The sequence below is a fragment of the Gasterosteus aculeatus genome, chromosome 8 (genome assembly GCF_964276395.1).
Source record: "Gasterosteus aculeatus chromosome 8, fGasAcu3.hap1.1, whole genome shotgun sequence".
In the NCBI taxonomy this organism is placed as follows: Eukaryota; Metazoa; Chordata; class Actinopteri; order Perciformes; family Gasterosteidae; genus Gasterosteus; species Gasterosteus aculeatus.
The window spans coordinates 2,075,877-2,218,909 of NC_135695.1; the positions used below are offsets into that span (position 1 = coordinate 2,075,877).

Sequence of the window (143,033 nt, forward strand, 5' to 3'; positions counted from 1 at the left end):
GAGAGCAAAATACATGCACAAAAAAACGCAGTCCTACACATTTTTCTGTGCTTGGCGTACAGAGCTACTTTTTAAGACTGGCTATGTTATTTTCTCTTGCCCTGTAGCAGTCCTGGCATGCAAATCATCATAAAATTAAACTGCACATGCACTCTGTGTGCTCTTCTCAGTGTGTGCACAAACTGCACACAAATCTGGTCAGGATTGCACGGCGCAGCATAGGTCTCTATGTGTAAAAGCTGGCTAGTTGCTAATTGGGTCGTGAGGTCTGAAGCCGGCTCGAGCAACAAGAATTAGGGCGTCCGTCCCTGTGAAGTGTCATCGGCTTGCTGGTGATATGCCGGAGACAGTCAAAACGCTATGATAACAGTGGGACTTAAGAGAGGCTGCTGCCTGCTGGGCTCTGTCCACGGACCTGCTTCATGCTCACATAATGGAGGCAACATGTCAAATTATTCTTTTGCTTTCCAGTGACACTGAGCTGCATTCATTAGGCTGCACCGGTCATCGGCTCTATTTACACACTTTCACACTAGTGTGTGTGTTTTGACTTGAGTAGCATTATTATTTGTTCACAGTTGTATATACTGCCAAATGTTGTTTGATGTATTATTATCGTGTTTTAGTGTTGTCTTGGGGGAGGGAACATTTTTGCACATACTGACAATGTCATGTATTGTAATTTGATTGGTGCATTATGTGTTATCACCTTGTTTCCAACAGCCACACAGGCAGTTAACCAGCTGGAGAGACACACACACCGGTAGTATATTTATGTCAATGCTTTGCACAATGTGCCGAAGTTAAGTTTTGTTTCAGATACTCTCGGATCAAAAAATGTTAAATTCTCATATTTTGGCCTTCTTTGCGTAGAGAGAGATGAGAGGATGCAGTTCTCTGCAGGGTAAATACATAAACAATATACGGCTATTGTAACGCTCAGTAATTGTATTATCAGCACTGACTTAGACTTTTTGAGGATTATTTTGTGTATACAGAAGTACACAAACATTCCATTTTTTTATTTTAATCTTCTTTTACATTACAGGTCATTTAGTTGACGCTTTTATCCAAAGCGACTTACATTTTTTAACCCTTGGCTTTTTTTTGGTGTCTTGCTCAGGGACACTTCAACATGGGACATGAGGTAGCCGGGACTCGAACCACCAACCTTACGGTTCCCAGCGCACCCTTTCTACCCCTGCAACACATTGACCATCTTGATTAATCTCTTGGCAAAACCCGGCAAATTTTAGACAAATAAAATCAAGGAAAAACTTCTTCTGCCAAGTTTTATAAACAGTGATGACTGTAAACATTCGTAGACCAAGGTCCCCATATTATTTATTATCACTGGAATGCTGGAAGACACGTTTTTTTAAACAGTGCTTTCACTTCGAAATCCTTGCAAAGTCTGGTAGTCAACACTGAGCTAGTCGACACCTAGAAGTTATAATAATTGGTTCCTTTGACAAAAAGCGGCAAGAAAGAGTCCTCTATCCCAGAAATAAGTCCACGTTTTAAAACTTTGTCTGGAAATCTGTTTTTTTTTTATGGGTTTTTGATTTGATCTCTTAAAATGTCTGTGGTCAACAAACTTACAATATCAAATGCAAATACCACCTTAGGTGAATTTGAAAGCTTTTACATGTGTGGTGAGACAAATTAGATAACTAATCTTCATTCTGACTATAAATCACCTTTAACCTAGTGGTGGTCATGTGATCATGGTGTAGTTCCTTTATGGCCATTATATACAGTAACATAATAACATTAGCAATTTCATACCTACGCATTTGTTCTTCAAAAATCATGAAAGTGGTGTTTATTTGTGAAAACTGTTGTGCCTAACATAATGTTTGTTTGCAAGTAAAACTCATTTTTCTCAACTTTCAACTTTTTCTCAACTCAACATCCCAGTTTGGCCTGTACCAATATGTCACCCTTTCTTCCTTTTTATGAACTACAATGTAATGTCACGTGACGATCATTACCACTGTGTCTATCACCAGGTGCAGTCGTGATACAAAATAACAAGTTGGTTGTGGTCCATACAGCAATGAGAGCAGTACACAGGGAGCAGCCTGTATAACAAGGTCATGTTTGCCCTGGGGAGTCACCAGTGCTCTTAGCTGTGAAGTCAGAGCATGATGGGATACTATATTAATAAGCTGCTAAAATAACTGCACATCAGTCTTTGACACACATGAGCTATTTGACTTTCAAAAAGATCCCAGTCATCAGAATAAAGGCATGCATAAACTACAATATGCATAAACTACAATATCAGTGTGCCAGAGCACTGTATTGGAGTGTGAGTTATCTTTTACAAATATGGCTTTTTAGCTATGAATATTAAGTATAGATTATGATTAATTGGTTTAAAACGGAGTCTAAAAGGTCTAAAAGGCCTACACTGTAACAAATTGCTGTAAATTTACGGTGCATTTCTAACAGTAACTTACAGTATGTCATAATAACTAACAGTTAAATTTCCATCCCTTGCTTGTAAATTAACGGCCAATGTCATGAATAAACAGTTAAATCTGTCAATTTACGATTATAGCAGACTCATAATTCAACTGCATGTTACATATATTTTATGAAGTGGTGGTGAAGACACATAAAAGTGCAGTGAATCACAATCCATCTACATCTGTTGTAGGTTAATGTATGGAAGCCCATGTCAGCCACTGTACACTGTACATGTAGCTGTCACTTTTATCCAAAACGCCCATGGTTTGACATAATTTTAAGTGGAATAATTGGGGGTTAGGAGTCTTGGTCAGGGACACTTCAACTCGGCACAGGGAGCAGCTAGGATTTGAACCGCCAACCTTGCACAGCACACCCTCCCTATCCCATGTGCTGCCTTCATTGTTGTTTCAGTCGTAAGAATGTAAAGATTAGGAATATTTGTATTATTCAAAGTGTTCATTGCCTAAGTCATTTGAGTGTCAATCGTGACCGACTGCTCCTGAACGTGACGTCAGACGTAGTCTCAGTTCATCCAGAACACCTGTGCAGTTCAACATAGGAATTTCTCATTGTCTCGTCTCTCCAAGTAACGTTGGTAAGTGTTATTTGCCTAGTATGATTAACATTCTCTTTCTTTACATCCTGTTGTCTTCCTCATCTTTGTAATTTTTAATATTTTTATTTGTTTTACAGTAGCCACTGGATTAAGGACGCCAGCAGTTTGCTGCGGTCAATTGAAAGTGTTCCATAGCGTATTGTTGCAGTTAGTTTACCTTGTTCCTAATTAATTTTATGATTCATTTTTTTATTATGGTATACATGCGGCATATTTTATGTTTTATTCTTGGTTACAAATGTCTAACATTTTTGTCTTAAAGGCATCTAATAAACTCCAACCACTATGACCAAAATGAGTTTGGTTGTCTTTAATTTGTGGGGAATTAAATGCAAAAGTATACGGTTATAAGTAAACTGTATTTATAACACAAAAACAGTGATCCTATGGTAACAAACTGTAATCCCATAAACGGCAACATAGCGTATATTATGGTCGGGCACTCTAAATAAAATAGTAAGTTACTAGCGTCGACTGCCAGTAAATTGCATTTAATTTACAGTAAAATTGGTTCAAGTTTACGGTAACATACAGCAATCCATTATACGGTAACACTGTATTCGGCAGTGTACCATAAAAGGAACAGCAAATTATTGACATCCGCTGCCAGTATTTTACCAAGTTCACGCCAATTTACTGTAATCCATTTTACGGTAACATAGTGTAAAAACCATTTACGGTATTACACTGTAAAATAACGGTAAATTCCTGGCGTCCTTGCTGACAGTAAGTTACCGTTAATTTACGGTGACATTTTTTTAGAGTACTCAAGCAATGTAGTAGTACTCCTACATTGAGTAAGGGAATTGTGAATGTCAAGCTCCAGAAAATGGTAATATTAAAGATGCATGATGATATCGGCTCCCATGACGTGGGGTGTAGAAGAAGGACCTCAATGCAGATATGCAATAGAAAAATGACTGGTGCAGAGTAATGATTTAAAAAAAGAAGCTTAGAAGCAGAAGAAATAACTCATGTAGCCATGTAGACAATAAACACTGACAAACGTCAATGGGAGCACAGACTAAATAAACAAGAAAAGTAGGGAGTTGGAACAGGTGAGTTGCTGGATTGATAAATTGGTTTCCTTCCCTTCGTGAAGCGCTGCAAGTATTGTTTGAACCGGAATATTTTCTGCTTTTGTCGGTTAGGGTTTAGCGCAGGGGTGTCAAATTCATTTTAGGTAAGGTGCCACATACTACCCACTTTGATCTCAACAATGATGCATACTGTCGGTGAAAAAACAAATCAATATTGAAAAAAAAAAAAACAAGCCTCTCGTCTGTCAGAAACAAGGGAACCAGCACAAATAAGTTATTCCACACATGCCTGGTCATTACCTTACTCGGATGACTTTCACTGATTGGAGTCAGCCAGGGTTGCTTTTGGGTGAAATAAAATGGTCCATTGGTAAGCAAGAGTCAATCGCTAATTAGCACTAACACATTTTCTGTTAGCTCCTGCGTTCAACCGTGAATGCGTGGGGACCTGACATCATTTTCTTTTCCAATTTGCGGGTCTACCGGCACTGACTTGGTGAACGTTCTGATCCCCCCAATCTAACGCATGGCCTCACTCACAGAGTCCAACCTCCAGTGGACTGATTAAGAATAGCAGCTACCTTTATAGAATTATAATTTATGTCTTTCTGTAATTTTTACACTTAGCAAAGTCATCCAGTGGGCCGAGCTGGATCACCTGGCGGGTGGAATGTTTGACACCCAGGGTTTTGGGGTTACTGCTTTGAAGCAATAAGTGAACATTGATTTATTTGACACACATAGCCTACTTATGTAGTTATTTTCATCTAAACAACAATCTTCCCTTTTACCTAACTTAGTAGGTTTGTTGCCTAAAGTTGGCAGGACAAGTTGATCAAGCCATTTCTAAATGTTGTCCATGTAACATGACTTATCCTCGAAGACCTGACTGTGGACACAGAAGTAGCCACATCACCCATGTGAAGTTATAATGTGTAGGATCAGGCGTCAAACTGCAAATAACTGAAGCTACTCCTGTGTACCACACTTGCAAGGTCACAACTCTCACCTTGCATTGTGATTGATACTTGTTAGCTGTTGATTCCTTTATTGTGCAAGCTGCAGATCATCTCCATCATTGCAGATAGATTACGTATGTACATTTTTCAACTTATCTGGTGATTATAAAAAAAATGTGTTTATCATCAGATTGCATCACAAGTCCCAAGCTGAACACACGCTCACACAAACACAAAAACATGCCAGCATCATATAAATGTGCACATTGGAAGCAGGCAAATAAGTACAGCGTGCGGCTTTAAAATAGCTGTACACATTTGTCTTAAAGATAACAAAATAAAATGTTGATGATTCTGCTTTGATCAGATATCCTCAGTGCAAAAATGACTGCATGTATTATTCTGTCCTTTAAAACATCGTAAAACGTATTTTTCAGAATACAGTAAAGGTACTATAAAACAAGTCTGTTAAACGTTTATTTGATACATTTATTTGTAGTCTAAATTATGCACTCAGGACAAACATTGCGAGAATAAGAGTGTGTTTGTCCTGTGATGATAGGTCACACTCCTGCAGTCCTGTCATCCACCACATCACATCGCCGTGTTCATGTTTCTGGTCCTTTATGCAGTCCAATACTGCAGCCCTTTTGACAGGGAGCGCGCATCCAAATTTACCCTCCAACTGCGCTCGCTCCCCGTGACTTAAAAAACACGCGTGCACGGCTGAAGGTCACTTAACACAAAAGGCTTTGAGCGCTGCGGTCCAATATAGCGCATGCGCGCTGCCGGAGGACTGCTTCACAGACCGCAATATGGCGAGAATGCCTGCCAGCGGAGACGCTGGGCGGGATCAGATGAGCTGCCCCAAGAGGCACGCGGAGGGGGATAACGAGGGGGAGGATGAAGATGAGATACATGAGGTCCAGATCACCGGGGAGGAAGAGGACGAGGAGTCCGATGGAGATGGCGTGGACCTGGAGTGGAAGTCACGGGGCTATGTGCTGGGCTCCTGCAGTTCCGCCGCGCAAATGCGAGCGGTCGTTATGCCGAGTATGGACCGAGAAGAGGAGGGGGAGGCGGATCCCTTCAGCGGCGGCGGGTCAGGTGGGCTGGAATCTCACCTGGAGGGAGACCTTCAGCGGTCGGAGCGAAACAAGCTGAGCGAGAACACCCGCCTGGCCACTCGATATGCGGTGAGGATCTTCAGGGAGTACCTCGGCGAGAAATCCCAAAGTCCGGACTTTGAAACTCTGGACAAGGAGACGCTCTGCGCGGTGCTGCGCTCTTTTTACGCGGAGGCGCGCTCCAAAAGCGGACAGTTGTACAGCAAGTCGTCCCTCATCAGCATCCGGAGCTCACTGAATCGGTATCTGAACGAGCCGCCCTACTGCCGCACACTGGACCTCACCAAAGACCCGGAGCTTCGTAGCGCCAACCTGACCCTGGCCGCGGTCATACGCAGGCTGGAGGAGCAAGGCGCTGGTCCCGTGGTGCAGAAACAAGCCATCACGCGCTCGGACCTGCGGAAACTCTACGAGTCGTCTGTGTTTCACGCCGATACGCCGTTCGGGCTGCTCAACAAAGTGTGGTTCGAGACCTGCATGTATTTCTGCACCAGGGGCCGGGAGAACCAGCGGGAACTGGAGGAGGACTCGTTTGGTCTGGCGGTGGATGAGGACGGGAGAAATTTTGTCTATTTTAAAGCTCTCGGACCGTACCATAAGTCCCGCTCTGCCGCCTGGAGCAAGAAGCGTCCGGATCCAGACGAGGACACGTTGCCGCGGATGTACGAGACCCGCTCGGAGCAGTGTCCGTACGCCAGCTTCGTCCGCTACGTGTCCAAACGGAACCCGCTTTGCAGGGCGTTTTTCCAGCGGCCGCGGGACCACTGCTCTGCAACGGATGTGGCGTGGTACGAGAACAAAGCTATCGGTAAGAACCTGTTGGGAACAAGGATGCAGATGTTGTCGCGCGCTGCCAAGCTCTCCAAGACCTACACCAACCACTGCATCGGCGCCGTCTCCATAGCGACGCTCAATAGCATTGTGGGCGCCGCGGGCTCGACAACGTCGACGACGCTTTACGTTGCCACGGAAACAGTCAACGGTCATGCGCAGTCCAACCTCCCGTACCTCAGTCGAGTTGCGGATCTGAAGCCGGCTGCAACAACAACAGTAAACACGTCATCATCGACAACGACGACAACAACGAATAAAGTCATCGCCGATGAGGACCCGGGGGCTCCTCACGCCAAGAGGCTGTGTGTGCGCCCCGGGACACACGCAGAGTCACTCATAGAGCGGGACCAGAGCGAGAAGGGGCCCGCAGCAGCCACGGAGTCCCCCATGCACACCCACCCTGTCACTGCGCGCACACAGGTAACGCAGGGCGTGTAATAAATAGTTCGTCTTCTCCAGCAAGGCCCTTGGCAATGTTAAGGGCTTAATGTTGCATTTAATTATATTTGGCCACTAGGGAGAACAGAACAAGGTCTACAAATGATATAAACTACATTAGCACAACTCAAATCTGGTCTCTCATTACCAAACTATAGACAGTTGATCACAACTGTTTAGTTTGCTTCTGGGCAGGTGTTGAACACTGACTTTATCCGGGATTCTTCACTGAAAATCGCTACTTGTCACCAGAAACAAGTGATGTTGTTGAGTGCTTAGAGACTAAACCAGTTTATGTTCTTTAACCCTTTTAGAGTTGATTCTAACGTTTTTGGTTGCCTTGCATAATGTCTTACTTTGTGTTTTAACTCACTTTTCAGTTTTGAAAACAAGAGTCCGTAAATTGTCTGTAGAGAGCAGGCTCTGATGCTTTTTTTTATTTTAATAATTTTGGTTATTCTTATTGTTTATTAATAATGCAGCCTGTATTAAAATTGTGAACTTACACCAACTCATTTGTGAGAAATAAAATAAGAATATTTTTTACAAGATGATATGTGTTGGAAATCGGTAGTAAATATCGGACTGGCCTCCGTTAACTTGGTAAATGGACTGTCCTTGTATAGCGCTTTTCTAGTCTTCGGACCACTCAAAGCGCTTTAACACTGCGTGACATCATTCACCCATTCACACCCATTCATACACTGATGACAGGAGAACCATACACAGTGACACCTGCACATCAGTAACTACCATTCACACACTGCAGTCACAGCTACAGAAGCAATGTTGGGTTAAGTGTCTTGCCATCGCATGCGGGTTAGCAGAGCCTGGGATCGAACTGACAACCCTCTGATTGGAGAACGACCGTGCTCCTCACTCACCCACAGTTCCCGATGTTTCTACAGTTTAACTTGTGTGTGTTTTGTGCCCCAGGACAGCTGTGTGTCCAGCCAGCAGCAGGTCTCTGTGTCTATTGTATCTCATCTGGGCACCGCCGGCATCCCCTTACCAGCCCAGCTCACCAAAACCAACGCACCCGTCCACATTGATGTAGGGGGACACATGTACACCAGCAGCCTAGCCACCCTTACAAAGTATCCTGAGTCACGGTGAGAGACACATATCCACTAAGAAAATAAATACTGCTTAAAATAATGCTTTTTTTCTCCTGACAAGAGTCAGGACTTTTCCTTGACAAGGCTACCCCGAGGCTTGCCTTAGCATTCATTTAAAAATCCTTTAAAAACATTATTTAATATTTATAAATAATCACGTTCATACAATGAACTAACGTTTATTGTCAGGTGTTGTAGTGGGACTGAACCCAAATGCAGAACGTAAACGACACGGCAGTCAGAAAGTAGGTGAAAGTCTGATTTATTTGATGACACAAGGGTAGGTGAGCGGCAGGAATGGGTGTGAGGAGTGCGGATGGTGAGAGTGAATTCCCAGGTGTACAATATCCGGTGAGAATCCAGCGTGCAGGAACAGACAGGTGCCACTGGAACAAAAGGAGGTGAAACGAGAGGTAAGTAGCGGACGTTGGCAGACACAAAACCAAAAAACCGCTCTCGGCAGACTCGATTTCTCCTATACTGAGACTTAGACTATGTCTGAGGTCGACTTAGGTGACGATCCGACGTCGGCTGGTTGTCCGGCTCTCCCTCTTATACCCTGGTGATTGCAGATCTGGTGCAGGTGCGTGATTACGAGGACAGTGACAGGTGCGTGCAAAGGCCAGCCTTCTCCTGGGTCCGGAGGAGGGAACTCTGACAGTTTATATTCAGTAAACCCCAAATACCAACAACAGGATGGTTTGACCCAACCGGCCTCACGGCAACTGTCAAACCCTTTAAAATAAAGCAACTTGTGACAAATATAGCAACTATTTGGCGCGATGTATTGTTCTCACTCTTCTCAACGAGCGCTGCCGTAAGCCCCTCCCCCCACTCTATAACGAGAACTAGCTCCCGATTTGAATCATCTGTCAGTCCATGAACGTTTCCCCGATTTACTGTTCATTTTCACCACGTATGAAGCCAGAAATTCGGTTTTCATAAGCAAAATTAATACATTTATTCTCAGTTTATATATTTGGACTTACAAACATGGTTTTTGATTTCAAAAAGAAATTTGCTCTCACATTATTTTTTTTGGTTAAGGAAGACACAAATATACCTCAGTAATGAATTGTTTTACCTTTTGTATCCTGATGTTTCTACAGTTTAATGGCATGTGGTCTTTTTCGATCACTGTTAGTGACCTCATCTTGCTTTAATAACTCAAACACTATACAGGGGGTTGTCGGCACATTTATATCTGCCAAGTGGCCTTCAGCATGTCTACTTTGTTTTATGTAACTCTTTTCATTTAGTCCATTTGTGCTGCTGGTCCATTAACCACTCATACTGCCTTTTTCTGGATTCTGGCTAATGCAAATCCTAACTTGTGAATTACCTAAAACATAACATGGTTTGACCTTCAATAATGAAAAATTGAATATATAAAAAACTCTATTAACAATCTACATCCTAAATGAATTTTTTTTCCATCCATCCACCTTCAACCGCTTATCTGGGATCGGGCGCGGGGGCTCCAGCAGGGGACCCCAAACTTCCCTTTCCCGCCACATCTACCAGCTCTGGCTTGGGGATCCCAAGGCGTTCCCAGGCCAGTGCAGAGATATAGTCTATCCACCTAGTCTTGGGTCATCCCTGGGGCCTCTTCCCAGCTGGCCGTGCCTGGAACACCTCCCTAGGGAGGCGCCAGGGGGCATCCTTACCAGATGCCCAAACCACCTCAACTGGCTCCTTTCAACGGCAAGGAGCAGCGGCTCTACTCCGAGCTCCTCACAAATGGCTGAGCTTATAGACGCCAGCCACTCTCCTCTCTCTTCTTCATAACGCAACCCACCCATAACAAACACGCCTCTCCAGTTATCTCCATTGTCGCCCACGTGCACATTGAAGTCTCCCAGTAGGACTATGGAGTCCCCTACTGGAGCCCCATGCAGGACTCCATTCAGGGTCGTCAAAAAGGCAGAATACTCCAAGCTGCTGTTTCGTGCACATGCACACATAACAGTAAGAGATTTTCCCCCCACCACAGGCGTAGGGAGGCAACACTTTTGTCCACTGGGGTAAACTCCAATGTAGCAGCACTCAGCCGGGGACTTGTGAGTATCCCCACACCCCCTGGCGCATCACACCATGGGCCACTCCAGAGTAGAATAGAGTCCATCCCCTATCCAGGAGTGTGGTTCCAGAGCCGAGGCTGTGCGTAGAGGTAAGCCCCACCAGATCCAACTGATAACGCTCCACCTCTCGCACAAGCTCCGGCTCCTTCCCCACCAGAGAGGTTACGTTTCATGTCCCCAGAGCCAGCATCTGCCGCCCAGGCCTGTTCCGTCTAGACCCCCCACTGTCACTGCCACCCTTGTTGCAGCGCACCCAACCCCATCGGTTTCCCCCACAGAGTTCTGGGGGTGCCACGTCACCAGACGCTTGCTGTCGGGCCTCCATCTGGGCGTGGCTCCAAATGGGGGCTACGGGCTTCCTGCGGGCCGGGTAGCTCCTTCCCTCTTCCCCTTGTTCATAAGGTCTTCTGAAAAAATGTTGTTGTCTAAAAACAACAAGTCAATGTAACAATGCCTTTTAAGAAGACATTCTAACTGAAAACACTGTGAAACAGGTGATCCTCCAGTATTTTAAGACACTCACTCACTGGGGTCTCCCTTTTTGGCCCACCATACTCATTAAGCCTTGACAGATATGCCTTGTTATATTATCATGCTTCTGCTCTTTTTTTGTGCCGTTTTTGTGTTGCTACAGCTGAAACTGATTATCATTTGATTTGAGCTGTATTTCATTTTTAGACTGAAACATGCCATCTCGTTTTTCAAAACATTCCACCTGTTTTTAGACCAGGTTATAGGGTTCGGAGGGGAACGTTGAAAGGGGAACATCAGAGGGAGGCGCCTCTGACGTCATTTTACGCTCATTTTACAGTCTCTTACACTTTTTATCATGGGTAAGCCATTTTTGGAGACAAAAGAAAGGCTAGTCACCAACAGATTGTGTGTGCCGGATAATTATGGGAAGTTAAGCTGCTGCATCATGTCTTTATTGTTTCTTGCAGGATCGGCCGTCTCTTCGAGGGAACGGAGCCTATAGTGTTGGACAGTCTTAAGCAGCACTACTTCATTGATCGAGATGGCCCCATGTTCCGTTACATACTTAACTTTCTCCGCTCCTCAAAACTCTTAATCCCCGATGACTTCAAAGTGAGTGTCTAGAGCTGTGATCAGGTACTACCACAGTCCATCTGAACAGTCCCACAACACAAGAAGACAACTGAACTGTCCTGGCGGTCAGGGTAGAGATTTGAACTGTTGTCACACTTATGCAAGATATCCTGAGAACTGCTTTGAGTATGACTAAGAACCTTTCAGACACCCTCCAGCTCCTCCGTTACAATGCCCCTCTGACGCAGTTGTTACCGTTACAGTTGTTGTTGTTACCTTGTTATGGGCGCTACTCTTATGTAAACACTTTTTGATTTTGTATTAATATTCACAGTATTTACAGTAATTGTGGCTAAATATTTGCACCGGGAAAAGATTTTAGTCACAAATTCTAGCACAAACAGACCACAATTTCTTAATATGGATAGAGCATCTTTCGAGCGTGTGTTGAGCTTGTTTCCATCTATATTGTGTTTCTGTGTTTGTTTCAAGGAATACTCCTTGCTCTATGAAGAGGCAAGTTTCTTCCAGCTGAATTCTCTGCAGGCTGCGCTGGAGCGCTGGCAGACCGAGCAGAAATGTGGAAAAGCGTCTCTGGCGTGTGAGTGTGTTGTGGTTCATGTGGCTCCGGAGCTCGGTGAGAGGATCAGTGTGAGCGCCGACCGGGCCCTGATCAAGGACGTTTTTCCTGAGGTCAGAGGCGTCATATTCAATTCCCAGAACACCAGCGGGAACCAAGAATCCTCACACGTAATTCGCTTCCCGCTCAACGGCCACTGCCACTTCAACTCCGTGCAGGTACTAAACACACTCTGGTTTTAGATATCAAACCTTTAGCACCAATGTTGGTGAATAGGGCTGCAAAGTTCCAGTTAGAAATCTTTCCGTAGGAATTTACAGGAATAAACTGGAAATTCTGGGGTCATACGAGAAGTCGCCCAACTCACTCTTTTAATAATCCAGGTCAGTGTTTCCCTTCGGTCTACAGTTTAAGGAAACGCAGAAATTAAAATCTTCGTCCGCCTAAGCGAAACCTTCGTTTTCAAATGCGCGCTCCCTATCCACTGGTGGATATATATAGGAATATGAGAGAATCCTGGTAAAAATGAGCAGGCAATTTGTCGCCTTCTGTTTAAGGTATAATTCATGCAATGGCTGTTACTCAGTGTGTGCCAATGGAAGGCACTCTAGTCGGAAAATTTTCAAATCTACACATTTTCACTACTTTTCCCAGAATACGGTCTAGGAAATGTCTAAATGTCTTGCTTTGGTTTGTGTGTGACTACAGGTGTTGGAGCGGTTACAGCAGAGAGGGTTCTGGATCACAGGTTCATGTGGCGGTGGAGTGGACTCTTCCCAGTTTAGTGAATACATTCTACGGAGGGAAAGCCAAGAAAGCAGACACCCTCCTACCCTCATCCGAATAAAACAGGAATTCCAGAACTGAACAAACGGTCTCATTTTTTGCAAACATATCAGGGGCTGATATCTCTTGCCAATAAATATACGTCATAGATGACTGAAATGCTAGTTTTCTTTAATACTGTGCCGCATTGATTTTGGCGCACTAGTATTCTAACACTAAATTTACCGCTCTGTTCATGGGAATTGGACCCAAAGGCTTTTATCACATTACATTTTATATTGCATCATAGTTCAGGAAATTTAATTAACAAACAATTCATTGAGACAAATAAACGCTAAACAGTCAGTTTTATGCTAATCAATCAAATTAAACACCTGAAAAACAAAAGGTACTGCATCATATCAATTCTTCCATTGAACAGTCCTGCTCTTTGATTGCCAGTTGTTTCACTCTGCGTGCGTGCCTGAAAGCAATCTCCTTTAGCATCTCCTTTAACGTGCAGGCTGCTCATCAGCACAAACTACTATTTCTTGTTCAGACTTTATATAGGATGATCAAAGCAATCTTTTTTATGATTTATTTATTATGTACTGTATACAGTATGTTGTATTAGGACTGTACAAGTATGTATAAGTTGCATGTACTGTTGTATTGATTTTTAATAATTGTAGAGACCATCAGTTACTTTAACCTGCAGAAAATGTGACATGTTTGCCTTTGGTAAAGTATACTTTTAGAGCACAGACTGTAAAAAAATGTGATCAAAATTGGAAGCCTGTTTGGGGATATCTGGAAGAATTCAGCAACAACTTCTTCGTTCTGGTAGATTTAATTGTCAGATCATAGGTCAAGTATTAGCACTGCGTTTGCAAAGGCAGTGAGCAGTTCTGTCGGCCCGCAGGTTCGAAGAACAACTGACTAACATCAGGAAGAACATTACGTTTTGTTCTGGTTGTTAGATATAGAAGAAAAGATTTTGATTGGCCCTAAACTCGTAGATGAGGAGCAGATCCTCCCGTCGCAATACTAGATCCAATCCCATACAATGTGTGGTCTCCTAACATTAATGTAAACATAACGAACAAAGAGGGAGTGTTGAATAGTGCTTGGTGTGTCTCTAACTCCTGTGTCATCCTTATCAGACATGTGTCTGCCTGGATGGCACTTCTGATTTTCCCTCTGACCTTGCGTTCGTCAACCAGGATAAGACAGTGACTCCCTAAAAGAGCAGTAAGAAAAACGTTTTGGATTATCAAGACCAAAATCCCTCTTGAAAGGAGAACTGTTTCAGACTTCTTGTTTTAGCATGCAATATTTATATTGTACAATTTACTTTGGAAAATACGGGTAGAAAAAAACAATATAGTTTGATGCTGATATTTTTTAAAAATACTGCAAGTTCAATAGTCTGCAAAATAAATGAATAAAGCCAATATTGTTTACTTACATATAATATCTATTGTGTTTTCCATTTTTTGTACAGTTATCGTGAGATAATTGTGTGATAAGTGTAGTATAGTTTAGTATAGTTCTATAGGATATAGTTTCTTCTGTACTTCTGTACACTCTGGAGGCAAATTATGTCTAAAATGGGCCTCATCTTTTTTTTATTTTCCCAATTCCTTATTTTTTACATATTTGTCACACTTTAATGTTTCAGATCATCAAACAAATTATAATTTTAAAAGCTAGATAAGACAAAGATAACCTGAGTAAATATAAAACGCATTTTCAAGTGAAAAAAGCAATCCAAACATACATGGCCTCCAACCCTAATAACTGGTTGTGCCCCCCCGGCGGCAACAACTGGCATCAAGCGTTTGCGTTACCTCGCCGTGAGTCTTTCACAACTCTACGAGAAAGTTTGGCCAACTGTTCTTTGCAGAATTGTTTTAATTCAGTCATATTTGATGGTTTTTAAGCATAAACGTTATGTTGTGGTGACGTGCAGACACAAGGACATAGCCATATAGCAGCCAGGGTTCAAACCACCAACCTTGCGGTTTCCGGCGCACCCTCTCTATTCCACTGCGACTGCACTGGACATTATTTTACAGGCAGTGGACAACTAAGTGGAACCAGTTTGTTGGGTGAAACATATTAGGCCTCTATTTAATTGAATGTTTCTTTATGTGATTCACATAAACGTGACTTAATTTGATTTTGTTAGCATAGGACATCCTTTGATTTTAATTGAACTATCTTTTCAGACTTATTTTGTTGATTGAACTCGTTCCAGCAAAAGACCTTCCTCAAAGCAAGGCACGACAACAACTAGCAGTAAGCACCATTTTTAGTTTTGTACCAGTGGCAATGGAAAACAGTTAACAGTACTACTTTTTTACTTCATTAAATAGATGTTTCTTTGGTTCATGCTGTTGACAATTTTTTTCACCATCATGTAAGAATAATCAGGCTACCCGCTTGTTTCTTTGTGTCGTCACAGAGCCTTATGTCATTACATATTGCAGTAACTATGGTAACAATACTCCTTGAATACAAGTTTGGTCATTGCCACAGATTTATTATATTAGTTTACGATTAAAGACACCCTTGACATTATGCAGGTTTTAGCCAGCAAAGCATTTTCTCAAGAAATTGAACAATGATTTCTACTTTTTCCACAACTCAACTTCTTCAACTTGTCCATCGTCATGAATGTATTATTTGGATCTTTTTAATTAGCCGTCGTTAAAATCTTCGGTCTAGATCTTTCCCACGAGTCCACAAATGCAGCACTGATCCAATGTGTTCCGCACCATGCTGCAGTTAAAACAGCTGAATCAGGTGAGCTCGCGCCTTTGCTTTCTGTACAAAAACACGGTGAGTAGGAGTGGTAACTGCGGGTGCGACGTTAGGAACGCAGCCTCACTATTATTTCATATAGCCTAAGTAACAGTTGTTCCCTCGGATGAAACAACGGAAAAAGTCACTTCACGCTGATGTCAAATGTCATGTTTAGTGAGGTAGCAGTAAATTGACGTCGAGCACGGGCTAAATGTTCGCTAGGTTAGTAAGTCTGCAAACATGACGTTATAAACAAAACCAACATAATGTAAAATGATACCAATACTGACTGTAATCACTCAACGTTTTAACTTTGCTTACTTCTAAACTAATATTTGTAACCACGTGACGTTAGCTTAACAACATGATTTAAAGAGAAGCAGGTGATGAGTTAGAAAGTACGCACTTAAACGTTAAATGGCTAAATAATGTCTATATTTCACTACGATGGGACTGACGGTCATGTTTGTGTTTACTGTTTAACCTTTTTTTGTGTAATTTTAAAACTAACGTCATAGACTTAAGCAAATTATTGCACTATTGCTTTTCTTTTTGATATTTTTGTAAGAAAATCACATTGGATTCATTTTCTTTTTCAATACAGAAATAAAATGGTAGTAGAATCCCAAAAGATGGATTCCTGTGGGGCAGCAGGAAGTGCCGACAACTCCATTCAAGTAAAGCGATTACAGGTCCCAGCTAAATGGTTCCCCGTCCCTGCTGTGTCACCTCCACCAACTGCTGCAGGCTCCTCAAAGGGGATCTTTGTCTCTGATCCGTCTAAAGTCCTACCAGTTGGACATATCCACCAACCCAGCACCTCTACAGCTCCAGAACCAGGGCGCCTGACCTCCTCCCCTTCTGTCATGGTGGTAGCAAAGGTAGCCCCCTCAGGAGGAGTGGCCATTAAGGGAACATCGCATGCAACAAGACCACCCTTGAGCCACGTGGTCTCCTTGAACCAGACCACGACCCCGGGAAGGACAGTGGTGATAACCGTACCAAGGGCAGCGGGTTCACAGACGGTGCCTGTGGCCCCCCGACTGCCCCACACCGGCCCCCCACAGCTGCCAGCCAATATCCAGATACCACCCGGTGAGCTGTGACACGCCACAGTTCTGGTCTGAGCACTCGTCCTGATTGGTGATGTTCTCATTTATGTAGACCGATATGGTGACTGTTTCATCTTGAATCATGTTCTTCATAGTCAGTAGATTGTGTATTTAGTCGTAGTGTTTACATGTCTGCCACCAGCTGTTTCTGTAGTGAATTTGGTCCTGGTGTATAGAGGGTTAGGGTTAGTCTCTTTTTTTAGACTAATTATCAGTGATTGGTCAGTTTTGGACTCTTGTGCTTGCAGGTATGATGTTGATCCGCAGTGACAGTGGTCAGCTGATGCTTGTATCCCAGCAGGCTTTGGCACAGGCTCAGCAGGCACCGAGAGGTGTCTGTGGTCAGGCGCCTAGAATACTGATCCCACAGGTATGTTTGAGCTGCTGCTTCAGATTCCGGAGAAATAGGCATCCTCACTCCTTTTGTCCTAACTGGCTGACATGTATGGGCTTCAGGTATCTTCAGCAGCTGGAAATAAAAACCATGAGAAGGTGACCGTGATCAGGATGACCGCCCCTCCCGCTTTCCATCCAGCACCAGTTCAGAAGACTGCTGTGGTAAAGGTACACCAGCTGGGTCATTGTTAATAATAATACAATCAGAAATAATTATAATACTCCTTGTCATTTATAGTAAAAATTATGTTTTAATTGCTTAGTTTTTATTATTATTATTAGATTGTTATTTTTTCCTTTTTATTAACCAGATCTAGAAGACAGGATGGTAATGAGGTATCTGACATTTGCTTGACAGTTTTCACAATTATAGATGAGTCCGTTATATTTAAATTCACACACCTTATTCGGATGTAGTCCTATTGCTCTCCAGAATTGAACTGGCACCAAATTGATTGGCCTTTGGCCAAAATGCATTGTCTGAGTTTGTTTCCAGATGAAACTGACTAGAACTCAAGTCGCTTGTCAGTGATCAGATCCTAGGAGGGCTTATCCCCAGCATGCACACCACAAACAAACACAGCTGGTCAAGTCTTATTTGGTGACAAGCCGTTCTATTTGATTGTTCAGGTGAATGGTGAGACTCCCAAACCGGCTGTAGTCCAGGCGCTCAGCGCTGTGTCTGATCGGGGGAGCCAGCCTCTCGTTCATACGGTCATCACAGAACCCAAAAAGGAGACTGCAGCCAGCGTCAGTCAGGTGACTCGGTCCCGTCCCACCGTTGGAGTGCACTGCATTGTGCTGTCATTACAGAGAAAAACACTGAGATAGCAAGTAGCTTCCTTTGTATTAGTACTGGTACAGTTCACACAACTATGAAAACATTACCAGTCTGTTGATTGATTTCATAATTAATTTTCTACGTGAGTTAACGTTATGAGCTAAAATACACATTTTTTGTATCTAACGTGTAGTAAATATTACTTTTTTTTTCATTGCACAATTACAGAATTTTTCTATGGAGAAACAAGAGGTGTCACAAATTGACCGCTGTCAAGATTGGTGTTTTTTATTTTGTGTGTGAATGGGTGAATGATGTCATGTAGTGTTAAAGCGCTTTGATGCAGACGGACTCTAGTTTGCCTGAACCCGGTGAACCCCGTCTCCGGATAGCCCTATCGTGCAGACGAACGCACTGTATCCGCGCACTGTATCCGCACTCCCTCGAATCGGGGGTCCAAAGTGAGTAAACTCAAAATCCGATTGCTGTTGGTGTTCGTCTGCACGCTATCCGCATACCTAATCGGATTGCCCCACGTGATTGCATCACGTGATTGCATGCAACCTCACGCTGAACCCTTATTAACCCCAATGCGACAACAATGGCAAACGCAAGGATAATGTGCCTGCTGAATGTGCTAACAAGTCTACAATGCGTACTAGGGTTAGAGTTTTTGTTTGTATACGGCACGCATGTCTTCTACGCATGCGCCTGTCTTCTTCCGTTTTCTTCAGTTGTCTGTAGCACCTTAAAGCGCCACCAACAGGCGTGGGGGATGTACTACAGCGGAGTCAATCGGATTCACTGGGTTCATGTGCACGCGATTTAAAAAGTGGGTAGGTGTGAAAAATGAACCCGGGTTTAGGCAAACTAGAGTCCGTCTGCATGGGGTCTAGAAAAGCGCTATAAAAGTACAGTCCATTTACCATTTCATCAGCAGGCGACCCTGGAAAGTGTAAAGAAGTGCAAGAACTTCCTGGTGACTCTGATCAAGCTGGCCTCCAGTGACTCCAGGTCAGCAAACATGGCCAACAACGTCAGAGGACTGGTCAGGAGTCTGCTGGTATGTCTTTACTCTTTGTCGTCGTCATCATCATCACAGGACATGGTTTCACTTGGTGGAGTATCGGAATATTGAAATCTCCAAAGGCTTGAAAACAAAGACATAGTCACCGTGTTGTCACCCACTGGTCTGCTGACTATTGGCATTAAAGCTTGGAGTTTGACATTTAGATTGTCTTAATCTTTATATGGGAGACGGTGGCGCATGGAGTAGAGAGGGTGGGCTGGGAACTGCAAGGTTGGTGGTTTGAACCCTGGCTGTTCCATGTCCCATATCGACGTGTCCCTGAGCAAGACACCTAACCCCTAAAAGCTGCCTGGGGAAAATATAAAAACCATGGGTTAAAAATGCAATGTGAGTTGCTTTGGATAAAAAGTGTCAGTTAAATGTCCTGTAATATAAGACTGTTTTTGATTTGGAACACAATGTGAAAGGGATACAGTTCTAGAACTTTAGAACTTGGCAATCACAGCGACCCTGACCTAAAGCCTGCTCTGCATTATGGTCTATGTGACTCTATATGGACCATAATGTACAATATGAACATCAATCCTCTTTCTCACTAAACAAAGGGCGAAAATATCATAATGTACCTGAATGGTCAATTTAAACACGGATTGGTTTGTTACACTAATTATCCAGAACATCACTGGTTTAGTCTAATCTTTGTACTCTTCATTCTGCCCTATTGCACTTCCATAAGTTATCGAGTAGCAACCCAGCTTCTTTTCTTTTGTTTAGAACCATGTATTTCAGGTTACTTGAAATATATCTGTGTACAAGTGTTTGTCCTTTTTCCTATCCTGCAGGAAGGGAAGCTAGAAGCAGAGGAGTTCACAGAACAGCTTTATCGCGAGTTGAAGTCCACTCCCCAGCCCTGCTTGGTGCCTTTCCTCAAGGTGACTGCAGTTTCAACAACACATATAATAATAATAAATATTTTTTTACATTCAACACTTCAAGTTGTAAAAAACATGTCAATGAAACGTTGTATTTTGACCGCTTTACTTCACATTTCCTTAAACCTATTATTTCATGCCAACTGCACAATCTGTCACTGTCTAAAATGATTCAAACTCCAAGTTTTAACTAAGGAATATTGACATACATTGTCTCTGCAGACACATTAAAATAATTCTTAATATTGATTGGATATTTTGTCAAAGTACTCATGTGTCGTATTCTTGCCCCAAAGCAAACTGATCAGACAGGACCCAGAGTCACTTCTAGTTGGACTGTGCTCAGCTTTCTCTTCTCTCTCTGCTACCAGAAAAGTCTTCCTGCAGTGCGTCGCCTCACTGCAGACCCTCATCTATTCATCCAACAGGCTTCAACTTCTACCGGCAACCTCACCAAGCCACCCAGCAGCACCACCACAGGACAACCCTTCAGCACCAGCCAGCAGGTAAACAAACGTCAAGGACATGGAATAAAAGTGTGCACATTGACACAGAGACCGCACAGGTTGAGCAGTGTACCTTACTGACATGAGGTAAACAAACCGGGGACTCTACTCCACACAGTTTCCCTGTAGAGCTTTCTACTGCTACTCTGCCCAGTTCATGTCAGTAGATCTGCCCCACACCAAACCGTTACATTAGCCTCAGGTTTTACCCGCACAGACTCACTGGCCAGTGCCGTTGTTCATGGTCTGTGATGGGAAAACATCTTTTCCTCACAGTCAGAGAAAGTAAAAGTGTGCTTCCTGGAGCTGAAAGCTCTCATGGCCCGATAGGGCCAGGAGGAGGGAGATAGTCCACAAGAATACTCAGAAGAAGGGGAAAATTTATAAGAAAAACATTTGTGATATAAAAGTCAGTTTTTCCCTACCATTACATTTTCCCCCACGCGTGGTTGTGCTGGAAAAAAGACTGGAAAAAAAATTGTCTCCTTTCCTTTTTAGCTTTTCTAATTGTATATAATATATTCATTCAGGATCTTCCTGTCTACTGTTAGAACAGGCCCAGTGACATCATCATTATCATCATCACCATCCACACTGGAGCCCCCTCTACACTAACGACTGTACCAGCCTATCACACATCACCACATACTTCAATAACTCAATCTGTGTCAAAACGCTCCCACTACACATGATGGTGAACGTGGACAAATCAAAGAATGAGGTCATTCTTGCATCCAACACACACCATTCTGGACTCAACGCCCAACAAAGAATTGGCAGGAGCGTTGTCCTTTCAGACCTGGTTGACAGTTTTGTGAGTCTATATGGATGATTGCATGTAGAAATATCTTCTATCCTGTATTAACATCAACGTTGCTATGTGTAAATCCATGGTCTGTGTTACTCTGGCTGTGAAAACAAATGTCTCACTGGGACAATACATCCAAGTGTAATATTAAGGATTGCCCTTGAACTGCAGCTTATCAAGCAGCCTCCAGGAGTGACTCTGAGACCAGGCATGACGACATTAGTCCAGTCCAGAAATTACATACTGAAGAGCAGCAGACCCATCCCCAAACAAGTAGTTGTCCAGTCGGGAAAACCCTTAGCAGGTAAAAGTTAGGGAACTTATCAAGTCTACAAAGACTTTTATAAATACATTTCCACTTTTAACTTGTAATTAGTATGTTTTTTCTTTTTTTCTAGGACTGTTGTCATTAAAACAACCTTTCACTCAGGAAGCACCTCATTCTATAAAATTTGCATTCAAGGACAGTTCAGGATCGTACAAGTAATGTACCCATCAGATATCTTACTCACATTCCCGTTGAATGTGTCAGGAAATCTGACTGTGTGTGTGCTCCCCCCCCCCCTCCACAGAGAGGACGATGACATCAACGACGTAGCCTCCATGGCTGGAGTCAACCTGAGGGAGGAGAATGCACGGATTTTGACCTCCGGGGTGGGCTCTGTGGTCCAGTCATGCCAGGATCAGCTCTTCCTCTCACCAAGCCTGGTGCTGAGCCGAATCTTGCTCTCAGGTACAGTAGCCGGACTGAGGCGCGCTAGCATTCGTTACATCAGTATGTATACGTTCATACAATATAGAAAATAAGGGATTGAGGTCACAGGAACAACGCCATGCTACATTTAAAATGTTTTGACTCATGTTGATGACGTAATTTATTAATTTAACAATACGATTAAATGGAACTGAAGATGCTTAGCTGTACGGACTCTCCTCGTGATACTTGTGTCTCCTGTGTTAGGACGGGCATTTGCAGTAACCGATGTGGGTCCCAACGTGGTGGCTCTGGTGTCTCATGCCACGCAGGAGTGTCTCCGTGGGCTGCTTGAGAAGCTCACTGTGATGGCAGAACATCGCAAGGCCGGCCTGAAGGTACAGCAGTGGAAGTCCTTGTTATTGCCATATGAGTGACCAATATTTATGAAGAATCATCATACATGTCATTCGGCATTGTATTGATGACGTTGTGACAAAAAAAACGATTATCTCAGTTTTTATGAAAACTCTTTGTTTTTACAGATCAAATGCCATTGAAAAGAGCCATTTCTGATGATAATTATTAACAAAAGTTATTGTTTTATGCTCATAGAAATTATTCAGGCCTGAATTCTTTCTTTTAAAATTGTTATCACAGGTTGTCTTATTTCCCGCAATCAATATATCTCGTTAAATCAAGCACTACCTTTTTATGTTATGTTTCCTGATTCCTGATGTTAAATGAGTTAGGAAAAATGCATTTTAATCACGGTGAAGCCGTAAACTGTCTCATTTTGTCCGCTGCATCCTCATGAGGACCCAGCCTTCGCAGTCAACCTGGGCTGTGTCCTCCAACGGCCGCATAGGCTGAACCAAGCACATTGCATTTGAAGCGGTGGTAAACACACGCTCATTATGGAATCGCTTGCGTGTGTGTCTCAGGAGGACTTGTGGCATGCCAAAGTCAGTGACGTGCGTTCCCAGCTTCGCTTCCTGGAGGAAGTGGAGAGTTTGAAGAAGAAGAGGAGAGATGAGGAGGAGAGAGAGCATATGCTGCGACTCGCCAGAGTAAGTTAATGTTTGACTTAAACCACCAGGATTAGTATGTTTTTATCATATAAAGTATCTTTTAAAAGCTTGGAGTGAGTTTTTTTTTTATTAGCATTTTATCTGAAACCACTGACTATTTAAGCTCTGCTCACATTTCTGCTTATTTTTCTGCTTGCTTAATATACATCCCCATGTTTGTGATCAGAGTCGCTCACACACAGAGGACCCACATCAGCAGCAGCTGAAGCAAAGAGCCAAAGAGGTGTGTATGTGTTTCATTAATACACACATATCTTCTCACTTTTGAAGCTACATGTATGGACTGTTGGACATTGACTATGATTATGAGTGTGTATCTTAAGAGCACAACTCGTTAATGTTCTTTCTGCGTTGATTCTCGCTGTGGACAGAAGCGCTAGTGTTTCTGAGTACCAAAGTCCCTCCAGGAAACCTCTGGTTTTACTGCATATGGGTCTTTCTTTTTGTCAAGCATGTTGGACTGAGCAACAGTAACTATGGGGTGGCAAAATTCAACATTTGTCAATTACAGGCTTTCGTGGTTACAATACTAAATAGCTTAGAATATTTTATTAAGCTTTGTTTTGTCCAGGTATTCTTTAAGTGTGTGGGTCAGTGGGGTGAGTGATGACGTGTGAAGTCTCAGACCTTGAATAGGTGTTGATTGATGGGGACCTTGAATAGATATAAAGTTAGTCACTAATTGAGATATTTACTGTGGTAAAAATAATAACAAAAAAACACACAAACAAAGCTGACTCTTCATTTATCATTTGTCTTCTCTATCTCTCCAGTTGCAGCAGATGGAAGAAGCTCAGCTCCAGCAGAGAGAAGCCAACCTTGCCGCTCTGGCTGCCATCGGGCCTCGCAAGAAGAGACCTCTGGAGCCCAATGCGAGCCAGGTGTGTCTGTGGGAACCCAAAGCATAGAAGCACCTGTTTACCTTCCAGATGCGTCTAGTAGCTGGCCACCTGCTTCTTCTACTTTGTCCATTCAATCTAAATAGAAAACAGCCCACTACTAACAGCAGAGCTTCATTGCAGTCCTCAAGGAAACTCACACCTCCAGCAGGTACTTACATTAAAAAAAAAAGATTATTAAAAAGTGAAGATTGCTGTTTTTAATGTTTGGAATTAGTGAATTTCTGTAAAGAAAAAGTCCGGGCTGCAGGGAGTTGGTTATGATGAGTGGTGTTGATTGAGACGACAGGTAAACATCGAAGAAGTGTTGAGTCTGACATTATTTTAAAAATTCCTCATCTTATGAGGAAGGAGGCTGAAGGACGTTCAAATTGGCGAGAAAAAGAACGAGCATTAAATAAATACCATTAATTGTATATATGTATTTGACGTTGTCATGGTGATGTGACATGTTGCAGCAAACTGATCTCTTAAACACCATTTACCAGGAGAGGTCAGTCAAGTCCCTGAGGGCTCAGAGGTCAGGGTTCAGGGTGGAGATTGGGATTGGGTCTCTGCATCATGACAAGCCAACATGGAGGCTTGCAATTAAATAAGTGGATGTACTGAGACCGGTTCGAAACAAATGCAGTTAGGATAACGAATGGGTAGATGAGCAGTGTTTGAACATTACAGAATGTGTTTTTCCTCATTTTAGATAAAAAATGAGGCAAAAGACCAAAGCAATTAAGTTTTTCGCTCTAAACTTTAACTTGTAACACTGCTCTGAAGTTTTTTGCACCTTCAAGACACATTTTAAATGCTACAGACTTTAACAATAGCTGGTAGAATTAAAAAAGGCTGAATAAAACACCCAGGCCTTGATGACTAGTTATCTTTAAATTATAATATCAAGACAAAAAGGCCATGCAGCACCACAAGCAGCATGTTGTAGCTAGCCTCCTTAGCCAGGGCAGACACACAGTTAACACGTGTATGGTCCCGGTCTTTAATTCTGTTTGTTTTCATCCACGGCCCTGCAGGCTGTAGGTTTAGACCCCATGCAGACGGACTCTAGTTTGCCTGAACCCGGGTTCATTTTTCACACCTACCCACTTTTTAAATCGCGTGCACATGAACCCAGTGAATCCGATTGACTCCGCTGTAGTACATTCCCCATGCCTGTTGGTGGCGCTTTAAGGTGCTACAGACAACTGAAGAAAACAGAAGGAGAAGACAGGAGCATGCGTATAAGACATGCGCGCCGTATACAAACGAAAACTCTAACCCTAGTACGCATTGTAGACTTGTTAGCACATTTAGCAGGCACATTATCCTTGCGTTCGCCATTGTTCTCGTTGTTATGAAGTGACACATTGGGGTTAATAAGGCTTCGGCGTGAGGTTGCATGCAATCACGTGGGGCAATCCGATTAGGTATGCGGATAGCGTGCAGACTAACAACACCAATCGGATTTCGAGTTTACTCACTTTGGACCCCCGATTCGAGGGAGTGCGGATACAGTGCGTTTGTCTGCACGATAGGGCTATCCGGAGACTGGGTTCACAGGGTTCAGGCAAACTAGAGTCCGTCTGCATGGGTCAGTAAACACCAAGACGCTCTATTAACTGCACACACACCCCACTGCCTTCGACCTCCATTACCCAGAGGAGCCGGCTGCCTGTCGGACCATGCGGCTTCCTTCACCTCTTCTCAGGCTTTACCTCAGCTGCCACCGCACACACTGACATAGAACTATGTAGGAACCATGGGCGGATTATCTAAAAACTACGAAAGTAGTTGTTCACATGGGTTTTCAATCATGATATGTACTTTGTTTGATTCCTTAGAAATTCATGGACTTGATTGACTGTTTTCTATTTTGGAAACTTTAAGGCTGCCCCACATTTTCAGTGAACGTCTGTCATATTCATGACACTGTCACAGCTACTAGCAGCTAGAGGCGTGGCGTCTTTGATAACACGGGTAGATAACTGCAACTATTGCTTCTTAAGAGTTAGCATAGCTGCTGTAACAGAAACGGTAATGTTGGAAAAGGATAGCAAGAACATACCGACTGGCTCCTGAATGAGTTTGATTGACATATGGATATGTTTTGAGAGGTTGCAGCCCTTTGAAAAATACAGTGGATATAAAGTATACCCCCCCTGAAATACTAGGTGTTTGATGTACAAAAATGAACGCAGATAAATCACGTCAGAACTTTTTCCACCATTTTAATGTTAACAATTCAATTGAAAAAAATAAAATGTGCAGCCTTAAACTAAGCCTTTGTATAACAGCACTCAGTCTTTCAGGAGTGTATTGACTTTGTAATATTTCTTTAATTTTCTTTGTGTGTCAGGTGACCCTGCTGCCCCGACCGGCTGTGGAGAGGGTCACCCGGGTAATGCTGAGGGATCTGCTGCTGTGTATGGAGCAGCACCACTTCCTGTGCCACTCTCTCTCTCTGTACAGAGCAATGCTCTGAAGATCTCCACTGTCCTCATCAGATCGCTCCCTTCATAATCTTCAGCTTTTTGTACTTTTGTTTCAGTTCTGTCAAACATCATTGTTTATGATGTCCTCCTTTGTTTTCAGTAAAGGTACTCTCTTAAGCCCTCATTTTGGTTTTGTTTCAAGTCAAAAAGATAATAGGAGATGAGTGTTCTAAGTTGACTGTTAATTTGTGTTTATATTGTTTGGCTATATTTGAGCATTAAAAAAGTGGACTGTTCCATCCTGACCTCTAGTGTCTTTGGTTGTTTAATGCACAACACCACTGCTTCTCCACCGTGATGGAACAGTAACTCCGACTCGCAGAGTATAGCTGGTCTTTATCAAACCAATCCCACTTGAAACCTTTTTTAGCACCTTTAGACTACAGAAACGTCACAGTCCTTATTGAGAAGGTAAGAAAATAAAGACTAAACTCCAGTTTGAAGTTCTCACAATGAGGATAGTGAGTGTAAAGCATGAAATGTTTCCCTTTGAGTGATGAAGTATGTGACAAAGAGGAGGGGCAACCAGTCTACATAATTACTGATTGTTTTTTCCTAGTGAACCAGTTGGATAGACCTCCTCAAACCTGGGAATATAATTCTACAAATCATACATTAACCACACCTTTTGAAGAAATGGGGAGCAACTGCCACAGTTCTTTAACTCATTCATGGTCATTCTAGTGATGATATGGTTTATTATTTGATCTTTAGTCATGCTGGTTTGTTAAGTCTTTATTTTTAGATGCTCATTAATTATTAATTTTCTTTGTTGTAAACTGCCAACGGGCCTCTGCAGTTAAACAGCTCTTCTGCACATAGTGAATCTATTAATATGCTCAAAAGAAGCCGGTTTTGAAGGATGATGGGCACTGTTTGTTTTTTTGCCACAAGCTGCACATTGATAAATCCTGTAGAAATAGAAAAACTTTTTACCACATCGATTTTATGGTAAGGGTATGATCTCCATTTAAATGTTTAAATTTATTAAGGAGGCCATCAACTTGAGCACTTCTATCCCAACAACTCGTCACATACGGTTCGATCAAGACCCAAGCTCCCCGTGTGGGGAAATGTAATTTGGCCCACTGCAGTACTAAAATCCTGCTTTTATTTCACTTCGCAGAACAGGCCTTCATAAAGCATTTGAGGCACTGCGGTTCAATGATGGAAATCCATGCCCTTTTCAGTTAATCATTCATTTTTTAACGTAACCTTACGGTGTGTTTTCCTTTTAGCTTTACGGTAACTCCCCCGCTGAGGACGACAAACCAATGACAACGGTCATCCTATCTGGGGGCGTTTTGTCAAGTGGGGGAAAAGTTTTCCAGCTTGGGTTTACTAGTGTGTCTGATTAAACGTCAGCAGCACAGTACTGACAGCCCATCAGCAGAGTGAACCGAAATGATCCTAAAAAGGTGGTAAATATACCAGATTGGAAGCATTCTATATTGCTGAGCTGGTAGCCGGAAGTGAACTGTGCTAAAAGAGCTAATGGTGTCGTTAAGGACGACATTATCAGCCAAAGCCTCTGAATTAGAGCAGCACAGATGTTATCTGCTCAGCTACACATTGTTACATAAGTAAATGCCCTGAATACAGTAAATTGCTCCTTCAAAGAATTTGTAATTAATTAAATAAGCAACAATTAAAAACTCTTTATTTATTTCATAGACCAGAATGATTTGAACACAGATTTCCAAGGGGCTTTAATGAAAGATGGTACAGGTTGCATTGTGGGAGCCCTCCAACACTAAATTCAGATTCAAAGACTTTCACGTTGTTACAACTTTCATAGTGTTTTGAAATTCTGTCTCCTCTACCTGTGTCCTCCCAGCAGATGCAGGACCAACTGCTCGTCCTCAGCCAGAGAAAGGCCAGTGTCCAACACTTCATGCTCCACCGTCTGCCGTTTAGCTTTCTTTGCTTTCTTCCCTTTCCCCACTTTTAGCTCCTCCTCTTCCTCCTCGCTGCTGTGCTGCTTGGCTGTCACCATCTCCTCCTCCTCGTCAGAGTACATCTTGTCTGGGTCTGGCAGGGTGCTGGGGTCAAACTCGTCTTCGCTGTGGTGTGCGAGATACGCCACAATCTCGTCCTCTTCCTCCTCAGAGTTGCGTCCGTGCTGCTTGTTGGCGTCCCTCCGGGCCGCCTTGGCCTTCAGCCTCTGCTCCGTGTGTTTTGCTTTCACCTTGCGTCTGTACTCCTGTTTGTCAAACTGCTGGTCCTCAAGTTTTAGCCTCTCCCTGGCCTTCTCCATGTTGATACCAGAAACGCCCTCCTCCTCCTCCTCTCCTTCTTGGGTGGTTGCCCGTTGGACTGGAGGCCACATCTGCACGGCCTGACCCTCCTCGCTGAACGCCACTTTGGTGTTGACTTGGAACTTTCTCTTGAGGGCCTTTTTGGCTTCTGTGAACTTTGTATTTTTCATAGTTTTCTTTAGAGAAACAGTCTCAAGGTCTGCCGGAATCTCCGCATCCCCCTCTGGGTTGAAGACATCCTTTCTTTTGACGGTCAGCAGGTCCAAGTCCTTCAGGTCATCTTCACTTTCGTCGTCTGAGCCGAGATGCAGTACCTCTCCTTTAACACTTTCCTCATTTTCACCTGAATCTTGAGACTCCGAGCTCTGGCGTTCCTCTTGAGGAACGCCTCCTCTCAGCTGGGCCTTGAAGCTCCTCAGCTCCTCCTCTCCGTCAGATAGCTCCTTCACCTCCTTCCGATCTTCTTTCTCGTCTCTCTGTGCCTGAGCCTTGATCAAGAACCGCACCCTCGGAGCTACGGCGAGGCCCAGAGAATTGGCATACTCTTGAATCTGGAGCTTGAAGACATCAAACACCTCCTTGTTCTTCATCAGGTAGACTGAGCGGAGGTAGGAGACGAAGCACCTCTGAGCCCTCTCCTTCTGCTCTTTCTCTTGAGCCAGGAAGGCCTCCAGCTTCAGCTGGACATTCTGCAGCTTGTCTGGGTTCACCTAGAACCAAACCAGAGAACCAAAGAATATGATATTAGAATTTAGATGCAGTACTCAAATGTATGTTTCCATGACATTAAAAAAAGGTATCCTGTTGAACTTTGGACAACTTGTCAAATTTTAATGAGCAGACCCCCCCCCCTTCCCTTAACTCACTGGGGAACTTTAATTCAAGATTACATGCAGGATGAAGGACTACTTTTCACCAGTTGAAGTTTTATTATAAAAATAACTCTCACCCAAGTTGTGCTGACATAATTTTAGGACATGCGTGTATAAAATATTAATCTTACAGATTAAAAAGTCTAAAGGGAAAATAAAATTGACATCAACATAAAATTTTCAACAAATAGAAAGCCTTTAACAGCTCTAGAATAAAACGAAATATAGCCTTTTTATGAATGTGGTTTATAACTTTTTTGAATATGTAGACTAATTGGTTCCATAAGTGGCTACAAAAAGGCATTACTAAATCTTGATGCACCAACTAATTCATGATGACCTACACTTCCGGTCAGCTGACAGGGCTCACAGAAAACCGTTTGGAATACTTGCAACTTTAAAATGATCCCTAATGTACCGTTTCCCTCCCATCTGAGTGAGCTGTTATGGCGTCTGACCTGAATCTTATTGATGGGGACCTTCTTCTCTTGCAGCTGGCTGACCATGCCCTCCTCCTCCGACGGAAGCAGCAGCAGCAGCGCCTCCCCGCCCTCCTTGTACCGGGCGGTGCGGCCCACCCGGTGGATGTAGGTGTCCGCATCCTCCGGACAGTCGAACTGCAGCACCCAGTTGACGGCGGGGAAATCCAGGCCCCTGGCGGCGATGTCGGTGGCGAGGAGCACGGCGTTATGCTTCCGCAGGAAGTCCTTGTAGACCTCCACTCTCTTAGTCTGCTGCTGCTTGCCGTGCAACGCCAGGATGGAAACACCGGGCCTGAGGCGGCAGAAGACCCGGAACAGGTACTGCACCTCTTTGCAGCAGGCAAAGAAGACTATGATCTTCTTCTTGGGGTGGCTCTTGATGAAGGAGTAGAGCATGTTGACCTTCTGGTGGAGTTGGCACACCACGTAGCTCTGCTCCAGGGTAGCCGGCGTGCTGAACTTTGCCTTCTCGTGGACCCACACGTACTCCGGGTCCTTGAGGCTCAGCCGAGCCAAGTCTTTGACCGACTTGGTCTGCGTGGCGGAGAACAGGAGCGTCTGTCGGGACGCGGGGAGGTTCTCCACGATGGCGTTGACTGTGTCCATGAAGCCCATGTCTAGGATGCGGTCCGCCTCGTCCAAGACTAGCATGTGCAGGTCGGACGCGTGGAAGGTGGCCGTCTGGTCCATGTGCTGGAGCAGCCGCCCTGGGGTGCAGATGACGATGTTGGTGCGGTGGATCTGCTCCGACTCGCTCTTGAGGTCCTTGCCGCCGATGATGAGCCCCGCAGAGAACTCGTGGTTCTTTCCCACCTTGCGGAGCACTTCGAAGGTCTGATAGGCAAGCTCTCTGGTGGGAGATATGATGAGAGCACCGAGGCCGTCCATGGAAGTCCACTGATGTCGGTAAAGACACTCCAGCACCGGTATGAGGAAGGCCAGAGTCTTCCCGGAGCCGGTCTTGGCCGCGCCGAGGACATCTTTACCCTGCAAAGCGGAGCCGATAGTCTGCCTCTGGATCTCCGTGGGCTGTCGACACTGAACCCCCTGCAAACCTTGCAAGGTCTTCTTTGAGATGGGGAAGTCGGAGAACCTCACCACCTCCTTGGCGTTTATCTCGCCGTACCTGCTGACGAGCTTGTCGATGTACTCCCGTTCGACCTGCCACTGGGGCTTCTTCCGCGCCGATCGGTCTCGCTTCACATCCATTCTCGTCTTGTTGTATTTTTTCTTCCATTTCTCGAAGTTTCGGACGGGGTCAGTGCCGTCAATCATCTTTTTACCGGTTTTAGGTTTCGTTCCGCCTTTCTTCTCCATGTTTTAGGATACTCCGAGCAAGAAAAGACGTAACAATCCACAGTCTGTAAGCTCTGCTAAACAGCGTGGAGAAAAACGGCTTTCGTCGCATGTAGCACGCGTCATCATCATGCGCATTACATCGCGGGTTGCCCTCAGTTTCGCCCGCTAGGCAGCATTTACAGCACCCTGAATAAAAAAACAATTTGTCTGCCTCATAATATATCCTGTTTTTTAAAATACATGTTTTACTTATCTTCAAGGACCTCATTTACTTTTAAAATGTTTATGATAAATACCCCCAACGTTACCAATAACAATAAATAGTAAACTAAACAATTTATTACACGTATAATTAGATTCACTTTGGTATTTTTTAGAAGATCCATAAGTTTCCTCCTTATGGATCTTCTAATGGAAATAAATCATTAGAACAGGGAAACTTTCCTACGTGCTCCCTCCTCCACACCTCCCTCTTGCGGCGGTTTCTTTGATAGACTGCCTTCCTGTATCGCATCGACACCGCGTCACAGGCCGCTTAAAAGTAACATCCACGGAAGTTTAACCTGTCATTTCAGAATAAAAGCTTATTCGGAACTCCGATTTATTTGATTTATTATTGATTTATGATTATTGATTTATTTGATCACAACAAACAACACGTTTGTGACATGACAACATGTAGCCTACTCTGTAAAATAGTTCCTGTCACATCCAACCAATAAAAAACATGATATAGTCAAACATGTAGGTGCTCTGAAAAGACAAAGAAATACAGTTACAGTGGTAATTACATGAATTCCTTAAATGTACCAGCTATAGGCTAAATTTACAAAATGTAGGAGGGAATGACACGATATCATTAGAAATAGCCATGTTTCCATGTCAGTGTTGTATTTTGAAAGATTGGGCCGGAAAATGTATGCCTGTCACCCTCGCGAAGATGACCATTCTCCACAAACACCATGCGAACACCTGACAGACGATAAACAAGTATTTGGACGGATTGTTTCCCTAAAAAATACGTGATTATTCGTTGGCTGAGGCTCGCTAACATCCCCGCTGTCCTTATGCTATACACGGCATGGCGGAGAGACAGGACAACGAGGTAACGTTATGTGTATTCTGCGCTAAAAGCACAGAGACCATTTATTGTTGCATTTGGTCAAGAACATAAGCGCATATTTTCACAAGTGTTCGTCCTGACAGTCAGAACTCGTCCAAGTGCTGTTTGAAGTGAAGCATACAAAGAATATTCTTCAGAAAACAAAGCTCTAAACAACTAACGCCACGCACGAGCCGAGACTAATGTTAGCTGTACGTTAGCTAGGATGCTAGCAACAATACGAGCCACGCTAACAGTTAAGTTATGTCTCTTGTGACGTTAAAGTTTACATCCGCTTCCATGCATGGTGGACCGCTAGAACGCTCCTGACACCACGCGGGGCCTTACGTTAGGTAAATACGGGCTTCACCCAGCACCACATTAGCTAAATCAGATAACATTAGGTGTTAAGTGTTTCTTTGTATTAATGTAAACATGCATTCTAATTATTAACGTAAAATTGGACGTTATGCAAATAGCTAGATCCATTTGTGAACTTGGCGTACAAATAAGCCATATAAATGCACTACATATTAGAAAAATCTGCACATTAAATGTTGAACACTTTATATGGAACGTATTCGTTTACCGTCTCTAATAGAAAGACCAGTCACAAAAGTAGATATTAGACTGAAGAACATCCCAGCTGTACTGCGATCGGAATGTTTCAGCTGTTTCACTAGAAAGAAGGAGGGTAGACCAAGTGCTGTATGACCTAGCTACAATAAAAACCCAAACCAATTCAGATCAGATCAAAAAGTAGTGTTGTGTTGCAGACTGAGCATGTACTGTGTGCCTCTCGTTGAAAGGTGGAGGAGGCTGACCGAATCTACCTGCTGATGAAGGAGGAGTATCGGATCTCTAGGAATGTGCGTCTGGCGTGGTTCCTTGGTAAACTTAACCAAGTCATCTGGCCCGCATCAAAGCCTGAAGTAGTGAGTTAACTGTACCACCTTAGTTCTTCTTCCCGTCCTTATGGTGGCTCATTAGCATAGTGTTTGAAGTTCTAAACCTAGGGAAAACACTGGAGGAATTCCTGAACCATTTCATTGAGCTGGGCCATGAGTGGCTCATGTCACGTTTTACTCTTGTTTCATTTACAGCTCAACTCAGAGAACGAATTGGACTTGCTGAGCATTTTACCCAAAGGATGGCAGACGGATTTCTCCCCGACCGTGTACCCCTATATGTTGGTGCCTTCCACCCGAGCCACCTTCCTTGCCCGGAGGTACCGCTTCATCATCGAGCTGGACCTCAGCCCCTCCACAGGGATCGTGGTAAGACTAACACGGGTGAGGGGTTGGGAGCTAACAAGTTGAAAATCAAATGACATGGTTAAATGTTGGCAGGTTCTTCTCCCAACCACAAAGACGTGAATGCATTTATTTAGTGGTTTGCTCTGTAAATTCCTTGCGATGCAAAATATATCCGTTCGTATATTTTAATATGCTGCTTCTAAAAGTATCTAACACATGCTGGCATTTCAACGTGTGCGTTGGATTGGGAATGGGACCAAACAACTAGTCTTGCGAGCAGAGGCGCTCTCCGTTAGCCGGTGCGGGCATGAGCACGTGTTTGTATGAGCACAAATGTTTTGGCCAGAAAAAAAAAAAGAAACTACATGACACCATATATGGTCACACTTAAGCCTAGTTTATGCTTCTGCATTTTCAGAGCGACGCAGACGCAAGACCCCCTTGCGTGTCCCTTGCGTGTCTTTTCACACCTCTTGCGTGTGTCGAGCCGAAAGCGACGCAAGCCTCCCGCAGCGCACAAGGCTGCGATTGGTCTGCTAACTACATCCTTTACGGAGTCTCACATTTCCGCTTTCATAGCAAGATAGCGCCATTATTAAAACGAAGAATGTTTACGAGAGAACGGATCAGATTTTCAGAACTTTTGTCAGAAGAAATGCGTAAATATGACCGCTTATACAAGCCGTCATTGGGAGGTTGTAGAAGCGGGTTGGATTCACGGAGGGAGATCGCCGCGAACGCCGGTTTGCTGGTCGAGAGGTGCACAAAGTTGTGGAGGAAAATACGGGACAAATGTGTCCGCGATGAAAAGCAGCAGTGGCGATGCACGGGGCAATAAAGTCTATGATAAATAAATAAACAAATAAATAAACGTGACTCTCTAGGTCGTCTTCAACAAAAAGACGTTACTCCGCCTGTTGTTCTGGCGGTGAACAGTGGTAGTGTTTCTAGTCCCCTTAGAAAACCTGCTCCTCCGCTGGTTCTGATTCACCTTTCTTGTTGTCTGGTATGTCCAACATATCAACATTAACTAAGGACTGCCAGACTTTGGATTGGTTAAGTATATCATGTCAAGTAGCATTATCAGAACAGAATGTTAACTGGTATGATGCTCCGCAGGCCTGCCTGCTGTTGATTCCGAGTCATGATATGCAGAACTGAATACAGCATGAGCCATTTAGACAAAAAGCTGCTGTCCCTGGACTTCACAGTGACTCAGGACAGGGTAATCCCCCCCAGTGTACAAACAAGGTCACGTGGCACTGAGGACAGTAGTATGGTTTAAGCGGAGTAATGTCTCCAAAATTAGCCCAAACATCCGCTTGGACTAAAGCGTTATCTGATCATATTTTGGTGGTTATGTAAAATGTCTCGGTGCTCCAATTCTTGTTGCTAACACAGGAGACCTCCTGCTAGGCCTGTTGCAATATGCGATAAAATGACATTACGTTTGACGCACTCATAGACTACAGTCTATGTTAGTCTACTTAGTTCTATATGCTACGCTGTTAAACAAAGATCCTGATGAACGACCAACAGACATTTTACTGGGTCCAGGTAGTGACCAGGCACCAATATTTCATTCTGATAATAATAACCTGTATCACAATGTCCAATGACCAACTAGTTCAGTCGAGCTTTCTGGAAGGATCTGCCTCTCTTTTTAAAATGGCGCCTTGTGTCTTCAGGTGGTCACAGCTTTTAAAGCCAAGTTTATGCTTCCGTGTCCCTTGCGTGCCTTTTCACACCTCCTTGCGTGCGTCGACCCAATAAACAAACCAACGACTTTCACACACAAAGACGTAACTTTCTAGGTCATCTTCAACACAACACGGTACTCCACCTGTTGTTCTGGAGGTGAATTGCTCTGCAACACATGCAAGACTTTTAGAACCATGAATGGAAACGAGTGTGTCGACGCAACGACGCAGACGCCGAAGCATGCGCCAGTCTTTAGAAAGCGCATAGCCCCTCCTAGGCCCACCATGACAGACAAGAGACAACAGACAAAAGCTGCTCCGACCGTCGTATGCACGCGGTGGCTTCTGCAGAAGCTCTGCAGGCCTGCACTGGACACAGCAGCCTTGACCGCTCCTCTCCTGATGGGGGGGTCAAACTGTGCAAGTTGAATAGGCTAGTTAGTGTTTGAACGTGTCAGCACCTTGGGCAGAAACGCTGTGTTAGGCCACAAGGTCACGCCTGAGCCGTCTGAGTTCCACCTTAGACATGACAAGGCATGCAGCTCGCCCCCACACGTTTAGCTGATGCGATGGCGAGGAGAAAAACTGTTTTGGTCGACAGCATTTTCATTTTTGCTTGTATGAGCGGTTCGAACCGAGGAGAGCATAGGGTGTCCAGCATGAGCAGGATGGTTCTTTTAACAGGTCTGTGCAGTCAGTTAAGGGTGGTCGGGCCCTCCAGGGGTCAGACCCACAGTTGAAGGCGGCTGGGATCGGGATGCCAGATCCGACCTCCTAGCTGTGAAAGAACGTCCCTTCTGTCGGCGAGGCGCCAGGGTGTCCTGCGACAAAGCCCACAGGCCAACCACGTCCTGGCTGGCCACAGAGGGGCCACCAGCAAGAGTCTGTGGCCCTATTGAAGAACTCTGAGAAGGGTTGGCAATATCAGAGGAATATTGGAAAGGCGTAAAGAAGCCCTTTTGGCCACCTGTGAGCCAGAGCATCCTGACCCAGAGGATTTGTCCTCTCCATCAGGGAAAACCAATGGGGGCAGTGGGTTGACATCTCCGAGGCATAAAGATCTTCTTTTGCCCTGCCGGAGATATCCCAGATGGTCTGTACCATGTCCGGATGAAGCCGCCACTCCCCCAGGCGGGGCTTGTGACGGGACAGGAAGTCTTCTACCTGGTTCCGGTCCCCAGGGAGGTACATCGCCTGAAGGCTGGTCAGTCGGGGGGCAGCCCAAGTTAGGAGGATGCGGGATACGCGTAGTAACTCCGCAGATCTGGTGCCCCCTTGATGATTTATGTGTAACACTGCAGAGGTGTTGTCTGACCGGACAAGAACATGTTTCCCCCTGAGGTGCGGCAAAAAATGTGCGAGCGCTAGGTGCACAGCCCGTAGCTCCAGGACATTGACATGCTGCATGCGGTCTTTGGCAGACCACTGCCCCGAAGCAGCTCCGACCGATGGTCGCAAGGCAACACGCGAAAGCCGAAATCAGTCTCAATTTTAGAGAATTACTCGTTTAGCTACCAGAGTAGCTACCAGAGTAGGACGGGTCATTCGGGGTTATAGGGGACTTTGTTGGTATAAAGACTCGACCTGCACAAGCGTGAGACAGAAGATAATCCAGTGTGAAGCACTGCCTCTGGCGGTCAGTAAGGACGAAATAGAACTAACTTGGGTGACCCATGTCCCCGTTCCCTCTCTGGCAGCGCTTTGAGATCTAATCTGGAATCCCTCACTCACCCAACGTCCTCAATAGCACAATACCTTTAATGATTATGCCTTTGCCTGAAGCTTCTTTGAGTAAACATAATATTGGTTATAATATATCCCATTGATCATCCAATACCTAGCACACACCTATCTTAAACATGTCATACATTCCAGTGTCCTAATTCTAACATCATAAACATAATATTCAATTCATTTTCATGAAATTTTATGAAAATCCCAAAATTGCCACGCAGGCTGTCCAATCTGTACCCCTACGACGTCCTCCGTTCTCAAACTTGGTCGTATACATGTCAGATTACTGAGGAATGGGGTCCAGTTCCAGTTTCAGCCCATGCAGACATCAGCAGCAGCACATATGTTGGCTGACTGAAGTAGCTCCGGCACAGAAATTTCCAGGTGTAATGGACAATGTTTGGTTCTCTGTTAATGCTCCATCTGCACGGCCGTTTGTATCAATGATCATCCATACCTCCAGCGGCTACATGCTCCTCAAGTGAGCGGTGTATTTGAGGGAGTGCTTTGTTTGCTGCAGGATGACAGCACAGGAGAGATGATCTTCGACGAGGTGTTCAATGCCCTGTCCAGGTGTCTGGCCGGTCTGGCTCAGCCCTTCAAAGTGCCTGGAACTGATCAGCCGTTCAAGCCCAAGATCTTTGTCACCATCTTGGCGTATTCGTCCATCATTGGCCTCACTTCCCATCAGGTATGGTATCAGTATTGCACCACATCAATGAAATAATGTTTTTTTGTGAGAAAAGTATAAAGTAGCATAAAATAGAAACTCATGTAAATATGTTATCCAAAAAAACTATACTAGATTACAAAACTTGAGTACATTAACAAAGTTGCACTTCCTTTACCATACCTCAATGCGATGTCACAGGGTACTGGAGTACATTGTGATTGCTGCAGCATTCCTAAAGGATGAGGTTGAGTTACTCTACAAAGAGTGTTACATTAGATTGAACCCAATTCTTACAGGGCCACTGAACAAACCATGCTTGGTTGATTCAACTCAAGTATATCACCTCAAATATCTCGTACAGACTTTTATTATCGAGCTTCTCTTGCTTTACACCTTAGCAGAATGGACTTTCCATTCATGCTAGTTAGTCCTGCTTGCAGATTGTATTAATCTTTCTTTGTATATTTAGAATATTTTGCACAAAAATGTAATGAATGAATTAAGTGTTTTTGATATGTATCTGATCTACCTGTTGTACCTTGAAGTTGTGGTCATTACTGAGGCTGACCTCTCAGCCCACAAATCGTTTTAACTGTTGATACTTGTAAATTGTCTTTCATCCAAAGTGGGATGCTGAACCTAAAATGGAACCAGTGACAGATTTAAAGGCAGCAGCATCGATGATGCACAATGTGCTCCTGACCCACATGTTGTTGCAGTCTGTTTGACCGCCTCAATTCCCCCTGCAGGTTCTGGTTCAGGGCTGTCAGCTTGATAAAACAGACCTGGTGGAGTTTCGGCTTCACATCTACCAGCAGCTCAGAGCAGTGGAGAGCAACATCGCCGAAGTCCTACATCAGCAGCACGAACAGGCAAATGTTAAACCCACAGCATTGTATTTTATTGACTCACATCCAGAAAGATGCGTCCTACGGCCTCAATTACTCACTGGAGAAGTGTGGATAAATTTGCCACTGAGAATGTGCTCCATATCCTCTCGTTTTGTTCCTTATTGGTTTAATAAAATCAGAAACATTTAAGATATATTTTTTTTTAATTGAGTGGTTAGGATGCGTTTTTAAAGATTTGCGTCTTTAGGAGGAACCAATGGAGCAGAGAACATAAGTAGTATTAGGAGACTGACTTATTAAGCACATTGCTGTTTTTTTTGCTGTTTTTCCGAGATTTGCTGATATTCAGATAAATACAGAGTGCGGTTTGTCTTATCCCTTAATATTTTGATGATTATGGAGAGTTGAGATAACAACGTACCTTTAAGGAAAAGGAGTGTGTCTGAGGCGTTTAAGTGTGGTCTAATTCCTGTAATGTAATGCGATTCCCACTGACATACTGTTCTGTACATTGTGATAGGAGGGGACCTCCCCATAACCCCACAAGCCAAACCTTTCTACACTAAACACTGATTAGCTCGCTGGTGACTCCTGCTGCCTGTATAAAATGGTCACAGCTCAAGAAACAGCTGAAGAAAACGTTGTTATGAAACCTGAAATTCTAGAGTTTCCTGGGTTAAACCACATTTAGCTTGACATGGGATTGTCCAATGATAATTAAAGCCATGTTCTAATCATGTTCCACCTGGGCTTCATCCTAATCAAAAACAGCAGTTGTGATATGTAAACATTTACCCAATTATAGATATTTGCCCCCAACCCTTCTCTATCTAAGTGCCACCAGTGCCTGACTATTCATTTAATTAGTATTTGTTCCAGTCCACTGACAATGTATATCATTGTATTTCTTTTCCTGTGCCTTTTAGTCTTTGGAGGTAGTTCAAAGCTCCAGTGGCCAAAGCGACATCCTGTTTGAGCAGCCTCACAGGAGACAGAGCATTTCCATGGTATCTGCTGATATGGGACTGGTCAGCATGGTGCGCCAGGGCATCCTGGCTCTTCAGCTGCTGCCTCCAAACTCCAGCGCAGGTAGGTTTCTATCTTACCACCAATGTTCTCATTCAATTTCTTAATAAAGGGATAGTTGACCTGCTAAGTTGTTTCCTAGAAGCACTTTGAATAAATCCAAACCTGTCTAACAACCAGGCCCTCACTGCAACTACTGCACCATTAAAAATGATAAAATATATAATCCATAGCATAATAGAATATGCATGAATCTAACTGAAACCTAAGAGAACACAAGCAAATAGATCCGTACGGCTCATCACAGTGTTTTAATAGAGGGTCATTATTCAGTCAAATATGCAATCACGACATGTTTTCACATGTAATCTTGTGAAATGTAGTTTTTTGTTGTGAGAAACTTGAATTATCCAGTTGTTTGAAGTAAAGGCGTCAGTGCTGATAGTCCAGGACCTGGAGGGGATGTTTCCCAGCCTCCCCCGGTGTGTCCTGTCTGTCAGTAGTTTGGTGATCCACTGACTGGTGGAGGCTGGCACACTGAGCTGGATGAGTTTTGGTTCAAGTATGCCCGGGGTGTTGAGTGCAGAGCTGAAGTCTTTTTTTGTTTGTTAATACTTGGAGGCCTCTCCACACTGACGTGCTGACGTCAGTGTGGACCACCCTCGTCAACGTGTATTTGGCCTTGTTGTACAGAATCTTAACCCTCCTCTGTAGGCCTTCTCTTTACCCTGACAAGTTTGCCAGAGTTATGCACTAAATTAGGAATTATTTTGGATGAATAGTTTTCTTTTACACTTTTATTTTGAGTAAGTGTTTGTATTTGAACTTTTTTATTTGTTCCAGGTATTATTATAATCACAGATGGGGTGACGAGTGTTCCTGATGTGGCTGTATGTGAAACTCTTCTGAACCAACTCAGGAGTGGAACCATTGCTTGCTCCTTTGTGCAGGTACAGGCCATTACATCTCTGATTGACTAGCTTCTTTCTGACTAAATGTAAAAAATACCACACAGAATTGTCAGTGTGTTGCATGTCGACCTCGTCAACAAGGGATTCCTGGATCCTTAATGGAGGAGACATCGCACTGAAGCCTCTGATTGCTCTCCTCTGAATTGAGTTTCTCTCTCCAGGTCGGAGGTGCGTACTCCTACGATTGCAGCTTCGGCTACATCCCCAATGTTGAGCTGATGAAGTTCATATCATTAGCCACCTTTGGCTCATACTTGCCCAGCTGTCCTGAAGTGGATCTGAAAAGCCAGGATATGAACACCTACCACAAGGCCTTCTTAACCTACTCCTTCCTTAATACCTCAGTGTCCATGAACTCCGAGATCTTCTGTGGTGAGACAGCTATGTACACTCTGAAGTTATGAAATGGTGTGTAGGTGTTTCGCTCCTGTTGATAGGTAGAAGTGCTCAACATGCCATTTAATACCTTCACTGGTCCACAAAACTTAAACTGTATATAAGAAGTGCATGTAACCTTTTAACAACCAATGATCATGTTTAACATGGGAGAAAATAATCTTTGTAAAGTGTTGTAGCGTAGGGGTGCCTGTTTAAAACGAAGGATAGGTTGGGCGCCAGACAGGCAAATAACCCACGTTATTCCCTTTAAGGGGGGACACCCAGGAACTTGAAGCTGGCGACACGCTCAACCTCCGTCCCGTTGATATGGATGGGGATGTGTGTGCCAGTTTTCTTCCGGAAGTCCACAATTAGCTCTTTGGTCTTCTTGGTGTTGAGGGCTGGGTTGTTGTCGGCGCACTGTAAGAATATGTGTTCAAGATTTGGAGCCTGGTCACCCCCAACTAAGCCCATGAAAATAACTTTTGATTATCAGCACCATACCGCCAGGTGCTGGACCTCCTCTCTGTAGGCCGACTTATCGTTGTCACTGATGAGGCCAATCACCGTTGTGTCGTCTGCAAACTTGACAATGGTATTAGAACCATGTACAGGTGTGCAGTCGTAGGTGAAGAGGGAGTAGAGGAGAGGACTTAGCACACAGCCCTGTGGCACGCCGGTGTTCAGGAGGTGTGGTTCTCTACCCTAACAGACTGGGGTCTGTTGGAGAGGAAGTCCAGTATTCAGTTACAGAGGGAAGTGTTGATACCCAGGTGACTGAGTTTCGTGATTAGTTTGGAGGGGATGACAGTGTTGAAAGCTGAACTGAAGTCTACGAACAGTATCCTCACATAGCGGTTGTTATTGTCCAGGTGAGAAAGGACGGAGTGTAATGCCGTGGAGATGGCATCCTCCGTACTCCTGTTCTTGCGGTAGGCGGATTGAAAGGGGTCCAGTGTGGGTGGTAAGCAGGTTTTGAGGTGAGCCAGGACCAGCCTCTCGAAGCACCTCATGATGGTTGGAGTGAGTGCAACTCGGCGGAAGTCATTTAGGCTCACTGCGGTGGAGTGCTTTGGCACGATAGAGGTGGCTTTAAAGCACGTGGGGACAGTAGCTTGGGCTAGTGACAGGTTGAATATGTCAGTCAGGACCTCAGCTAGCTGCCCAGCACAGGTCCTGAGCACGCGTCCGGGGACGCCATCAGGGCCAGCAGCCTTACGTGCATTAATCCTGCTCAGTGCAGCACACATGTCGGTGGAGGAGAGTGTGAGGGGCTGGTGGTCTGAAGTGAGCACAGACTTGATGGCGGCCTCCTCGTTGTCCCTGTCGAAGCGTGCATAAAAGCTGTTAAGCTTGTCAGGGAAGGAGGCATCATTGTTTTGGGGGGTGGTGTTGGTGGGTTTGTAGTCTGTTATGGCCTGGATGCCTTGCCACATGCGACGGGGGTCGGTGTTGTTCTTGAAGTGCTCCTCAATCCTTAGCTTGTGGCAGTGCTTGGCCTGCTTGAGGCCCCTCTTCAGGTCAGCCCTGGATGCACTGAGAGTTGATCCATTACAGTCCGTAGATGCTCAAAATGCTGAGTTACAGAAGATGAATACACGATAATGTCATCTAGATCAGTGGTCCCCAACCACCGGGCCGTTTGGTATTTTTTTTTTTTCTGAAAAATGTTTTAATAATCTTCTGAGAGGAAGGCGGCAAGGAAGACAGTTTCAAACTCACTCAAAGTTGTTATCTTTGATATGGCGATTTCCCACCAGTCGCGAGCAGTATCATGGAGCAGTACTCCATGATGACCTGGAAGTGGATGGTAGAGTAGCCATAGTGCCACATGAAAAGAATATATCGTTTGTGGGATTGTATGCATAGGGTGGTTTTCACCAGTTCTATGAGTAAACATTAAAGACACTCTCAAACCAATTTACCCACAACAGTACCCATAATAGTCAAAAGCAGGAGGCAAACATTTAAACATTTCAGAGCATGCAAACCCAACAATGTGAATACACATAAAAAATCAAAATCCTTCATAACAGCTTTAACTTTGAAACTTAAATCAGTAACTTAATGTTTCTGGCTCCACGTTGGGCGCCATTTCTGTAGCGTAGGGGTGCGTGTTTAAAACGAAGGATAGGTTGGGCGCCAGACAGGCAAATAACCCACGTTATTCCCTGTCATTTTTTTTAATACTATCGTTCGTAAAATGCACAAAAATGTACCCGACCAGCTGGGTACCCCTGCTGCAAAAATGTGAAGTAAATCAAAGACCAAATCAGGAAGCCCATCTACTCAAGGAAAACAGCTGTATTCAAACATAAATTATATAATCCCATCAAAACTTAAAGTACTGACCGACCCGGCGAGCTGTAGTCCAGGGAGGTCCAAAAGATCTCTCCGGCCGATTCTTCCGCTGGCAGTGTCGAGCAGGTCTTTTAGTATTCCTCTCGTAGGACTCCACAAGGTCAGCAACCAGCGATCTCCTGCTTGGTTTGTTCCTCTCTCCTCACTCCTATGGCAGGGCAGCCTGTGTCAGTTGATTGATTCTTTCACTTGCAGGTGTGTCCAATCTCCTCACCTTCTCCTTGCCCGCCTTCTTTATTTTAGCCAGGTGGAAAAAAGTCTGCAGACTGTGGTCTGCTACAGTGCGCATTAGAGTTGTGGACATTAGAGTTGAGTTGCACTTACATTACTGTATTGTCTATGACAACACAATAATGTAAAGATCTCACTTGACTCACTTCAGCATTTCACAGCATACACTGACTTTGGTGTCTAGTGTCACCATAACATTCAGTTTTGAATTCTTGAGTTTCATCCTAATGCCATCTTATTATTTCACTATCTCCATCCCTTGAATTAGAATTAGTCTGTCTCCATCTGGTTGCATGGCCATCTCCATCATAATGGTTTTCTATCTCCATCTTTTGTTTTTGGGGCGACATTATATGGATGAGCTAAGTGCAGCTGCATGCTTAACAAGTCATTTTTAGGCAACCAACCCGTTCAAATGAACGTTTATGAACTGAAAACACACTTTGAAATAGTTAAAACGATTAAAGACTAACAACACAGACCGCATTTATTGACTGGTATATATTTACTACGGTCGGAGTAATTACTATAGTCTTTATTGTTAGCAAGAATTCATATGCTAATGTTTATTTTATTTTCTAGATAAAATGCAATATATTGTCACTGATAATGTTGATGATGCCTATGATGATGACAGTAAATAGGACTAGAGCTAGTACACTGTTTTTAGTTTCCCAGCACAAACTGTTCAATGAGCACCTGGTGTCAGCCAGCGGTAACCCAGCCCTGGTCATGAGGAGGAAGAAGCACACAGAGAAGGAGGTCCATGCTCATTTAATCAGCGTGGTGTCTGTCCGACTGAGAGAGGGCTACACCATCAGAGAGATCACCCTCACTAAAGGTAAATGTCTCATTCCCCAGTCCGTGAGTAGGCAGCTCACTGAAACAGAGTACCATAAGAGCACACTCCTGGTTTCTGTAGGTGGGACTCAGCTGGAAGTAAAGCTGGTGCTGTTATGGAAACACAACATGCACATTGAGTACCTTGCTGCCGCCTCCTGGCCGCTGGACCCCGCCAAGAGAACCACCAGGGTGGAGGTGACGATGGAGGGGAGCTATGACATCCTGCATGACATCAGCTGCACCCAGAGGAAACCCATCACCAGCCCGTACCGCACATCTGTCATCCGGCGCTTCTGGAATACACTGCAGAGGTACACTGACAGAAAACATGCGCAGCTCCATCACCATGTCAAACATAAAATAACATTAACTAAATAATGTGTGACTGTGTGTTCTGCCAGCATCAACCAGACTGATCAGATGTTGGTGCACCTCCAATCGTTTAATTCAATACCTGAGAACTACATGATTCCGGAGAGCACCAAAAACGGAGTTCCCCTGTTCTATATCCCCCCTGGCTCCACCACTCCGGTACTGTGCATACCTTTTCTAATCATTCCCAGTATGTAGAGAGCACCTCGACTGACGGGTCTAAAAGAACTCCTCCTTAAATCTTTTGCTTGCTTTTTGTTATTTATTTATTTTTAAAGGAAAGAAAAATGCTAACCTCAACTCATATCAGACGTTGCCTTTTGAGCGAAAGGTAGCGGCTCCAGCTCTGATTGTCTCTTATTTTTTCTTTGTCTTCCACAGTGTGGTGCTCTGTGACATGTGGAAGCATATATAATAAATGCGAGTGTAGATCTGCCTGGTGTGTCTGTAACAACCGCAACTGTATTGTGTGATTGAATAAATACAACCCTCATTTGGCTCACCTCCCATCTACACACCAAATGCCTTTAAGGCGTCGTCAAAACTTTTTAAAATATAAACTCACCAAGCTGTCTTCTGCGAGTGGGTTTACACCGTCCAAAGTAATACAATATAAATAGTTCTCCTACGTGTCCAGTCACAACTGGCCACCCTAAATGTTATGCTGTTCGCGTGGACAGACACTACTCAAAGCTAAAGGAGCACTCAAAGCTAAAGACTCCTTTTACAGATTTTCTATTACGATGATGATCAGCATCTAAAAAACACAAACATCAAACAATGTAAGAGTCATTTGCTGTTACAACAGCCATCAACTCTGGTTTGACAGTTTGAAACAGAAAATGAATAAATAAAAAAATGTACATTTAAAGATTAAAAAAAATAAATCATCAGCATAACATGTTAACTGCGTTTTCTGGCTCAGAGAAAAGGGATGCCTTGTCTAAAGGTAATGGGAAAGAAGTCTGTCGCTCAAAAAGCTGCATTTAAATATGTATTGGTGGTGAACATAGCAATGTGAATTGCTGTGTCCAAATTTTGATGTTGCCACCAAGGCATATGATTGTGGAACATAATTCTTAGCACAGCACAGACATGGTCTGCTAAGCTGAGATCAAAAGGCAGGGCCGGCTAATCAATGCATCCTCGGAGCCTTGGATGCTCCCTCCCTTTTGAGCAGTCTGCTTTCCGTCCAGGTCCTGTCCTTGCAGCACAGTGGATCCAAAGACTCCTCTCAGTCCCAGTTTGCCTCCTACTGGAAGCCAATCCTCTCCATGGATGCCAACTTCTGGCAGAGATGGCTGCACATGCATCGCATTGCCATCCTCCTCGAACATGACATGTGAGAACACCCAGCGTTTACCATCAGTATTTGCCCTATTGGTTTGGCACTGTCCTTCATTGGATTCATAATTGTGTTGCTCCAGGCCTGTCCCCAAACACCTGCACACAGCTGGAAATAATGGGCGTTACAGCACCATCCAATGTCGTATCTCCCACTCTGCCCTCACATCCCTGCTGAGGGACTGGAGCAGCTTTGTGCTGGTGGAGGGTTACTCGTATGTCAAACTCATATACAGGTGAGACAGCAGCTGGAGATACCACAGTCACATGCTTCAGTGTTCTGCGTGCAAAGTAGCTGTTTTAAATAGCACGGTTAAAATGTGTGTGTTTGAGAGATTAGTTTTGCTATTGTTGATTCACAACAAAACAAATGGATTAGACGAGTTAAATACGAATCTCTTTAGGCATTTTCCTTCCTGAAAAGACGTATTCATGATTCTCTACAGTGCGTCGGACCAGCCTCCCACGTCTTTCTACCTGGTTCGCCTCATCTCCAAGACGCCCTGTATGGTCCTGCGTCTGGGCTTCCCTATCGGTACACCCGCTCATGTCAGAAACAAGGTACTAGTAAAGCTTAACACAGTGCCAGCGACACTTCCAAAACAATGGCTGGCTTTTGTGAAGAGGATGTCAAAACAGTATAGACTATCGTCTGATGTGAGCTTTACACCAGTCACGCATCTGTCCATCTTGGCTCAACGTGATCGCGATCCCTCCCTCTGTCTCTCTTTTCCTCGCTCTCTGTCTGCTGGGGGTGTGGTTGGAACACAGTTCATGCCACTTTGGTTACGCTTGATTTCTTTTTCTTTAATTTTTATTTCTTGGGTGCAGCCAAATGATGTAAGTCATCTTTACAACTATTTTCCAATTTTATTTGTTAGAATTTTACATTATTTTGTTTGTGTGCTTGTGTGTGTTTAATTCCAGTCAGCATCCTCCGTTTATTTGAGTGTTTAGGAGACCTTGTTTTGTACCAAAGAAATTATTAATCAATAATAAATTGGCTTCTAGCTTTTCCTTTCCTCTGAACAGCCAATTGATAAGAACACGGTGAGGTGGCGCTGGCCTCATCTGTACAGACTGTGTGTTTTCTGAGCTAATCTATCCAGACATCTGTACTCTCCACCAGATTGTTGACGAGCTGCGAGATCAGATCCTCAAACTTCGCTTCCCTCATCGCGTTCAGAACAAAGAGGCGACCCCCAAGACCAAGAGGAAGATTGTTGGTAATCCGTCGCCGTCCAAGTCTCCTTCCCTCCCTGCTGCCAAACCGGCGCTGTCAGACAGGCCTTGCGTGGTGGTGCTCAACAAGCCTCTGGAGAAGCTTCTCATAAGGTCAGTGCATGAAGACATCACTGCTGGAATGCCTGATTTAAAAGTACACACAAAAAAATTTTTTTAACGAGACCTTTGCAGGTATGAGAAGCTGCCGCTGGATTTTAGGACTCCTTTCATTTTCAACATGGAGAACTTCCCTCAGCCCTCCAACAGCTCCATGCCCCTTAGCGTGGCGGCCAACCGGATGGCCTCCTCCAATCTTGCCTCTCTGTCCCGGTACTTCCTGCACCAGCGCTGGGTGTTTGCCGTACAAAGCAGCCATGGACCGGCTGTGGCCATGCAGGCGGTGGCTCACATCCTGTCCATGCTCTCTGAGTGAGTTCACTGCATTTGTGTTTTCTGCTCAGAAAATATCTGATTGATTTTTTAAAGTAATTTTGCTCAAAAACATGTGCAAAACCAACTACAGGAGCTATATTTGCTTAGGGGAAGATTTGAGCAAATGTATGCTCGTGTGTCATGAAAGCAGATAATCACAATGAATTCTAGGTGTTTCAGATCTATTTAGCTAGTAAATGCTTAAAGACATAGCAGCCTGGCTGGTTGTAATGTGAGATAAGCCTCTTTGGGTGTTGCCTGAAACTGTATCTTGTGTCTGTGAAGGATCCGCATATCAGAAGGCTTTCACTTTGCTTCCAGCGGAGAGGGCATCGTTAACATGGTGATTGAGCTGCCAATGAAGGTAAGGCGGCACTGAATGCTTCTTTGTCCTCAGTGCTCTAATGTTTATGTACATTCACTTTTTGTATGACTGCTGCTCCTAATTTGTGTTCTATTGTCAGAGCGTGTCTGGGGAAACGGACAGAGAGAGCCACTCTTGTATTGTTCAGTACATCCTGTTTCCACCTCACTCAACATCTACTAAGGACAGGTGAGCCTTTACACAACCACTCATTTTAAGGTTAGGATGGCACTGTGAGGACTTCTGCAGCGAATCCTCCCTAGTTAGGCACAAAGCTGTTATCAACATCAGTTATAAAATGAGACCATCTTAATGAAAACGGGTGCAGGATATGCATATGTAATATATATAGGATATGTGAAACCATTTGCGCATTGATCGTATGTTCCCTGGTTTGACTCTGTGGGGGCTTGTGGACCAGTGTGCATTGTATTGCATGAAGAGTATTGTCTATTGTTTACACGTTCCACTGTCTAGGACTCACACTGTTTTGGTCTCGGCTTGGCCTCCACCCCTCTAACTGTGGGTTGTCTGTGGATGACACTGTGGCTACAGCACTGCTATACACTGTGGTTTTAAACTCGGTCTAAACACCTTCATAAATACTGGCACCTAGTACATGTGTCCGTTATCTTTCAATGGCCCCCAGCTTCTCAACTGACGACGACAACGACACCGAGGTTGAGGCCGTAGACGTAGATGCGGAGCTCAACCTTGTGACCGAGTGCTGGGTGGAGCCGCAGAGTGGCATGGTGAAGAACTGCACGGACCACCATCTCCACTTCCAGGGCCTCAAGTACCAGGACATCCCACAGGCCGTGCGTAGTCTGTCCCCACATTCCTTCGCTCCCAAAAAGAGCTGACGGTGAGGTAGACTTATTCTAGACATCTTACTTGCTTTTGTGTTGTAGATCTTCCCGAGGGACCTGGCCTGCATGTCCACCATGATGACCTTTGAGCATTTGAGCCAACTGTGTCAGAATAAGGACCAGGTGTGCTCCTTGCCAGCTGGACTCAAGGATTTGAGAGGTAATGAGACAGATTCAAAAAGTCTTCAGCTTCTTATAGGTGCACTGCATTTAACTGTTGGGGTAAATTACTATAGGGAACTATCATCATCATATTATTCATGTATGTCTGTAAAATCTTATTTTAGGGAAGAATGTGGCCTTTAAAGCAGCTTGAAAGCATGACTAAGTAATGGTGCTCAATACAAACATTTAAAATATGTACATTGACTCCACACGTCTCAACATGGGGACAGCGGAGCCACTGGCTAGTAGTTAAGAGCGCAAACATGTAACAGTGCTGACACAGAAAATGGTGTCTATAGAACCCGTAAGCAATAGTCCAAATGGAAGTTGGGTGTCTGCTTGTGTACCAATGTATTTGTGTTCTATTTACCCATCTGCAGCTAGTGGCTCCGTCTAATTGCATTACCTCTATCATGTTGACTCGTGTGTATTGCTTGAACGGCAAAGCCTTTGTAAACTGAAGGGTGGGTGTCCTGTCTGTGTGTGCGTGTGCGTGCAGGAGAAGCCTTTGCGTCTGAGGACAGCATCCACATGGTTCCCTTCCAGTTTGACCTCATTCAGCTGCTCCCAAAGTGCCAGCAGGTTGAGATCTTCTTCCTCTCATTTGGCACAGGTACGATACTCACATGGGTCTGCAATGAAAATGACCCAAAACCAACATTGAGTACATTGTTCTTTCTTTAACCATGAAATAAAGAAACAAAGTTAGGGGTGACTTTAACGCTCATCTTTTTAGAAGCACAGGTGTTATTTGTGTCTCCTCCTTTTTGCCAGTAGCAGTGGAGCATGAGCAGCAGCCTCACAGTTCTCCCTGTCTGCCCAACGAGCTCCTGCTGAGTCTCTTCCACAGCAGCCTGGAGCACGAGCTCACCGACCGGGAGGTCCCATTGACCGACGGTGACCACGCCGCCTTCATGCACCACATCTTAGAACGGGAGCGAGACGAGCATGTCGCTCCCTTCTTCTTACCTGTTATTAAAGGTCAGCACATGTCATCTCATCGTATGTGGCATCACCAGAACTGCAGGGTGTACCTCCTGGTTTTGTCCATTTGGATCAGATGCTGGAGGGGGGTTTCCTCTTCTGAAGTGCTTTCTCTGCTTCTTGTCTTTTGTCAGAGGAGTGTGTGAAGCCTCCAGACAGGCAGGACACTATGACGTCATTCCACACCACTGGCAGCAGCAAAGAGGTGATGGGGTCTACCAGCACTCTGCAGGTAATTCCCATCCATCAAGTTTTCGGAAGATGAGACTACCTATCTACCACCTCACCAAATTCCATTGTTAGATCCATCACTCTATTCATTCTTCATTCATTTAATCTAAAAATAAACGTGTCACTTTTAAAGCCAGTTAGCCTGCCACTCCAGGGATTTCCTTCTCCCTACCAGTGGTAAAGAACAACCAAGATTTTTTCTGGTTTACTGTGTTCAACTGAATCAGGAACATGAAAGCAGAAGAGTTTAGTCACTGTATGAATTCTAGCAGCTGGATAACTGCATTATTTTTAATGCACCCAAAGTAATTTCTGTCTCTACATGGTTGCGCCTTTACAGAAGAGTTCTGCTCCTATTCAAGCATACACACATACACACGTGCGCGCATACATGAACACACTGCCACCTGTAAAGGACAGATATGTATGTATGTATCTTCTCTTGTCATTATTTGCATATTTTGTAATGCAATATTCCAAAAGTAACAAAAGTCATAATTTAAAATAGTGATATTCGGATGTATTTTTTTCATGAAGTAATTCCTAATTGTATTGGACTACGTTTTTGGAATAACTTTACTCAGCGTGCAGAATAGGCAATAGTAATAATAGTACTCCAAATTCTACTTTCTATCTATTTTTAATAAGTCCCCCCAGGTGTTGTAATGTTGTAAATGTGTGTTTCCTCAGAGCTTCAGTAATGCCGACCTCGTGGATGAGGAGCTCTCGCCGGGGGAGAGGAGCTGCTCCACTCCACAGTGGAGGTGCTATGCAAAGTACATCAGCTCTCAGCAGATCATCCTCACTTTCCTCCCTGCTTCCCTCACAGGTACACCTCCAGTTCTTCCCGTAGGTTTTGAACACATTCCGAGCAGTGCGACGGTTAGACGTGGGCGTTCTGTGTTTGTTTTTCAGACGTTCTGATGCTGATGGCGTCGAGGCTGGAGGTGAAGCCTCAGAGCAACGCCAGCGTGCGAGGGGACGATACTCTGACTCCCTGCAACAAGTCCCAGGCTGACTCCCTGTCTGGCTCCACCAACGACCAGGGTGGACTCGCTGACTCCCTGATACCAGGCTGGGACAGCAGGGTGTCGGAGACCGAGACTGGGACTCCCGGCTCAGGTCTGTCTCAAACCAAGTTGGTGTAGTCCAGTGAAAAATAATTTAAGGGCTAAAGTCATGAAGCTTTTACACCCAATAGGTTAACCGTACTGCTGTTTGCAACCTTCTAGATGTGGGAGAAAAGGATGGAGTCCAGTTCTCTGAACCACAGAAGTCAGATTTACACATCAACTTCAGCAGGCCAGTGTCCCAGCACAGCACCAGTGAAGGCAGCCAGTTAAGGTGTCCGGTCTACGTCTACAATTGCTCCCTGGAGAACCTGAAGGAGCAGCTGGTTCACCCCAACTCGAACCGCCAGCCCAGAGACGTCTTCTTCAGGTACCGTGCTTGCCCACAGGAAGGAGAGACAGGGGCTGAGAGAAAGGGTTTTAAGGAAGGACAGCCCTGGTCTGGATGTTAGATTTCTATTTGAATCCATCTGACCATAGGTGAGGTTACGAGCTTTGTAGACATCACATGCTTGTTCTGCAGCACAATCACACGATTTTGATATTAACTAATTCCTAAATCATGAGTAGGACAGGTCCTTTTAATCACTATGGTCGTTTTGGCAACAGTCTTGACACACATTGAAAGTCACCACCGTCGTTCTCCAGGTCTGGAATCACATTGACAAAGAGTTGAGCCTGCACATGTGGAATAAACGATATGTGAACGTACATACAGAAACACTATGGCTTAGACAGTGATCTGACTTGAACTGCTCATTGTACTCTTGTGTTTCTTTCTTAGTGCGCCTTTAAGCCTCCACTCAACATAAACAGCAACCTGCACTTTAAGAGTCAGAGTTGGCATGACTATTTTCAGCTTTGATATCAGGTGTCCCTAACTTCAGTCAGTAAATGCAATCGTATGTTTTCTAATACATGAAAACATCTTTTAGAGGGTCACTATGTCGTAATAATATGATAAGTGAGCCAGGAATGTTGGGGTCCAGTTGCTAACATGTGTGTCTCTGTGAGAATAGAGCTCAAGATGCTGAGTCGTGGGAGATGTGTCAGCAGATGAAGTTCAGGTAGTTTGACTCTGTGGCTCCGCCTCCTTCCGCTCTGCGCCCCTAGGCACTGCTCAGCATTCAGGGGAATGTGGCTTCTCTTAACACAGACCTATCTGTGCTTCCTCCTCGGGCTTGTCGCTGTGCGCGCACCACACACACACACACACACACACACACACACACACACACACACAGCAGGTCCGGAGCTGCCACATACAGATTTAAAGGGACATGTGAAGGGTTTGGTGGCAGCAAGCTGTGTGGTTCCAGATTGCCACTGTATTTCCCTCATTCACTCCTCTTTTTTTTTTTTTTTTAAATGTGCTCACTCAGTCTGTCTCAATCACATGCCACACATATAATAATAACACAAATGTAGGGGCAGAAACGGCTGCTGGTCCCACGTTTTTAAATGGCAATGCAACTTTGATGACTGTGGAGAGGACCTGATCCCTAAGGAGATATGAAGAGATTAGGGCTGTCAAAATTGCTCAAAAATGACGTTCGAATATTTGCTTTAAAAAAACATATATATTCAAATATCTGGTTGCGCATTAGGCGCGTCAATAACTGGACAAATGAATACAATGGGACATAACTACTTGTATAGGTAAGTTATTTAAGTTTAAACATATTACCTACACAAAAATAAGTAAATTAACTAATGGCCAAGACCGCAGATCTCTAACTCGCTCGCACACACGCTCTCTTTCTTTCTTTCTCTCTCTCGCACCGTTGCGCTCTCTGCGCGTTAAATGAACGACAATAATAAAACAACTGCTGAGCACTGATCAAGAGTTCTGTCCAAGCAATTTAAGGTTGCAATTCTTGTCCCAAAGATGGCAGGTGATTCAGTGATTGAAACTGAAAGTTTTACAGTACTGACATTGAATGCTCCGAGTGAGCTGTGCTGGCAAACACGAGACTTTTCCTTGGGATAAAACTGCAAATAAATCAAAGCGGTGCATGAAGCTGGTCTATTTTATTCATGCAATATATAGTCAGTAGTCAGGTCTGCAAAGCAGACACTGTTTTTTTTTTTACATTTGAATATTCATTTTCACATTCGAATAGTTGTTTTTAACTATTCGAATATATATTCAAATATAGAATATTTGTTGACAAACCTAGGAGAGATACACAAAGATTCTTAGTTTCCTGTGATTATATGCTAATTAAAACATAGATATGGCTATTATATTCCATTACTAATAGATCCAACAAAATGCCACACACTGCTCCTTTAAAACGTTAGCGTATCAGTATCATGTCAGTGACGTTGCCCTGATGTCCCGTCGAGGAGCATGAGGGAACACAGTTTGTTGTTCAACTAATCCTTTTCATTTATGGATAGAGTTTAGTTTAAGCGCTACTTAGGTCTTTACTCACTAACAGATTTGTTAGTTCAAAGAAAAAGAAGAAATCATCAGCTGGAAGTCAAATATGAAGCCTTTTGTCGGTCTATTCTGTTTCTGTTTTTTCCACAACTTGATCGTCCACGTCTGTGGAGTTTAGAGGCTGTGACATTGAATAAGAAAACGATCAGGAGGCCTTCTGAACCGAACGTTTTGCTTTTCATTTTCTTGAACCAAAGTTACGTCGTAGGTGAAAGAGAAGACAACTTTTGAGAAGGAATGATCGGCTGAGGACACATGCACAGAATATAGCAAAAAGTTAAATCTCAAGCTACGTTGGTTGAAGTTGTTATTTAAAGGCCTTAAAATATTTATTGGATGAAAGGTATAGTGTGTTGTACTACAGTGTATCGGTGCAACAGTTTGTCTTCACAACTTGTCCCGTGGATGACAACCTTTTGGTGATGGAGGTCTTTTTTCACATCTTTCATGTTTCCTCCCTTCCGTCCTGATCTCTTGGTTTCCAACGCATCCTGTGGAGGTTCAGCTGATGTGCTCCTCAGACATTGCTTAATGTTTTTGAAAAGCTGGGCTAAAGCTGTCCAAAATGTTTGTTTGACTATAACGCTAAACTGTCTGATATTGTGTATATACACACACACAAGTCAAATGCCCGAACATAGATCTAATGTAAATCTGATGATGTGTCCTCTGGCAGGTCGCTGTCCCAGGACCGCAGCAGTCCGTCCCCTTGGAGCGATCTGCTGGCTCAGCCCCACAAACACAAAGAGCTTGCCAACTACTGCAGCCTACTGCAAGAACACTACCACCAGAGCTACGTCAGGGGTGAGGAGGTTATACTGGTACGGTGATAAATCCACTGTGACTCCTGCATTGTAGCGCGTGAATACTTGTTCACTTATCGCACTACAGGGAAAGGAAATCACACGTACAGGCAGCTGAATGTTGCGTGGCACAGACCCATTCCTATTTTCGTGCTGTTTAGGCTGATGTGATGACTGTCAGCCATTTTCAGCTCTTGCATCTTTAAAAAGGCTTCGCAAACAAATAATGAATTCCTAAATGTAAATTAACAAAGCAAATCGAAGTGAAATACTAAACATGTTGTGTGTAGTTCAAATTGTGACTTAAAAATCCCACTGAATTGCTTCAGTTTGGGTTTTAGAGCTGCACACATTTGACAGTTCGGTACTTTTAAGACAACACAAAACATATCAGAAAATATCATGGTTTTGCGGTGCAATTATTGTGGCTTCAAAATAATTCTCAACTTTATTGCAATATCTACTGAATACATTCATTTGTGGCTCAATGAGTTGTGAGTTGACTCAAAAGACGAGTGGTTATATGTAGATGTGATATGAATATTTCCCGGGGTCAGTGATGGTCTCCTTGCTGTGTGTCTCAGGTGTGTACCGCAGCCTGCAGCAGTCCTACAGCATCAGCTCACAGGACGTCCTGATGGCCATGGACTACTGCGAGGAGTCCCTGCAGGAGATGGACGTCTCCTCCTTCCTGCAGACCGTCTGTGGACACACCAGGGTGTTCAGGGAGCACTGCGGCAATGCAAAGCCTATGAGGAGCCCCGCCAGCTTCATCGTTGGAGGGGTGGAGGAGGAGCAACCAGATGACAGGGCCACTTTGGCCTCCTCGTCCAGGTAATGTGTACTGGACATGCAGTATGTAATACATAGGATGTGAGAAAATGAGAAAAAGACTGCTAATGTCTAGTTAACCAGAGGAACACCTTGAAATGTCATCTTATTTTTTCTTTTATCCAAAGTTAGGGTAGTCACCATGTCAATTCACAAAAGCAGCACACTATTGAGCTTGTGCTTGTTGATTGATCTTCAGTCAGTGTGTTTACATGATGGTATAATTCAAATCTTTGCTTAGTCGGACTATGCTATCTTTCGGGGGGAGGTGCTATTATCCCAATATACATGGCAGTGAATAAATCGAATCATTGGCCGACAGCATGTCATATCCGATACGATAGGTGGCGCTGTTTTCATTACAACTAGTTGTGATACAGCCATTTCCGCTTGACCGCTTCACCACTACCAACAACAACAACATTAACATTATGAGAAAGATGGCGAATGGAGAGCAAGGTGAAGCTACATCCCTCTACTATTTTTGCATGATGTTAATAGGAGTACAGCGAATGCGAATGGCGCTATTGGCTGATTTGATAACGGAGAGAAGACGCCGTCGGGATCTCAAGCATGCGCAAAGACGCAAAGTCCAGTTCCTCATCCGATTCACCGTTACATGCCGCAATAGTCGAACTGTCAACTAGATCGGATCGAGTTATCCAGGGGTGTTAGTCGGATCGTAGTCGGACCGCACGTAGTCGGACAAAGGTGTTTAAATGAAACGTATAATTCGATTTCAGTCCGACTAAGCCAGTCATTCGAATCCATGTAACCACGCTGAGTCATTCACCTCCTTTAGTTGAAGATTGGGTTACGTGTGTAAGTTCTGCGTGAAGGGAATTGTTACCTGCAGAAGTTTTAGACGTCAGTCTGACCCAAATCTACTAGGGGAGAGAGAAGGGTAGAGAGAGATGACAGGGAGGGATAGATAGATAGATAGATGGAGGGAAAGACGGGACGAGGGAGTTATTTTAAATTTCTTTAAAACACTGTATAGTTACTTAATGTAATTGAAACATTATAGACTACTTTTAATGATTTATTGTGCGAAACACATCTATGGAAAATCCAACATTCATTCCCCACGTGGAGGTACCTTTTTGTTTCATCAATATTTAATACTTGTGCCTGTAGCATTGACATGGAGGATGTCAGTGAACCTGAGTTCAGAGGGAAGTCCTCGGCTCCCACTTCTCCCCTGATCCTGGAAGAGTCTAAGACGGCCTTGGTCCCAGAGTTCCCTCTGCTGCTGCTTCAAACACAACCCAAGTGTGAAGTGTACCCAGATCTGCATGGCATCATACAGGTACCATCGGAGCTCTTCATTTCATGTTACGGAAGTAGACCTGTAGTCGTTGATTATGTCTTACTTAATTTAGTAAGAGAACTGGGTGAGACCGAGATTAAAACGGATCATTCCACAGGATAAATTCATGGGGATCATGTCCCAGTATTTCAAAACTGTGCCCTCCAACCCACACTACTTCTTCTACTGCCCACCTTCATGCAAGAGAGAGGTGAGTCAACTGCCTTGTGTTCTCATATTCTAATGAATAATGGCTTTGTTTATATATCTTACAATTACTAAAAAGATGAAATCGAATATCTAGGAAAAGATAGTGGATTAACATTGTCTGGAATGTGTATTTGTTTGACCAAAGACAAATGTAAGGATTGATGTCCTTGCTTTGAAAGAGTCCCGGCTCCCACGTGATGAGACCGGATGAAACTTTGCGCTGTGGTTTGTCTCCTCAGGAGGACTCTGAGGACGGGGAGAGGAGGCCCAGTGAGGAGCTGCTGTCCGAGGCTGAGCCGGCTACTGAGGATGGTGAGGAGCGGTCACAAATGTCTATGCAGCTAAGGGAACTCTTTAATTGAATTGATTCATTGGTGCACATGCAGAGTTATTTGGCAAAGCATCAACACCCCTGAAAACAGACACATGAGGAAACTTGCATCAGCTACATTGGCCGGTGTAAAAGGAGCATGATAGGTCACTTCTTTAAGAACTGCAGCTTAGGTGGTTAAGCTTCAGAAGTTCATCTTCTCAGAGAGTGGTACGGCCCCACCCACCCTCCTCATTCCTTCTTCGTTTTGAATTTATTGCATCAAAGTATATGAACTGGTTTTATTCATAAAATAAGTACATATTTACATTTCCACTTACAGTTGTATTACCTTTTATTCTTCTTTTAATGAGTTTGGTTAAGTTAAAAGTAACTTCAGTTAAGGATGAAGTCCACTTTCAGTTAAAACTTAATTATTAACGTAATTATTTTATCACCATAACACAAATTATTACTTCTAAACATGTTGATTTAAACTTTTTAATATTTAAATTTTTTTAACTTTATTCCCTTGTTTTATACTAACCCATAGCCTTAGCCTTATTCTACTAACCCATTGCATTAGCATTTCATTCCACTTTATTTTATTACTTGTGCACTGTTGTCTTGTCTGTCTACTGTCGCGCACTAACCGCCAAGACAAATTCCTTGTATGTTTGACATATTTTGGCTAATAAATGTTTCCTGATTCCTGATTCCTGAGGAAGTCTGCTTCAGCTTGAGGTCTCATAGAATCAGAACTGTAGCATTTTAAACCTCTAATTATTAATGAACAGCAGAAATCCTACAACATGCTGGATGATCTATTTACATATGTGTCTCCTACTTGAACATGAAATATTTCCTCATGTGATGTGATAGCTAGCCCTCCGGTCATTTAACCTTAACTCGTCATCTAGTGATCTCACATTGAACATTCGATTTTTTTTGTGTGTAGAAAACCTGTCCGGCTCCTGCATCATGACGGAGAGCGACACCGATTTGGTGGTTGAGTACGAGGAGAATGCGGGTACCGAGAGCCAGGGGGAGGACGACCAGTCCCTGTCGGACTCCAACACGGTCAACCAGGACCAGGACTCCTTCAGCATCCTGGAAGGGGACTGCCTGCTGGACCCCGAGGGGCCGGGACTGGACATGCCGCCGCTGTTTGTTCACATCACCTGCTCCGTGAACATGAAAAGCTGCCACGGCTCCATGCCCATACAGACGCTCCCTACCTGCCTCGGTGAGTATGCCCCCACAAGAGACACTCAAAGGTCCAAAGTTACCACCAACAGTCATTCATTAAGAGTTCTGGTCTCCCATCATCCCACCGTAAAGTATATAGTGGAAGAGTGCGTATTTAAGTTGTGTGATTGCAGGTGAGGTCATTTCCTGCCTGGAGAATGCTGAGTCCCTGCAGTCTGTGGATCTGAATGAGCTCTTAGTAACACTGGATATTTTTGTCCTGACTCTGCCTCTGGAGATCGAGGACATGGCTGATTTTCATCATAACCGGTAAGTCAAAGCGTGAGCAACAAGCTGCCTCCCATCCCAAGGTCTGTCACATTCTCGTAAAAGTGCGCACATGTCCCCTTTTAAGTAGCTCTGTGTTTGTTGCATCACTTCATGTATTACAGTAGGTTATACCTCGTTCGTCAGTGGAATAATGTGAAGCAGAGCTGAAGGTGCTTAAGGAACAACTTTAAATAAACTGTTTGATTGTTTTAGCTTTTTTTTTTAAATGAATTCTATATTAACATGGGACTGTAAATGTTATCCTGAGGACAATTGAAATCTCCCCTCTGTGTGCAGGTACACCTCAGAGAGTAGTATGTCCCTGAATCGTTCACCAGGACAGCCCTCCTCCTATCGCTCCGATGATGAGCTGATGGCGGTGTTGGATGGTTTGAGGGGAGCCGGTGCTGACGGGTGAGTTTTGCCAGGAAGATGCTGAACTGGACTTCCTCTTATTCTCTGTGGTGTCTTTCTCACACATGTGTCTTGGCTTCCATCAGGGTGTCCACTGATCCCTTATCCAAACTCCCTCTTCCTCATAAGTTAGGAATTCTGGCCACAATGGACGAGGTGAGTCTTATTCTTGTAAATATGAGCTATCGCTGCTGCAACAAAACAACACAACACAATCAATTGTCATTACTTTGCAAAGCTCAGCAACTACACAATTTAAATTGCTTTACATAAAATACCTTTGGGCAAACTACAAAAGAAATACATTGTAAAGGGACATTTAGGCACATGCAGTTCACCCTTAGGTAGTCCAAAAGAAGTCAGATCTTGTCAGATAAAGATACAACATTTGCAGTCGTATTTCCACCCCAAGGTTTTATATGTCTATTGCACATAAAGCCCATGGAGCATGCACCATATGCATGTGCACAAGTCGATAAAGTCGATAAAAGTTTGTAGACTGACTGCAGCCAAACCTTGCTTGTTTAGTCTCATGGTTGGCAGCATACAGCTGCCCAATTTATGAAGTACATTGTTTTTGGCATATCAAATCAAGCGTCTGAGGGCAATCCAAAAGTTTCGGCTTCATTTTTGGTGAGCTGTTTTGTTGTTGTCTTTGTACACACACACACACACACACAACAGCAGTGATAGGCCGGTCTGGTTTTGCTCTCTCTGTGGTGCAGATCCGCTGGCTTCTGGAGGACGAGATCGTGTCTGCTCTGCGCCACTCTCGGGTCATCAGCTCAGCCACGCTGCAGAAAGTGGCCGAGCACGTTTTGCATTCCAGCGGGCGACCGCACTGTCTTTGTGAAGATGTCCCGCTTCAGTTCGTCTTCGGGCCAGAGCAGTCTCTGGAGAAATTCAGAGAGGCAAGGGCACACCGACGCACACCGATGCAGAGGCACATGACCAAAGGAATGTTTGCTTATCATGCTGAGCTACTTTAAAATATTTCCACATATTAATTTTCAGTACTTTTTAAAACAAATAATTGTCTTGCTGTGAATTATTCAAAACTAAATTAATGTTATTTTTGAAGGTATACTGTTTTCCCTCAATCAATTCCAGAAAGTTCTAATTTGTCAATGTAAGCTAATATGTTACACAATAAAAAAGCATTCAGTGCCTTAAAGGAGATAGTTCCTCTCTGTATATGGCTGTAATATTACACAACATCTCAGTTCAGCACAGCAGGAAAAATATCCTGCAGTAAATGATTTTGTAATTTATTTAGAAAATAGGAAAGGGACGGTCAATAACTTGATGAGGGAGTGATCAGCATCTCTGATGGGTTCATGTCTCACCCCGCAGGAGTTCCGCCGGATTTCTTTCTCAGGCTACGTGCTGAACAGAGAGCAAGACAGCTTCTACTACATGTCTCTGAGCAGACAGCATCCCCACAGGATCCACACTTCCAAGAGGCTGTCTGAGGGCACCACAGACCCCCAGCAGCGCAGCCCCACAGCACCGAGGGACGACACGTTGCTGGGGAGTGAAGCCGAGGCTCAGGCAGACAGCGAGGTTGGACACACTGATGAGAGCCAATGAGACTCCATAACTGCATCTGCATAAACACTCCGTGTCAGTTAGATGTCTGGGAGCTCCATGGTCGTCAGCAACGGCGAAGCTTTCTTTTTCCTCAGTCAATAATGTCCTATACTCATCTACCACTCGGCTGTGGAGAAAAGCATTTAAACTCCAGCTGGTTTTCTGTTAACAAACTCTAAATGCAGCAAAAAAATATAAAAATATAGCTACATAAACAACACAAACGGAAGAGGAAAACAATATTAGTGGTACAATTATTTAATTCTTAAACTCATTTGTGAAAGGAATACAGATAATAAAGAATACATAACAATGAGGAAGTTAATCAAATGGAGAGTAACGTGAACGAGATGTACTTTACTGAGGTTGGAAACCCCCCTGATTGTTCTGTCCGGCTGCAGAGTGAAGACAGGAAGTCCCTCAGCGCTGCTGCTGACCCTCCCAGTGTGCCTGCAGCAGAGGCCTTGAAGCCCGAGGCAGATCACGCGGAGTCTCAGAGCTCGCCGATCATGTCAGGGGACCGAGGTCACCCCTGTGCCCCCCAGCTGCACACAGATCCTACTTTGCCCCCCAAAACGCCGTCCAGTGTCAGCCTGGCTGAGTCCATGCAGTCGGCCTCTCACAGTGAGTCCAGCAGATCCACTGCAGCCCTACACACAAACCGCTTATATAAAGTTTGATCGCAGTGAGGTGTGGATGGCATGTTAGAGCAAGCAGATAGAAGGGCAAAGAATTGAAGGGGAAGGTAATGTGTATTTCACTGTTTTAGACCAATAGTCAGATCACATTGAAGTGTAAACCCGCTGTTGAGGAGACGGCTGATCCTTCAGAGCCGATCCCAAAAGTCACATTTACTAGTGTAACAGTTATTAGACATCTCAAGTGTGGTTATAGGGCTGGGTGTTGGCCAAAAATTCCTATCACAGTATTTTGGGGTCGTCGTGGCGCAGGGGTTAGAGAAGGTGTGCTGGGAAGCACAAGGTTGGTGGTTCGATTCCAGGCTGCCCCTTGTTCCATGTCCAAGTGTCCCTGAGCAAGACACCTAACCCCTAATTGCTCCCCAGGCAAAAATGTGAAAAAAGCCATGGGTTTAAAGTGTAATGTAAGTCGCTTTGGATAAAAGCGTCTGCTAAATGACACGTAATGTAATGTAATCTCGGAAGTGGGACTCTGACGTTCTTCCTAAGGTTTCTTCCCTTTTTTCCCCATGGAAGGGTTTTTCATTTTTTGGGGAGTTATTCCTGTGCCGATTTCTGGACAGAGGATGTCGTATCTGTACAGACTGTAAAGCCCTCTGCGGCTAATTTGCGATTTTGGGCTATACAAAATAAAATGAATTGAATTGCATTCATTAACGGCGGCCAACTGAACAGCTGTTCACTGCCCGTTGTTCACAGATGCATAGTTTTCTTCAAGAAAAAAACTGAAACATGTTTTTAACTGTGAATTTGGATCTTTGGTTCCTATATCTCTAAGTTTTAAAGTCTCTGGTTACACTTATAACGTGAGGATCAGCTCTTCTGCGTTTAATTTCCCTTTGAAGTGAATCATTCTTCAGGAAGGCCTGGCATGGCAGGTCTCCAACCAATCTCCGTCTTATCATTCCTTCTGTCCATGTATTTTTACTCTGCCTTTGCTGTTTGCAGTCATCTTTATCAAAGGGTTGAACTCCATAAGATGGACATTTTGGAGGCCAGTATTAGTCCAATGTCCTCTGCATCCACAGCTGTCTTCTGAGGCCTCCGCTCATGTCTCTGCTGAGTTTGGTGACTCTGTGCTCTCTCCCCAGGCTGTGGTAAACTCAGGCCTAGCCGTGTCCAGAGCTTGGTCTCCAGCCAGGGCAGCCTGGACTCAGACATGCAGGGTAAGTGTTGTCTGACCGCCGTAATTGGTCTCAACAGAGGTCCTAGGAACAAGGACAAGCAGTCCATTTCCCACCGGCTTGCTGGATCTTGAAAAAATTAACTACAAAATAGAAAAGTTACCCTGACCTTCCACATTCTGAAAACATTTCCCACATCATTACAGCAGAAACTGCTCCCGGTTAAGGGACTTCTTAATACCTGCCAATATACTTGTCGCTTCTTGAATAGAATAGGTCTTTTTGAATAGATCATCCACGTGAATTGTGTAGATCCAAGTTATTATTTGGGGGGGGGGGGGGGAGGTAAACTGTCCGGCCAGCTTTTCTGAGATTGGAGTGAGACAAGAAGAAAACGTGATGATAAAACATCTTTGATGTGACGTGACGAATCTTGGACAATCAGCGTTGAGATCTCTACCCCTCCAACTTTTTATCCTTTCACTCCAAATCAGTGGTGCCAACTTGGCAACTTTCCTGCAAAATCTCTCAAACCCGCCAAATTTTTTTTTGTCAAAAGCGACTAGTAATTTTTCCTGGTGTTATTGGTGACCTTTTTCACCCCTGATGAGTTTGTAGGTATGGACTTAACATTGCCATTGATAGAACACTGGTGTAAGTGTCTTTTACCAAAGCTTACAGACCCAGCAGGAGTTCACCGATGGAGATAACTGATGACATTTTTTTACTCTGCTGCTGTGTTTGAAGGTTATGATGGCGGAAGCAGCGACTCTGAGTGTGAGAGCCCCACCCAGGATGAACAGGAGTGTCAGTCGCCTCTGATGCCCGACTTCTGGCTCATAGTTAAGATCCACCAGGACAGAGTGAAGGTCTACTCGCATTCCAGGTCAGCCAATGTTCGGACTATCAAGTAGTGCAAACTGTGTGACTACTCAGTGAGTGCTTTTTGAAGGAGGCAACGACCTCAAAGCTCCTCTTGGAGAAGACTTTAAAGTAGCCTCCGTCCGCTCCCACGCACATGGGATGAGGATGTTGTCTGGCGTCTCGGTCATCTGGCTCCCGATATGTGTGTTTTGCGTAACATAGATGAAAACTCTCCACGATGTATTAAAGCCGTGTCAATACATCACAACAATGTCTAACTAGCCCATATAGATGTAACCCAATTACTGACTGTCAAATCAAATGAATAAAGTACATAAGCAATACTTATTTTCAAATTGAACTGGATGAATTCTAATTGATAAATAAGAGAATAGTAAGTAAATGTGCTGGGTTAAACAATAAAATACATAACAAAGATTTTGAAATTTGTGAAAAAAATAAAGTACTTCATTCTGCCCTACAGCTTTACATCTTGGTGTTGAGGTCATTCCATCTGAAAATGTAATATTTATCTTTAAGAAAAAAAGCTTCCTGGACAGACAGATGTCAGATGTCTGAAAGCCATGCTTGCCTGTTCCAGGTGTTTCACAGCAGGCAAAGATATTGGTGCCGAGGATCCGGAGAAGGAGGAGGAGCTGCCTGAACACTTCCACCTGCATCAGATGGTTGTCAGGAGAATCGGAGAAATCTGCAGAATAGTCAACCAGGTAGCTACTGCAGCACTCCACACGGTTTGCCACGCAAACAAAGTACTTTGTGTCATTTAAGGAGCTCAGGGATAGAAGCAACACAACATTTATCTGATTAAATACAAATGTCACATGATGGTGTGCTTTCTTTGTGTAGCGCATGCTGCTGCAGGATCTACACGATAGCCACGTGTGTAACTCTCTGCTGGTGGCTGAGAGCGAGGAGGACATCTGGAAGAATGAGTCTCTGTACAAGCCGCGGCTAAACACCTCCGACGGTGAGTCACAACACACCGATACTGTCACTAATCTGGACCAGCGGAGCCCTTATTGTGTATGTGTTAATATCTCACAGACTACAGCTCAGAGGAGAGCTACCAGGCCAGAGACTACCTGGCTGCCACCATGCAGTTCATCCCTGGACATTTTGCCTGCGACGTGATGTGGAGCACAATCATCCACATCCACCCCCGCCTGAAGATGGGACCCAATATGGGAGTGTCAAGGGGTGAGTGGCAGATCTGATCTGAACATATATAATATATATATGCTTGTCTGGCAGGTGAATATGCAAAGCAGTCTATTTCCTGCTGGCTCCACCCACAGCTTGACACTGATTTGCTTTGCTTTTGCTGTGAATACAGCATCAACATTGAGATATAGTGATGACATCACAGATCTTTAAATTTCTTTTCTCAGCTTCAGGAAAAGTTCAACAGATATGAAAACCATTGTGTGTCAAAGCTTCCTAGTAGAAAGTGTCATTCTTTTTACTGAGGTCTCTTTTACTATGGCAGTTTATGGGGAAAATGCTGTGTAGACCAGACCGGTATTATTTTTGCTGCAAAACCACAGGGGGGCACTGGCACAAATTAGATTGTCATACATGCATTGGCTCACGTTGATCATCAAAAACTCTACTCTCAAATGAAATCCATCCAAAGTTATGAGTGTGGCAGCTGTTTTCACCTGGAATGTAGATCACAAAAAACAACTGACATGTTCATTCATCACTCCACTTCTGAGACACAAACTTTTGTTTAGTCACTAGAATCATTCCAATGGAATTTCAGTTGTGCTTGTTTCAGTCACACCCATATGACGGTAACTAGGGCTGTCACGATATCACATTTTTGTTGTGCAATTATTGAACCAACATTTATTGCGATATGCGATATTATTGCAATTTTCAGACCATTTTATGCCACTGATAACATAATGACAATATAATAGCATAGTAATAAAAGTCCGCTATTTCAAAGAACGTTTTATTTGTCAGAATATTTAGACATTAGAATCGGAATGTGAAAAAATATATCCTATATAAATAAACAAAAATATTATGTGCAAGGGACACGGAGAGGGCGAAGCATCAGGCTTGGCGCGATGCAGTCGGGTTCGAGAAAATGTGTCCAGCGGAAAAGCGCACCGCAGCCTTTAACGCGGGGCTTATTGCACGCTACCGCCATTCGGCCTCTGCAGCTCATCCAGAATGCAGCAGCTTGACTGGTCTTTAACCTTCCAAAATTCTTCCACACTACTCCACTCCTCCGCTCTCTTCACTGGCTGCCGGTGGCTGCCCGCATCCAGTTCAAACCATTGGTGCTCACGTGCCATGCTGTGAATGGATGGGGTCCAGCTTACATCCAATACATGGTCAAACCCTACATCCCGACCCGCACTCGCCGCAAAACTGTTTGTCCCTCCTTGACTGAGAGCAAAACACTCGACTAGATCACGAATCTTTGCTGTCCTGCTTCGAAATGGTGGAACGAGCTCTCTGAAGACACCAGGACCGCAGAGAGCCTTCACATCTTTCGCCGCGAACTAAAGACACACCTCTTCAGACTCTAACTCGACTAAAAGACTAACAAATGGTAGCACTTAAATTGTACTTATAACGCCACTCATCTATAGCAATTTGTAAATTGGCTTATTTTAGGAAACATTTTCTTGTTTCTTGCTCTTCTGAGTTTGTATCCCTATGGTTGAATGCACTTATTGTAAGTCACCATGTAATGTAATGTAAAATACAGCGTATAGGAAAGTGATATAAGGCCTTTGAGTTGCACATCAGCCACAACTGCCTTTGTGCCACTCATACCTGCGCAGTGGAGCCAGTGGCTGAACTGTGCACATGTTACGCCAGAAGTTCTCTCCAAGTAGCTTCTCTTGTTCTTGTTCTTGTTGTGTTTTACCATGGGGACAATCCTCCCTGAGCTGAAAGTGAGATCTGTCTTGTTGTCTCCCTGTCACAGCGATGCCGGCCCTGCGTTCCGTGCTCAACTCCTTCTGTGTGGTCAACAGGAAAAACATGTTTGTCTACCAGGAGCGCACAACAAAAGCAGTCTACTACCTCAGGTTAGACCACCTCATCACTATTCAACCTGGGCATTGTCAACTTTCTGTCCTCTATCTCACATTTTTTGCTGGAATACGGCAACATGTGTTTTTTCATCAGTATGCTTAAAGCAGCAATATGGTAGAGAGGAAATTGAATTGCTGTCAAAGGGGGCCCTGCGAGTCAATGTCATTGCTGGATGTCCCCGAGCCAGATGCTTGAGCCTCCACATCACATTGTTAACTATGAGGTTAAAGGGAACATGGCAGACGATGGAACTGTTCTAGAAGTATCACAAGGGACTGTCTGTTACCAGCATGCTGTCACATAGACATCCCTGTGGCTTGTGTTTATCTTTACAGACTTTGTGAAACATCTCTAACAGAGAAATACTCAGACGTGGATGGTAACCCCCACATGACTCGCTCTATTGGGCTTGCTAGGAGTCAAGAGCCCTCTTTTTCTGAGGAACCTGTGGTAAGTGAACAAACGCAGTACACTCACTGACGAAGGTTGTCCTGTCCTCCGGTTCCGGTTTCCTGAGAGCAACTTTGTCTTTGAGCAGACTCAACCTCCGATTAAGATATTGAAAAATTCCCTGCTGTACATACAGTGGAGGAAATAATGATTTGGTCCCTTGCTGATTTTTAGAGTTTGCCCACGGACAAAGAAATTAACGGCCTATAATTGTGACGGTAGGTTTATTTGAACTGAGACACAGAATATAAAATAAAAAAAGCAGAAAATCACATACATTGATTTGAATATGGAAAAAAGTATAAATTGTCTTTAATGACTTTGTTGTAATGACTTGACTTTTGTCGCCTGAAGAGAAAGCAAGGGGAAGAAAAAACAATATTGATAAGTCAATTATAAAGAATACGGACATTTATGATGTTTCCCTGCCTTTCATTTCACCAACAATTCATTAGTGAATAACCGAGAGTAGGGCAGCACTGGCTGGAATGTGTGATCCCATTTGTGGGTGACCTGAGGATGCTCAGTGTCTGCACAGTGGTAACGCTACACAGAAAGGCACTAACGGAAAGCTGTTAGTCAAAGGTCGTTCTGTGTCATCATTCTCAATCGGCGTAAGTGCTGCTGCCACATTGTTGACATCATCTCTGACTCTCTCAGGGCTCCCGTTCTTCCCTGGATGGCTCTCGGCCAGTTGGACAAGTAGACAAACACATCCTGCTGCTGGTGCATGGAGTGGGAAACGCAGGTAAGAAACATCAATGGCTGATAGAGATGTCTAATATTAGCAAAAAGGGAGTCGCAGTAAAATGCTACAGTGGTAATGACAGATCCAAGTAAAGTTAAGATCTACACCAGCATCCAGTTTGTGTGGAAGAAGTCTTCACTCACAGTAGATGATTATTGGTAGAGCATTTATGCAGCAAAGGATTTCTGTATTATAAGAACGTAAAGATTTTCTACACCAAGGGGCTAAGCATCCGCACAGACCTAGTTTAGTGGGTTTCCTGGATAAAACACCTTGTATCACCACGTTTTATGTGTCTCAGTCTGACTGGAATGATTTAAAAGCACAAAGCTAATCCGCAAACAGCTAGCCAGTTAAAAACTCCTAAGATATCACGCCACATATTGACAGGTGTGTCTATTCTTAGTGGGTGTGGCATCTGTCAGCTACTACTCTAGACTTTTGGGGTCAATTGTTATTGTCCTAATTATTTCAGTTCTGTTTGTTGTGTATTATATGAGATGCATTTAAAATAACACGGTAATGAGACTCCTCCTTCCTTCCACAAAGCTTTATGTTTTAACAAAAACACCAATCATTTATCAGGGCTCCAGTTCTTTAGATTGCCAATACGGTAGGTTGTCTGGCCATTAGGCAAAAACGGTGAATGCGTCGCAAAGAAAAGTCTCAAAGGGAAAGAGGATTAGCTCAATGTATAATCTTTAAAATCATATCTTGTTAGGGTCCGTGGTCCCCCCAGTCCTTCACTGACATACAAACAAACCAAGAGAAGAAGACGTAGATAGACATGTAACTCGGGACAATCCTTCTTCAGGGATCGTCATCCTCCATCATTAGGATCCATGTGGTGAATTACATCCCATGTAAATCAGTACCGCAAATTTCCGAAAGAAATTACGGACGGGCTTGAGTTCCTTTAGAAGCTTTCACACCCGTCCAAGTGAACGACTAACCGAGCAATTAGTCCAAAGTTTGTTTTGGCTAAAGCACCCTGAATCAAGCCCCAATGCCTCCTTATTGAATGTGTGTAGCTTTACTTTGGTTGTATGGTTGTAAAAGGTTTCGCCTCTGATATTGAATCCAAACTGAGTTGAGTAGCCCTTTTGTACGGACAACTGGAGCAGGTTGCTGTTCCTCTCGTTGATGGCTATATGGCACTGTTGTACTGGGAACATCTCACTGTTTCAGACGTAGAATTACGTCAGCTTGTTAAAAAACCCAACTCATTAGCATCCTTGTTTGCTCCCTCCACTCACATTACTTTAAACCCTTTTTTTTGCAGCAGCAGCATTACTAGATGGCTTGTCATGGATTGACTCCCTCTTTCAATTTGTGTGTGTTTCAAGATATCTTAACAGCAGGAGAGAATATTAAAGCTGCATATGACTTTATTTCAATCCTCTCCAACATTGTGTTTGTCCTAAGTAAGCATGAACATTCGTTCTGGGCCTTTTACCTCTGCTTTCTCATGGATCGGGCTCTATCGAAAAGGGCTTAGCTTGGTGATCACTCTAAAGGCAGGGTTGGTAATCTTACAAATGTGTTTGAAATGTTTTCTAAAAATCTCATGACACTCTGACAGTTATCTATGAATCAAAAACTGAGTTAAGAAATACTGGATAATAATCCAGTAAGTGGCTGTCATAAACCCATCCAACCATATTGGACGGACTAGCTACCTGACTGTGCGTATATTCTGCTCGTGCACTCATTGCTTTTCCCCGGAATTAGCCCCTTTTGGAGCGAGCTCTGTTAGCCGGTTTCATTAGAAAACAGTTGGTATCCCTGGACTGTGTTTTTATGTTGGATATTTTACTAAATCTACCGCTTCTTTCTCGATACTACCGACCCTACCTTCAAGTAAAGTGATGACCATTGAGCTATCTCCATCACAACGGTGTACACCAAATAATCTTTGAATAGGGGTGACCTGTTACGATGCAGCCAGACTCCATGTTGTCTACCATTACACTTCATTTTTCTGTAAACTGTTTGACTGTATGTTTTCTCAATTGTGCCATTGGGGAAAGCGGCGCTAGATGCTCTTACATGATCTAACAACTTGGTTTGAAACATGTTTAGACCTTTAATCGCTGAAACGATTGACATTTGGAATGCACTTCTTTGCTCAGGTCCAGAGATCACAGACGAGCTGGTGAAAGTGCTGCGGAAGCGCCTGGATGAGACCACTTTGGACATCATCACTGTCATGCTGGTCAGGAACTGCAAGCTGACGCCGGCCGACGTAGAGGTAAATCACTCTTTTTTTTTTTCCAAGTCCCTACTTTTTTGTTGTTGTTTGTGGATGCACCGTAGTTCTGTGGACACTTCGAGAATGAGGAGTGTTTTAATTCCATCTAGGCAACCAGAGAGCACAGTTTCCTTGGATGAAAGCCTTCACAGGTGTTGTGAACGGCCGTACACGGGGCACCATTTTGTTGGTGGGGTAATGTGTTCGTTAAAGGCTAGTGTAAAATTAAATCATTGACATCAATAGAATTATTAATAATCGCAAAATAAATAAATAACGGGGCACCACCCTAAAAACTAATAACCAAACTATAAATCAAGCCTCATAATTGATATTCACTCATTAAGTACACTGGCTATGTTTGCATTACATTACACATATGCACAAAGAAATCACAGAAAACTCCTCATTAAAGCATAACAGGGTTTTAACAATTCTAATCCAATACCATTTGAAATCAACAAAAGCTACTATACAATATCCTAATATCTAAACAACAAATAAAAACATTAATTGGTGGGTTTTCTGTGTTTCCTCGAGTTTCGTTTAACTTGGTGTCCAATCAGTCCTTTGTTATGGGAATCGATTGGGGATGATGAGAACTGTTGGGGTTCTTGGTGGCACAAAAGCTGTTGGTGCTCTTGTGTGCTCTTCACGCAAGTTGTATCCAAGGGGGTAGAAGAAGTTTTCCTTCTTGGTGAGCTCCTCGGGCCAGAAGTGGGGACTGGGGGAGCCGGATTTCTCTGGAGCAGCTAGAAGATGGTTGGAGAAGCCTGAATCCTTAACGCTGAGGTCAGTCTGGAAAGTTGATTTTGAAGAGGCTCTGTTGTCTCATCCTTACGCTGACCCGAGTCAGTTCGGAAAGATTCAGGAGAGATACTGTCTTTAACCTTGCATCGACGCAAGTCTATTCGGAAAGATGTGGATTTGAAAGAGACTGTCTTTAACCTTGCGCTGGCAAAGTGCAGTTCGGAAAGAAAGTTTGAGAGGGGGAACTCACAGAACACATCAGGGGGGACCCCTGTGGTGTCTGTGGCTTGGCCAATCAGATCTCAGGGCTGTTTCACCCAGAGAGAGAAATCACACCTAGATGTGAAGGCACATTCCTTTTGGGGGGGGTTATGTCCTGCAGCAGAACACTGCATTCGAAAGTCAGCCTTGGTTTTACGCAATGGTGGGAGCCCAACACAGGTTTTGTCTGCTCAGTTCATCCAGCCTTCAGGATCTCCCGCCACTGAGGTGATGACCTTCAGCCTCCCCCGGTACTGCATCCCCTGGCTTCCTGCTGTGGCTCACTACCTCCGGCAGAACCTTCTCATCTTCCTGCATGTACCCAAGTACACAGACAGCAACACGGCACACCACTTCAAGGTACAACTCAGACAGGCTGAGTGTTATTGACATCAGAGTCTAATATGCTATGTGAATGTCCTGAACTGATGAGGTGCAGTCGAGCATCAAACCCTTCCAGCATCCCTTTCGTTCTGACATCACTTCATGTCTATAGGTTGTGTGTGTGCGTTTTTTTTTCGGCTTAACAACACTGTAAAACTCAAGTATCACCAATGAAGATGAAAAGTGTGAGCCTGGAAAGAGCCTGGAAAATACCAACAATGCTTAATATTAAACCTTTCTTTGAGTCACACACAGAGGCCAAAATCTGATCAAAATGGAATGTGCCATTACAAACTGGCGCATATGTCGTAGTTTCTTTTTTACTTAATTTCTGTCGGCTCAAAGGCTTTCTGATGCAAATGCAAGGCAATTGCTGAGATACGGGAACATGCTCAGCAAGACCTCTACAACAAAGTCTGACTGGGAAAGAAACACAGACAATCAGGTAATTGGAAAGAAAAATGAAAAAGAAAACAACAGCCAAATTGTCTAGATTTTAGGGGTCAAATCAAGAGTGAACTTGGACAGGAGAGCAGTGCATGCACAGCTACTGCCAGTGAAATGGGTCAAAGTTGAAGCAGAGTGTCTCAAACTGTAAAGGGATTAGCAATGTGGGTTATAACAGTTCCATTGGCCTTTTTTGTTTGACTGAAACCTTGGCCTGTTAAAATATGACACAAAGGTTTTCATCTATTTTCATAATTGTTTGATTAATTTGAGTAATAAACTAAACTGAATATCTTTAAAGTTGATGTTATCTCAGGCTTGAGACATTTTCAACATTCTATAGGCCGTCAACTGATGGAGAAATCCACAGTATAATACTAACAGTGTTGGGAGTAACGCGTTACAAAGTAACGCATTACTGTAATTCCACTACTTTTAGCGGTTTACTAGGTAGCCTTTTAACTTGCAGACAGTATTTCACAAATGTTTTTGCTATTTTGTGGTATAGGTTTTTATAAAAACAAACCATGTTTCTTTAGTGAGGCTAAATACAATTAGATACAGCTACTTGGCTACATTAGCCTCCTCTGTATTGGTTCGACCACCATCAAAGTTTAATTCTGTCCAAATGTTTTGTCTTTGGTCAATAGTGCAGATCTGCATGTAAAACCCCACCAAACATGAGTGGTTAGACCACCAGACCACTTTTGTATAACGAGAGGAATTCTTGTGTGGCCGGGATGAAATCAGCTAGCATCAAGACTGGAAGCAGAAGGAAAGAGATTGCATGAAATGGATCTACCCCTCTGAAGCCAATTCATACATTGTTAACTTAATCTCTACACAACTGTTTTTGGTTTACTATAATTTCACCCTGCTCCACCTAGGCATTGGGAAAGGAAATATCTATTTTCAGCAGCTATCCAATCATCTTGAGAGGATTTGTGGTATCTCTAGCTCACCGATAGGCCTTTAACGGTTACTGCACTGTAGATGTCTTGGCAGCAGTGGAAAGGTCTTTGTGCAACAACTCCTTAAAAATAAGTAATCTGCTCACACATTTAAAAATGCCTTACTGCACTGATAGATGACCGTTTGACATATGCAAAGGCACCACCAACAGCTCTGCTCTAAGTGATCTAGATTATGAAGGAATAAAACCTGTCAAAAATAAAATAATTTTTGACAGGTTTCATTGTGATGTATGAAATAAATGCTGACTCGGGTGGTTTGAGCTTCCGGGGGTTGATTTTCTCTCCTGTTCTGTCTGCAGCACTACTTTCATTTGAGCGGTTACTTAGCTGACGGTGATATCTACCTCTACAATAAACCTGGAGGCCAGGGGACAGGAGGCAAAGGTAATCACACACACACACACACACACACACACACACACACGTACGTGCATTTACTGATCCCAGGCTGAATCCTCTGGTTCTGACAAGTGAAGCCAATGCAGAAGTGCCTTCAATGTGCATCCTCTTAACCACCCCACAAGACTGTCAGCGCTACACAATTTGCGGCGGGTAAGCAAACAATGACGTCACACAGTTATTTTCAATAATTGTTTCAAGATGTTACTTCGCAGAAGAAGCAAATTAGCACACAGAAACTGTAGACAACACTAGCTAGCTAACTAATGTTAAGCTTATGAACCTACAAGATTAAACTGAATAAGAGATTTAAAATAATTCACAGAATTTACTTTGCATATTAGCTATTAGCTATTAGTTCATGGTTCAGTGGTGGTGAGCAGGGGGGGGGGCATTAATTATGTTTCACTTACACTCGAAGAGGAGCGCCGTCACTACCAGACGCCATTGTTTGCTGACCCGCCACTTCGCCTCCGCAAATTGCGTAGCGCTGACAGTCTCGTGGGAAGGGGAGGGCAACATCTGATTGGCTGCAGATAGGTCCATGTCAATGTGAAGCGATCCGCAAACAAATGCAGTGCGATACACATCCACAAATAAATGTAAATATGAATAGTTATTTATGTGTGCATTTGCATGTATTTGTAAATCCGTAAAAATTTGACATCCACGTTATTGATAGAATGATTAGTCAATTAATTATTTTAATTAATGAATTTCTACCTGAGCCAACAAACTGCAACTGCACTACTTAACACGTTATATCCATATTTATATTTAAACTTTTCTCACACTCATTTATGTTGAAACTTTCCTTTCCCGTGTGGAACTATATGTAAGCACCCGCTGCTTATTGGGCATAGAAGAAACTTCTTCTCAGTACTCATTTCTTTGATCGGTATCATCACAATCTTTTTCTTATTTTCTGATGGTGGATTTCTCTCCTTATGCGTAAAGCCTGATTTATGCTTCTGGGTTTTCAGAGCGACACAGACGCAAGCCCCCCTTGCGTGACCCTTGCGTCGCTTTTCACTCGTCCTTGCGTGTGTTGAGCCATTTTTCTAGGCTGCGATTGGTCCGCTAACTACATCCTTCACGGAGTCTCACATTTCCGCTTTCATAGCCCGATACCGCCATTATTAAAACGAAGAATGTTTACGAGAGAACTGATCAGATTTAAGAACTTTTGTCAGAAGAAATGCGTAAATATGACCGCTTCTACAAGCCGTCATTGGCGGGACAAATGTGTCCGCGATGAAAATCAGCAGTGTCGATGCACGGGGCAATAAAGTCTATGATAAATAATAAACAAATAAATAAATAGACGTGACTCTCTAGGTCGTCTTCAACAAAAACACGTCCCTCCGCCTGTTGTTCTGGCGGTGAATTGCTCTGCAACACACGCAGAACCATGAATTGAAACGAGTGCGTTGATGCAACGACGCAGACGCAAACGCAGAAGCACGCGCCGGCCATAAGCTTTACCCGGACTGTAAACCGGGTAAAGTCAAGTGTAATTGGCCATTGTAGTATGAATTCATCCTCGTCTGGGTTACTTTCTGTATACAGCACCACGTGTAATAATTTTCTTTTACGAAAATCAAGACTAAGAGTTCTGCAGATGTCTGTTTTGTCTTCTTGCCTCCCCGCACTGTAGAGTTGTCAATGAAGAGTAAACCTCCGGAAACTTTCCATGACCATTTTTCTTTTTTGCAGAAGCAAAAGCGAATAACAGGGAACTTGAATGTAATTGAGAACAAGACTATGCAAGCCTAGCTCAGCTGGACTTTGGAGGCAACTAGTTGTGAACATTGTCTTTCAGAAATAGAAAACATTGTTTTTGAACATCATTGTCATTACTGCGCATACTGCTAAGTTTATTTGTTTACAGTAGGCTAACAGCAGTGACAGTAGGATGTATGTATGTTCACACGACAGTACAACATCACCTCCATTATTTGCGGCTGTTGGGGTCCATTAAAAAGTGTGCTTTGGGCAACTTGTCCTAAATAAAAGTAATTACTGCAAAGGCTGAGCAATAAAACCTTCATTTAAAACTATTTTTTTACGATGTATGGAACATAACGCATATTTAAGCAGTGGAGTTTGGCCCCCTAAAGTACCTTCAGCCAATCAATACACAGTCCTCTGTCCAGAGTCACCTAAGAAACACATGAACATGCATACCAGCTGCAGAGGTTAAGAGGGTAGAGAGTGTTTCTAATAAGAAAACAAGTTGATATGTAACTAAAGTAACGACAGTAACAACAAGGACGCCGTAATTGTTCTCACCTTGTAAGTCTGTATGTAGACAGGAAGTATGTCTGTCCTCATAACGGAGCGTCTTGTTTCTTATGTATGTAGTTGAGTTCAAAGTCAAGGCAGGAGGAGGGTAAAAACTGAAAGGGGGCAAGCCCTGCGTCCCTCCTTCTGTTGAAGGCGGTTCATAGCTTGCATGTGGTGCAATAATTCACAGATCCTGTGTGCATTAACCTTACGTTCTTCTGCGTAAAGGCAACTTTTCCCGGACATCACATGACTGCTAGGTGTGTGTTTTTTATATAAAGCAGGACATCTGCCCTCCCTTTGTGAATGGATATATGATATGAATCATTTTGTTGTTTACAGTACCTCTCATTTTGGTGAAAAAATATTATGATACTGAGGAACTGACACATCAAAAGAACATTTTACCATGCTCATATTTAAAATATACTGCTGGGACAGAACGAATGATAACCAGACAGAACAAAAAATAATATTTCCCAGTCCTTCAGATGACCCAGAGGCTTTCTTGTCAAAGCTCTCTGGATAGCTGTGAACAAAAGCAAATGGTTTGTGACTCCTTGGGTGGGACGAGCCAACTCTGTTCTTGTTGAACTAACTTCTCTGCTCTTTCAGGTATCGCCTGCATCGCCCTGTCATTCGTGGATGTCCATGGTCGTCCCTTTCAGCTTCCGGTCCACGACTGTGCTTCAGAGAACTGCGCCACCTCCCTTCGACCAGACCATTTTGATGAACTAACCAGTGTGGGCAAAGTGGAGTCCATGGACATCAGCTCCGGTACAGGTGAACACGACCCCTGGGCAGTTCAACCTGGACCCGATTTCAAATGGGGGACAATTGGGGACTTGCTATTGGCTAGATTCCAAACATGCTAACATCCCGTAAACAATTTTAAGTTACTTGTATTGGACCCTTCACTGCCAAGTGAACACCCACGTTGCCACGTTTGCAACACATGCTTGGCGTGTGCACGTGGTGTTAACACGAGAACAGTATCTAGATAGTACACCTGCATTTACTGGAGGTTTTAATTAACACACCTGGTTATTACAAGTCTTACCCAAACCCTTTTCAATCTGAAATCAAAACGTCTTTCTGAGCAACGTCCACTTGAACTTAAAGATGAACTCATTAAAATGAAGCATTTAAAGCTCACTGTGATCTCAAAAATACTCTTAAGGAATTAGAATGCTTATTATCACTTTTTCACAAAAAGACTGAGGACCATCAACTGCAGGAAATGACTGTGGAAGAGTGCTTCAGACAAGCCCACGTCAAACTATCCCTTTGTAGGTGGAGTCGTAAAACATCCCAGCCTAAGCCACTCACATCCTCAGGGTTACGTTCCCAGACTTGTCTCAACTCTCATAAATCAACACAATAGTGTTAATACATTTAGTGCTAGTCATGAGTACTGGACATTACAACTGTACTGGATTACAGTTGTATTATTTTAGTTTATTATGTAGAGTTTACGGCAAGTCCCAGGAGTCAATTTATTGTACAAACTGCACTATTTTAAAAACGGATTAATTACAGTCATAAATGTCAAGCTACGTTATGGGTAACAGTCTGACTATTACATTACATTTAAGTCTGAATATTAAATGCCTCCTAAAATTGAACAAGTAAATCTTCCAGATAAATGAATAGCGCTCTGGTATGAAGAGATTCTCGTTCCTGGAGGCTAGATTTGTCACCGTTACACTACATCGCACAGCCAATAAATCATATTTAAATCGTGGTTGTGGGGGCTTGTTAATATTGTGTTTCTGAAGCCCTACCTTCTCTTCTACTGTGCTGCAATATGAGAGAATTGACAAATAAGACTCAAGCTGTTTTGGTTTTACATATAGAGCCACACTATAAAGGTTGGTTTAATTAAGTGAAACCTCTCAGTGAAGTTAGTCACAATCATAGTACCCATGATGATGATGATGTCCCCATCTGTGCTACTGGGAACATCAATGAAAGGTTACTTAAAATACATAAATTGGCATTATGTAAAAAAAAATCTGAAAGAAAGAAGGAACACGTTTGCATAGGTCACTAAAAGAGCATGAACTATTATGTTCAGTCGCAATGAGCAGCTGTGTGTTTGAGAGTCAAAGTATGACTGACAGCATGTGAATCTAAAGATCAGAATATTATGGTACCTCACTGCTGCTAACACATTATTAAAACCACTTTTTTCAAATTGAGACTTGATACTAACCATAACCCCTCAGCCTACCATAAGTTCTCATCCATGTGTACATAAAGACTCCTGTGTCTTATTCCTGTCCTGGCAAAGCAATGTGTGGAATGCTTGAGCTTTTTTTAATCTGCTATGTATTAAATGCGACTGACTCATTTAGAAAGGAAAGTGTTTTCCAGATGCTGCCCATCCTCCCTTACAATGTCAACAGGAACGCTTCTGCTTGTGTTGTAACAGATCCACGGTTGTATGTGCAGTTTGACATTTGGGAGCAAGGAAATATCAGCCCCCTGCAGCTAAGCGATAAACTGCAGGGGGCGCTGCGCCACGCTCTCTGCGATGTCGTCATGGAGCTCAGAGTCCTGCCGTGCCCTCTCTGCGTGGGGGCACTCTACACTGCGAGCAAAGCCCAGAGAGAAGAGGGCAAAGGTGAGGTCATCTGTAACAATGGAACGCTGCTGCAAAGCTAAACTGGCCACATGTAACGTGTGTGAGTGCACTTATGCACAGATTATTGGTTGGCAAAATTACATTGTGACCTCGTGAAACAAGTTTTCATTCAGGAATTCATGCACTAATGATGATGTTATGTAAACACCAAACCGATTTCTAAATTTCTTCCAGACAGCAGAGTTGGTAGAACTAGATTTATTAATAACCTGCTACTGGAAGTGTGTTTTTCTTTTTTTCCTTCACTGTAACATCTGCTGCTGATTACATTATTGCTATATTATTTTATTCCTCTTCCCAGTTTATGATGTTTGACTGTACGGTATTAAAAAAGAAAACTGATTTATAAATCTTGAAACCGTTAATGTTCTGGCAGTGACACATTTTGGTTTTATATTTGTAATGGTTACATTAATTTTCCATTTTTTATTTAAAGTTGTTTTTTCGAGAAATGAGATTGAGATTTTCAAGATATAATTTAACTTCTACTGTGTAAAGGGAATATTGTTAAAAAGCAAACAAAAAATGTATTGAAACAAACCAAAAGAAAGCTCTTAGTTTCAATGTGGGGTTAAGGTTACGGTCAAACACTGTCTTTAATAATTATGCTGTCGGTTCCTCTGTTGGTAAAAACACACAATGTTTCTGTGGTGTAATTGTTGTCTCATCAGGTCTGGCGACTCCTCTTCCGGTGAAGGAAATGAAGGACAGCCCCAGGCAGCGCAGCGGCTCGCGGGTCTTAAAGTCCAGCCCCTCTCCCATCACCCTAACCCCAGCTGTAGGGAGCGTTCCCGTGACGGGGATCAGCACCCCAGAGTCCACCACGCCCACCAGCAAGAGCACCCGCCGCAGCTTCTGGGACATATTGGTCAGCTCTGGATTTTACCTGTGTAGCTTTATCACAGGCTACATTAGCATTCATCACAATACTCATGGACTTATTATTTTATGCAAATGTATAACTGGGTTCATATTACGTTGCTTAACTGTGATTGCTTTGTAATAATTAACTGAAGCCAACTTGATGGATATTACCAACGCCACGGGGATCATGCGATTATTGTTGTGCGTGCAGTGGTGAGTGAGTGTGCACCTCTGTGTCCGTCCATAGCTAATCTTCCATTCTGCAACAGAAAACGGCGCAATATCTTCAATGACTGGTTATGTCTGCCTATCCTTCTATTTCTTCCAGTGAGGTTCTCGGGGGTCTTTTTGTAGAAGGTTGATCTGGCTAACAGTAACTTAACTAACATAACTACAGTGTCCATACCTTAGAGTAGCATTACTGATCGTCCGTGCCCTTCTTTTCCTACCAGAGTAAGCCAGATTCCTCAGAGCTCGGAAGCCCAAAGACTACTGACGACATAGTGCAGGAAAAGGGAGAGGAGGGCCGCGTGACACGGCGGAGACACAAGACAGAGAGTGTGAAGCAGCAGTGGAGTCAAGACAAAGCCATGACTGTGGAGCTGGAGCAGGCCCAGAGGTGCGATTTACATGACATGTTGTTAAAGAGCTTTGAGTGGTTGTGAGACTAGAAAAGAGACTTAAAAGTACAGTCCATTCACCATTTATACACCAGTTAAAAAGCATGTAGTAATAATTTCCAGATGTAACTTTTCATGTGGGTAGGGCAGTGTACATTTATTAATTCACTACGTCCCCAGTAAGCAGACACACATGTAGAGATTAATTGAGCAACATAGTGGGGCATTAAGATGCTAAAGTGACAGATATTTCCCTCAGAAGGTGGAGGAAATACAAGAACAACGGAGCTAATGGAATGTACATTTTGAGATTACACTTGTTAATCTGCAATATAGTTTTTTATGATTTAGAAACTGCTACAGCTAGTTAGTTCCATACATAAAGTTAGCAAGCTGTGTTGCAAATTGAACGCCGTTAAACGTCTGCCTAGGGACAACAGGCCGCATTTAGACAATCCAGAATTACTCTAGCTCATATAGTTGTAGCTGAACACATTGCATATTCACTTCACACTTCTGTTATGGCATGAAGGATGAATGGGGAGTTGTTGCATGAATTTTCTTAAGAGCACCATGCTCCAAGCATGTGTCATTGAGAATGATCAGAAAGCCTTTAAGCTTTAGGGTGCTTCTTCCCTGATGGTGTGTGTGTGTGTGTGTGTGTGTGTGTGTGTGTGTGTGTGTGTGTGTGTGTGTGTGTGTGTGTGTGTGTGTGTGTGTGTGTGTGTGTGTGTGTGTGTGTGTGTGTGTGTGTGTGTGTGTGTGTGTGTGTGTGTGTGTGTGTGTGTGTGTGTGTGTGTGTGTGTGTGTGTGTTCGTGTAGGAGGCAGGTGTCTCAGCTGGAGGAGGGAGACGCAGGAACTCTGCACCCTGTCTACCAGCTCACTTCCCAGCCCTGGATCACTTTCATGGCTAACCTAGGTAAGTGTTTTTTTCACTTTCATATTTTCTGCCAGAGTGGGTAGAAAAAAAGGCATCTGACAACGCAAACTTTTAAATTCAGTGAGCTGATGTGTCTTTCCCTCTTTGTTGCTGGATAACAGGCTGCCCCTCCATTCAGCAGTGTACGGCAGAAATGGCTTCACATTTCCTGCTGCCCTCCATCTTGGTAGAGATTGTTGGTCTAGTCAACTCTCTGGCCTGCGACACAACCGTGAAGGTCTTTGAAAAGACTGAGTAAGTCGTTGGTTTCTCAGTACGAAATGGGTGCTGCAGTGTTTGGAAATCTTTGAATTGATAGGAAATTAACACTGATTGGGAATGAATATTTAGTCATTCATCTTCTATACTGAGGGTCGTAGCGGGGCTGAAGTCAATCCAAGCTAATATCGGGCGAGAGAGGGCTTCACCCTGGACTGGTGGCCCCCCCAATAGATGGAGGCACAGAACCATTCACTCTCGCATTCACACACAAGGGCAACTGTGGGTGAGTGGGGAGCACGGTCGTCCTCCAATCAGAGGGTTATATCCCCAGGCCATATATATGGCCCGGAGATATAATTCAGCAGTGGCTGATTAGTTTAGGTTACACACAAACCTATTACGCCCATTTATTTAAACTATAATTGGGACTGAAAACAAGTAAAGCGTTACGTAAAATAAAATCATACTCTGTCCTGTAGAAAAGGAATGGGGGAACACCTAGAGTACCTTGCATTCGTATTCACCCCCCTGGACTGTTTGCATTGTATACTGTTAATTTAAAGGCTTAAACTGACTCTTTCCCAACATGACATGCATAGGTGAAAAATACCTTTTATGTGACACAAACAATAATGAACAAAATAAAAAGGTTGACATCTTCTGGATGCATAAGTATTCTCCCCCGTGTTTCAAAACTTTTTGCTGCAATTACACCTGTATGTCTCCACCAGCTTTGCACATTTAGAAATGGAAATGGTCGTCCATTCTTCTTGAAGCTCAGTCAGATTGGATGGAGACTGTCTGTGAACAGTAATTTTCAAATCTTTGTTGTATTGTCTTAATTGTATTGCAGTCCTTTGATTGGTTCATCTTATAACATGAACATGCTTTGATCTAAACCATTCCATCGTGGCTCTGGCTGTATGTTTAGGCTAATTGTCCTGCTGGAAGGCTTTGGCAGACTGCATCATATTTTCTTCAAGGATTGCCCTGTATTTGGCTCCATCCATCTTTCCCTCCATTTTAACTAGTTTCTCTGTAGTTGTTGAAGAGAAGCATTCCCACAGGTAGTTTTGCGGGTGTGCCATAATTCTTTCCATTTTTTGATGATGGATTTCATGGAGCTCTGTGAAATGTTCAAAGCTTGGGATATTCTTTTAAAACCTAACCTAATACTTGGCCACAACTTTATCACCAAGCTTGGTGTCTCCTTAGGGCTTCATGGTGCTCTTTGTTCTGTAATGTTAAAATGTTGAGGCCTTCACAAAACAGGTGTATTTATAGATTAAATTGCAGACAGGTGTCCCTATTTACTGATTAGGTGACTTGTAAATGTGACTTTGTAAATCATTTTGAAATCCATGTAAACTTTCCCCCAACCTCCCAATGAAATAAATTTGAATCTATGGTTATACCATGACAAAATGTGAAAGGTCGAAGGGGGGTGAATACTAACGCAAGGTACAGCATGTTGTGCAGTACTCCGCCATGTGCGTTGAGTCTGAAGAGAAGATTTTGGGGTAAAAGGTTCCTTTTTGTTCCTTTTATTTTACATTTCAAGAAAAAAAGGGAGGGGGTGTATAGTAGTACTATACATTTACAGATCACTCCTCAAATAAAGACATGCTGTTCTGTCTCCCATCATTCCCACTTTATTATTATATTATGAAGCCGATTCTTATTATTGTGATATTTCTTTTTTGGCATAATCATCTGAATCATTCATGACATTACATGAGTTCAGTCTGACTCCATTTCCCGGTTAAAAACACGTTGGATTGCATACAAGCGATTTGTAGGTGAGCACACAGATGGCTGAGGCACAAAGGGTTCAATGTGAGTGGTTCCTCCACCTGGTGGGAAGCCAGCGAGGGATGACGTCCTCATTGCGGCACTAGTGACTCCTGGTTGTATGAGGAATGTCTACAGCCGATTGTAGTTACATGATCGTCACTAATGACTAATGTCTTTTTCTTTTAGCTGCCCCGCATCTGGAGACATGTTTGTTCCATTCCCTCTCGCCCACAACCTCAGCCAGCCTCCAGACGCCACCAGGAGCTTCATTCTCATTGGCCGCAACTTCCATCAGTGGCACTGCAGCACAGAGCAAGGTAACTAAACCGAAGCAACCGAATAGACCTGGAAATATAAGGACCACTAAAACTATAACGGGATTGCTTTTTCTAACACAGGGACAGTTGGATAACGTGATAGTAGCAGAAGATTTTCTCCTGTTGTATAGGTGACCTTTTGCCTCAGAAAACTGTTTTTTGTTGTTGAGGAGGTCCACACTTTGCTCTTTACTAGTAAAGTAGGGAAATGAGTTATGAATGGGTGACATGTACCTCACACACACACACACACACACACACACACACACACACACAAGCACCTGCATCTTTTAAGGGACTTTGATGAGTGGAGCACCGGTAACCTGGTGACATTTCTTTCTTTTTTTTGATTTTACAACTCAACTCAACAATAAAATGCAACAGTGCAATGCAAGTTGAGAGGCATGAAAAAACACAAATACAAGTAGACAAAACGAGAAAAAGAACAAACAGAAAATAAGAATAATAACCACAGCATATAATATCACATTCACACAGCACCAGTCAGACGGGAGAACATTTTGACTGTTTCATCAGGTCGGGTCAGTATCGGTAGTGTTGGTAAGTGTTTTTTAGGTTGGCAGGGTAAAGTCCACCCCGGAAGCGTCCACCCAGTCGAAGACTGGTTTTTCAGTCCTTTGACAATCTCATGTTGGGTGTGGATCAAGCTTTCCAGAGGAAGAACTTCCAAAATCAGTTCATGCCAATGGTCCTTAAATTTGAGAATAGTCATTTGTGTGATACAGTAACTGAACAGTATTCAGCATAGCGTTGTTTCTACTCCTTCTACTACTGCTCACTTTGGCTGCCAGAATACATTAAGGGGGTAAAAGCTCCACGTCATATCCCATCAGGAAAACTACTTCTCTCCAAAATGTTTGTATATTTTCACAAAGTACCAGCTTCAGAATTACATTTACTACATGTGGGGGAACCTTGGCCAGCCCCCTCCCTCTCATCAGTGATGAACAATGCAGTCTGTGTAATATTTTAAATTGTCTTTCTCCGTCTGTGCTACAGACAGTTTTTTGAGGCAGGTCTGTGATCCTTTCCCTCCAAACCAAAGGGAAATCTTACTGTGTTTTCAGTAGACTAGTGGCCGCTCCTTTCAGGTTTAAAGGGAGAGTGTGGAAAATCATTAAACAGTACATTTATTAAATGCTTGCAAGCATTGCAACAGAATTGACATCATACACGGTGATATGCGTCAAGGCTACTCAAAGGCTGTCATCTTCGGTGCTGAAATATATAGCTGAAATATGACATAATGAAACGGGGTGGGCTTTGTGCATATCCAAGTGCCGTTGGATACTGACCACTGTGTTCTTTTTTTATAGGACATATAGTTTTGTATCACAAGTCGCCAGGAGGCCTTCTAGAGATTCTAAGTGCAAACATCTTCTAACATCTGACATGACGTACACAGTCATTAATGTAAGAGGGGGCAGATATTCCTGCCCCTGCTGACCATGACATGGTATTTCAGTTTTTCCAACAGTGGAGCAGTTTTTGAAGTGGTGTTGGAAGAGGTACTCATCCATAGTCAGTGTATCACCCTCAGTTGATACGAGACTGACCAATCAAGACAATGACTCATCTGTTCTGGACTCTAGTGGCTGTAAAGAGAGCAAAGATGGATATAATGGCAAAGATGGATATAATGGCTTCTGTGAAGAAAAGAAAGGAAAATCGCACATGCAGTCATTTAGCCGATAGTAGTTGAGATTGGTAAAGACGCAAAATGTGGGGAGGACCATTCAGAGAGGTTTGTTCAAGAAGGTCTATATCGCTGTGTCCTCCCAACAGCACGGTGCTAACACCTCACTACATGGGTGGGTCGTACGTGTTCTGTAGTCAGACCTTCCACATGCTGCTGCTCTGTTTCCGTCTCCACTCTCATGCCAGAAGCTGTGTGTTATTGTTGCGTGTGTCTGCTTCCTCCCCTTTGTGTTGAGCTGTGTGTTGTGTCACTCTACATGCCGCCTAGCTGTTTGTGCCATCTCTGTTTGCCTACAGGAGAGAGTTCAGAAGAGGAAAACACCCCAGGGCTAAATAGGTTCACACGTAAGTTGACCTCTCAGCTCAAATTACTGTTCTTCTGATATCTAAATCTGATGTTTAATATGTAGTCTTGGATCTTCCTTGTTATCTATGTTTTCTTCAACAAACACTTGGGTATACCTCCGGGTACACAAGATAAAATCACAAACCTATTTCAATTCTGTTCAATTTATTTTGTATAGCTGAAAGTCAAAAGGCTGTACTGTCTGTACACAATGCTGTCCTCTTTTCAAGGACCCTCTCATCAGTACAGCAAGAACTCCCCCAAATAACCTCTACTAGGGAGAAACTAGGAAGAAACCGTAGGGTGAGAAACAGGAACAAATAAGTCTAGTCTATATCCAGAACATGGTCACACCTCACGTCCCTGCACGCTCACTCTGCTCTGCATCCTCCGGTCTGCTTGTTTCTCCCTCACAGAGAGCTAGACACTCAACAACATCCCGACTAGTCAGCTTCCGACACAAATTGAAAACACACCTGTACCGACTACACCTGGCCTCGTTAGCACTTTATTAGTATATAAGAAGGCTTTTACTCACAGCACTTAGTAGTAGAAATTGTACTTTCTTGATTCTTGTCGTTCTGGATCTGTTCCCTCTTGGTTGAATGCACTTATTACAAGTCGCTTTGGATAAAAGCCTCAGCTAAATGCGGATTCAAAATGTAGACAGAGTTGCAACACGTTCAATGCGAATGACATCATTCCTTCATATAATGAGAGTAGTAAGCAGAATAATGATGGAAAAATATGACTTTTATTAATAACAGCAGCAGCGGAAAGACTGATAACAGAAGCAGTATCAGTAATAGACCTATTATATCATCCTTTGCCAATAAACACCAATTTCACAACCGGTATGCTGGCATAGTCAGTAATCTGCAGATAATTTAAGTGTGTCATATACATTTTATCACCATTTCCTATTCTATGGTGATGTTAATAAATGTTTTTACATTCAGTTCTAGGCTTTTTTAACTGTTGGAGTACTACGATGCACTAACGAAAATGAAATGAGAATGTTTTTAAAACTTCCTTCTGATAATGTTGGGCAGTCTTAGTGTTGTTCTAACATAGTGAGAGGCTACTCAGTAGAAAACCAGAGAGCTTGTACTGGCAGGCAGAATCAAACGCTCGAAAGCTGAGATGGGTGGATATTTACTGCAGGGGGAACGGATCTGAACTGAGGAATTGAACCCATCTCTGGTTACGGCATGATTAAGATCCACTGAGCAGTTCCGTTGTAAATGTGCAAATAAAAACAAATTTGGTCACAGTACAGACAAAGTCACAGTACCATTAAGAACAGATGAAAGACCATCCTGACCGTCGCTGTAAGGGGATGGATCCCTTCTGCTCTCACTCAGTCTCTCTCTCTCTTCGCCTCTGGTCAGCTCATAAGGGCTTCCAGCGTTTCGAGGCTCTGGAGCAGAGCGACTGCTTGAGCTCGAGCCAGGCCGGGGAGGGACACGCTCCCCGCCAGAGGTTCCTCCTCATCAGCATCCTGAACAGAAAGGTGACTTGGCACGTGCGAAAAGCCACGGCAACAAGAACGTTGTTTTAAATAAGGGGTCTCAAACTCCGGCTTGTGGGCCACATCTGGCCCGGCAGGGCGTCCGGTGCGGCCTCAGCCTATTGAGGAGGTAGATTTAATACAACTTTGACTTTAGTCAATGTTTTAACACATCTGTCTAGAGATTGATTAATCCCAAACGGGGACTGTAGCCTCCTGGCCACAGGTAGCATGTCATCGATATACTAGTTTCTTCGTTATGCCACATTGCATTAATTCAATAAACAAACTTTTCAAAGAAACACACGCAATGGTAATTTAGTACATTACGGTCAATTTATTGTTTAGTATGCTTGAGGGCGGGACTACCTTGTGACTGGCCACTACCAGAGCTCTATACGCTGCCTGTACGACACTCCCCTGTGGTCCGACTTTCTCTATTCCTCACGTACATTACATTGTTACACGTTGCACCTATAAACCTTCATAGGCGCAGTCATGACGTAATTCCAGGAGATGAGTGTGAGGGCTGTACGGCTCTACTGCTCTACTGTTTACATGCCACAACTGGCGTGAGCATCTGTGGTCACATTGTTTCTATCATTGCTGTAGGTCACCCTGTATAGCTACAACTGGTCTGTGGACCTGGGCGCCTCTCTGAATCGGGAGCTGGTCCGCCTGGTCAAGTGGCAGAATGCGAGGGCTCACGTTGTCCACTGCCTGCTCAACCAGAAGATGGGGCTCTTCCACCACTACTGCTTCTCTGACGCGCCCGCTCACGAAATGGACTCCAAGCAGGTAAAGACACGGACGTGGCCTAGCTGTCATCCCACCGCCTACATATTACAATGCTGCGGCGAACCCAATTGACTGCTCGTATACTGGAATTTGCGCCGCCATTTTATTTTATTTTTTCAATGTAAGAATTTGAATAAACCAGGATTACAAATAAAAGTTCCAATCCCTGGCAGCCATTCACTGCCACCCCCCTACAATGAGTCAGGGAGCAGTGAGGAGAGTTGGCTGCTAGTTCAGGTAGAGTTACCCTGCCAGGAGGCCATCTGGATTCTCACTGTAACAAGAGGTACAGAGTCCCGGGGAAAATCTCATACAGCTGTTGTGTCCTGGGGAGAATATGCCGGTGAAAAGTGATGATGTCACTACCTTTTTCCTGGCAGCCGTTTTGGCATGTGCTTCTCATAGTATTCACATGTTTCTAGTGAATGATGTACTTGCTGCGCTCAGGTCGTTTCTACTTTGACCATGAGACAACATTTTTAACCATGCCGGCGTCCTTGCTATCCAGGATGATGATGCTGACGTTTCGTACTTACACTTTAGTCCATATGTTTGTCCACACTTTAAATGGCACTGCAAGGTGCCTGATCAAAAAGTGACCAGACCAATGTTGCATCTCAGCAGAACTGCTGTAACCTGGTGCAGAATGTTTGACTGATGGACTCGATGGCCCAAACCAAAACAAGATTTTCTAGCCAAGCCACTAAGCATTTCATTCTTTTCGATTCTTGCCCCCCTCGCCTTTCGTGTTGTTCACGTCCTGGAAGTACAGCCTTTGCTGCGTCGAAGGCCTTGTTTTTTTTCCCAAAACAAAATGCTTAACCACCTCAATGCAATTTAGTCCCCATCAATTTCCATTTATCGTCTTGCATTATTTATGATCAGCTGTAGAAGGAGCGGTCTGAGGAGGGGAATTTTTGGTCTTATTTTTTTAATGTGTGCTTCTAGTGGTACAAGTTATTTGCTCATCATATTAACAACCCGACTTCCACCACCTGCTTTCCCTCCTGTCCCGGCAGCAACAGTCAGCTGTCATACTGTATACAGCCTCACCCCCCCTAATGGGGCAGAGAGCCTAGAGAGCCTGACGCAGTGTAAAACACCACTGGAGCACACGAGTACCAGGCTTCGCTTCCCAACAACTGTTGTTGGGTAAAATGTTTCTAGCATGAACATCCATGTCAAGTGCAATGCCACCAGGCTGCAGCTTTCTCTGCAGTAAGTAAACGGTTTCCATTGTTTAAAATAACACAAATAACACTCAGTATAGCTATAATATTTTTGCTTTGCTACAGTTGTTCGGATCTGCCTAAATTGCACGAGAAAATGTATTCTAAACTTGTTTGACGTGTATATACCTTTGTATATAAGTTTGTGTCTTTATATACGTATAATGACAATTTCACACAAGATGACCAAACATGAGCTTGAGCTGGACAGTGTCACAGCTATGGCAGACGTCCCAAGGACCTCGGCAGCCTCACACCGGTGGCTTTAACATCCCACCTGATGAAGTCCCGGGAGAGGTTGTGAGGGTTAAGCTGGTCTGAATGAACAACCAGAGTAAACGCTGTCAGTCACTAATTTGAGGACGTGCTCCTCTATCTGAAGTAGTCTGGGTCTGGGGGAGCTCACACAGTTTCAGCGTCTCCTGCTCATGTGCTAGATTTGTGTTTAATCAAATCTCCACTCAGAACACTATTGACCAGCTATTCTCCCAGCATAAGAATTAGAGAATGGATAGAGTGTGAGGAAGGGAGCAGGCTGTATGGGTTAATAAGGTCCCGGAGGTCATTTTGGCCCCGGGCCTGCGTCAATATGGCCGTGGCGACCTCGTCACAAAGCATGAAACGTGGTTCAGTGTGTTGAATTAAGAAAGGTTAAAGAATACAGAGAAATATCCCGTTATGTGTTGTTTTGTGGAGCCGGCTGCAGCCGAGATGGTTTTAGAGCAGCTTTTCACGGGAAAGAAGACACCCAATGCCCTTTTCGCCTCTTCCCCCCTGGCCAATTACAAAACAAGCTCAAAGAATGGAAAAGACTAAACTTTCCCCCCTTTCTCTCCAACGGCCCCGCTCTTCATCGCAGCGTCACTAATGAGTGCGGACAGAAGGCAGAGTCAGAGCAGCAGAAAATTTGCCTGAACAGAGCTTCATCTGTCATGGTCCTGATGAGAAGCAGAGGGAGCACCAGTGCACACTTAGAGCCCCCCAGCCCGTGAGGCATGGCCAGCTCTGCCACACTGGGGCATCTGGGCCCTGAGCTGCTCCGCTGAGCATACTCGCCCAAAAGTTCCTTTTAGAGCTGCAGCCATGGCACACGAGCAATGCGCTGGACATGTATGGAGCCACTAATAATAACCAGCAACAGCAATATACAGCACAGGGGAAATTTTGGAGGGTTGGAATGGGCTTCCCAGTCTTTTTGACCACTCAAGGCGCTGTACACTAAATCTCGATCATACCTGCAAAATTGTTGCTTTTTGGTGAAATTTGCCATTTTGAAATCAAATTATGTCATCCATGTGAAATGTGTTTTTGTTTCAGCGCAATCTATGTACACTGTGTATCTGTGTACACTTTAGGTCAGAACAATAAAAAGGCCTGAAGAAAGCTTTAGGTTTCATCGCTCGACGTGGATGTGGTGTGACGGCCACATATGGTTTGCCTCAATGTGAAGTTTGTTTAAGAAAATCAAACTGCACCCAGCCTAATTTGCACAGTAGATTATTCTATACTGCCTCACTTTTGAATTACACTCCCCAAAAAGAGTTAGACGTTGTCATTTTTTTCACCCCTTATGAGTTTGCGGGTATGCTCAACATTCACCAGTTCACTCACACTGCTACATTGGGAGAAGAAAACAGTCATTCTTTTGTTGAAATTGAATTTCTAAAACTGGTTGCATGATGCTTTCCATGTAACATGAAGGGTTTTCATTCATGAGTATCAATCCTGTCTGCCTCTAATGTCTTTCTTTCGCTCTCCCAGGATCCCAACCCATTCCTGAGCCCCTCCATAGAGCCGGATGCATTGCTTCGCAGTGCAGTCCCTCCCCTGCCCAGTAAAGAGCAGGGCAGACTGCTTAGTTCTGGCCGAACTCCGCTCCACTTCCCCTCCGAGCTGCTGCCCTTTGACGAGGCCCTGAGGGACGTGTGCACCATCCGGCCCTTGATGGAGGGGGACGTGGTGGCCCGACATGGCAGCCAGCTCTTGGAGATTAAAGTTGCTGAACGGAGAGGTTAATAATGCTCCTATCAGTACTGCTAGTAATCCAATCAACATATTAAACCTTCATCTATACAGAAAGGCTGATGATTTTGTGTTTATCTTGACAGAACTGGAGAAACAGATGAAGATAGAGAACCTGTTTGTGACGTGGCAGCAGAGGTCGGCTCAGTCCAACATGCCCATTTCAGTAAGGAGCTGTCATTTTCACACCTATCTCATTGTCCCAGTAAGCAGCAGTGCAATGCATTTTAGCAGCGTAGCGTCTTTGGAGACTCACCAGCCCGTTTGCCACTTTTCAACTCCATGAAATTGATGCCTTGGCTAATTTATGCAAACCAGGGACGTCAATTTAAGAAAGTCTATTTAATGGTATATAAGAGGAAAGGTTTCCAAACAAGCCGCCATGTTTGTGGGAGGTTTGAGTAACGGGACTCGTCCAATCGCAGAGGATGTTTTTTTTTATCATGCCCGTGTGACTTCAGCTCACACGATATCACATTGTGTGACATGGCTAAAAGAATCTCAAGACTTTGTTTGTGCGCATTTGAACAATGCACGGTTTGTCAAAGTTCAGAGAGGATACAACCCAATGCAGACACCATCCTGAGGCTCTTTACCTATTGCAAATGATGGCGGCGTATGTTCAGGCTCAGTTAAAACAAGTTCAAATGTTAGTGAAATCTGGTGTTATATTGTACTCGAGTGTTGGTTCAGAAATGTCCAAATGGACACAAAAAAAGTATACTGTGAGCAATCAGACAAAAAATTAGATTTGACCAGTAAGTCAGAATAGAGAATTAAATTCCTGTTAGGGAAAGTAGCCCAATATGAAATAAAGCTAAGTGGACTCGAGAACACCTGGGGGAGCGCTGCCTCTCACCACTGGATGGCTTTACGGACTCGCAGTTCTTGTTCACTCCTCGGGAAAAATAATTTGGTTTCACCTCCTTTCCAAGTGGGGATTATTGGGGGTTGATTAAAAAGCGTTCAATCTTCCACAATGACATCTCAATAGGGCTTACACAGTGGCATTAAATCACTAATTAGATATTTCAACAGACACCCACAGAGTACTCAAACGCAAGCACGTCCAACAGAAGATCTGTAGTCCGACCCAGATTTCTATTTCCACTGGCACACAGATTTGTTTTGATTTTCATTCCACTGAACAAACCGTTAGATGTGTTGTGACTGCATTGTTACAATGTCTGGATCAGAATGTCAAGCTACATATCAAGCGCGTCATTCTTTACGCAGAGCGGGTGATCGGCTGCAATCTGCCGTCCCTCAAGGAATTGTTCGCTTCTAGGACCCTGAAGCGAGCTAGAAAGATTGTAGCCGACCCTTCTCACCCCGGACAAAACCTGTTTGTGTCCTTTCCATCTGGCAGGAGGCTGAGGTCCATCAGGACCAAGACCTCATGCCACACGAACAGTTTCTTCCCTGTCGGCAGAGCCTGACTGACATCCCTGCTCTAGATTATATTCTTTTATTTTATACTGTAGATTTAAAAACATTTTGATCATTGAACAACACGATGTTATTTGTCTTGTTGTCCATTGTCTCATTGTTCTACTGTACGATGTAATGCACAAACCACCATGTCAAAGTCCTTTTATGTCTAAGATACTTTGGCAAGTAATGTTCCTGATTCCTGCTATCCAGCGTTTGCTATCCATTGTCTAATATCTGTGATGTCACCGTCTTATCCTGTCTCACCAGGGCGCAGATTTGGAGACCCTGAAGCAGTCGTCCAGGCTAGTCCACTACTGTGCCACCCCTCTTCTCTTTGACCCCATCTTCCGCAAGCAGATCCAAGAGGAGCAGATCGTTCAGCCTTCATTGAAGGTACGTCTGTCTCAAAGGAAAGTCACTGGAAGAGGCGGGTCTTCCCTTTTAGGCATAGAAATCAATCACTCATTCACTCACTCCCGTCAGCATAATGTTTAAAAACTGACAATCAAAAAGTATTGTAGGGATTTAAACAAGTCTGTGTTGCAGCGACCCTTTTGATATACATGAAACAGCCACAGTGAAGGAGCTGCTTTCTGTGTTTCGGGACCCACATACCTCCACACAACACTTTCAGCCTAACATATGTCAGGGCCCTGGGCATTTCAGGGCATGTGTTGCAAATGGACCGGTGCCAGAGATCGGTTGGACCTCATACTTGTCCTCCATGGAGTATATGTTGAACAGGTTCAGGACATGTTCAGTTTTGTTTCCAATGCCTGCGGATGTGGAAAATGATGTGGATGTATGAAGTGGTGACCTCTTGGATGCAAACAAAAACTACTAGTTGGTTTAGGCTACAACCACAGGACTGTAAATAAAGATCTTCTTAGACCTGCCTCTTTTGGGCCTGGCCCCAGCCCTGAGACATGCAGACAGGCCGAGAGGACATGCAGGAAAAGCATATATAATTACTGGGTATATTCCATATTTCAAAAACACAAATATTGACAATTTGTAAAATGTATTTTTAATACAATAGCTCTCTATTGGCCAGCCACCACTGTTTTGAAGTCCATATTTGTACTGGATTTCTTGAGAGAATTTCAGTCAAAAATAGGAAAACACACACACAAACAATCTGCAGTGATGCAGGTTATCAACTTGCCGTCTGGAAGTCTGGGGTTTTCTACTAATTTTTCTGTCCCTGCCAATCAGTTCATGCGAGAAACAAGCAGTCTTAGCCAGTGAGCATTTCAAAACTTTCAAAATGTTAAGTTATAAAATAATTGTCTATTCATTTAAATATAAATAAAAACTATACGAAAGATAATGTCCAATGATCTTTGTTGTAAAATGGTGAAACACTGGGGGGGAACAGGGATTGTTGTATGTTTCCTTGATGGCCGTTGTTCTCTGTGACAGAAACGCCATCGCTCCAGTGACTCCACGGCGTCCGGTCGAGATCGCAGCTACAGCAGCGACTCAGCTGACACGCTGCCCAGCCGCCTAAAAGAAGAGCCGTGGCTGCTGGACATTTCTAGCACCTTCCTCCAGCAGTACGTCCAGTACCTGCAGAGCATGGGCTTCATCCTGGTGCAGGTCCGGCCTCAGTCTCCAGCTCGTAGGTCTGTCTCTGCTAAAAGAAAATTGCTTCCAATTGTTTTTGAATGTCTGCTTGGGTTCATTTCCAATTCCTCCCGTTTCGCGCTCTGTGTTTACTGTTTGAGATATACGACCTGGCTGGCCGCTCACTTAGTGATCGGGGCCTTTGTGCTGCACGCCATCACAAGTGTTTTGCAACTGCTAATTTTTTAATGCATAACTTTAGAAAATGCATCCTCTCTCCCTCCATTGAGAGCAGCACTCTTCGGTTTGTCATCACATGTGTTTTGTCTGACCTCTGACCTCGCAGCGGTGCTGCCCGTGGCTGATGTAACCAGAGTGGATGGAGGGAAGATGCCTGTCACTTTCTAGGCTCAGACCGTGGGACTCTCTCTGAATTATGTCTCACGGCTTGACTACATGTGCTGGCGGCTCGCTGTCCCTTGGGTTCAGACCTCTTTGGTTTAACCAGACCCTAACTGACCCCCCCCCGCCCCCACTCTATCTCTCCTACAGCATCGCCCGGGCTCGTGCTGCCATGCTGAGCTCGATGTCATCGGAAGGGAGGATGTCTTTTTCTTATGTAAAGCAGAAGAGCGAGGACAGCCCTAAGGTTAGTGTTAACCTCAGAGATGCACAAACCTTATTCTCCAAACGCACACAGGCACACTTGGATGGAGCCAGGCTCTTATTGTGGCCCCTCTACTTTTAGAGTGTCTCATTAAAAGTGAGTCCATGTGTCCAAAACGGTTCTTCACTTTATTCCTTGTAGCCATATCCCATTTTCTGAATATATAGAAGCTAGAATAAGTAGTAATAGAAGTCTAAAGCAGGGAACAAGACAGCTTTGCAGTGTTGTAGCATTAGAAATTGGCACATTGCTGCTCACTGGTATATAATACTGTATTTTTCCCAGTAAACAGCATTTATATCCCCAAAGACATGACAGCGATAGAATGTTTGCGGTGCCACAGTAATAAATAAAGACTTTTGCTGCCTCTCTCAAACAGCTGCTGGGCGTTCAGGAAGGTTGTGCATGTTTGTCAGGTAGCGGTAACCTTTTCATTGCTGCTAACATCAGCGAGAGGTGGCTCAGATTAGACTTTATTTTACTTGGTGGTACACGACCAGCAACTCACAAATAGGAAATGCCCCCCACCCCCCTAGAATGGGTTCTGAATTTGTTTTTTATGTTGGGTTCTGATCATGTTCTTGACAAAGTGCAGAAATGACCATTTTAATGCTATTTTACGAATTAATTAATCAATCAGCTTGTCTCTGTGTGGTGTTTTTTTAGGGGCAGAAACACACACACACACACACACACACATGTAAATATGTATATTTATTTGTGGTGGACACGTCAATGCGTAGTTATTGCGTTAACTCATTAATGGCAACATAATTCATTATTGTCGGCATTATGTCATCATTACTATTTTGACAACCTGCAGCTTTCTGGCTCTCCATAAACACACACACACACACACATGTAAATATGTATATTTATTTGTGGTGGACACGTCAATGCGTAGTTATTGCGTTAACTCATTAATGGCAACATAATGCATTATTGTCGGCATTATGTCATCATTACTATTTTGACAACCTGCAGCTTTCTGGCTCTCCATAAACACACACACACACACACACACACACACACTATGAGTCACAGTCAGGGTGAAATGGTCTTTAGTGTTTGCTTGGGAGGGGTGTTTTTCGATAACAAACTAGTTACAACGTTATTGGCAGTGGCAAAAGGCTTTGGTTTTATATTTGATTTGATTAGATTCATCCTCAGTTTGATATTCACTATTACCAAGAACTATTTTAACGGCTACAGTCTAAACACTCGTGTGGACAGCTGAGTCGAGAGGCCAAAGTACACTACAGAGTACTGTGAGTGAAATCAAATCTTTGTACGCCTTTGTTCAACAATCATACATTTGCGTCACAGATATTTTACTCTGCTTTGCCGAGTCACTCATGCACTGCCGGTGTCGTTTTCCTCCTTCTGTTAAACTTAAATAAACACAAATATATTTTTAGCCGCAAAATTGGTTGAGATTTATTATTACTCCTTTCAAAGACATTCACGGCACAAAATACAAGCTATGGGGCTTAGGAACAGCTATATGTACCTTTTAACACTTTTATTAGACCAACTGATTGTAAATTACTTTTCTGTAAATTAATTTTGTAGATTGCAGCATCGGGCGCCACTGCGTACCACCTCCAAAGGGCGCTGCCAGGGGGCATCGTGTTGATGGAACTGGCTTTTAAGGTGAGATTTTGCCTTTTTCTATTGGAGCCTTTTTTTTACACATTTGCAACAATTCATGCATGTTTTCTACTGATGCTAATGCAATTAACTTTTTTTTGGAGCATTATCGTCAGTTATTGTCAGTTTATGACTTAAGTACATAAATAAAATTGACTTTATACAGACTTAATACATATTAAAAAAATAATGTGAATCCTAGAAGCGTTTTAGTTGGTCCCAGTATGTCAAATGCAGCAAAATACATTTTACCTGCTGTCGCATTTTGCAGTATGAAAGCCAGCGTGCAATTCCAACCCACAATCCTTTTCACAGCAAGAAACACACAACTTTGAGCACAGCTGGATATTACTACAAGACACGCAAACAGCTACAGTGACACAGTGCTGCTTTCAGCTAAATGCTAACGCAAGCATGCTAAAAGCCTCACAATGGCATCGACAACCTGTTTAGTGTCAACAACATTCCGTGGCGTTCCATCCAGTAGACAATATATGATAGCAACCTACACTGCTACCATGGCCAGAAGTAAACAACTTAAACTGATTGACGCCGGGAAATCCTCACCTAGAGCTACACTACCAATACTGTAACTTGGTTCCATCTTTGACAAAGCTCCTGCAGAGCCATAGAATACGTGTTGGCACTCTTTCCAGTGGAGAGTTGACTTTTGCACAAAGATATTAAAGGGACCAGGACTGACGTGACATTATATTTCCATGTTGTCAATCTACAGTGAGTTTGAACCCTGTTTGCATTGTCTGCTTTTCTAGCGGTAACATTTCCAGGCAAACAGCACAACTAGTTTGCTGGGTTTTGTTTTGTTCTTACAGCTTTAAAGAGCTGCTGTGGGTTCAGTGGGAGATGAACCTACTGAGACTTAATGCTTTGGTTCTGCAGCTCAATTATTCTGAGTTGAGTCCGTTGGAGGCCATTTGAAAGGTCTTAAACTACCATCCTATCTCTTTGAAGCATGCAGCTATCCTCATGAACAGTAAAGTAAACTCATTCTCCCCTCGGATGTTTTTTTATGATGAAATAATCACATGTTCTCCATATATGTTTTCTCCTTCCTCCAGGGGTGTTACTTCTGTGTGAAGCAGTATGCACTGGAGTGTTCCCGAATTCCCATGGGCCAGACCGTCAACTCCCAGGTAAATGATTGACAGAAATCTGTCCACTGAGCTGTGACTTTTGTTTCTGTTGGTTTAAGAGCAGTGGTTTTACAGCAGGTTCCAGGGACTTCCGGGGGAAGTTTCTGTGCCATGAATTGGCTTACAGGGAAGCTGGTCAGGGGTCTTGACGGTCCCATGGGTCATAAAGATGAACGTTTGGATGTTTGGATGAAGATTTTGTGCTAAAAGGTTGGGATTTGTCTTGATAAAGAATCCTCTGTATTTACTACCAAAGGGCCTTAAGTATTCTGAGAGAATCTCACTTAAGGTAGATCAAGTTGGGATTTATTAGAAGGAACATTTTAGTCTACTTTTTTTGTTATATTGTGTCTTAAAGTTATCAAGCCCTTTGCAGCCTAATTTTATTCACTCAAGCTTATGGGACCATCATTAGCTCTTCGCTACTGTTGACTGCATTCATGTCTCAAAAATCATGAATCTGGTGTTTATTTGTGAAGTATTATAAAGTTTGTTTGCCATACATCTTATTTTCTTCAACATCCCCACTGTGTTCTGTGGAGGGCAACCATGTGATGCTACTTTCTGGGGGTGGCCTACACAAACATGTGATCCCTGCAGGACTTTATTGGTGTTTGATCTTTTTCATTTGCAACACTTTAGTGAAAGATGATTTTATGAATCCGCCATAGACCACACGTCTTTGAAATCAGTTTTATTTATTGTATGGTGTGCTCCATGTCTACCGTACCAGCTACATCACCACTTAATATGATCTCCAGAAAAGTGCTTGGGGGTCTCTGAGGCGTCCAGGTTTGAAAAGGCGTTGGTTGACATGTGTTCCTTGCCGTTCACTTTTATTTTGAAGCTGGAGGTTTTTGTTTCTGTTTCTGCTAAATTGTGCCAGATGGTCTTTGCTGAGATTAAAGGTCAGGGGAAAAGTTATGTTAACAGTCTGTGTTACGTCCCATTTCTGAGGTGGTGTTGAAGAATTTTATGCAGCTGGTGCTCTCGGGTTTCTCTGGTCATCCATAATGGATGTTTTTGATTCTAGAAAATACAGTTATTAAAGGATTACGTTGCATTTGTTTTTGTTATTGTTATTGTCAACAAATGCCATGAAGAGACTGAAACCAACAATTGGTTGCTGTCTCTACAATCTTTCTCACTTCCGTGATTTTCTATAACCAATAATTCATTTTTTGGCATCTATTCTTACCACCCCAACATCTAACCCAATCTTTGAATTGAAATCACATTTAGCAGAGCGACTCACAGAAGTTCTGGTCCTGAGCCACAGCTGACCAACCGCCTGCGACGATTGTCCTTTTAACCAGTACTAGAGAGAGAACTTAAACAAATGTCGTTAACGAAACGTTTAAAGACCAAAGGAAGGAGTGATGCAGCGTTCTTAATGGAATCCTGTCAGCATTCGCCCTCCTTTGCCTCGCATGTAATTTGATGTAACATCATATTCAGTTTGGAAGTTTCTCTCACAGCAGCATTGCTTTATAGTACAAATACGTCACCTCCTTTACAACTTACAGTTGTGACTAATGTTACTATACATTTTATTAGGACTATAAATCAACGATTTGAATTAGGGCTGTCAAAGCTAATGCATTTATCTATGGGATTATTGTGGCTACGGTTAATGCGCTATATTATTTTAATGTAGTCAAGCAACTTTGTTTACTTCAGGTGTGTGTTGACCCCTGAAACTGCCACGTGCTGCAGTCAGTTAGATCCAAGGGAGCAAGACAGTAGATGAAGATGGTGAGAGCTTTTTGCATCGGACGTAAAACAAACAGGCGCAACATACAGCGAAGGACTGTGCAGAGGAATTCCTCCATGTGTCAAACCAAAGGGAGATGAGAGGCAAACGGACCATTTTACGACTGATAGTGTCCGGAACAGGTTTGTAGCTTCTAGGCTAAACCATCTGTAAGGCTACTTCCATCTCAACATCTACCCTGCAGAGGACCACCACTAAAGACAGTGGTTTGGAAAACGTCCTGGCTAAATTCAACACAGCTGTTAAATTATGGAGAGTTAAGAAAAAAGTGCACGAGGACAGCAGGAAGAGTCACTAGATCAACACGATCCACCCGGTAGAATTCTGACTCTAAGGTGATCAAATGTGTGTAGTTTCTGTAAAAAAATAGGGTTAGGGTTAGAATACAGCAGCATTCTAAAATAAACGTTTTATAAAGTGATTACTTTTAATCTTTATTATAAAAACAAACTTTTAATCACGATTTACCTATATTAATGAATTTCGAAAATGTGAGATTCTTTTTTTTTTTTGTCTTTGACAGCCCTAATTTAAATAAATCATGTGTTCATTTGGCAGCACATCTTTTAATATTTTTGTATTTCAACTTCTAATGTACCATATTTAACTGACATTTACTTTTGAACTTTGGCTTCTATCCATTGTCAACACTGGATATTTTTTCTTTATGTTTTGGTTCACAACCTTTCAAAAGGTAACTGCCTGTGAAGATGAAATCCCGATGCTGTCCCAGAGCGACTCTTCATCTGGAAGAAAATAACTGTGCTTCAGTACCTTCCCTTACAGGGTGTTACTCACATTGTCACTTTTTAGGGTTCATTGCGTTCTCCAATCTGCGCGGTGTCGTGCCGTACGCAAGAAAGAAACCGTGTTCTCATTCAACAGATATACATGCAAAGCTGCCTGACAATGTGAGGTATGTCGGAGATGGAATTTGCTTGTTTGGTAAAGTAAAGCCAAGCAAATCCCTCACTTCAAGTTTGACATTGGGTAACTTCACCAAGACCGTTGTTTTAAGCCGAGAGCACAATGTCTAACCTTTGAGAGAATGGAGTGGTGTTGCACCTAATTCGTTGAATTGCACCAACCAATTTAGTTTAACTATCCTTTGCTGGAGTCTAACTGCTCCACAAAAGAGATACACATTTAAGACGGTTATGATACAGATAGCTCCAGTCTTTGTTAACGTACATGATTTAAATCATTGCCATGCCCCTTACCTGGAAAAAAATGTTCTGAATAGACCAGCAGTTTTTTTAAATAGTTTTGTAACTGTAAAATCCTTGTGCCTGACTGATTCTAGTTTCCTGTTACTTTAGATATATCATTTAAGTTTAAAGATGGCTCAGAAGTTTGATTTCTCACAGCTGTGATTTAGCTTTTTTGAAAGATTCCATACTAACTCTAATCCCACCTGCCAACACCTCGGGGCTTGATTCCCTGCTTAAGCCCTGGTTCTGTGTTAGGTGAGCATCACGAGCCGTTTCCATTCTCTCCCACTCGTGACGGATCCCTTTTCAGAATTTGGAACTGATGCACTTTGATGTGGCAAAAGGAGAGACTTTTAGAATATGTCACAGCATTCATTTCTGTGCGTGCATGCGTTATATATTTTTTCACAGCAGGCCTATTGCAGAGAAAAAGCACATGCGTGCAGAATGATATGATGGGTCGCTGCTTCAGTTTCGTGGTGCAGCTGTCACATTGTCAAGGGTTAATGGGACATTTGAAGAGAACAGAAGCCATGGTAAATGTTATTGGAAACAGCTCTGCTTTTCCTACCATGACAAGCCATGTTGGCTGGAGAAAAAACTGCTTATTCTGGGATAATAAATGCTAAGAACATAGGAGCACGAGTATAGAGGACACTTACAGTAAGCGTACTAGTGCAGCAATATCTATTATGTGTTTTCATGAATCTATGGTTTCAAGAAGATTTTTTCAAAAGTTCAGAATCACCTCGATTGGCTTTGCAGAAATTTGGCACAAACGTCCACCCGTCAAGGTTGAACTGATTCAATTTGTCAGTCGAAAGTCACTGTGACCTCACGAGACACGTTTTTGGGCACTCAAGAATTGTTTCAGTAATTTTGACAATTTCACATGATGGAATTAAATAATTCAATTCATTTTATTTTGTATAGCCCCAAATCGCAAATTACAAATTTGCCTCAGAGGGCTTTACAGTCTGTACACATACAACATCCTCTGTCCCGAAACTCACCATCAGCACAGGAAAAACTCCCCAAAAAATGAAAAAACCCTTCCAAGAGGGAAAAAAGGGAAGAAACCTTAGGGAGAACGTCAGAGGAGGGATCCCACTCCCGGGATGGACAGACTACAATGGATGCCATGTGTACAGAATGAACAATGTATAATACATTAAATTCCTATGACAGAAATGATTCAAGTAATTGTGAGTAGTAAGCCAGGCCACCATCAGATAGAACCACCATCCACAGAAGCCTGTGGGGAGGGAGAGCACAGAGACTTTAGGAGAGGTAATGTTGGTTTACGAGTACAGTAATATGATTAATTAATGATGAAGGGATAATTTTGAGCCTACTGCCTGCATAACGAAACACCCCAAAAAGTGTTGTGTTTCTGACTTCTGGGCAGGCACAATATTGGGATAAAAGAAGAAGAAGAGTTCATGATTTCTATATATTGACCTCTGGGCCAGTTGACCAGTTTAATCAAATGGGGTCTACAGCTCTAATGTGTGTATGTAATGTGTGTGTCATAGCATTTTTGCAGCATGGAAAAGGGTTGAGAAACCATATTCTTACTGTAGTATTTCCTCAGTCTTCCTTTCCATCCACCTGTCTGTGTGTCTGCCTGGTCCCACCTTATGTCATCTCTCCATCAGGGCAGCCTCCTCACCAAACCTCGTTGCAAGCCGTTTCCAGATGCCACCCCAGTATCTGACTGTGCGGTATGTCCCAGCGATTCTCAAGGGAGGGGTGTCTCACTACAATCAGGCTTCACCCCTCCCCGCCGCTCTGCTTGCTGCCATCAACCCTGGTCTCTTCCTTTCCAAATGTTTATGTCTGTTTTTGTATCTTTGGCAATGAATGGGTTGCAGTGTTCAAAGATGATTGTTTCATTCATACTTGTGGAAATGACAGTTGCTACAACATACAGCTTAACTATAAGGCTAACTGTAGGTTTAGCTGGATGAAGATTGTTTTTTTTCTTTGGCTAAGGTCTAGTATGGAAATATCTTCTGGTTGAGATTCAGGCCTAAAGAATCCAGAGCTTCTTTTATTTCCTTTTCCATCTTGGCTTTCAACAGGCTGTCCACCTCTGTGCTTGCTGGTTTGGGTGTTATGGGTTTCTCAGCTTGTATTTGACTTAACTCTCCCTTCTGCCATTGCTTTCATAATCTTACTATATTTCCTCTTGCATCCTTGGCCAGGGGGATGACTGGAGTTAGGACTTCCTTACAGACCTGCTTCCACTATCCGTGGAAGCATCTCTTTGGGTTTAAAAGGTCATGATTGAATAACATTGGGCTGGAACCTGCTGCTGCTCTGCTGGCTATACATAATAATTTTGACTGACTGTACATTTGGTTAGATTTCCTGGAATTGGTTCATATCTAAATGAGGGAGTGACTTCAGTCAATGACTACATATTTCAGAAAATGTGGTGTTCCCCAGGGTTCAATTCTAGGGACACCTCGGTTCAAATTCGACATGTTCCCACTTCTGTTAATAAGGCAGAACTAATGGGTTCAAACTAGTGATGAGATGTGCTTCAAAGACGTCATTTAGCATAATTAGGAGAGCTGCACTTTATAATTAAAACATACACCATGGCATTTAGTACATAGGCATGATTTCCATAGACACGTATAACATTTCACAAATTAATTAGTTTATTATCATCATTACCAATATCATTATTATGTTTTCTGAAATCTGACCTCATATCTAAATTGATTTAAATATCTTCAAATATAAATAAATAATTTATTTATTTAAGTTACAGAAAACACAAATCACATATACTCATATGGGGATTTATGTTTTATGTCATATGTTAATGTTATATTTCACAACTTTCACTCTGAAAAACATTACAGTCAATCTACAACAACCACGTACATTATATAAAACCAAATAAAATAATTTATGTTTGTATGAAATGTTTTATTACCTGTTTTCCAGGAGTCGATTTTTAAGTTTCCTTATCATGACTGCTTGTCAGTTCTTTTTTTCAATCAACATGTCTTCCCTTCTTGTATGACCCTCAATGATTACAGTTTCTTCCATCAACACAGTGACTGTCATTATTTTCACTTCTACTGTGAGGGGGAGGCTGATGGGAGACAATAGGCAGCACGACGACTCAACCTGATAATTTGTTACACAGGGTGTTTAATTAGTTAGAACATGCACCGTTTGGGACGACAGGTCAGGAAATAATAAATGTTAGCTTGACAGTGATGCGACACAGGCAAAAAAATGTGCTACCCCGGGCTCAAGAGCTTTTCGTTGTCCCTTTGCCGTCCTGGCGCCATCAATAGCGGGCTAAGAGGTCACGCCTAATTTGTCCTCCAGACTGCGGGGAACACCTCTGGGAGAAACACGTTGAGGTTTATCTTTTTTTATTCCACTGTGCCAAAAGAATATTCTTCTTTCTTATCTCTGCAGATGACTGTCGTGATAATGCTGAATGTGTCCTTCCCTAGTGGTAGTTTCTTAACAAGAGACAGGGAAAAGGTGCCGGAAGGTCCCAGAGTTGAAGGTCTTATCTCGAGAAAGAGAGCCACGCAGCTTTTCTCCCCTCTTTTATTTGATAAAGCCTGTTTGTGGAGGTTCCAGCCAAACGGTCCAGATGAAGGTGAACGCCAGGGGAGCATTCAGCTCTCATTGTGCTGTAATTAACTCTCTCTGCAGCCATTCACATTCGCAATTAATGCTTTTGTCAGCTCCCTTTTGATGTTGGATTTAATTAAATAAGATGCTATTGTCAATCCGATTGATATCAAAGTTACTTACAAAAGACTTTCACCGGGAAGCAAAAGTGGCAGCGCGGCTTCGGGGTGCACAACAAAAAGCATGGCCGGCAGCAGCTGGAATGGCAGGTTTAGCCCTTCAAATGCAAAGCAGGTTCACTAGTGGATGATAACACAGATAAGCATTCAGAGATGCTATTCACTCCCAGCAATCTGTGTAATGAAAATGGCCACACTCATCAAGAAGGCTCTTGTGTTGCTGTGACTCCTGTTACTTTCCGCTAGCTGCTCTGTGACGGTCATGACTGTGTCCACCCCTCTGTCTGTAGCTCTCCATGCTCTTCACGGAGGAGTGCGATAAGGTGCGGGACCTAATGCACGTCCACTCCTTCAGCTACGATTTCCACCTGCGAGTGGTCCACCAATACCTGGTAGGCTGCCACATGACGCTGCGCCAGGGCTACCAACTCACCGACTTCCTGGACGACTTCATCTCCCATCACCCAGACATTCCCAAGTTTGGCCGCAATCACGTCTTCCAAGGTGACTCAAGAGTAAAGTTCGCCAATCCCTATGGTTCATGTAGAATCATCAGACGTTAGGGTTACTTAACGTTTGCGCTGGAAAAAGAGAAAAGTGTCTGCCTCCATCAGAGTACCTTGAGATGAACTCAACAGTAGAGTGTTAGGAAACTGCCTTCTTGGATTGCGGTTAAGTGGTGCAACAAATATGTATATTCAAATCTACTGTAAGGCCCGGGCTTCCACTCCATACATCAGTTTTAATAATTCTATTGTACCTATGACTAACTGTGACATGCTTTTAACATTAAATTGGGCGTCATTTGCGCCGCCCGTGGCAAAATTTGATGTCTTCATCGACTTTGCAAGCAATCTAGTCGCGCAAATATTTTGCTTCGCTTTTGGTGAGAACATACCATAATAATCAAATAAGTCCACTGCAACCTGCTTTATAAAAAGCCTCATGGAACATAATGCACTTATTAGCTGTATCTCAATTCATCGGGCTGTATCCTTTTCACCTGGGCTGGGTCCTCCAACAACCGCATAGGCTGAACCGAGCTGTCGCCGAAATGGGACGGTCTGGTCTACAGGGGAACTTCTATTTTACTTTCCTACTCTGCTTTACCTTCGCTGTTTCCGTTGCCTAGAAACCTGCTGATCATCTGATCATCAGAAACCCGATCATCTTATTTCATTTAATTTATAAACATATGCTTCACCTCCGGAGCATGATGTATTTCAGGCAGAGCAAACAACATTTCCCTGTAATTTTAAATTTAAATAAAATCAGTCAAGCCATGTACATTCAGCTAAAACTAATAATGAATATATAACTAGGGGCGGATGCCACTAACAACCCAGCGGCTCTCGGTAACATGAGAGTGAAAAATATGTGGTCAACAACCGTTGTGCCATTCATCACAAAACTTGCTGTATATGTTTCCTGATAATGTTGAACCACATGTGAACCATTATTTTATCACTCAACATGAGTACCCACCAGTTATAGAATTGTGTATGACCCAGAGACAATTTTGGTCATAAATCAATCACCAAAATCAATGTCCAACATCACTAAAATTGGAGGATATTTTGTTTGAGTTGCGTGTAGTTATTAATCTAGCACCACGTGCCCGTGGGGCATCCAGCTTGCCCCACAGCACAATGCTGAATGAAAATCTTCCAAATAGTTTCACTGCCACTCCACTCTTTCACTGCTGCTTCAAACCCAGCAGGAGGGAGAGGTAAAACAAAACTGCTGCTTGTGTTCATCAGGAAGCTTCTCCATCTCCACGGGGATGATAACAGCTCATCAGCTCTACAACTACATCACTGACCACGCCAGCACCTACGGCATGAAGCCACTCCGCATGTCCAAGGCTGTCGTCGCCACTGACAACAAGAAAGGGCCGCCTGACCTGCACGAGTATGCACTAGTGGCTCTATGGAACAGGTATAAAGACATCCCAAGCAAAGCATGCATACATATTTATATTTTCATTAAAATAACAGCTTCACTTCCACCTATTCTGTCTTATCTTCCTCCGTGCTTTAGTTCGGGTTCATACAAGGACCTGGAGGGCCTGCACCACCACGACGACTTTGACGTGTCCCTGGTGGTGTGCCACAATGCTGCTCCCTTTGAGGAACAGTCAGATGGAGAGAGGCATCTGTTGAGGTAAAGATTAGTTTCCAATTATTTCTACAACTCAGATTTTTCTCTGATAGAGTGATTGGAACAGATACTTCTTTGCGACAAAAACCATTCATGAAGTTCGGTTCTTTTATGACTTTATTATGGGTTAACAGAAAAAGTGACAAAATCTGTTCCAATCACTCTTGTAGATTTGTAGAAATAACGGGAAACTCAAGAGAGCTATTATGTTCTTTACAAGTGTATGTAAACTTTTGACCACAACTGTACATATGGCACTTGAATGCACTTATTGTAAGTCGTTTTGTATAAAAGCGACAGCTAAATGAAAACTGTTAAGAGACACAAAAGAGAACCTGCCTCTTCTGGGTGCGAGCCTGAAAATTATATTAATTTAATTTGTGTTTTTCTATTTTTTATTATTCTATATTTTATTTGAAATAAATAGTGACTTGACTATACAACAACTGGCTCATAGCAGCCCTAGTTTAGCTGTTTGTCCACGTTGATCATCTAAAGCAGGGGTCCCCAACCAGACCATTTATTGCCGGGCCAAAAGATGACTAAATATTCTCCTGTTTCTTCGTGCTTAGGTTGCGGTTCTATGTGATCATGACCAGTCAGCGGGAGCTCTTCCCCCGCCTCACGGCTGACATGCGACGTTTCAAGAAGCTTTCTCAGATCCACCGTGATCCCGGTGAGCTGAGTGGCCGGGTCCCCCCCGATCGGGCCGAAGCCTGCGGGGGGCGCGGCACCGAGCAGGACCTGTGGGAGGAGACGTCGCCCGAAGCGGCGGCCTCCTTGGCCCCGAGCGACGGCAATGAGTTTTACCCTCTGGCGGAGGGCAGACAAGAGACCCAGGGGCTGCTCTACCCCTCCCCTCTGTTCCCACTGCTCAACAACGAGGTGGTGTTGGCCCGCAGACAGATCCAGGCCAGCGTGGAGCAGGCCATGGGCCATTGCCGCAGGGACAACCTGTGGAGGAGGCTGTTCCACGGCGAGCACCTGGATAAACTGAAGCTGACGAAGCTGTCCTTCAGCGAGCTGGAGGAGCTGCTGGAGGCTGTGCAGAGCCGCTCGGTGGGGGAGATCGACCCCCAACTGGTGAGACTCCCCCTGTGCAATGGTCCACCATCAACTCAGTACTATGAGTGTAGTCAAAGAGGATTTTTGATTACACATTGTGGACTCAGCAGGTTTACTGCTGACATCTGGATCATGGTGACCCACTTGCTCCTGCACTTGGCCCACTGCATCATTTCACAAATAGTTAACGGATAAAAGCTCCATTTACATATCTAGGGAAGTCCATTCACTTTTAAATGCTTAAAAAAAGCAATAAAGTAGTCCATAATTACAATCTTATTTAGTGGCTTTTTGCGGGTTTTCACCTGGTTGTACTTGTCTTAATTCTTCACAGTTCAGAATATAAACACCTCAACATGCTCTGAGCTCACGCTGAAATGACAAGCGATTTTACACCTAAAGTTTAAAGAGTTTTTTTAAAGTAATTTCGGTGTACTAGCTTTTTGAAAGTAGACAACATAAACATGAAGGCGCTATTTATTATATATTATTATTTACAGAATTGACGCCTCACTGATTTTACATACACATCAGTCCAAACACTCATCACATCATCATTTTAGGCTTCTAGACATTTGTGTGAAATTATCATAATTAGCCGATGAATTCTTGAGAAGTTGCCAAAGCGTGTTTTTGTCAGTTCATCTTTTGAGTTTGAGTTTGAGGGGATTTGAAGAACTGGAGAGATTCCTGAGACGTCATGTTCACACAATGTCTCTAGTCAAAGATGACTGTTTTGGTCATACATTTATTTAGATTCATATCTATATTTACATGTATATATTTATACATGTTATGGACGTTTATATGTGGTTCTTCCTCTTCCACACACCAACAGATTTGTTGACTATTAATGTTGAAAACTGTCTCACAAAAGCACATATTTAAATTTGATGTTTTATAAATATGCCCTGAAATTCATTCATATTTAAAAAGCATAAAAAACTGCAAAGGTCAGTTGACTCAGACCAAAACAACCAATTACTTGATACTTACTTACTTGATTCGACTGAGAAGAAGCAGTCCTAATTTATACACACAATGTATGTGGATAATTCTGCATATACAATACATAGCATCAGCAGGTAAATGTTGGGGGCATTGTGTATTGTAACAATAAACTGATATAAAGCCCAGGTCTGTACACTATGTGCTGATACTGCCCCAAACTTAATTTGTCAGCAGGGAGCTCTGCCCCAGGTGTGATTTGAAGTGAATGTGTGAATGAATCGGCGTGTTAGGTTCGGCTCTGTGATTTGCTGTGTGATGTGTTGCTGCAGGACTGTTTCCTGACCATGAGCCCAGCCTGGTACCAGAGCCTGATCAAAGTGCTGCTCAGCCGCTTCCCTCAGAGCTGCAGACACTTTGACGACAACGGCATCCAGTACCTGGTGAGGCGATGCTCCGCTTGTGCCTCGGGTAACATTTGATCAAAGAGGGACGGAGTGTAACTTCAGCAGGTCCTCAGCGTGTTGAGCCTGGGAACAATGGTTTTAGTGCTCACTTTAGGGCGGAGAGAGCTCAGTGTTTAAATGTAAGATGGGCCTCTAAGAGGATTGAGGGGAATAATTATGGGATCCTTCCAAGTTCATGAACATGAGAGCAGCACAGCTTAGCCTCTCACTCCTGTCCTTTCCCTCTCTATTTAAAACAGAAATGGCCAACATGTCTTTTTACTGTTTTTATGGGTAATTTCACAAACAATGTGAATATTACGCTGCAGTATATTTTTCAAACAAGGTTGTGAGCTCTTAAATTTGTGAGCACTATAAACTACTAGGTACACATTAAGCTTCTCTGTGAGCCAAGAGGGCAATATTAATTAATCATTTCAGGCTTTTATTAATGAATCTTTTCAGACCAGAACATTGAACCTTTTTCATTGTCACCAAAATAAAATATCTTTCATGTTTACTGTCAATTAGAATATCATAAAGATGAATGTCTGTCAGTAGAAGACTTATCCATTGAATCTAATTCATGTTTGTGTCTTGGTTTCAGGCTGTTCTGAACCAGAAGTTTACGGACTGCTTTGTTTTGGTCTTTCTGGACGCGCAGGCTGGAAAAACAGTGAGTTCTATATTATTATTATTTGTATTACAATGTAGTAGGGCAGACACGTCAGTACTACTTCTTGTCCATCTCCTTCCTCCCACAGAGCCTAAAGGTCGTGTTCCGGGAGCCGCTGCCGTCGCCGCAGCCGGCCGGCAGCAGCCCCCCCCCTCAGCTTGTTTCCATGTACCACCACCTTGAATCAGTCATCAACACTGCATGCTACAACCTCTGGACAGGACTGCTGTAGAGCAATTCAGAGCTGGACTCACTTCCACAGGGTCTGGACCGGTGTAATGAAACAGGAAGCAGCCATTTTTGGACAAAGGTCATTTGGGGCCCAGTATGTTCTCCCGTCACTTCCATCTGGCTACCAAGTAGCAGGATTAAAAGGAGCATCAGGCAGTACACGGGTGGTACCGTGGTTATGTCAGTAGCAACATAACAAGCCAGACCTTGGATCAGAGAAAATCTGATTCAAACAAAAGGATCCCAACTCGTGTGTATAAAGCTCCAATTAGCTCATTCAGTATCGGACTGAACCCTTTGGTATCCTCATTCCGGTGTGTGAGGAACTCCCCGTATGTACTGTGTTTTTGCAGTGAAATGAACGCTAGGGGTCCACAAGATGGAACTAAATTCATGAAGGAGGTGTCAGTATATGTTTGCTTGGATTTGATTTGATGTAATCTGGCCAAAGAGCATCTCCCTGTGTGCATATGAAGGACTCACCGTAAGCTAGGGGGATAACCAAGGAACTTCTTAAACTTCAGAAAGAAATGGATTCACATTTGTAAAATAGACTAAATCGAAACCCTTGAGTAGAATTAGCAGAGCTGCTTCATAAAGTTTGGTCAAGTTAACTAACACTACGCTTTCTAATTAGACTAGATACCCTCACACTGACCATTAGCACACAATCCACATAGGCTTAGGTCCATTGACGGTCCCGTTCTGTCAGAAATCGTCCCCCAATCAGGGTTAAGATTGGGTTTAATCTTAAGAAAGCTAAGGCCACAGAGTGAATTAAAGAAACAATTATTTTTAACCACTTTCAAGAATTGAGATGCATCGTGCTTGTAGCAAGGAATCGGGGCAGCACATGAAAATGTTACAAACTTCACTCATTGTCTGGATCATGTGCCTTCTAAAATCTCTCCAGCTCCTCATGCCACAGCAGTATTTCATGCGAATCAGATGTCAGAGTGGAAGCGGCTTTGATGTTCCACAATCAAAAGTGTCAAACCCCCTCCCCCACTTAAATGCCGCTGCCATATCTGGTGCCCTGAAGTGCCTTCCTCTTCTTTCTTTTAGCTCTGCATAGAGGATATCTATGAACACTCTCCTGATGTTCAACGGGGAAAGTGCCTGAGTCGGTTTGCAGAAACGTGACAAATGTTCATATTAACTTTGCTGATCTACATAATTGCGTGCCACATGTCATCAGGGCCGAGTGCTTCCATAGCCCATGCATGGGGGTGAGTTTAAGGCGGGGCTGGCTGGTAATCACACCTCATTTACAAGAGGGCACAAAGCCAGCCTGATGGAGGAGTGTAAACACAAAGGCTTGGTTTGCAAAGTCCTCACATTATCAATGATGTTGGATTCTTCTCTGTTGTGGACGAGAAATGTGAACATGAGACTTTCGTCCGAATGGTAAAAATTGGATAATTCTCAGGCAAACTGAACAGTAATGAGGTATCCCCCCCACTGTCTGACTGTATAATGTATAATATGTACATACAGGATGTGAAATGATGAATAAAGCAGGAGGAGCACATGGTATTATCTGCCTTTTAAAGTGGTTGTTGTTTTAAGTGTCACATGCATGTGTTGAACAAGCTAACTGTCTGAGAGGCGGGTTAGTTAACAAATGTACTCTTTACTTCCCCTTATGAAGGGGCAAACGCCGCTAAACAATATGCCACCAGAACGCCTTCCCAATAAAATATCTGGAAACAGCATTTTTAGTAGATAAAAGTGTATAGTAGCTGAGGATACTGGTACTATGGACACATTTAGGGAGGAAATGATGATGGCAGAGTCCCTGTCTTTATTCAGGATAAATGACAAGCATTTGCTGGATGGAAATGAAGATGTGAACCACTGAAATGATATAGGCTTTAAATGCATGCGATAGGAACTAGGTGAGAGGACTCCGCTATGACGCTACGAACTGCTGAGTTTTAGGAATATTGTGGAAACCTGTTTGTGTGAAATATTTTTTATCCCTGTATAGATGGCTGGCACCATTAGATCAAATTATCTGTTCATGAGCTAGCCAACTAAATATAATTGCATATTTGAAAAACCAAAAAGGGGATATGTACTTTTCATAACGTGACCCCCTAGTTTTGCGTTATATCCTCAGACTTCAGTAAACTTATGCTCATGTCAGTAAAACTGACATGAGCTGAGTTTAAGATGATTAATTGTCTTTTAGTGTAATTAACTTTATTTTTCACATTGAAATGCAGATGGAAAACTTTCATGTAGACAGTAAAATACACAGGATATTATAAGTATATTGAATACTTAGTGGTGTGATTGCGTATCACTGGCTGGGTTTGCTGTAGTCTTTGATCCAACCCAGACCCTCGTTGGTGGAGCCTGAAGCAGACAAAGGCCATTAGGATCCAGTGTAATATGGTGCCATCATCTATTGAACAGAAGGAGCACTGACCTAGAGGCTTGTATTCACAGCCAATGTACCCTTGGTACTGGAGCTTCTCCAGCGTGGTCAAAAGGTACCTGTAGTCCAGCTCTCCAGCGCTGTCGGGCTCGTTCCTGCCAGGAACCTGAGCAATCTGAACATGACCTGAGGACCGGTCCATATTTATTATCTCCAGAGGGCAACATCAGTATAGCTGCACATGTTGATTTGACTTTAGCTCAGAATGGGTCTATCCCGTCTCGGATCCAAACTCTACTGCATCTTATTTTGCAGATTAGGAGCCACAACTGGGTCATGTGTAGATACCCACAAGCTGTCCAGATGTGAGAAAAACTCCTGACACTCAGCCCAATGACCTATCCCGACCCCGGCCGCTCGAGGTTGTTGCCCGGCCGCTCAGTCACCTTTTGGTCACGCCCCACAAGCTTAGAGAGTTGAGGGACGAATACTAGAGATTCCAATTTACAGCTACATCTAGGACAGGTCTGGACAGAAATAAATATTGTAATGTGTTAATTCCAGACGGCCCACAGGGACTCCTGAAATGTGCTTGTCTGTAAAACCAAGAGATATTTTGTTTGAGTAGATTATTTAAACTCACCATGGTCTAAATCATCATTCATAGACATCATGCTAACCAGAAGAAATGTAATTACAAAACAGTTTAGATTCCTTCTGTGTGGGACAGTTTTAAGGCTGCACTCATTGTTTTTTCCCGTAACAGGGGAAATGAGATTAATATAAAAAAGGTCGCTCAGACAGACCTCAGCCTCACTCAGTAAGTTTATAATATGAATAAAATCATTTGAGATCACTGACTGAGGGTAAATATCAATACCAAGATATCTAAGGATCCCTAGGATACAATATTATCTGTTGGGGCATTAAAAGAGGAATCTAGATCAATTACAAAAGAAGCCCTCTAAGAAAAGCGATCACCGGTCAGTAACCAAGGCCGAAGGACTCTAGTACAATATTTACTCACCAACTATGGGTAAATACTTATGTATGTTCTGCGTCAGGTTTCCGTCCATTATCTGCCAGTGGAAGACATCCTGAAACAGTTTACACATCTGGTCAATCCAGTTTCACCCTCTTTTGGGGTCCTGTTATTTTAAAGAGTACCAACCATTTGCAGTTTGATGTTTGGCTTTCCGACCTTCTCCAGTATTGCAGCAGCTACACACACAGAAATGATGATGAGTTGATGCATACGTCACGCAGGTAGTCAGACACCACAGAGAGGTGGTGTGTAGAAATTATAAGATCCAACGTGACAGGAATAGGACATGAACCAAACGTATATATTAACTAGCATCCAATATGGCCGCTGTCCTAGAGTTGTGACTGGAAATGTGTGCACATATTAAACCCCCCTTGGTGTGTGTTGCCTTCCAACAGTTTACATGACTAAGAAAGGGACTTTGTTTACACGGGGTCTTACCCTGATGAGGAGAGTCCAGGAAGTAGCTGGGATCTGTTATCCTTGTGTTGATTGGCTCGATCAAACCAGTGATTCCTTCCTGTGAGGAGCATTCACATCAACGCACAGTGCACCAGGTAAATCCAAACCATTCATTCAGCTGATAGGACAAACACCTACAGTGCAGCACATACATCAATAACACATCAGGCATATCCTGGAACACTACACTGGAGACGCCGTGACATCCACATATTTGGGTTTTTTAATGACTAGATCTGTACGGGCATAGTACAGGTCAACTTTTTGCTGAACCAAATAATAATACCACCTCTAGGAATGCATTGTTAATATCATATTCTGTAGACATGGGTAGGTCATTCAGACAGAGTGTCACAAGTCTTTCTCTGGCTTACTCATTTTGTAATAAGCTATGGGGGTTTTTCCTGCAAAAATCCCATTTTATTTGCATCATACTGCTGAAGTTTTTGTACAACAAAATGTACTGACCTTTGAGAAGATATCAGCAGCATAGTTTAGGTTTTGTACAAAGATGGCCTCCATCTCCTTGGCAACTGTTGTTCTGTTTGAGCCATCGGGAACCCTCCCTGCCATGAGGTGGATCCTGAGAGATTTATAGAATATACTTTATACACAAATATGAAAAAGTGTGCTTTTGTTCCTACATGGACTGACACTCATCACACAAGCAGAAGCCCTGAAAGAAAAGAGCTGCCTTGGCGGCTGCACAAAAGAGACAAATCAAGCCACATTATTATAATTTAACCATACATTTTCTTAGCACAGCATAGTCCAACTATAAGGCATTGTTGTTCAAATGTGCTGTGTTAGTTATCTTTCCTTCTGCACAAGCAGATATGTTACATTTGTTGCGCTGAACCTGAAGGGAGGTTGAAGGGTGAAAACCCGGGCGATGCCTCACCTCTTGCAGTCCAGAGCTCTTGCATACTTCAAAGCCACATCCAGACCTTGTCTGAACTCTGCCTCTCTTCCAGGAACTGCACCAAGACCCAGATCACCTCGTTTGATATTTCCTGCAGCACATTGATCCTAAAGTTATTATTCCTCCTCCTCTTCTGAGCACGGTCTGGTCGTTGTGTAGGGTTGCAGTTACCCGGCGGGCTGTTGATGAGAATCACCTCCACCCCCGTGGCCTCTCTGGCTCTCTGGAGGTCCTGCAGGTCGGAGTCGTAGAGCCAGGCGGCCTCCACTGCCCGGAAGCCCGCAGAGGCGGCCGCGTACATCCTCTGGCTGAAGTCCGGCAGCTCCGTGAACAGCCATGAGATATTGGCACAGAACTTGAGTGGAGCCATCGCGACTCACGCGCAGGTCAGCCGGGGGAGAGCTGCGGTGAACCGGACACGGGTTCCAGCGTCACGGAGCGGAACAAACCCCTGAGGACAATTGTTAATGAGCAGCCATCCGTCCCAGGAAACGGCACACACCAACGTTAGGTGGCGTTGGGTACTGCACGGTTGGCATTACGCTAGCATAGCAGGGCTTAAAATTAAGTGTTGTTTCGACGGACTTACATTATTTTTGTAATGTTAGCTCTATTAATAATTGTACTTTTACTTTGCCAATAGTTACCAAAGAAGATAGGAACAGAAGTTGCACGACGTGATACTACGTAGCGAGTGTTTGTCATGTGACTGGATGCAGCGTGCTTCCGCTCTGTGAAATGCGCATGCGCATAAGTAACTCTTCCCTCAGCTCATTTCTTCCAAGGTTTACGGTTATATGGAAAAAAGAAAATCCAAGTTTCACTATTAGATGATTTGGAAAGCATCACATTAACATTTAAAAAAATCCTATTTAACTGAAACATTGATTTATAAATATTTTTGGGCTTCTGCTTGTGTGATGAGTGTCAGTCCATGTAGGAACAAAATCACACTTTTTCATATTTGTGTATAAAGTATATTCTATAAATCTCTCAGGATCCACCTCATGGCAGGGAGGGTTCCCGATGGCTCAAACAGAACAACGGTTCCCTAGGAGATGGAGGTCTTCTTTGTACAAAAAAATATATATCAAAATGTTTTTACTATGTGTTTTGTGTAACTATGTGTTTTCCTCAAATCATGGAAATACAATACTCTATTAATTTGAATGCAGTCACGATGGATTTTCTTCAATCCCATCAATTCAGCCTGGATGTCCATCAGCATGGTGGCACACCTTCACGGTGGACTGATGAAGATTGTGTGATCAGATTCAAATTTATTGCTGAGGCAGCAAAATGCAGTTTAGCATCTGACCAGAAGTGCAAAGAAAGCAACATGTTCAAAAATGTGAGTGCAATACAGATATAATATACAGTGGATATGTAAAAATACATATAAACAGTATAAAAAGTAAATATGTTAACATTAGAGGTTAAAGGTTCAAGACAATATATATAGACATTAAGATGCGAGTTGGATTGGAGCGAGGGTGTGTGGAAAAGGTTATTGATGATGTGGGGGAAATGGGGGGTGGATAGGGCCTGTCAACGTGGTGCAGTGTTGAGGGTGTTGACTGCTGAGGGGAAACTGTTCCTAAGCCTGCTGGTCCTGGAACTGGGGTACCTGTAGACTAGAGCCTCCTAAAGGGAAGGAGGGTAAAGGAGGGCACAGGAGAACCAGGGCCCTGTTCCTTCCTAACTGAGTTAGCCGGATAATTTTCAGGATAAGATGACGTAGATCAGGCATTTCGGTTCCCCGAAGCAGGTTTGTCTAAATCACCATAGCAACACATTGAAAAACTTGCTCCGGTCTGTACAGTGTTGCAATGCAGAGAACATCTAGAAAGCCGCTGCATGTCATGCTCTTCGTAAAGTTCTTTTGGTTTATTTGTCGCTTAATAAACTTTTGGATGTTCCACGTTTCACTGCTTCAATTGATCAAATGTCTGATTATGAACAATGGATATATAACGATTCTCCCATACACATTCACGCACATATAATAAAACTCCTAGTTCTATATGGTCATCTACATACATATGATACATAAGCTGATACAGTACATATATCCTATTCATTCGTATCAATTTGATACTTTGGGCTTGTTTTCATCTACATATTCTGAATGAGTTGAGATCATTATTCTCATTGGATGATGTTAATCCATGAAGCCTCCTGCAAACACACACATTTAAAGAAATATAACCTGATTGATTAGAGTGACGAGGCACTTAAATGAGCCTATACATTTTACCAACACGCATTTAACGTTGACTTGTCTGAAAAACTTTGTCGGGCTTGTAGCCTCGCAGGGGGACGGTGTCAGTTTTTGCCATGATTATATGATTCATTTTATTTTATTTTGTATAGCACAATATTGTAAATTTGCCTCAGAGGTCTTTACAGCCTGTTCACATGTGACATCCTCTGTCCAGACACCCTCACATTGGCACAGGAAAAACTCCCCAAACAATGAAGATGTATTTGATGGGGAGAATAAAGGGAAGAAACCTTTAGAGAGAGACACAGGACGATCCTCCCTGAGACGGACAGACTGCGATGGACGTACAGAATGAATAACATAAAATATGTATGATACATTAAATTCATCCAACAGAAATGATTAAAATGTGCATGATCATCTGCTCGTCAGCGGAGAAAAAATACGCTCTTCCTTTCAGTTTATTTGCCATTATACTGTTAAAAAATCCTGGTTTCGGGGGTTGACTCTTCCGCCTTCTAACATAACACGATTCTCCTGATGACTGACATCTGATTCAAACTAACGAGACGGTTTGAGCGCCAATCCGCCTTTGAGGAACCGAGATAGACCGATGTCAATCATTTTGTTAATTTGAGCTGGATAATGGGACATTTGATCGACTTCGTTGAACCACATACGAGGAACAGGGCCTTGGACTGTCAGACTTTGCATTGGTGAGACCAGCCCAATTGGTTATGCTTCGATTGTAATGACAGCGACAGGTGCAGTCTGTTAATAAAAATCCTTTTTAAGTCAAAACAAGGGGAAAGCTTTACCTCACACAGCAGTATGTGATGTTGATTGTTACATGCCTTGTTTGTATTTGCGTTTGCGTGTGTGTGTGGTTGTGTGAGTGGGTGTGATTTTCTTCAGGTGTGCTGGCGACATCACTCCTGCAGCTGATCAGCATGGGATTAAATGGCTGTGCCAAGCCAGAGTGGGGTGTTGCTTCAGTGAAAGCCAGAGCGGGACCAGAGACGTGTTAGGTGCTGCCGTGAGGATTTTTCGAGTCACTGAAGAAGGAGCCATACGCCATATATCATTAAATACCCTTTTTTGCCGTTGATCCAGATCTCTAGGGTTTTTTATTTTTTCTTGTTTACGTCCACCACCCCTGACTTTATTGTTTTCGGAGTCAATCCTGGGCGGAGACAGCGTTCTTCAAAGTGGGCTGGCGTTTCAGGCTTTCGGCCGCTGATGTGTTGCCTGTAAGTTGCCTCAAGCCCGGCACGGCTCCAGAAGATAGCCAGGGATTAGTATTGGTTAGGCAGGTTCTGAGGAGGTTGCTGTTTCCTTGAGATGAGGCTGGGGGCCTATTGTTGGGGGTATTGATATCAAACACTAAATTTGACATTTTCAGCTTGATTGTTCTTGTGACATGACCAGACTTTCAGCTAGGTAAGTTTGTGTCTGATCTGACTTTAGGTACGTTTGATAAGTGTAGAAAGAAGGATCTGCATGTGGTAGCAGAATGTTATGGTATTTCTGTGTCAGTTTCCCTCCGAAAAGCTGAGCTAAAGGCTTGTGTGTTTGATGGTCTTGTTAGCCAGGGAGGTTTTTTTTTTCTGCACCCGTGAGCGGCCCTGATCAAGAGGTGAGTGCACCTGATGTGAAAGATCAGGCCGTTAATGTTACTCCGGCTGTTCAACATGAGGGAGCCGGACGGCAGCCAGTCACCTGGCCGCCGTTCGAACGGATGTTCGTAGATTCTCCGGGGTCTAAGCTGGATGCCAGGTTAAGGATGCGGTTAATTTGCCTTCAGGTATAGAGGAGAGTGGGATTTTCAGCTCCGCAGAGTTTGAGTTGGAGGTGGAGACTGCTTTAAAGATGCGTCAGATGGAAAAACAGGTTTAGGAGTTGCCCGTAACATTACCACTGCTGGTTCGCATTCTGGGGTGTTGCTTCGGTGGAAGCCAGAGCGGGACCAGAGACGTGTTTGGTGCTGCCGTGAGGAGTTTTTAAGCCAGTGAAGAAGGAGCCATCTTCCTTTTTGGAGATTGTTTTCAGTTGCCTTATGTTGAGTTTTCCATCATTAAATACCCTTTTTTGCCGTTGGTCCAGATCTCTCGGGTTTATTATTTTAACTTGTTTACGTCCTCCACCCCTAGACACTTTAGGGACGTAACATTGATAAAGAAAAACGTGACCTTGACATATCCTTTGGTGAGTGTCCTAAACTCGCAACCTTCCATTCTTTAACTAGCAAATTCTGGAAAACACTGAATCTTAGAAGTTAAAATCAAACAAAGCCAAACTTAGATGTGAATGACGGAAGCAATAAGAGCCTCCGGGGGTTCAGCGCTGCACAACCCTGGAGAATTACCATTTCTGTCAACACACCACAAGCACTGTCGAACGCTCAGTGCAGCAAGAAGGAAGACTTGCGTTTGATTTCCCAGGCTGCACAGAAAACGTCTGTAATGGGAACAGCCTGCGCTTGCGTTCTTGCTCAGGGACACTTCAACACGAGACATGGAGCAGCCAGGGCTTGAACCACCAACCTTGCAGTTACCAGCTCTCCCTCTCTACTCCATGCACCACCGTCAATACAATTAGGTCAGCAAAGGGAGTTTTAAATAATTGGCAAGGTGAACCAGACATTCTGCTTCCTGATCTGTTTGATCTGGTCTGTCAAAATAAGAGCATGCATGTATTTGAAACCTACATTTCTGAATATAGAAGAAAGGGCTCAGTACCATCAGGACAATGTAGGAACAACCACAGCTTTTAGACACTGTTAAACGTTTCTTACAAGAGTGACATAAAAAGGTGATTTTAATATAAAAGGGTAAAAATGTATGTGCACAGGCATGATTATGGGATGCTTCTCAAAAGTCTGTTAGGCCTTCTGTTTGTCAAGATGACAAGCAAAGAGAATAAAAAATGGTCTGCTGCGGATGTGTTTGCTCCAGGGCAGACACGCCGAATGTAATCTGGGCGTCAGGCTTATGATGGTGGGGAAGTATTCGTAAGTAAAGTCTCTTAGGTAAATTTACTTAACCATTCTATAAATGTCAGCAATTCTTACCGCATAGTTTTACATGAATGCATACATAAAAACACTGAATCTGGCCAAAAAAACAAAAACATCAGGCAACGAGCAACCGACTCTCGCTCTACACGTCAGGGCTCGTCTAGACAATTGAGTACTTTTTCATTATGATTCCTGTTTTACTTTCGCAATCACTTTCATATCTCCCTCTTGTTTCAGGCGTCTTGACTTTCTGCCTTTGTGTCTTCCCAGTGTGCTGATTACAGCTGTTTCCTAGATTGTGTCCAGTGTGCCAGCACCTTTGTTCCTTGTCTAGTTAGTTTTTGGATTGAGTCTACGACCCTTGTTACTTTGCATTTGGTCTCTGCCTGACCCTCTTGTACTTTAGCTTCTACGAGTCACTCTGTACCAAACCTGTTTTCAACCCCGTCTCTACATAAACCACCGGTGATCTTCACCCGATGCTATCCATGTCACCCCACAGAACATCAGAAGGATCAGTCAACCTATCATCAGGGAATATGGTGGATTTCCAGCTTTAAGGTCTTTGCTTGTGTGGCAGTTGGATCATTTAAACCCTGGTCACTAAAGACAATAGATAGCCAAAGCAGCTTTTCTTGTATATGTTTGAGCTGGCACATGCTACTTCTGCCTTAAATTCATTGTTGATAATGATGAGTCTTTCTGTGCGGAATAAAGAGAAGCCTGTTGAGACCATAAGACCTCGTTTGTGCCCATAAATCGAGGAGCTCTTCATAGTGAGAGCTTTCTGTGTTCATGACTGTGTTTTTCTTCAAAATATTTCCTCTGGTAATCATCAGCTCTCAGCAGACTTCCTTTGTCCTGCAGCTTTTACGAGCTTGTATCCATGTTGACTCTCCAGCTTCTCTCCACAGTGCCCTGTTATGCAGTTATACACAGTCCTGTACGACCACCTGCCTCTTCATGACTGTTGAATGCAATCGTTGAAGAGGCCCTCTCCGGGGCATTCTCTTTGCACAAACAATTATAAAAGAAGCACCAACATGATATGGCCACAGACAATATAACAGGTTATTTGAAGCTTCAACTCAGAACCAGTGACATTGTTAAAGGGATAGTTTACCAAAAAATCTAAATTGCACATTTTTCTACATAAGAGAGCCACTCAGTGTGTTTACATGATGGTATAATTCGAATCTTTGCTTAGTCGGACTACGCTACCTTTTGGGGGCAAGTGCTATTATCCCAATATACATGGCAGTGAATGAATCGAATCATTGGCCGAAAGCATGTCATATCCGGTACGATAGGTGGCGCTGTTTTCATTACAACTAGTTGTGATACAGCCATTTCCGCTTGACCTCTTCACCACTACCAACAACATCAACATTACGAGAAAGATGGCGAACGGAGAGCAAGGTGAAGCTACATCCCTCTACTATTTTTGCATGATGTTAATAGGATTACAGCGAATGCGAATGGCGCTATTGGCTGATTTGATAACAGAGAGAAGTCGTCGTCGGATCTCAAGCATGCGCAAAGACGCAAAGTCCAGTTCCTTATCCAATTCACCGTTACATGTCGCAATAGTCGAACTATCAACTGGATCGGATCGAGTTATCCAGGGGTGTTAGTCGGATCGTAGTCAGGCCGCACATAGTCAGACAAAGGTGTTTACATGAAACGGATAATTCGATTTCAGTCCGACTAAGCCAGTTATTCGAATCCATGTAACCACGCTGATTCAGGCCTGGCGGTGTGCCTACCTCCAGAGCCAGCAGGCTTTTCACTGGGTGGGACCTTGGAGGAAGTAGACTCAAAGCATAGTTGCTTGGAATTGTGTCAAAAGTATGGACAAACCTTCTAACTTTTGACAAGCAATTTATGTACTTTGTGTTTTCAGTCCCCACAAGGTCCATCTGCCACATCCAATGTGTTATTGTAATTCAGTCGAAGCTTCACATGTCTACAAAACTTGTTATAAATGTATTTAGTCCTCTTCCTGGGGCACAGGTGTCGGACATAAGAAAGGCCGGGTGTGAAGGTGTATGTCCCATTTGTTCAAAACCACACTTTAATCACTCCACCAATGATTAATTAAAACACTAAACCGCCTTAAAATTTAAGTATCATCATATTTGAACACTTAAGACTTAGCATATATTCAACGCATCATCATCTATTGCTCTGAAATTGTCTTTTTTATCACAAGCCTCAGTGGAGATGGCTCCATATTATACTGTTCAAACACTATCTTATAGACAGCCTACATGATAGAAATGCTCTTATCTGGAATGAACTACTTCTGCTCCAAGCTCTGGTAAAATGATGGATGGTGGATTTAAGACTCTTGCGCCCGATATGAAAGAATCGGTGGGAGAAAGCTTAAACATCACACTTGCTAATCGGAGGCAACTTAATCCAAAAGAGTGACTGATCTTGGTGCTGCAATCATTCAGTCTGTTATCAAGTGCAAATTTAGATATCTATATACAGCACCTTGCATAAGTATTATCCACCCTTGGACTTTTTTCCCCACTTTGTACTGTTACAAACTGGAATTCAAATAGACATTTTCCGATTTCATCCAAACAACATGCATAGTAAGGAAAAAATACCTTTTATTGTGACACAAACAATAACGGGAAAAAAAAGTTAGTATTGACCCCTCCAAGTGCATACTTGGTAGAAACTCCTTTCGGTGCAATTACAAAAGTCTTTTGGGTTATGTCTCCACCAGCTTTGTGCATCTAGGATGGAAATATTCGTCCATTCTTCTTGAAGCTCAGCCGATTGGATAGAGACCGTCTGTGAACAACAATATTCAAATCTTGCCATAGATTCTGAATTGGATTGAGTGGTTTGACCGGTCCATCTTATAACATAATATATAAGAACATGCTTTGATCTAAACCATTCCATCGTGGCTGTATGTTTAGGCTATTTGTCCTGCTGGAAGATGAACCTCCGCCCCAGTCTCAAGGCTTTTGCAGATTGCATGATATTTTGTTCAAGAATTGCCCTGTATTTGACTCCATCCATCTTTCCCTCAGTTCTGACTAGTTTCCCTGTAGCTGCTGAAGAGAAGCATCCCCACAGAATGATCCAACCACCACCATGTTTCACAGTTGGGATGGTGTGCTCAGGGTGATGGGCAGTATTGGGTTTCCAGCGTTTTGCGTTGAGGCCCAAAAGTTCCGTTTTGGTCTCTTCCACGTTTGCTGTATCTCCCACATGGTTTATGGCAAACTCCAAATGCAAGTTCTTCTCTTTTCTTTTACTGCTTCATACATACTTAGCTACAACTTCCCCGAGCTATTTGGTGAACTCTCTAGTCTTCATGGTGCTCTTTGTTGAGTAATGTGGCGGTCACAGATTAAATTGAAGACAGGTGGCCCTATTTACTAATTATATGACTTGTAAATATGACTTGTGAAGGCAATTGGTCCCACCAGATCTTTGCAGTGAAGGGGTTGAATACTTATGCACTCAACACTTAAAATGTATCCATGTATCGGTTTCATCCAGCAACAAAAATTCTAAAACTTCTAAAAACAGTTCACTGGTTGAAAAAGTGAAGATGGTAACAGCCATAATCCAAGATGGCAACTGGGACATTGCTGGACTGGAGGTTTCATAGCGGCAGTCCACAAACCAATGTGTGATGTCACAACAGCGATGTATACAGCCTATGGGTGCCAACACGTGTGTAAAGGTTGGGGTGTATGATAGGTGGTTGTAGCGTGTCCAACCTCATCTTTCCTAAATGATTGGGTTGTGAGGTGCAGGCCCACAGATTTATTCCATGACAACCGAGCAGCATGTATAATGAGGATTTTATATATTTGCAGTCAAATGTACAGGCCGCAGCCAAATCAAAATTTGCAATGAACCATAAACTGTCAGTCTGCATTTCTCCCTTCAGCCCCACTCAAGCATTATTAGAGAGTAGATGACTACACAATGTGGAGAACCAACAACGCGCACACAGGGGCTTTTTTACTCTGTACTCTGCACTGTTGTGTCTACATTCTGGCATATTATGGGTGAGAGGGTCACTGATAGCTGGAATACAGCGTACTGCCCAAACCTCAGAAGTGTAATAGTTTCTAATGCTTGTTCATTCTGTCCGGATAAGATGTGGGCGAACCTGCCCGTATCTGGTAACTGCTTCTTCACTTAAAACCCAGCTTTTCCAGCAGGGAGCTATTGTTTACCGGGAACATGTTCTTTTAGGTGTGTATAATCTGATAAATTTATGAAGTCTAAAGTGCACCACAGTGCTGCTATTTGGAATGGTCGGACCCAACTGTGTGTTGTTTATAAGTGAAGTCTGATAATTCATTTACATGGAGAAAAAAGAAAGAAAATTAAAGCTACAGTCAAAATATAGCAAAACAGAATGAACATCTAATACATCTAAGTATGACTTAACCATGTGAAAATACAGTAGTGGCACTTCCACAGCAATAGAGCTCAACACAATCCTTTTATATACACAAAAAGTAGATGTAAAAAACTCACTGTGACTCCTTGTTAAAAGGTTGTTTTTTTTTGTTACGGGACAGTTTTTCCTGTGTGAAGGTTTTCGGGTTAAAAAATGAGAGGTAAATGTAATTTGTCATTATTAGCATAACTTTTAAATGGATGGGAACAGCTGGGTTCTTTACAGATAATAGCTGTAATGTTCAAAACCGGAAGTACAAAACACAAATTCTCTTATAATATAAAAACAATGTCCTCTATTCGGCTTTTAAGACTGGTAAGCAATTTGTCCTCGTGGCGTAATTACCCATGTGAGCTTCGTCCGTGCTGGCCCAATCCGGTGTCCTTTTTTATTCTTCTTTTTAAATAGAGATGCATCTCTTTTACTGGGTTTTTTACGGTGTTGCAAAACTTCTGAGACTACTTTTAGATTCAGTCATTTTAGACATTGTTTTTATATTGAGGTTGACTGTTTTTAATCGTAGTTTGTGATCAAAGTTTGCAATTAATTGTATTTTAAATTCATTTGAGTTGTCTCAACGCAGGAAGGACAGTCATAATAATAATAATAATACAACAGTGTGTTGTTGTTGTTTGTGTAAGTTACAGAAGTAACATTGCTGAAGTTTCCCTCATGGCTGCTTGAGGCCTGAGTTGAATGATCTCGAGCCAGTGAACTGAGTCGGGCATGTCATCTATTGGCACTGCCGCATCGCTTCCCAAGATGAACTAAATAAGTGCATTCGAACGCAACAGAGCTTTTTTGCGTGGGCATTTGTTGTTCCACACATCACTGTGAGGCTGTTGTGCTCATTAAACATTTGGCTGACTACTTTCACAACAGGCCTGCTTATGGGCAAGTGGAAGTTTGCTGGTCACCAACTCACCTAATTGTATCGTCTATTTTTTGGTTTGGTTACCAGCACCTAGTCGTTTGTTACTAGGGACTAAGGATTGTCAAGCCAGCCATAATAAAACTATATGCATCCAACTCACAGTATTGTTTTTCTTTTATCAGAATCAAATTGCTAGATATTCTGTTAGCCATTTCCACATCAGTAACTTGCTGCTTTTTTCATTCCTCACTACTTTCTTTCTATTTCTTTTAGAGCTATTCCAACATAATCATCCCCTTCATTGTGCAAACACCAGGAATGTGACAAATCCAACCTGTACACAATGACTTATTTCACAGGATGAGTGGAAACTTTGACCCTGCTGGTGGAACACACAGTAACACAGGGATTCATGTCCATCAATTCGTGATTATAGGGGGTATCCCAGAGCTTTCTGACTGGCAGATCTCTCAATCCTTTCCAGTCTCTGTCATTTGGCAGTTGGGGAATAATCGTCACAGGTTTTGCTGCTTTCGGACTGCTGCATTTGAGCACTGCTGCTGAACATGGCCTCATTCTTCACTCTTTTACTTTCACAACAATGACTACAGTCATTTTGATACATGCCTTGAATTGAAGCAGGAAACTTGGATCATGTTTGTACATACACACATGTGTGTGTATGTATATATGTATCCATCCATCCATCCATTGTCAAACTGCTTATCCTGCACACAGGGTTGCGGGGGGGCTGGAGTCTATCCCAGCCAACTTCGGGCGAGAGACGGGGTACACCCTGGACTGGTCGCCAGCCAATCGCAGACAATGGAAAAGGCCAATGAATGTAATCTCATCATGTTGTAGTATTCTTTACAAATCTGACTTTGTTGTTCTGTTGCTAATGTAATTAGGCTGTGATATAGCATTGTGTCATGGCCATAGAAACTGTCTCCCAAAGGCATATACAAAAAAATACATTATACATTTTTGTTTGATATTAAATTGTGTTTACTAGGCAAGTACGTTCGTCCAAAGCAATTGAAGCTCCGTTGAACAGGAGCTGGATGTCACAAAACTTTCAGAAAACTTCAAATGACTTACCAACAAACATGGGGGAAACATTACTATAGAGAATGTGACAGCAACTGTACCAGAAGTCAATGCAATCTAGTTAAACCTGCTTCCTGGCTGGAAAGGGAGTGGAGCATTCCATCATCATTATTTACTTTCTGTTTTTTTGCAGGTTGAAGAAATCACCACCACGGCCAAATTTGGAGACTTGATAGAATTTGCTTACCCCATCGGATATTCACACTGGGGAGTTTATGATCAAGACAGATATGTATTTCATTTTGCTTTTGCGGGTGAGGAAAACATTGTGGATTACAGATTTGTATTTCTGCGTTTGCTTTTTGTGAAAATGTGATGCGATACCTTTTATATCACTATATCTACTGACAAGTATTGAGTATGAATTGAAGCCTGATGCACCCTCTTCCTGTGAGCCATTGATCTCCACTAACTTAAACACTAACTGCATTCAACTCATGCAGTTAGCTACTGTTTAACATCATCTTGGGTTAGGCGTGTCCTGTTTCTCACTTGTTAGTCTTCAGCTTGGGATAGGAGAGAAACTATAACACCAACATGTGTCAGTTCAAGGAGAGCTCAGACCTCAACGATCAGCTTAACAAATCTGTTATTATTATTTGTTTGGGCCTCAATCATTACCCCTTCAAAGAATATATCAAAATGTTTTAATTATGCCCTTTTTTGTTGAAACTCAAATTGGATTGTAAATTGCCTCAGTTCCTAACTTTAGAACAGGGCTACACAGAGACAAACGACCATTCACACTCACATTCACACTGTGTATATGTATGTATGTATGTGTATATATATGTATGTGTATACATCATATAGTCATGACATTTCTATAGGACAATGTATACTCTCTGTATAATGTATGCTTTTTAGTTAACGTTGATGGAGTTTGGTTCATTCCTAATTATTAGTCCAACCTTGTACTGTACCAAAGAAACAAATTCTTCTTTCTGTGTGCATCCTCGCCTTAGGAAGTAAGGGGTTAAATGCCATGTTATTTGAGCTTTCATCTGTGGAACAGTCAGCCACTCTGAAACACTGTTGTGCATTCTATTCTTCAGTGTATCACTGTCACCTTATTGTCACGTTTCTTCTGTTTTTCTGTGACACCAACTTACAGCTGGCACATACTCTCATCTCCTCTTCGTGTCTCTCCTTCTGGTTTCCCTCAGATGAGTCAGAACAGCATAGATACCACTCCTTGGTTGTTTGACCCACTCACCAGTGACATATTGGACCAATTACTATACTATGACATTTCTTGTGCTTGTTAAAGGCAAAGTATACCAGTGGTATTTCTATTTCATTCTACACTGGACTTTTATTTGTTGACACAACTGTAACTCTTTTAAAGCCTTCTTTATGGCATACTATACAATGCTACATTTTATGACTTAATATATTACATAACAGTACGCTATAGTACAAAAAAGAACATAGTATAGCCAAATATGCCCTTTTGGGCCTACTGTAATGGTAAATGGTAAACGGACAGTAGTTATGAATCTTTTTTTTAGTCTTTCAAACAACTCACAGGAGCTACTATGCAAGGTGACACCTGCCCATCAGGACTAACTCATCATTCGTACTCATTCACCCACCACTGGGCGCAGCCAAAGGGAATCACTATGAACAAAATGACCTGCATATTTACTTTAGAATCACAACTTTAAATGCTAATCAACAGCGTGCTGAATCCTGTCAGTGGAAAGAGTGTATTTTTGAGAGAAACCATCTGCAAGGAGGTTGGTCACATTGAGCCAAAGTACTGCAATACATGTTAATATATTTTCAAGCAAGAGCAAAACAGTTAATAACAAATTAACCTTTATATGTTTACCGCTCTTCATAAACCTTCCTAACATTTGTGTTTGAAGCAGCATTTCTATTTCTAATCGTAAAAACACTTCCTCACTGTTTCGACCAATCAGTTTTCTTTTTTCCCCTCAAGTCATTCCAAACAGTCAAACCAGTTTCTCACACAACACACCCTGCAAAGTGCTGCCACAGTGCTCGCTCTAACTGAAGGAGTCGGCTATGGATTATCAGGAGCAGGTAAGAATTAATAACAACAAAGTAGTACAGTAAGTGCAACAGAGACAATGGAAAATGCCAATGAATGTAATCTCATCATGTAGTGTAGTGTAATGTAGTATTCTTTACAAATCTGACTTTGTTGTTCTGTTGCTAATGTAATTAGGCTGTGATATAGCATTGTGTCATGGCTAAAGGAACTGTCTCCCAAAAGGATATACAAAAAAATACATTATACATTTTTGTTTGATATTAAATTGTGTTTATTAGGCAAGTACGTTCGTCCAAAGCAATTGAAGCTCCGTTGGACAGGAGCTGGATGTCACAAAACTTTCAGAAAACTTCAAATGACTTACCAACAAACATGGGGGAAACATTACTATAGAGAATGTGACAGCAACTGTACCAGAAGTCAAACCTGTTAAACCTGCTTCCTGGCTGGAAAGGGAGTGGAGCATTCTTTCATCATTATTTACTTTCTGTTTTTTTGCAGGTTGAAGAAATCACCACCACGGCCAAATTTGGAGACTTGATAGAATTTGCTTACCCCATCGGATATTCACACTGGGGAGTTTATGATCAAGACGGATATGTATTTCATTTTGCTGTTGCGGGTGAGGAAAACATTGTGGATTACAGATTTGTGTTTCTGTGTTTGCTTTTTGTGAAAATGTGATGCGATACCTTTTATATCACTATATCTACTGACAAGTATTGAGTATGAATTGAAGCCTGATGCACCCTCTTCCTGTGAGCCATTGATCTCCACTAACTTAAACACTAACTGCATTCAACTCATGCAGTTAGCTACTGTTTAACATCATCTTGGGTTAGGCGTGTCCTGTTTCTCACTTGTTAGTCTTCAGCTTGGGATAGGAGAGAAACTATAACACCAACATGTGTCAGTTCAAGGAGAGCTCAGACCCCAACGATCAGCTTAACAAATCTGTTATTATTATTTGTTTGGGCCTCAATCATTACCCCTTCAAAGAATATATCAAAATGTTTTAATTATGCCCTTTTTTGTTGAAACTCAAATTGGATTGTAAATTGCCTCAGTTCCTAACTTTAGAACACTATTTCAAGAACATGACTGGTTTGGTGTGTGCCGCTCTTTATCAGGGTTGTAAAAGTTAAAGGATGAGTGGAGTTTGAACACTGTCAACTGAATGCGCATCCTGCAAACAAACTGTCTCTTCCTTTAGATGAGAAGCAACTTATGAACAACATTCGTACTTACCTACAAAAAATGTTCCCGGTGTGCGGCGACCTTCTCCTTGGGCAGACCAGGATCCGCAGGGTGCCTCTCGGTGAGGTGAACGTCCCGAAGGGCGTCCACGTCTGTATCGGCAACACGAGACACGACTTCACCCCCTCAACCCCGGAGCAGATGAAACAGCGGTGTGACGCCCTTCTCGATCAGGACTTACCATATAAACTTTTCACCCTCAACTGCGAGCACTTTGCTACTTTTGTACGTTATGGAACAGCAGTGTGCAACCAGGTATGAACTTAGCTGATAAAATGATCCTATTAAAGTGTGACTGCCTTCGTGGAGTCATTGATTCTGCCCTAAAGAAATTATGTTGTGATGAGTGAGCAATGTGAGTGATGGAGGTACAATATCTAGGTAAAAATATTTAGACAATAAATACAATGTGATAGACAAAAAAGCTTGGAAATATTTGAAAATAAATCTACACAGCAGACTTTATATTGCTCCCACATTAAAATGTTTAAGGGAGCATTATCTCATGTGTGGAACATATTTTTGTCAAAGCCAAGTGACACAGTAGGGAAAGAAAGTTACACAACTCTAAACCACATTTTAACCTCATATACCTACATGGGTTGCATCATTCTGAAATGTTATATTTCAAGTTGGTGTGGTATGTTAGAGGGAGATTTATGTACTTAAAGACTCCGTAATGCTGAAATGTGAATACATAATGTTATTTGGCCGTTTTATGGATTTTATGGCATCACTTGTTGAGTTGCTGATGAAACCATCTGAAACTGTTGTGTTTTTCCTCTTATAGCTTCCTGGTAGAACGAAGAATAAAGAGTGTGAGTTGGCAACTGAAACCTTCAAGAACATTGTCAGCCCTAAAGAAACTGATGCAGGTCCCTTGAGGGAAACCTCTGACTTCTTTAATTCACATGTATGGTAGGAAAATGTATTCGAAAGGGGAGTGAGGTAAACATTGGTGTAATTCGTACATAGTCTGGTGGACTATATGAATCCTCTTTGTATTAATTCAGCAAATCATTTATACTAATCATTTACAGATTCTGCAACTCATGGGCCATGGGTGTGTTCTCATGCAACCTCAGCCTAACATGCCAAGTGTTCAATTGTAACCTAGGCTCAAGTATTTATGTATGTGGACGAGGGGAAGTACAGTGACTGCAGAGGAGCTTCCAACATTGTAGTTTAACATTTTACTTGAGCCTAACTCCAGAGGAGGGCAGTGCTGCGTCGAAAGCCCTAAAAACGGCAAACAGTTAATCAACAGTTGCTATCAGGACTGGTAATCAATTACTAATTGTCTTCATGTTGACAAAGGTATCATTTCATTGTATAGTTGGATTTCTAAGCATTGACTCAGCATTAAGCAACTGTAGTAACATGTCTTGTTAACATGTAATGGGGTTTTAAATTATATGAACATTATAGCAGCATTTATAGCAGTAAGAGAGTTGCAGATTGTAAGAAAAAATATACTGCTCTTTCCCAGGTGTTTTGGTCTCTGGTGGCCTTGGTAGGGTAATAGGTAAGAATAGGATTGTATTACTACAAGGCGCTCACATGATCAATACTCAGTACATTCCCATGACTAAATAATGCTTTTAAGAACGTATGTCATTTTAAACAAATAAATTCAGAATAGAATTAATTCAAAGGAATGATAAATGTTAAATGGACAAAATTTGTATTTCTCTTTTTAAGTCTTCCCACCCACATCTTTTAATACTACATGTCTACATTCACCCATTTTCTTATCTTCAAAGGCAAATAGATGAGAACAAGCAGAGCCATTTTCTTTTAGATCAAACTATACTGAGACATATTGTATTATGGTGCATTATACCATATTTTTTCTAATATCACCCTAAACTACAACATTGTTTATGATTTTTTATGGCTTGATATACGATAACAATTTCAAAAATACACTATGATAATAAATGAATAAATGAATAAATAAACTATAATACTTTCATGTTTTTTAGACATTCTATCCAATGATCTATTTGATTAAATACATAAAGAGTTATGAAATGTTTAGCATACTATGCCATTTTAATTACAGTAAACTAAAGTTAAGTTAAGGGGTTTCATGATTTTGTTTTCAAGGCATATTATGCAATAAAATATTTTGTTACATTTTTATGACATTAAATACTACCGTGTGACATTTTTCTGATCTCTTACTCACTTTAACAATTTGTGTGTTGTACTATGATATTTTTATGGCACATTATAGTATGATAAGATGTATAATATTCTTAACTGTTCGGTTCTTTAGTTTAATTTTAGTCACTGTTCTCTGTTCTAAAGCAAACAAACAAGATAAAGGTTTGGATGCTTGATGATTGATTCTTGTCCATTATGGGTGGTTCGGGACAGCTTTCTCTATGGTTTTGCAAGACATGCAAGTTATGCAAGGTCAAAGTTGAATCCAAGCACAGCAGTTGAGGAGTGAAGTCGGTGCAGTGTGCAAAGTCGCAGCTCTCCTTCAGCATCTTCAGAGCAGGACAACTCAGCGGATGCCCAGTACATCTGGTTGAGGCAACCTACCTCGGTGTAAGAGAAGCCAACAGTTGGGAACAGAGGAAAGCAGTGCAACTGTAAAACACTGGAAATATGCAGTAAGACTATAAAACACATCACCTCTGGCTAAATTCTCTTTAGTGAATAACCACTGCACTACTGTCTTGGTTTAATATCAATAACATTGCACCACTGTCTTAATTAAATGTTACACCTATTCCACCCCACTGTACATACTGTACGTCTATTTCACCATCACTTTAATTCAATATGTTCTGCTCTGCTCTTTTATTATATTTTATTGTTCTCTGCACATATTGTGCATTTTTCATTTTTAAATTACTGTATTGCTTCTGCTACAGACAAATATCTGTATCAAGTGCTTCTAATTGTCCATCAACCAACAAAGCTTCGACGACCGCAATACAAGGACAACGCAATGGAGGCACGTGTTTAATGGGATCATTCACCTTTATAATGCATGTAACACACTGATTGCACTTATATCTCTGTGTAAAAGGAGGGCGAAGGGAAAGTGTCCTTGTAGTTGGGCTCTGAAGATTAAGACAGCACGGCTCCCTGTTCTCTGTTCCCTCGCCAGCATGATTTAAGTGAGATGTTTGTTGTGGATTCAGTCTCTAAAAAGGCTGTATCCTCAAACGAATCAAACCATTGCAACATCATTGTTAGATATCCAGGCATGTGAACAGAGATTTTGGGGGCCAGGTGCTCAAAACAAAACAAAACAGCACCATCGCCAAAATGATTTATGAAATTAAAAATAATAATAAATCAATAATTAAATAAACACAGTAGAATATTTTCAGCTTATATATTTATTTTTGTTAACAAACTGACTCAAATTATCAAATTGAATAAAATGAATATCAGGCAAAAACAGACAAAACAAAGCCAGATCATATAACCAAATAATATAAGTTAGATATTCTAACTTAATAAGTTAGAATATCTTTTGATTATTTATCAAGACTTTGCTCTGAATAAATTAAAAGAGCTTAGCCTCCTCCTTGGTGCCATCTGTTGGAAGATGTTTACTGTTTTCTTAATAATGTACCACAATATACCTCACCAGACTGTGATATAAGTGGAGCTATGTGGAGGAGGAGGGAGGGGGGGCACCGAGGAGCATATTGGGTCAAAATTCTCACAATAACTCAAATAAATGCCCCGTTACATATTAAAAAACACATTTGTGGGGAATTAATGACAGAGAGAGTCATTTTTATTCTTATTGATTCAAATTGTGCTCCAGCAGAAGGGGCACTTTTCTCATCCAGGGCAAAAGGCAGGTTTTTGCCCTGCTTGAGCACCACTAGGGGTCTATCTTGGCACGTGCCTGGAGATATCACACCACAAAGACACAAAAGGTTCATTTGAAGATTCCCTGTATGGATGAATGGCCAGCTCTCGGAGGAGATAGTTGCATCTAACTGTGTGAACCCGGAGAAGTAGCTGGCTCATGTGATGGCCTCTCCCGGAACCCAGTCTGCTGCTGTGTTGACTTTCATGTTGGAAACTGTAACCTCTCCAGACCTTGAGTGTGCTGCAGGCTGCATCTAACGTTCTCTTGTTTCAACCAACCCCAAGGCCACATGCAATGTTTCCATGTGTTATTATCACTGCGTATCTGTAACAGTGAGGATGTCAGCATCATCGTTTCATATCATTACTATTATTTTCTCGCAGAAAGTGAAAAAGAATTCTGTACCATTGTCAACAAATTCGGTGTTCTACAATCAAAACATATGCTGTATATATATATTTAAAAAATTGTGATGATTGATACTGTGCCAGTAACCTAACAGATAATGTTGTATTTGCATCTTGACAGTGCTGTGCTTTCTTGCTTTGTGTTTCGATGTTTTATTGACTATAGCAGTTTATGAAAGTGATTATACTTTCTTTTGCTGACCATTACTATGTTTTCTTTTCATGCTGTTCCAGGCAGGCATTTGTCTGCCCATTTAGCTAATGCTAATCTCATCCCCCTTTTTCTTTAGGGGGATAACTTTCCAACTTGTACAGTAGAATTCAATCCACATTGTTTATGGACCTGCAGTTGCTATCTTTCTTAAAAAGAAATATTAACAAAACATACTGGGCAAACAGCCAATCCGAATTGCAGCTGCGCACAAAGCACCGGGTTCAACTTGGCATCGAAATTACTTAACACTTTCAATCAGGAAAGGCTTTGGTGCATGTGGATTGTTTTCCAACGCTCGGGCTATGCCCACATGGCAGCCTCAGGGGCAAAGTACAATTAAAACACCATCTTAAATCTGCTCAGTCGTTGACCTTAAATTGTAGAAAACCCACCCATCAGCAATTTGTTTATGTAAAGCATTGACCTAGATATTTATATTAATTAAAAAAAATTCTCAGAGCTGCTAAAAGCAGACTTTTTATTGTTGCTAGCAGACGGGGCTCTGTGTTATCTGACCCGTCGCCATTTACTCCTACCTGACATCTCTCGCTCTCTCTCTCTATCAACGGTCTTCTAAGGACGCCGGCATTGTTTGACCTACCAGCCAAATTGATTGCAAACAAATTTTGAGGAGGACAATACTTCCCCTCTTAAAATGTCCTCCTGCTATCTGTTTCTAAGAGGAAATGACTCACACACCTTTCTCCCTACAACTTGATTCACTTGCTAAAACAATTATCTGTTACATTAATAATTCATGGTTTGGTCATTGTAATTAGCGAATCAGTTTAGCTTGGTGGGGGATTAAGTTCCTGCACATCCTGCGCACACATTGTGTATATCAGCATATCTTTTTTTAATTTTTATACTGAACTCTCTGGTTGAATGCACCTACCAACCGGTCCTCGTGCCTGTCAGCAATCGGCTACCACTCTCGCTGCTTCTCTGCCTTTTCTCTCCTCCCTCCACCATGCCACCATTCACTGACCCCCCCCTTCCCTGGTCACTCTCTTTTCTCCTGCCCCTGTCCACTTGATATGCATTGGGCGGTTAGTGGGGCTCTAACAGACCCCTCTGTGACAGTGCTCTGCAGATTCCCTCCCCTTTACCACAGCCACCTGATTTCCAGTGATTGTGAGTAATGCCTTGTTCGTACAGGATATAAGAGGGATCTGGCACCACTGGACTGTGTCTGTGGGTTGAACAGCAAAATCCCAGGCACTAAAATCATGTCACAATATGCTCACATTATTTTGCCTCATCAATAAATATTTTTTTAAAAAGATCACCTTACTTTTTCACACTTAACATTTCTCTATCAATTTCTCAATGTTTAGCTGAACAATAAACAAAACATCTTATTTATTAGAACCCAACCTTAATATTTAGGGGTACTCTTCATATTGGTAGGTGAGATGCAGAAGTGGTGTGCCTGTAAAGACTGTTGTACAAGCAACACATGCACCAAACAGGCTTACAGTCCTTTAAAAGTAAATAGAATTAACATAAACATAACAAATAATATTCCAAAAATGTAATTGGCTACCGAAGCTCAAAGCGTAACTGATGTTTTCCAATATAGACTATTTTCTCATGTTTGTTTGTTTTTTGTTAAGACTAATGGGAACAAAAGTTGTTAATTGGTTCGGCATTTGGTGGGGGACCATCTCCAAATGGGCTGCAATGCATGGCTTGGGCCAACTCCTCACCGGCAACATACTTCCACTAAAAGCGTTCGTTATTGCCATGACAGGATCACATTGGTAAGAGAAAAAAACCTTAAGAGAAATAGAAGATGATTCCTTTCACTCCATCCGGTCTGGCAAGAGTAATCCCAAAGGCTTTGACTAGTGTTGATTGATCTATCGTTTGGCTTTTTGAGGTGTGGAATGAGGAGATAAGCATTTGTGCCGGAAGGTCGACAAATACGACGAATATAAGCCCTATACCCAGCATACGAATCAAAGACATGGGAGTCACCCAGAACGAATCAGCTCAAAGTCACATTGAAAAAAGTCATCTGTGGTTCTTGGTAATTTACATGCGTTCTTGTTGGAATAGATGTTCAATTGGCCCTTTTTTTTCTTCCTATATGGGCCGAATACCATTTTTCGAGATATTTACACTCTCTCACACTCTTTATTGATGCTACTTAGTTCAGTTTAAGTTTTAGTTGACATGGCTAATTTAGCAGTGACATATAGTGTCAAGGGGTGCGTGGGAGGCAGGACTCAAATGCAGAGCTTTAACGAAAAAAGACTTTAATAGTCATCAACTCCAACACAAAAAGGCCAAGGGGCAAAAACGCATACAGGTACCGGGGAAAAGGGCAGGCAGGAACGAGACACATCCAGGGGGCTGAAGACAAGGAACATCCGGAACAATAGACAATGACGCGACAAGTGACAAGAGACACACACAGCTTAAATACACTAGGGAGGTGCAGGTGATTGGACACAGGTGTAAACAATCAGACGATCACAGGGGATGACAGGACAGGAAGTGAAGTTACCTGGGGACACGAGTGGCAGAAAACTACAAAATAAGACAGGACGTGAACCACACCGTGACATATAGAACTTGCAGTTATTCTCTTAATTATTATCTTCAAGGACTTCTGATGGAGAGAGAGGCATCTCAATGTTCTCTACAGTGTATTAAGATTAAATGTTGAGGCCATGCATCTAAAGCTTTGGAGCCCCCCCTCCCCACTGAACACAAATGCAGCCGGTGACTGCTGTGCTGTGATGAACCCACAGGGACTGTGGAGCCATTGCACAAGTCCAGTGTGTTTTTTTTAATGGTGTGCAATGTCAATGACACACTGCTGCAAACTGCTCAAGGACATTTTTAAAGTGAAGCGATTAAAAGTAGGGTGCACTGAGGGAGGGGGAAAAGTGCCGCCTCTAAATCAACTGTGTTGGCGACAGCTTCGGAGGGACACAAACAAAGGTACCATGCAGATTTTAGAAAAAAAAGGGGGGTAGAGACGATATGACATTATTGCTACACTGACACTTTGAGTCATAGAGAGACAAGGCAGATTTTCTTCACCTCACTTCACCCTTTCTATACGGAGAGGAAATAAAATACAAACCATTGGATTTACCATTGGATTTAAGCTTAGAATAACTATTGTTCTTCTAGAACTTTCGTTCTAAGCTTTTTATTTTTTTTCTCCAACTATATCTTATACATATTTTGTTCTGCTTCTCCTTCTCCTTCAAAAGTTCAGCTATTAAAACCGTTCAAATAATAAAATATTCAGCTCCTTCAGCACATTCCTGCTATGACTTGTCAGCTTTCTACTTCTTAAACTTGAATTGCAAGATTATATTATGAAAACCAAATCGTTTTAACCTCTGAGAGGGTATTTCTTTCTTTCCTGTGATACCATCCTTTCACAACTTGGGCATTTTAAAATGGTTTAGATTAGATAACAATAACAAGCTCACAAGCATAACCATTGGATTTACTTTTGGTGGTGGGTTTATAATCATGTTTCAAACGGATAGAAATCCCAATGTTTTGCAACGTATATGTGTATATTGGGACATCCACAACTCTCTAGCTTTTGTACTGCTATTGATACTAAAACTACTACTCCTTCTACTGCTAGTACTACCAGTACCACAATTACAACTACAACCAACTGCTGATATTACTACAAAAAATACATTTTCTTAACTTCATCTCAGCTTTTGTCATTTCTGTATTTTCAGCAATGTTTTGGAATTCATTTCAGTCATTTTTATTTTCCTATTTTTTTAAATTCACTTCATCCTCTGCCATTTTTGCATTTTCAGCAGTTTTTAAAAAAACATTTCAGCTCCTGCAATTTCGGTATTTTCATCAATTCTTTGAAATTAATTTCAGCTGGTCTTATTGCTGTATTTTCATCAATTTTTAAAAATTAATTTCAGCTTTAAGCTTTCAGCTTTAATTGTTCAGCATTTTCTGCCTGAAATTCTAGTTCTATATATCTCTCTATATTTGTATATTGTAGTGTACCGGCGGTTACACCGTTCTTGCGCACCGACTACGGACCATGACGACTATTTCACGCTTTGGCGAGTTTGAGTGCGCACTTCCTTAGCTTAGCTCAGCTGTCTACATTTAGCTTACTGTTAGCAGGCTATAGCCGCGGCCCTTCGGAGACAGATGTGCGTGGCGATGAAGACCTGTTTAACAGCTCAGGGCTGTTAGGCAGATGGTCGGCCAGCAGAGGTTCATGCGGACCTGCCTGCCCCGTTTACTGGCGACGGTAGCCAGAGTTTCCTCGGCTGGATGAGACAGTCCGTTACAGAAGTCTTCTCCAAACACGTCTAAATAATAAACTCATTGCAAGGTTCTCAATCCTCACGCATTGGCCGTGAGACACACAGAGTTCAACCAGTTCACACGCCAACATTTTGAGAAGACCGCTTTAAACCGTCTCGGCCACCATACGTTCGTTACTAAGCAACATGGACGCGCGAACACGTGACAAGTAGAGGCTTTCGATAGAACTGCTCAGTGCAAGTGAAGAATGTAGCGGCACATGGCAGGTGTAGGAAAACCCGGAGGACAGACACAAGAGAGATAAAACTGGTGATAAGACCAAAAAATGAAGAGGAGACAAAGAGAAAGAAAAGACTGTTCAATGAAAAGTGGAGGTCCAGTTGAGAATGGCTGGTTTATGATCCAGCAAAGAAAATAATGTATTGCACTGATTGTAGGACGGTTAAGGGGCTCTCTTTTGTAATTGGGACAAGCAATTTCACAGTGGAAACAACATATTGCATTTATAATAATAAAGGACCATGAGATTTCCTCTGGCCATGTCAAAAGCATTGCGACGGACGAAGACAACAAAGTGTTGCGGTAAGGTCCCTTGTCCTCACGAAGACGGAATAGCTTTACACCCTTGCCCCAGTTATATGCAATGAGCTACTTTTTTTGTCTTTGTCTTAATTAGTTGCATTTGTTTTCATACAAAATGAGCTTCACACACTTATAAGAGGTGAAGATTTGGTGACTGTACATATACATTTTATATAGTCTTGATTTGGATGTTTACAATGGTCATTTACAATTGAAAGGATTGAGTTCTTTAAGTAAATTGTAGGGATCAACATGAAGGGAAAATTGTCAAAGAGAGAGAAAAAAAAGATCATTATCAAAACCCCCTGTTTCCATCTGGGTATCATGTAATTCAAATCTGGACCCTGGCAGATTTATATTTTAGAGCCATGATTCCTCGAGGTCCTGACCAGCACAGATACGGGTGCATTTACCGGAGACACCACTACCAGTGCGACAGTGCACTTCTGTGTTACTCACAGGACACCCACACTGTTAGAACATTTCTCTGTAGAGAAAGGGAAGCAACATAAAACCAGATAGATTCATAAAGCTTGTCTATTACATTGATCAATTGTAGGTAACGGAAGGGAACTACAAAGGAGAGGATCCTGAGGGTGTTACTGAATAAAATAAATGCAAGCAAAAGTGCACTCCTAACTCAAGAGTTTTAACAAGGTTAGATCCATCCTTACGGTGATTGCATTCACAGAACATTTGACTGAGCATAGCAGTACATTTTACTATGGACTATGGATGTTGTAGTGCATGTCTCTTCCAGCATTCTTAGCGATACCTACAAAAACAGCGCTGTTATTAGTGGGTATTGCACAAAATGATTTCATATGTTATCTACTTGATCACGAAAGAGAGTGTAGACCGCATTGGGTCACACAGGGTGCGCAGAAAAGAAAGTAGATGGGCTCACTATCACTATAAGTGACTAATGATACGTTCACACCGAATGCGGCGCCATTGTTTTGTGCCACAGGATTACATACAAAGTCTATGCACAGATGCGCTGACGCTGGAGAGACGAGTTTGCGCCGAAGTCGACACGATTTCGGGCGAAGTCGCGTCTAACGCCCAAACGCAGGGAGCGCGAAAGTTTAAATATTGCAACTTTGGCGACAAAACATCCCATCACTGCACTGAATAAAGTGTAGGGTAATTGTATTGTTTAATGACACACTGATACAAAATATTAAGTAATATTAAGGACGTTTGCTCAATAGTGCTTGAGCACAACAAGTACAGAGTCGCTATGTCCTCCACGGTTGATGCAGAGGAAAAACAATGGCGGAAAATTGATCTGTTTCAGGGTGATAAACCATGGCCACTCCCCGTTGCGTCGGGCGCAAATACGCGATACACGGAAATTGACCACAAATGATCCCCGAGACCCCTGCGGCACGTTTAAAGCACTGGAGGTAAAATAAAACAGGCATAAAACACAGCGGAGAACAGTGCAGAGGAATTACTCTACGTGTCAAACAGAAGGGGGGTGAGTGGCAAACAGACAACTTAAGGAACCGCTATGCTAAGCTCGCTGCTAGGTTAAGCTAGCTGCAAAGCTACTTCCATCTCAACATCTAACGTTACCCTGTGCGGCACACAGTCTGCAGAGGACCACCACTGTGTCCCTAAAAGACTGGTTTGAAAATGTCCTGGCTAAATGTGGGGCGATTGTTGGCACTTCAAACACAGCCGTTAAATTATGGAAAGTTGAGAGCAAAGTGCACGAGGACAACAGGAAGATTCCCTAGTTTAACGTGTTCCACACAATTCTGTCTCCAGGATGTCAAATGTGTGTAGTTTTGTGTTTCAAATAACATTAACAATTAAACAAGTGTCTAAAATGCACACTTTCTAAAGTGTTCATTACTTTTAAGATTTTTTAGATAAAGGTCTTTAGAAGAAAAACAAACATCACATTGTGACAATAACAAAAACATTAATGAATCGCCATTAATCGAGATGAATGAATTTCAAAATGTGCGATTAATTAGTTAATTTTGATCTTTTGACAGCCCTTATAATAATAGATAAAGACTATGTATTAATTTATTTTCATTATCATGTTTTAGTTTAGTTGACCACCAGAGGAACAGTCTTCACTGTGGACAAAAAATATAAAATAATGTAAACAAGCTACATACTGCCACTTGAACTAAATGTGAGTATGAGCTTCTCTATTCTATCAGATTATTTGTGTTGTGTGTGTTCTGCGGGTGGCTTCAGAGTGAATGTTGTCACTAAGCTAAATTGTGCAGGCTGTCGAATGATCCCAATGTATTCTACTCTGGTGCCAAATTGTCCGATTTCAGGAACTCTTTGTTTGTTGCTATAAAAGATTCCAGAGGAAATTGGGCTCCAGCAGAAGGGGCACTTTTCTTTCCCAGGCCAAAAGGGCAGGTGTTTGAGCACCACTAAGGGTCTATCTGTGCACGTGCCTGGTCCCTTAAGTGCAGCTTGTTCTTCAGAAATTGTTTCTTCCGGTGATTGGTGTGCACTTACTATGACGGCCTGTTGCCGTTGCAAATGTAGCTAAAAGCTTGAAAGCTACTGTAAATACTGTATGTAGCTTGTAGTTTAAGTTTGTGCAAGCTCAACTTGAATGCTTCAACATTGTTTTCACACAAAGTTATTGATTTGTAGTTTTTGAAGCAAAACCTCAATTGGCTTTTTTGTTTATAAAATAATGGTCACAAGGAATGCACCAGTGTTTTTTTTTTTATTCGGGTATAATCCTTCCTTTTCCCTTTCTCAAAGCTCCAGGGTAAGCCTTATCCCAGCCAGGGACATATACAGTATGATTACCTCTCTGAACCTGTTCTGCAGAAAGACACATCACTATGCAAAGCAAGCATGTTACAGTTTAATTAAGCTTGACTTCCCACTGTTGGTGACCCCACGCAGGTTCCTGTGACACCGCAGCAGTGAGATATGCGTGCTGCGCCACTAACACCTGCATTTCCACAGAGATTAGTTCCCCATGCGGCAGTGAACACGCGTGGACAGTGATATAATTTCATTATGTCTTCTGCACAACAACAGCAAACCACAAGGTCCTTTGTTTCTCCCTCCACTCGCAGTACAAGAGAAACCACGGTGGGTCAGGCCTATCTAAAGTCTAACTACTAACGTGTCTGTTTAGGTGCTCCTCTCTCATCTCGAGTCCTGCTCATCTGATCTCCTTCACTCTCAGTGGGGGGGGTTTCAGCTCAACAGGCCCTTCTTTTGCCGCTGACTCTCCCCGCTCCCATGGCTGTGATTTTAAATGACAGTTTGAATCTCGTTCATCCATTCATGCCCGTCACTGGTTAGAAGACGAGGCATTTGGCTACTGTAAGAGTGACCAAGCTGTCGATTTTAGTTTAACTTGGTCATTTGACGCATTTAGGCGGTTCGCTAATGGTTTCCGGATATAGCTAATGTTACAGTAAAATAATAAAATGAATATATTGAATATAAGAAATGCTGTACTTGGTTCATTTTCCATGGTAAGTCATAGCTATAAGCAATGGTTTATGGTTTTACCACCTTAATTCTTATCATTCTCTTTTACAAATATAGGTTCATCCATTAAAGAGCTCTACGTCCAGCCTGGTCGTCATACACAATCCGTACGCCAAACTTAATCTCAGATTTTGTGCCTGTATCTCAAAGGGAACAATTGCACCAAAATGTGCACGTCCCGACCCCTTAGACAGTGTTATCGCAGGTGTGTGTTAATGGTTTTAATGTGTTCGGCCATCATATGGACCCTGTCTGTCACACACTGAAATGATTCTTTGGGTTAATCCAATACTACACAACAGTGTTCTTTGGGTCTCAAAGAAATCAGTACGGCAAATAACCGCTAATCTTCATCATTGCTGACTGAATTGCTATGAATTATATTATTATATCACTTAGCAGCAACATAAAAAGGCAGATAGATGATCTGTAGCAGAGGGAGAAAAATAAGCAACGCGTAAAAAAGTCCTTTTTTCACTCAGACAGGAAAAGAAGGCAGGGAAGTTAAGCAATAAATGAAACTCACCTGTGAGCTGGAGTAAGGGGTGGGGGGTCGATTAACAGAAGCAGCATGGAGGAGATCAGAGAGGAGTGAGAATGGATAAAAGAGGCTTATTCAGTTCATTGCTTAGAAAGAAAATGGTTAATAACAACAAGACATCAAGACATGTGGGACATTTGTTGATCCGGGGAACTGGTGGTTTGCAAATAGTCTTGTTGAGCTACAACTTGGACCCGCCTGAACACAACTGTAGGCCTCCTTGCCTTTGTTTGGCCCTTCAGGCAAGGCAAGTTTATTTTTA

The 143,033-nt window shown here is 42.9% G+C and overlaps 6 protein-coding genes across 15 annotated transcripts; 4 read left to right on the forward strand and 2 right to left on the reverse strand.

The window, feature by feature from the left end:
- Positions 1–5,165: 5,165 nt before the first annotated feature.
- LOC120824178 (uncharacterized) lies at positions 5,166–13,190 on the forward strand. Its single transcript, XM_040184821.2, has 5 exons — positions 5,166–7,474; positions 8,429–8,604; positions 11,633–11,777; positions 12,231–12,536; positions 13,027–13,190. Exons 1-5 carry the CDS (start codon positions 5,909–5,911, stop codon positions 13,183–13,185), a joined length of 2,352 nt encoding a protein of 783 aa, XP_040040755.1. The 5' UTR covers positions 5,166–5,908; the 3' UTR covers positions 13,186–13,190.
- A 2,398-nt stretch (positions 13,191–15,588) lies between these two features.
- On the forward strand, positions 15,589–26,865 carry taf4b (TAF4B RNA polymerase II, TATA box binding protein (TBP)-associated factor). 4 transcript variants are annotated; one of them, XM_040184822.2, is made up of 16 exons: positions 15,589–15,891; positions 16,496–16,986; positions 17,252–17,373; positions 17,460–17,567; positions 18,030–18,158; positions 19,118–19,243; positions 20,053–20,142; positions 20,514–20,648; positions 21,628–21,760; positions 21,855–21,939; positions 22,029–22,189; positions 22,418–22,548; positions 23,095–23,220; positions 23,408–23,464; positions 24,015–24,122; positions 26,485–26,865. In XM_040184822.2, the coding sequence occupies exons 2-16, from the start codon at positions 16,503–16,505 to the stop codon at positions 26,608–26,610; spliced, it is 2,121 nt and encodes a 706-aa protein (XP_040040756.2). In that variant the 5' UTR covers positions 15,589–15,891; positions 16,496–16,502; the 3' UTR covers positions 26,611–26,865. The 4 variants fall into 4 exon arrangements, with proteins under 4 accessions (XP_040040756.2, XP_040040758.2, XP_040040757.2 ...); XM_040184824.2 differs by having other exon boundaries at positions 20,571–20,648; XM_040184823.2 differs by having other exon boundaries at positions 19,121–19,243.
- A 1,398-nt stretch (positions 26,866–28,263) lies between these two features.
- Positions 28,264–43,779, reverse strand: ddx10 (DEAD (Asp-Glu-Ala-Asp) box polypeptide 10). 2 transcript variants are annotated; one of them, XM_040184820.2, is made up of 3 exons: positions 43,575–43,779; positions 30,209–31,717; positions 28,264–29,588 (listed from the first exon to the last, which is right to left on the reverse strand). In XM_040184820.2, the coding sequence occupies exons 2-3, from the start codon at positions 31,547–31,549 to the stop codon at positions 28,440–28,442; spliced, it is 2,490 nt and encodes an 829-aa protein (XP_040040754.2). In that variant the 5' UTR covers positions 31,550–31,717; positions 43,575–43,779; the 3' UTR covers positions 28,264–28,439. The 2 variants fall into 2 exon arrangements, with proteins under 2 accessions (XP_040040754.2, XP_040040752.2); XM_040184818.2 differs by lacking the exon at positions 43,575–43,779 and adding an exon at positions 31,980–32,095.
- On the forward strand, positions 32,433–111,174 carry szt2 (SZT2 subunit of KICSTOR complex). 4 transcript variants are annotated; one of them, XM_040184812.2, is made up of 75 exons: positions 32,433–32,636; positions 33,443–33,568; positions 33,737–33,910; positions 37,844–38,014; positions 38,746–38,868; positions 39,774–39,936; positions 40,717–40,823; positions 41,006–41,216; positions 44,485–44,655; positions 44,737–44,968; positions 45,059–45,188; positions 46,226–46,371; positions 46,457–46,609; positions 46,820–46,934; positions 47,503–47,708; positions 47,790–48,026; positions 48,315–48,393; positions 48,494–48,582; positions 49,043–49,211; positions 49,305–49,422; positions 49,927–50,040; positions 50,205–50,408; positions 50,546–50,643; positions 51,333–51,471; positions 51,558–51,764; positions 51,875–52,082; positions 52,732–52,779; positions 54,835–54,962; positions 55,546–55,795; positions 56,930–57,101; positions 57,220–57,312; positions 57,551–57,623; positions 58,580–58,867; positions 59,004–59,139; positions 59,437–59,553; positions 59,640–59,709; positions 60,279–60,464; positions 60,907–61,116; positions 61,545–61,767; positions 62,933–63,007; positions 63,713–63,851; positions 64,431–64,557; positions 64,697–64,817; positions 64,895–65,047; positions 66,798–66,900; positions 67,243–67,357; positions 68,018–68,105; positions 70,238–70,356; positions 71,563–71,727; positions 73,472–73,556; positions 76,473–76,640; positions 78,292–78,483; positions 79,176–79,372; positions 79,821–79,987; positions 80,811–80,908; positions 81,031–81,163; positions 83,111–83,241; positions 85,258–85,305; positions 86,698–86,819; positions 87,429–87,614; positions 90,605–90,854; positions 90,952–91,031; positions 92,567–92,692; positions 93,722–93,924; positions 94,418–94,514; positions 96,105–96,185; positions 97,262–97,336; positions 101,980–102,045; positions 104,403–104,616; positions 105,873–106,050; positions 106,153–106,275; positions 106,845–107,355; positions 108,618–108,728; positions 109,339–109,407; positions 109,496–111,174. In XM_040184812.2, exons 1-75 carry the CDS (start codon positions 32,613–32,615, stop codon positions 109,637–109,639), a joined length of 10,968 nt encoding a protein of 3,655 aa, XP_040040746.2. In that variant the 5' UTR covers positions 32,433–32,612; the 3' UTR covers positions 109,640–111,174. The 4 variants fall into 4 exon arrangements, with proteins under 4 accessions (XP_040040746.2, XP_040040747.2, XP_040040750.2 ...); XM_040184813.2 differs by having other exon boundaries at positions 76,473–76,634; XM_040184816.2 differs by lacking the exon at positions 101,980–102,045.
- Positions 111,175–111,826: 652 nt separating this feature from the next.
- hyi (hydroxypyruvate isomerase) lies at positions 111,827–115,210 on the reverse strand. Of its 3 annotated transcripts, none has more exons than XM_040184826.2 (9): positions 115,098–115,210; positions 114,622–114,901; positions 114,430–114,541; positions 113,997–114,111; positions 113,508–113,586; positions 113,193–113,242; positions 113,049–113,118; positions 112,073–112,207; positions 111,827–111,999 (listed from the first exon to the last, which is right to left on the reverse strand). In XM_040184826.2, exons 2-9 carry the CDS (start codon positions 114,818–114,820, stop codon positions 111,944–111,946), a joined length of 816 nt encoding a protein of 271 aa, XP_040040760.1. In that variant the 5' UTR covers positions 114,821–114,901; positions 115,098–115,210; the 3' UTR covers positions 111,827–111,943. The 3 variants fall into 3 exon arrangements, with proteins under 3 accessions (XP_040040760.1, XP_077963674.1, XP_040040759.1); XM_078107548.1 differs by having other exon boundaries at positions 115,040–115,175; XM_040184825.2 differs by having other exon boundaries at positions 114,622–115,192.
- Positions 115,211–126,240: 11,030 nt separating this feature from the next.
- Positions 126,241–131,570, forward strand: LOC120824383 (phospholipase A and acyltransferase 2). Its single transcript, XM_040185191.2, has 5 exons — positions 126,241–126,375; positions 128,067–128,170; positions 128,643–128,763; positions 129,355–129,653; positions 130,189–131,570. Exons 2-5 carry the CDS (start codon positions 128,153–128,155, stop codon positions 130,318–130,320), a joined length of 570 nt encoding a protein of 189 aa, XP_040041125.1. The 5' UTR covers positions 126,241–126,375; positions 128,067–128,152; the 3' UTR covers positions 130,321–131,570.
- The last annotated feature ends 11,463 nt before the right edge of the window (positions 131,571–143,033 follow it).

Excerpts from the sequence above, each read along its gene's own strand:
- LOC120824178 (XM_040184821.2), top strand. The coding sequence starts at position 5,909 with ATGGCGAGAATGCCTGCCAGCGGAGACGCTGGGCGGGATCAGATGAGC. Across the intron at positions 11,778-12,230 it reads TAATCCCCGATGACTTCAAA|GAATACTCCTTGCTCTATGA; the intron begins GTGAGTGTCTAG and ends GTTTGTTTCAAG. Across the intron at positions 12,537-13,026 it reads GCCACTTCAACTCCGTGCAG|GTGTTGGAGCGGTTACAGCA; the intron begins GTACTAAACACA and ends GTGTGACTACAG.
- taf4b (XM_040184822.2), top strand. The coding sequence starts at position 16,503 with ATGGTAGTAGAATCCCAAAAGATGGATTCCTGTGGGGCAGCAGGAAGT. Across the intron at positions 17,568-18,029 it reads AGAAGACTGCTGTGGTAAAG|GTGAATGGTGAGACTCCCAA; the intron begins GTACACCAGCTG and ends TTGATTGTTCAG. Across the intron at positions 22,549-23,094 it reads ATCGCAAGGCCGGCCTGAAG|GAGGACTTGTGGCATGCCAA; the intron begins GTACAGCAGTGG and ends TGTGTGTCTCAG.
- ddx10 (XM_040184820.2), bottom strand. The coding sequence starts at position 31,549 with ATGGAGAAGAAAGGCGGAACGAAACCTAAAACCGGTAAAAAGATGATT. Across the intron at positions 29,589-30,208 it reads TCCCCATCAATAAGATTCAG|GTGAACCCAGACAAGCTGCA; the intron begins GTCAGACGCCAT and ends GTTTGGTTCTAG.
- szt2 (XM_040184812.2), top strand. The coding sequence starts at position 32,613 with ATGGCGGAGAGACAGGACAACGAG. Across the intron at positions 59,710-60,278 it reads TTCTGGCCACAATGGACGAG|ATCCGCTGGCTTCTGGAGGA; the intron begins GTGAGTCTTATT and ends TCTGTGGTGCAG. Across the intron at positions 61,117-61,544 it reads AGGCTCAGGCAGACAGCGAG|AGTGAAGACAGGAAGTCCCT; the intron begins GTTGGACACACT and ends GTCCGGCTGCAG.
- hyi (XM_040184826.2), bottom strand. The coding sequence starts at position 114,820 with ATGGCTCCACTCAAGTTCTGTGCCAATATCTCATGGCTGTTCACGGAG. Across the intron at positions 114,112-114,429 it reads AGAGCTCTGGACTGCAAGAG|GATCCACCTCATGGCAGGGA; the intron begins GTGAGGCATCGC and ends TAAATCTCTCAG. Across the intron at positions 112,208-113,048 it reads TAAGTATTTACCCATAGTTG|GTCATGTTCAGATTGCTCAG; the intron begins GTGAGTAAATAT and ends ACCGGTCCTCAG.
- LOC120824383 (XM_040185191.2), top strand. Across the intron at positions 128,764-129,354 it reads ATTTCATTTTGCTGTTGCGG|ATGAGAAGCAACTTATGAAC; the intron begins GTGAGGAAAACA and ends CTCTTCCTTTAG. Across the intron at positions 129,654-130,188 it reads GAACAGCAGTGTGCAACCAG|CTTCCTGGTAGAACGAAGAA; the intron begins GTATGAACTTAG and ends TTCCTCTTATAG.